The sequence below is a fragment of the Fundulus heteroclitus genome, chromosome 7 (assembly GCF_011125445.2).
Source record: "Fundulus heteroclitus isolate FHET01 chromosome 7, MU-UCD_Fhet_4.1, whole genome shotgun sequence".
Lineage (NCBI taxonomy): Eukaryota > Metazoa > Chordata > Actinopteri > Cyprinodontiformes > Fundulidae > Fundulus > Fundulus heteroclitus.
In genome coordinates, this window is record NC_046367.1 from 12,376,871 (window position 1) to 12,502,314 (window position 125,444).

Genomic DNA, 125,444 nt, shown 5'->3' on the forward strand with positions numbered 1-125,444 from the left:
AATTATCTTGTGTGGAAGTATATGCACCATGGCTAATGCAAATGGTGTTTTATCAAGGTTTTAATTTCTCCTATTTTTTATTGCAATTGCAAAACATTAATATTGAGTTATTTTGGAAATGAAGAGAAATGAACTGACAAACACTGTAGAATATCACTGTTCATTCCCAGGTGTGGGCACCTGTGCTTAGGGCCCCAAAATGGCTAGCACCGCCCCTGATCTTACCTTTAATCTAAAAATATGTCACAGGCGTTTGTGCAGCATCAGGTTCCTGTTGGATGCACTAATGCCAGCTTGGTGAGTCTGACTTGCGGTTTCTTGTGTGAAGGACCGTCCAGATTGCTCCTGTTATCATTCAACACTACTCCAGTTCTGGTCTTTAATCCTTTTGGAGCCAGGTCAACATCACAGCTGTGATCCTTTTCCTCTACTTTTCCTCTCTCATTCGAAACACTTAACATCCACTATGGCAAGAGTTGTGCGACGATACAATGGGTTTCTTTTGAATATATATTTTTTTTAGTCAACATAGACTACAAGCTGTAAACTGTTGAGAGGTTGCGACATGGCAGGAGGTACACACTGTAGGGGAAAACCGGAAAATGTTCCGGTACACGCAGCATGCTGCAATGAAAGTCCCAGAATGCTGAGGGGCAAAAATTTAAAGTACTGGTACTGCGTACTGTTGCGTACCGGCCCACTTAAAGCACTGCTTTCGCGTGCATGTTTTTTTTCTTTTTTTCTTCTGATATCATTACAAGTTTCTACATTATTTTTCTCTTCACTACATATGATGATTTAAATATCTGATACATACAGGAATCGATTGCAGGATGCCACAATCTGCAATCAGCTTTGTGACGTATTTGGAGCAAACTAGACTGAATGAGTAAAGGTTCAACATGATTGGCTATTCTGGTTGTGATTAAGTCCCACTGCTCCTTCTGCCTGGTCTGAGTCAAACTTTAAAAAGTCAGATCTCAGGGCAGGTTTATTTCACGAAAACAGGTGGTGGGCACGTGGTCCTCAGATGAGAAGGCCTCCAATGTTCACATTCCTTTTTATGACTACATCTCTGTCATCAAAGGCCCTTTCATAAATATGTTACAGAAAAAAAAAAAAATCCGGATAGGAACGAAGCCAAAGAAGGGACTCGTATCAAATGTCGACGCTTTTTGAATTTTGGAAAGTAAATGCTGTCAAAGGGAATAAAGCAGTATGCTCCATCTAGATAAAACTGGACAGAAGTGAAAAGACGATTGAATAACAAGGAATATACCAGGATGAGACTGGAAACTGAGAAATTGATAAGCAATGAGAGATAGTACAGGACGGGGAACAAATACCATATTTACTCTTTCTAACGAGGAGAAAGAGGATGGTGGTCTCAAAGGGGACATGGAGTAGAATAGCAGGAAAAGTTAAGGACCACACAAAACCGGTGCTCAGCTCAAGCTTGCTTGGAGTCTCGGGGGAATCTTAAGCCGTACAGTGAGGTAACACAAACCATCTGCAGGGAGACCGAGCTGCAGGAGAGGCCCTCCGTGTTCTTTTAAAGTCTTTATAAAACAGGTTTGATGGCCCAATGTCTCTCCGCTGCTATTTGGCTGTTACACGTACACACCAAACCTTTAAATATATTCGGGTCATTATAAAGCAGCCAAAAAATATTTCCAGCTCTTCATGGTCACAATTTGACACTTTAAAGAACGAGGCCTTACAATGTTGAGTTTCTGGAACACGGCTGTCTGGATAGTTTGTAACATGGTTCGATCACTGAGAGGATATTTTGGCAAAAACAAAAAAAGTCCATATCCTTGCAGGATGTTGGGGGTGGGGGGCGTTGCTTGTTCCTGTCTTTACTGGTCAATAGGTGAGTTCTTCTGGACAGGTCACCAGTTTATTACACAGAAACACACAGGGCCAACAACGATTCATACACACACACTCTCTTCCTGAAGCTTGTTACATACTCCATGAGAACCTAGAGGTTTTTTTTCCTCATAGTCAGAGTGGGATGAACACAAAAAAAACGTTTTGGCTCAGTCTATACATAGTGCACATGACGCTCAGCTGCAGAAGTCCGGCCCACGTCACGTCAGACCTGGCATGGGGGCCACAGAGAGCAAGAAGAACAAGAAGAACTGAAAGTTAAGCAGCATACACACAAAAGCACACGTTGTGCTCTGCCGCTGTTTCTAAAGACTCCAATCACCAGGAAACGTGCGGTGCTACGAGGGCCAGACTGCCCTGCTTGGATAATTTATAGAGAAAACGCCGCAAGTGAGCGAAATTGGCGTGTTCAACTGCTTAAACTACCAGAGCTGAACTGCGGGACTGCATGACCTCAGTTCCACAGATGTGTGAGACATTTCCGCTTCCCCAACCCAAACACGTCCATCTAAATCCTGTCCAATCGCAGTACAGCAGTCGGACACCCCATGAGAAAAAAGTTCTGCCCCCCGACGTAGAGTCGAGAAACGGTAGGGAGACCCCCCAAGACAGGGCTGAGAGAACAAAATGACGTCATTCGCTGCCGGAGTGAGAGCAAATGTTTCGATTTTCGTGGAGTATGTAGCGGCCTGAAGGGCCGGTCAAAGAGAGCAGTTGACCTGACATGCATGTTTGGAGAGTTTTCTGATTCAGTTTCTGACCCACATGCAGAGAGAACTCAGAGACAGGACTTGGTTTCAGTGGTTTTATTGTAACAGAAGCAGGTGGGTTTGGTGGGTTGCTCGGCTTTCTAAGAAAAGAAGGGACGGTGGCTAGGGATGGAGTAAGACTGGTGGAACAGTGTTTGGAAATATTCTGTGTGTTGTTGAGCCAGCTTACTGTTTTGAAGGTTGCTCTGAGGGAAAAAGGTTTAGTCCAGCTTGGAGATGAGGTTCTGGCCATGATCCAGAGAGTGAGGGTTCCAGGAAGTGCAGGAGGTCAGTTAAAGAGGGGCTGGCTGAGGGCTTTAGATGGATGTGGATTACAACCTAGGAAACAAGATGCAAGTTCCCAGGTAGCCTGTGGAATGATGAGAGATGGGCTGAAAAGTGTATTGGACCAATAGCAATTGGGAAGGTCAACCACTTGAGGATCCTGGTTGGGTAAGTCATTTCCTAGGTTAATCTGTAGGATGGAAAGGGAAAAAAAACATGAATGTCCAAGAAGAAAGGAGTTTTCCAGAAAACCCTGGGAAGGCTCTATTGTTGGCTGGACTTGCTAACTAGTAGTGGCTGACCACCAGGCACCGAATGGCCGTAAAAGAGATCCTTGAGTATTCTGAAGCAGATGAAATGATGCCTGTGCAAATGCTCAACTATCTGGGTCATCGCAACAGCAAATAGGCTTAAATCGGAGGTAACCGGACTTTCGTTCAGTTTTTTAAATAAACTTTTCAACACCTTTTCAGGAACGTTTTCTGAACAAAAGTCCGGCTGCCTCCAATTTAAGCCTGTTTGCTGTCAAATGAAATGATGGGGGAGGGGGATTTTCAATTTGTCAACTAAATGGAAGCTATTTTGAGTTGATGAGAAATTGAGAGCCATGTGGAAGAAAACCTGCTAGTGGCTGCAATTCATGAGATTGCAAGGTTTAATTTTCAAAGATTTTAGCCTTTAAATATATAAGGCTGGTAACGTCCCACTCCTAAAGACTTCTTTTGCAACTTTGATAGCAGCAAAAGGGGGTTCTACAAAGTGCTGGTTTAGTGGGGCTGAATATGAATGCCCAGCACACTTTTAAGAATTTTATTTCTTACAACTTTTTAAAAGCAAGTATAATTTTCTGTTGTGTTTGTCTATAACATGTAATCCAAATAAAATTCATAATGTGAAAAAAATCAAAGGATCTGTCCACCTTTCCATGACAGTCAAATTTTTTTTTTTTACTTTTTAACCTGTGTTTGAGCGTGAAAATGTCCTCGGTTTTCACTTAAAGACGCAAATTAAAGAAACACACAGTAATGATCACTTGACTCTGGTACCCCTCATTTAAATATTCCTCCCCACCACTGGAAGGCAAATTCAATATGCTGTAAGAGGATATTCTTGGAAAAAAAGACATATATTGAATATGTGCATACCTAGCGTAATAAAAGGTTGTTAAAATGTTGCATTAGATGTAACTAATCAGTCAGGCTTTCATAGCATTAATGTAGACTTCTCAGTTATAAATGTGTTTTACCGGGACAGGGGATTGACAGAGGTAATGTTAAACTGTAAGATAGTCTGTTATCTTCCTGAAATCCAGCAAATTAATCATAATTCAATTAGACCACACACTCTCAGCACTAACAGACACACATTTTCTGCGCCTGTTGACATGATACATATCCAACTCATGTCAGTAGATGTGCAATACTGACCTCATGCTAGTTTGGCAGTTTTTGCATTACTTTTCCCTGCACACAGCCCTCAATTAGTTAATTTACTCCTCTTTTCTCGCTATTTCACATTTTGTCAGTAGTCCACCTTAGTGACTCTTTTAGAACAACAATGAATAAAAACACGGGACTGGATAAGATCCAAGCAGTTTAGCACCTTAACGCCTTTGGGAACGATAAATGTCAGCAGGATATTTATAGCCCCGTACAAGGAGAATGTCAACTATCCCTTTCTGTGCACACGCATGCATCTGTTATCGGCATCAGAGCAAAAACTGTTTTTCTTGTGTCAAGGTAAGGATTATGAGAAGTGAAAATATAGTAAAAATAAAACGGGTAGGGTCAGCTCCAATCTGTGCTACTCTACTCTGTTACCTTGAACATTAAAGCCTGAGGTAATCCAAAACTACATACCTAAATCACACCTTCATATCTGCTCAGAGTTCAAGCTTCACTGCGATTTTTAACTTCATTACACCAAGTAAGATTTGTCTGGATGGTGAACTTCAGCTTCATGTAGCAAGTAGTATTAGCTGCAATGAAACACTGAGTTTGAGCTAGTATCTGAATTACTCATCATTTTATGACCTTTTATCAAACAGTAAAAAAACTGTGTGTGTTTTTTTTTAAGTATTATTGTTTGTGCCAGCTGTTATTTTGAGTGGGCACTATTCCATTTATTAGTTTAGCAACTTTTTAATTTGTCTGCAGAAGGTTTATGTGTGTAAATTACACTACTGTGGTGTTAAACTGTCATGAGCCAGACTGCGGACCCAAACAATGACACACAAATGGGGGTTTTGAAAGGTTTATTATAACAAGAGAACCTGTGGGAGCCAGGAAACTGGAGCTTCATTAAAGGAGAGGACAGGCTCGTGGGTGCAAAAGTGTCAAAAAAATAAAGAAAGAGTCGAATGAAAAGCCACTAGCCGTTTTAGGAACCGAACCCATGATCTGATCCTGTTGAGTTCCTCGATCCTCCAGAGAAACCATTCAGAACCATCAGTGATGGGAACGAACAAACAGGAGCTTGAGGGTTAATCCAGAATCGAAGCAATAGGCAAGTGTCAAGTGAGGTAGAGGTCAGCAAACAAATCAAGATGATAGGCAAGGCTCGGAGGACAAGAACAAGGTTGTAATCCAGAAAACAGCAGCTCAGTAAGGCAAGTCAAGTTTATTTATTTATTTAAACTAGATGGGATTTATAAAGTTGATAGGATTTATAAACTTGATGGGACCAGAGCTCTTGGTCCCATCATGACAGGGTCATTCCACAACAGTTCTTTTTTCATTTCTTTTTTTTGTTATTATTTCCATGGATTCCAACTTGGGACATAGAAGTGAATTTTACTACCATAATCTATAACCCTGAAAACCCTTCAAACGTAGAATTTGAAACAACGATGGTAATAATAATCTGAACTGTTGGGTTTATGTCATGAATACAACCTGTTTGCTTTCTGCCTTCTGCCACGCCCACCTGCTCCGCTCTAATCAGCCTCAGCACCGTGTTCTGCGCTAGCTAAACGCCCTCCTGTCAACGGATCTCCACCAGATCATCAAAAGCTCCTGAAAGTTGATGTCCAGCATTCTTTCCACGTTCTTGCATGATCTTCGCATCACAACCTTGATTCTGTTTCCCTACCTCGCCTTGCCCTTTTCTGGTTTCTACTGGTCTTGCATCAGCACTTTGAATCAGCTCGTTACTAAAAAGTGCCATTAAAGGCAGAACAAAATAGCTGAGATGTGCTCATGTCTGTGTATCAATTAAAAGGTGGGCAGCAGCATTTTGAACATGCTGAAAACATGCAAGAGATGCTTGACTTACAGTTTAGTCCAAAAATATTCACAATCCTGGCAGACTCATGTTTAAAGTAATCCATTGTTTCTGATTGGAAGTATTATTGAATTTCGGAATGGAGTTAAAAGTGAGGGTGATGGCAAGGAGTCCTTTCAAGCTAAACGACTTGGAGTCATCAAAATACCTAGGGGACAAAATTTAAAAGCTGCTCCGCTTTATAAGAAGGGACTGTTTGAATTATTTGATTGATTATTGAAAAATATATCAATAATTTTCAACAGTCCAATTTTTCTGAAACCCAAACAAATGCTACATGTTTATCTATGCTCTTCAAAAGCTGTTTGCATGTGTGCTTATCTGTATATGTTGCTTAGATAACTTTCTTTGACAAAAAAATGATACTGCTTTTGTATGTTTTTTAATACATTTTGAGAGCTGCCCTTTTCCTTTCCTTTCAGAAACAAACTTCTTGCTTGTTCTTGGTGGCTGTATAACTGTATCTAGCAAGATTAGATATATACAGAGGGTATGAGTGATGAAGTCAACAGAGATTAGTGTTTGAAACCTTGCACAATGAACATCTGCAGTGCGAGAGCTTACAGTAACGGCTGTCATTCCATACTGTGACTAAACAAAGGGGGGGGAAAAAAAAAATCTACTGACAATATGTTTCGTCACAGACAAATGTGCAAATCAATTTTACAGTTACACATTGAGATCATGTGCCGTTTTGTCGCAGGAACACGCACTTGTGTTTCGGGCCCACACTGGCACATGTCTTTGGGTACGGGCTTCAAAAAGTGAACAAGTATGCGTTTCTGCAGATATAAATCATTTCAGCACAGCTGCGGTCGGCTGCTCTATCTGTCCTCAGATAAGTCTTCTCAAATCTCTGTCCAGCCACCATGTGGCCTCGCAGCCTTCGCGGGGCCGCCTCCTCCCAAATCGCTCAGGCCTCGGGGTGTCTGTGTGACGGCATGTGTTCGCCCTTGTGTTTAAGAGAATGTGCTTTCCGCAAGAAGCTTCGCAGCAAATGTTGATTTAGGAGAATGTGTTAGTGTGAGTAAGTGTGTGATTACGAGTTTAACTAGTAGCTTCTAATCCTTGATAGAACCATTTGTTCTAGCTCTCTTGGCATGGCAGCTAATCGTTACGTTGCTCTGTTTGCTTAAGCATTTATATCGGATTTTTGATCCCGATCAACTGTTTATCTACTGAAACTTAATATAGCTTAATGCTTTTTGACCCCTGAGAGCTGAAGACGCTGATAATAAAGTTCGGAGCAGGATTTCTAAGCCGTCCAAAAGCTCAAAAGCCAACGTTTTATCAAATCACAGAGTTTGTGTCTAAACCATTTAGTTCAAAAATGTTTATTGAAAGTGACAATCAAAACATGGGATCAGAATGTCAAGTTGAAGAAAGACTGAAACTAAAATCTTAAAAAAAAAAAATGTTGAGAGAAATTGGGAGTGCAGCAAGACCTCAAAGGCAGATGGAGTTTCCATTCAGGCTTCTGTGGATGGAGCCGTCACATTTCATTCATCAACGGTCCTGGATTTTCTCAGCAGCCACGCACAGACACGCACGCAGACGCAAACAGAACGTTTTGAAACGCATGCATGCAGACGCAGCTCACAATGATCACGGAAAAAGAGGTTAAATGCAGCACGGTTTAGGCAGTAATAAGAGGAATGATGATCTGTTTAGGACTGTCAACAGTTGCGCTATGGTGAGAAGGGGTTGGGCTTACCAAAGTTATCCCATCAAGACTGGACTGTCCATCACAGTGCAATTTGTCTTCCCACAGATTGGACTGTTAAATTTAAAGAGGCCTACGCCAACCACTGATTGGGATGGATCATGTTGTATGAAGGGAGAAGTCATCCTTCAGTTTCTTAAAGATGACAGCGGTCCATTTTTTTACCTCCCTGAAAAGGCCTGGGAATTACACAAATATCCATTTTAGATGGCTAAACTCTATTTCTATTTGTCTTTAGAAGTTAAATGGTGGGTAAAAGGGAAAAAAAGAGAGAATAATTATATGGAATCCCTCCAAATCACAAAACATCAAGAAAACAAGATATATTTAAAACAATCAGATGAGGCACAAGAAAAAAAATAATTATCTCATCTAAACAAGAAACGTTGTTATAGAGGCATGAACAATCAATGGGCTGGTGACCGAAATCAGAAAGAAAATCAGCTTGGATCAGCTTTTACATATGACTGGCCTGTTGGAAAACAAAACGATGTTTTGATTAATTGAATTGAGGGAAAAAGTCTTAAAATGATGTGTGTTCAGTAATGGTGAGGCGTTTTAACATTGCAGGAAACGCAAGAGCTGTAAAACGCCATCTCATTGGAAACCATATTTGTGTGTGATATTCATTAAAGAGGACATATCCTGCTTCCCGGTTCTTGCTTTTCACGTTTAAATCATTGAGTTGTCGTCTATATAATGTGGAACTGCAATTCCTCATAAATTTTTCTGAGGTGGGTCTGAGAGCAACTCGTTTTGGAGCGATCTCTTTAAATCTGAAGGAGACACTTCTCACCCCACCCTCCTCCTGGCTGCATTCCACACCACCCTGTTTGGCCATTTTTGTTGTATGCCTGGGGACGGTGTAATGAACAACCAAATATTTTTGACTTATCCACTTGTAGCTTTAGCATCCATCGGCTTTGACTACAAAATAAATAAAAGAGAAGTAAAAATGGCGGATTGGCGACACTGGTAGGCTGGATGTCCATGACCTTGTTTAGCTGCTTCGTAGCAAGTACTGTAACATAATTGTTCAAAAAACTTAATAGAGAGTAGAGAAAACCGAACTGCTTAAAAAAATATGACCTAAATAGAATATAAAGGTGTTTACGCAGCTCCTAGACAGACCACATTCAAACGTTCTGCACTCCTAGAGACTCAAAGTTCACAACAATATGTAGTGAAGGACTAAAAAAGGGGATTTTGATCAAAAGGGCTCTACCTACGTATATATGTCTATAATGGTGCAAAAAGAGTTAAAGTAACTCCAACCCTGTAGACCAGGTTGGTCTTCAACCACGCCGATCTGTCACTTTGCTGCAGGCCATTGCAGGATGGTCTACTGGTTCCTACTGTAGCTGCGTCAGTTGTCGCCATCTTGCTTTCTGATGGTTCCACTGTACTTCCAACAGATGCCGCAACAATGTCTATGTCTGCTGATCGCGGCCACTGTACAAATCTTTTCAGGCTCAAAAGGGACTAAGTAAACACTATTAGAGAAAACACTTGGCATATTGTCTCATTGGAAGATGAAGATATATTTTTTGCGTTTTCTTTTTATGGTGAAAATACATGAAAGACGGGGGAAAAATGCGACTTGACCGTTCAGACTGCAGACGCTTTGAAAATTACCTGATACATATCCGAATTAGTACCACATATGGAAGTGGCACAGATTGGATTTTTTTGGAACGAAGAGATCGGAATTGTACCGTTCACACTGCCATGAAAAAGACAGATGTGGGTTTCGTATGGGCAAAAAGATCAAATTTGGGTCGCATTTCCCTGCAGTGGGAACGTAGTCCATTACACATGAATGAAACTGTTTGAAGAACAAGAAAACCCAAAGAAAATATCTGACAGGAAAACCCCTAGACAAACAATGAACACTGGAATAAACTGGGAAGTTAAAGAATAACTTTAAAACTCCAAGCAACTAATGAGCACAGGAAGGTGAACAAACAAAGGCAAGAACACAAAAAAAAAAAAACATCATGGCATTAAGCAACTTGAAACAATGTATGATTTGCACTACATATATAAACTAAATTGACATTTCATTGATCTCTGGAACTTCTGGAAACAAAATGTGCTGATGCTTTTTTCTTGTCTCGGCTAAAAATATTTCATTTTTACATCGTTTTTGATGTCTAGCTTAGATTCAACTGCATTATGTTATGCATTACGAAGCTAAATAAGTAACACGCCACTGTGGAACTCTGGCAAAAACATGTCGAGTAAGAAAACAAGATTCAGCCGTTTGGTGCACAACACACATGCGCACGCACACACACACACACACACACACACACACACACACACACACACACGCACACATACAGAGGCTGAATAACACACAGCAAGCTGACATATGCTTATAGTTGGGGCAATCAGGGTGAGTGTTAGCGGTTTTTGGATGAAGGCCTTCTTTTGCACGCACAATATAGCCCAGTGAGGAGACACCGGCCATTAGGCTCCCAGCAGTGTACTCCCAAATAAGCTAGGGAAACCTCAGCGCTTCCATACAGTGCACAGAGACACTTTGAGCGTTCCAACTTGTATCTACTTACACACATCCAGGAATGCATGTGGGCAAACACACAAGAAGAAACAGAACATTGCATTATTCATGTAGAATTCGCCAAAGCAAAAAGTGAAAACATGCAAGCGGCTGGGAAACATTAATTCCCACCATCTTCCCTTAGGTAAAATATTTTTATGTAGGTCTGTGAAACCCAACAATCAGCCACAGGTCTGGTATATCCATGCTCAAATAATACCAAAAAAAAAGAGAAGAAAACTCAAATATTAATAAAGGGGACATTGTTCAACAACAGGTGATACCAATATGCCACTGCTAAACAAGCAGATTAAATTAAAAACTTGTATTGCTTTGATGTTCTCCTCTCACTTCTAACCTCGTTAAACAAAAGCAGTCCCTGCTTGGACTTCAGGTAGACACAGCTGTGTCAAACATTTGCAGTCTTTCCACAAAACTAAAAACACTACGGTCTTTCTAAAACATAAAAGATACTCAAGCAAGTACATTAGCTTTTAGGTTCCAAGCGTTGTTGGCAGGCTGTGAGTTTTTACATCTCCTGGCTAACTAATTAGCTTTTATTAGAACACTAAGTGCCATGCAAATGTATGTTTAGCTTAATAACAATGTATATGTATGTGATTTATTGTGAGACTCCAGCACAAGGTGGAAAATCATGGGCCAGTGGATATATTGTTTTACATTTTTTATAACAAATAGAAATGATAGAAGTGTTGTGTGCACATGTATTCATTCTTCCTGAATCAATGCTGAGTAAAACTGCCATTTTCTGCACTTAGTCTTTTGGGCTCTATGAGCTTTACACACCTACAGACTCAAAATTTAGCAGATTTTCTGTTCAAAATATGGCTAGAGCACCGTCTTCCACATGTTTATTGTGTCTCATACTGTACATGGCTATTGGTAAACTGCAAATGGGGCTTTCTTTAACACTGGCTTTTGTCTTACCTCTTCTCCATAAAGGAAAGATTTATGGATAGATTCTCCCACCTGAGCTGTCAAACTCAGCAGCTCTTCCAAAGTTGCATCTGACTGCTTCGCTAATTGATGCTCTCCCGGGGCAAAGGAAGCCCAAAATAAAACATCAACTTGAGGAAGTCAACTAAACAATAACAACACTACTGCAGCCAAGGACCGATGGACAAATAGGAGACAGCAAAGGAACCACTGGCATGATGTAGAGGAAAGCCTGTGATCCTTGGAGATTAAATTTAACGCTTGCTGCCTTCTGAGCACTCTTCATGCACATCTCGGCGTGGCTCGACAGGAGGTTCTGTGATTCCTGGAGATGACGTAAACATAACGCAGATTTCCCAGCATTGCAAACGCATGTGTGGACGGTTATTAAGCTGTAGGTGACCTGTTGGCTCTGCAACACTATTGTAACATTTTAGAGCAAACAATCTTGAAAAATAATCTTGCCAAATTGGACATAAATCCAATTTGGCCTTTCCATTATGTTTCAATATAAGAAAATGTAAAATGTACTTTTTTTGAAACACAAAGACCTTTAGAGCAACAACCACTGAAAACAGGAATGCATCATATGTGTATGGATCATATATGGATGAATCACTTCTTACAAAGTGGATGAGCTTTGTGAAAATGATCAGGAGAGGAACCCTTAGCCTAACATTTGAACAATTTTTTTTACAAATAAGAAACATATTTGACCTTGGTATTTAAAGCAAGCAAAAACCCTCATCTGAAGACTAAACAGCCAGCCCACCAAGGTGACCATGTGAGCATAATGCTTGTCAGGTGAAAAGAGACAAACATTTTACAGCAAACAACACGCCTGCTTTTTTTAGCAATGATAACTAACCTTAACTAGGGTAGTTTTTTACTGTGTCTGAGACAAGTGGATGAGAATGTTTGATCACATTTTAAAGTCAACCTGGTCTTGCAACAGAGCACCTTTTAACCCTCCGTAGTGTGCCGATATCTTGGCTCTCCAACCTACTGCTCTCAGACAACAGTTCTCCTGACAGCTACCTTCTCACTGGATACATTAATGAATAAATCTTCACTTTCTTCAGATTTTAGCTGGAGACTTTAGTGTCACAGTTCTTTTCTTGGATATTACATTGTACACGGTTACCTGCATTCTGTGTTTTAAATGTTACATGCGATTTCAGCTATGCAAATGATTGTAATTAACGTGGACAAGCCTAAACCTAAATGAAGAGTGACAGCTGTTGTGAAAAGCTGTTAGGTATGTGTGCTTATCTGCATATTTTTTGCTTAGGTAACTTTATTCAATATAAATTCTGTAACAAAAGTTAAAGGAACTATAAGTAAGGTATTTACTGTAAAACCAACCTAAATCATTTTCATTTCTCACCTGGGATGGATGTAATATTCCCTATAAACAATCGGTCCTCTCCATCAACAATGTCTTAGTCAGGTTTTTCTCCTTTCAAACCTAGAGGTATGGTCCGGAACGAGTTCGGCTCAGTGTGTAGTCTGTGTTTACTTCCTGGTTCCCGAGCCAATCATGTTAGGGTTTCCAGGGTTCCCAAACCAGAGCGCAGCATTTAGTATTTTATTTTGCCAAAAGAGCAGCGGCCTGCAAACATGGAAACCAGTAAGAGCAGTAGAACAGAAATAGAACAGAATACAACATCATATACGTTTCCTATGGAGGTAAAAATCCAGGGCAAACTACATTCTGAATTATTTTCTGACCCAATAAACTTGTATAACAGAATAAACACTAGTATTTTTGTATGAAGGCTTATTAGGTTAAAGAAATAGAAATGTTGAGTACACTTGAAGCTGGGAAGGTTCTCTCTGCTAGTGTTACTTCCAAGAGTCATTCAAGCAATAAAGCCTCCTTGTAACAGAGACAGAAAACTGGAATATGGTTGGAAGGATAGAAATAAGAACCCGTGATCACCACCCTATCATGTGATTAATGTTGAAATAAAAAATAAAAGCGACGTTAGAAGTAGATGAAAGAGACCAGAGATGAGACGAGATTTATGACAGGAGTCTAACGAACGGGTTAATAAGCAGATCCTAAACTTCCCTCTGCTCTTCTGATGCCAGAGAGACGATGGATTTTAGATTAAATGAATAGGAGGCTTCTCTGAGGCTTAACTCTAGCCTATAAACAACAACTAAGGCCACGGAGGATCCGTAGACCGTGGCCTGGATCTTTTGCTCTGAAATGCGCACACGCAGAGAAGGAGAAGACATCTGGAAACAGGCACAATCCACAGTAGAGATCATTAGACTTTCAAATCCTGATCCACCGATTCTTCCAAAGCAGTGGTTCCCAAACAGTTTGTTCCCCCTAAGAAGCTGGAAAAATCTAAACCCCGAAAAAGATTGTACATAAAGAACAGAAGACAACATAAGACGTTGGTTAATTTTAACTCTATTCACACACATTAGCACTAGAATAGTGAAGGGATATAAGAAATAAGGAAATAAGAACTATCTAAGTATCAATTGTGTGTGGTGTATCTGAACAAACATGACCTGCAGTTCTAACCATGGCAACTGCTCTTATTCTCTATAGAAAAACAAAGCAATTGCTTTAAGATGTGTATTTACTCAGGCGGCCACCAGGGGGGAGATGTGAGTCTTTTTTTTCAAATGTATGCATCCAGCAGGAGCGGCTGATGCTTTGGAGGGAAAGTAAGAGAGTGTATTAAAAAGTACACTCTGCTACAGGTTTTGGACTCCTATAAGAGACTAAATGGGCTGTCTTGTTTTAAGCCAGAAGGTCACACTGCACCCAGTGTTTTCTATGATTTGAATGGTGTCCACCTGCTTCCCGTAAGACCTACGTGAGTTAATTAGCCACAGGCATTTTATTTCAGAAGGTTAAATATTCCTGGAGGAAATGGGGAGGAGAGGAGAAGAGGGGTCTAATAAAACGAGTAGGATTTAGGCTCAGGAGAGCGGTGCAAGGGTTTGGCCTTGAGCACCTGTCGCACAAAGCCTTGGAGCTGTAAATGCCATTGATGAAGTGGACAAGGTCAGATCCAGCCACACCAGCGCCTCTGTATAGGCCTCTTTGGATCTCCGGCGCAAAGCCAGGAGGATTGTTGGACACCTGTCAATCAGGCTGGGGAGGGAAACAATCTGGACCCAGCTACTACGCCTCAGCTGTATGACAGTTAAGCCGCTCCAAGACAAGCTCAGGACATTCCCACGGAAAGGCATGTAACAAAATAATAATCTTAATAATATTAGAACAACACAAAGGAATGTCTTGAGCACTGGCAGCGCACGCAGGGTGAGATTAGAAACCTGCTCCAGCTGAAAACTGTGGGACTGACAGAAGTGAGATTGTTATAGCAGTACAGCTTCTAATAATGGATAAAAACAACCTTTAAATTATTATTATTTTTTTTTTTCCTTTTGAACCCTCAAAACATGTAAATTATGGCAGGGTTTCCATCACAATATCTTCTTCAGATTCTCTAGCTTCCTCCCACAGTCCCAAAACATGCATGTCAGGTTATTTAGCCACCCTACGGTAAATAACCCTTAGGACTGAGTGTGCGTGTGTTCTTGTTTGTCCTGAGCACCCCCCGAGTAACCTGAGACTTACCTGTTTGTATTTAATAGTCAGCAGATGGTTTGACTGGTTGAGGGTTCAGATATATCCTCTATGAAACCTTATTTGTTCTTGTTCATTGAAACATTTTTTTTGCAGTAATCATCCCCTATGTGCGCGTTTTGGATACCACGATTCAGTTTAATTCAATTCCAAAATGCTTTACTATCCCCAAAGGGAAATTAAAAGATGACATGTTCCGAAAAGACTTCCACTATTAATAGCTCATCTGCTAAAAAAGGAATGTAGATGGAATCTGGGTGATGGCAGGGTTTGCTGCAGTTCTTCAACAGTGTAGCAAGTGTTTGAATTATTGCTCTAATTGTAGATCACGGTAAGATTAGCCAAGGAGCCATTGTCTAGGCAAGCCAAGGCAAGGCAAGTTTGTTTGTATAGCACATTTCAGTACAAAGACAATGCAAAGTGCTTTACATAGTTAAAACATAAGAAAATAAAACAGAATAAAAGCAAGTTGGAATAAAATGTAGAAACAAGATAAAACATGGGAAAATAGAAACTAAAACTACTGAACTAATGATGTTAAAGTCATGTCATGTTTTTCATCATGAAATCAAACTTTCCACCCTGGGGTAAAGATAGGCCCTGGAAACTTTGCCATTGACCCATTATACAGACTTCTCTGCTTCCAGATCCTCTTTTTTTAATTTTTATTATTTGTTAAAGGTCCTCTGTGAGGTCAACCAACCAAATCAAAGGTTTCACACTTATTGGCCGTTGTGGTATAATGAGAGAGTATTCTCCTTTTCAAATCTACCTACGTCTAGATAGAAGTCAGATGCTTTAAGTACACCTGCAGCTTTCACTCAACAAGAGGTCTTCTGTTTCCAGGTGAAAATCATCAGCCCCCTCCTCCCAGCAGGAGGGCTTCGTATTTCAGATGAAAAAATTAAATTTAATTTAATTTAATTTAATCTGCATGTTTAATCCAATCAGTGGGCATATGTCAACTCTCTGTATCCCACTCATAAAGAGCAACACTCATCTGTCTACAAGAACATTATGTTCTTCATTATGTTTTTCCTGTTCTGCAGAGTACTTAAAAGAACTGTGTTGCGTTTCCCACTGTGATTCCACCCCAGAGAAATGGTGGTGTTATGGATCAATCAGTGAGAGAATCAGGAACGAGCATCTTTGCAATGCATCTAAGTCTGGAAAGGTTCAAGTAAATTCTTTCAGATCTATTATATAATTTTTACATCATAGAACTCACTGATTTTTATTTACCTTTTAATATATATATTTTTTAGAATTGTTCTATTACAAAAGAACAAGCTATTCTTCACTTTTAGTGTGCACATATACGCTTTGGTATGTGAGGTAAGATTGTACTTGCTTCACCCCGGGGAGGTCTCCACGTCCTGCCCTGGCTGCTGGCTAAGCTCCCCTTAGGAAATGGCATTACATCAGGCAGAAGATGGAACGTCCCGTGAAACCCGCGGTGATCCCATCTGGGACTAACCTCTGACCTCTTGTCCCAGAGGATGAGTGAGGCGGTGGGGTTGTGATGAAAGGGGATAAGAGAGCGAGAAGGACACCAAGATGATTGAATTTAGTTTTTTTGGTTCAAGGAGGGGGTTTGAGGATTTACCAAGAAATCGAACCCCCTCCTCTCCCTTCTCTTCTTCCTTTGGTATCTACAGCACCTTGCAGCTGTCCCTTTTCCCTCTAATTTTTCTCTGTCAGATTTCAGCCTATAATTAGCAGAAAGACCTCAGTGACTCTCCACACACATGGACATGGGTGTCTGGGTTACCCAGAACTAATAGTCTAAATCCACCACCGTACACACTCTCACCCTCCCCACCAAGACCCTAGATTGAAAGAGTGACAGGTTCACATGTAGAGACTTCAAGCCTAACTTCGCTCTGACTGACCATGCAGCCTTAAAGGGCAACCCCGCAGAGGTCTCCTCCACAACGGCTAGGGGCATCTTTAAACCCCCATAGAGTCCTTCCCCCTGCTCGACATTCCTGTCGTGGCATTAAGTCCCCACCTGCTGCCCGCATCGCATTTAAAGAGGAGTTTTATAGGACCGGCTGGGATTCAGGGTCTGGGAAGTGCCAAAGAAAAAGCAGCGGCCACCGGGTGGGTGCGCTCTGCCTATGGCTTCACTGGAAACAGAGTACCAGCACACTCTGAGAACCTTTCCATTAAAACCCATCCACCCCCACTGATGTGAAGCTGTGGTTGATAATCAAAATAAAAAGGTCATTCTGTAGGTAACGAGAGTCTATTCTTTGGGATTGGGTAGTGATGAGGCATGCTTGGGCCTTCCTTGAAATCAAATTCAGCATCTGGAATGTTTTTTGTATTGTCCTCCTACAGCTTCAATCAGTCGATCACTGCGTTAACTTGCTTGTGTTCACAAGTTCAGCAAAACATTCTCCCGCTTGCTCCTGAAATATGTAGATATAGCTGGTGAGGCGATGGTGTTTCAACACAGCAAGAAGGTCCCTTGTTGACATCCCAGCTTTCAGTTTTTCTGTGTGATTTTTGGATATCCTCTTTGTGGATGTATTTTTTTTTTTTACTGTATTCAGGTTTCCTTACAAAGTCCAAAAGTGTGTGTTAATTTGTTTCTCCAAGGCAACCTTAGGCTTGTGTGTCAAGATGATTGTCTGTTTTGTGTGAAGGAAAGCCTGCCTTCACGCCTCTATGACTTAGACAAGCCCCAGCAGCAGGGACAGGGTAAGAGTTGGGGTACACCACTACAAACACTCCCCAATCCCCACAGACATGTCGGCACGTCGCAAGTCACCGGCCAACACAGAGTCAAACAGGACAACCATGCAGAGGTTAACCACATCTAAGGGCAATTGAGAGACCCCATTAGACCCCCCAGCAGGGGTGGAGAGGAACTAGTTACATTTACTCGCGTCACTGTAATTAAGCACAATTTGTGTGTATTTTGTACTTTTTAAAAATAGTTTACAAAAGCTGAACTTTTACATTTTACTAACTTTTACTAAGTTTTTAACTCTGTTACATTTGAAATCACATCAGTTACTGAGTAAAAAAAAGAAAGAAGCAAAAAAAGACACTGGACGCAACAGCGGTGATCCCTCTGCTCGGTTTGAGGTCAGCGTTATAAGATCCAAACATGGAGGCACATCAATTGGACGTTAGCAAAAACACATCAACTACAGCTGAAGTTGACCACCAAGAAAGAGAATAAACCCTGTGGCCATACATAAGGGATTCAATCAATTCAGTTCAAAAATACCTTATTAACCCAGAGGGAACTTAAATGCTGGTGTAACTCAGATCATGCAGGTTTGTATCTATCACATATAACGGTTTGATGTAAAGATGATGTAAAAGCCGCCGAGAAGTTGTACAAATTTAGCTCTGCACGCACCTGTACGTTATGGGCCTGCACGGAGTGAACTACACCTGAGTATGTGGGGAGCTTTTACATGAATGCACTTCTAGTTTAGACATTACAGTCAGGCAGTCTTGTAGACAGCTCAGGGGTCCGATCAGGTAGTGACACACTGTACCGTAATGCTCCAAATAGCCATTGAGTGGAAAAAGTTTATTGCTTACCAAAGGCGTACTTACACATTTTATCCGATTTTTTAATGCATTGTACTACATACAATCGGCCACTAAGCACAACGGTAACCATTTATAAGGCGCACTGGATTATAAGGCTCACCGTCAATTTTTGAGAAAATTTAAGGATTTTAAATGCGCCTTATAGTTTAAAAAAAATACAGTATTTCGTAATGTACTTGGGGTCTCCAGGAGCTGCGTAGACATCTTTATATTCTGTATTGATAATATTTTATGAGCTGTTCAGTTTTTTCTCTTTTACGTTATGATTTTTGAATTCAGTTCAATTCAGTTTTATTTATATACCGCCAATTCATGACACATGTCATCTCATGAAAGTTTACAAAGTCAAATTCAATCAAATCACACAGATTGGTCAAAAAGTTTAATATCTAAGGAAACCCAGCAAATGGCATCAAGTCTTGACAAGCAACATTCACTCCTCCTGAAAGAGTGTAGAGCCACAGGGACAGTCGCCTCCATTGTCGATGGCTTTGCAGCAATCACTCAGACTGAGCAAGCATGAAGCGACAGTGGAGAGGAAAACTCCCCTTTAACAGGGAGGAAAACCTCCTGCAGAACCAGAACCAGGCTCAGTGTGAACGCTCATCTGCCTTGACCAACTGAGCAGAGACACAAAGGCACAGAAGCACACGTTGATCCAGGAATCCTTTCTATATTTTTTGATAATAGCGGATGATCTGTCTCCCCTGGATGATGTCACAGTTAACAGAACACCAGACCAGGTGTACCTACTATGAAGATAAAAAGGAAAGAGAACAAAAAGGTAAAAGTTGAAATAATAACAAACGCTGCAAACTGGAGAACAGTAGAAATCAGTAGAGTGAGAAAAATAGACCCTGATGTCCTCCAGTAGCCTAAGCCTGTAGCAGCATAACTATAGAGGTAGCTCAGGGTAACATGAGCCACTCTAACTATAAGCTTTGTCAAAAAGGAAAGTTTTAAGATTAGTCTTAAAAGTAGACAGGGTGTCTGCCTCACGGACCAAAACTGGGAGTTGGTTCCACAGGAGAGGAGCCTGATAGCTAAACAATTATGACACTGAATTTGAAGCAGAACTGCGAAACAATGTCATGGACTTCTGGCTAAACAATTTAGCAAATCTACCATTTTTATTTTTTTCGCTCCAATTTTATAGTCCAGTTCCAAGGATGCCGAAGCTACAAGTGAATAAGTGAATATGTTTGATTACTAGGTGTATTAATCCACACAATTCATTACGCAGTCCCCTACTGTACAACAAAAATGGCAGAACAAGGTGAAGTGGAGCACTCTGGAGGGGCCTGGGTGTGAAGTGCATTCTTTACATTTAAAGAGACAGCACCAAATGGAGTGACTCTGAAAAAGGGGGCTGTGGATCAACAAAAACAAGGAATTGGGACCAAAGCAGTGCAGTTACACTTTGTTTAGATCACAACTGAATAACTTAAATGTGAAAAGGAATGCATTTAAAGAGTTTCAGAACAATATCTCCACCTTTCCTTTGTGAAATGCAAAAAAGGGACTTTGTTCTGCTCATACAACTGTAGCTAAGTAACTTTTACTTAACGTAAAATTTTAATGAGGTACTTTTTACTTTTACTTGAGTAATATCTTAAACTGGTAACTTTATTTGGATTTAAGTAAAGTTTTATCAACATAACTATATATGAGTACATTAATGTTGCTACTCTTTCCACCTCTGAGACCCATTTAGCATGGTTATTCTGACTGCTGTTATTTCCTACCATGTTCAGAACTAAAGAAGGCTTTTGGATGAGAGGTGAAACATCTTCAAGAAACAAGAAAAGAAGTACAATTTCCTTCTACTTATTTGCTTAGAACTGAGAAAAACTGGAGCTGGCCTAAGGCAGAATGTCAAGGCCCCCCACAAAAATGCTTGAGTTCATAGTTCAAACATTTTTCTGTTTGCTTATTTGGTCTACAGTCTTCCTACTTCCTTCTATACCTCTTAACAAACCATTTTATAACATTTAGCATTAGCTTATTTTTCCTTCTCTAAGCATTAGACAAATTGCTCAAATCTCACATTAAATTAGAGTTAACTGCATACTATTAATGTTATTTTTTGTCCCGCCTTATATGCATTGATTGTGATTCTGATTCCTGTTTGGGCCAGATGACTTTAACAAGATTATAAAAGATTATGATCCCTGATCAAACCAAATTCTCGAGAGACTTCCTAATTTTTGATATTTAGTAGTCACATAATTTCTTTACGGAGGACTGGGAAGATTGTAGAAAATCCCTTTAACGGTATAGCTCAGACTTTATGAAGGCAGGTTCTAAGACGGTCAATACAAAAAAGTGATAGTAATTCCCCGTTCTCTGTGTTTTAGAATGACATCCTAGCACAGTCAGCTTATTGAAAAGTCAGCAAGTCTGTAGCATAGTTGGCACTCACCATCTTGTCAGATTGAGCTACCCGATCGTCTGATTATTCCCTTTTTTGATGATCAAGTATCGATAATTAAAAAAGTTGGATATGAAATGGCGAAACTTCAGGAGCATCAAGTATGATAGATGAAATAATAAATCATCAATTTAATGTAAACATCTAATCTAATGATCTGATTATCTCTAACAATGTTGCCGAGTGGCAAAAATCTATAAAGATCCTTCATGAGACTTGTTTAAGGCAGAAAATAGGATTGGTTTTGTTTTCATACCATTAAGATGAGAGCTTTAAGCCCAAAATATATTTTAATGTCGATGGAGAGGGAAACTCCATAGCTGGGCACTTTGCATTCTCTCAGCCCCATCTGCTCTTTTTTATACTCTTGGAAACGTGGCTGAGTTGTCACCACATCTATAACGCGAGGCCTTTAAATTTCCCTTTATATGTCGAGCATCCATGTGAACCGCATGTGTACTTAGGGTTCACAGCTCAGACAAAATTCAATCTATTCACAGACATTTATTCAACTGGCCTGCCAAAGTCCCACCATTGTGATTTATTTCTTGGACTCAAAAGGGAAAATATTTTTCTTATTACCAGTCAAGACTTTCGCATATAGGATATATGTTCTGCACAATGCATCAAATCTGACGCCTCATCCTACACTGGATTTCATTGCACCACGGAGACTAAATATTAAATTAATAAATGAGTCCTATCATTAGTACCACCTTTAGCGTGGTAAAATTGATCAATACTGTCACTACAACAAGCCCAAGGGTTGCCTGCTCCGTGAAATGTCACAGATAAATTTAGCAGCTACTCCCCAGAACTCTTCCTTCGCCAATAACCACAAACTCTCATAGCGGCGTCTACTTTTAATGGAAGCGAAAGAAGGTCAGTGTAAAAAAAAAAAAAAAAAAAAAAAATCTTAACAGGCTGAAATCCAAGCATAACTATTTCCAGCGTAATACCAACATATAAGTCAGCGTGCAAAATGAGACAAATGCCGACCCCACATTTCAGACGCCATAATATTTCCGAGGAAACTCGACACTCATCCTAGTGTAAACCGTGTCGTTAAAGGTATTACAAAGTCATTCTTTTCCTCCTTTTTCTCACACTTCGTTTGGGCATTACTTTGGTTTACGGAGGCTTTCTGTGGTTATGGTGGATTTGCGTGGTTTATCAACTTTTGACCGGCTTTTCTCTGTTAAACCCTGCAACACCGAATCGCACGTTTGTCTGAACAGATGTAAGCTATACACACCACGGTGGAGGCATTTTATGAAGCACCTTTTTCATTTTTTTTATAAATTTTGTTTGGTTCGCTGCAGTCTGACCTTAAATTCTTGACTGAGATATTGCGAGGCTTGGCTTTGGGTCTCGAGATCATAAAAGTTCTTCCCTGCAGTTTGGATTTCCTGAGCTCTGTCTCTGAGTCCCACTTCAATGATCGCGGGAGGCATCTAAAGTCAGCCGAAGAACGCTGTAAGCAGGAACTAAGCTGTCCCCATGAGCGGGTAAATATATAATAATGGCAAAGAGCAAACATTTAAGCGTGGCTTGTGAAAGAAGCAGAGACGTAAAAACAAAATGATAAAAAGACGGAGCTGCCGCTGCTTGATTGACACGTTCATGTGGGGAGATCTTTACCATAGCAACATAACTCTGGTTGCTAGGAATAACACAAGCAGATGGATGGGTCGTCTGATTTTCCGCAGTGACCAACAGTAAGACACAGCATCTGCTGGTGTGTTTATTTGTGTGCGTCAGCATGTGTGCGCCTACATCTGAGTGCCTGTACAGCCCTGGGAGTGTGTCTGTGTGTGTGTGTGTGTGTGTGTGTGTGTGTGTGTGTGTGTGTGTGTGTGTGTGTGTGTGTCTGTTGGCGGGACCATGCCTGGCACGGTGAAAAAGTATTAGATTCAGGAGGACAAATAATTAAGTGACATCAGCTTTTGGGGGGTTTGGCATAAGGTTGCCGCCGCAAATATAGACACTTTTTCTCCCAGTAAATCGTTGCCGGTGCGAAGCAGAGACCTTTGGGTTGACAGAAAACACTGTGCGGTATTCTCTTCATCCCTGATTAATGTGACAGAGAGGTCTTTCAAGTGGGCCCGGAAATAGAACAGACGCTTTGGACAACAGCAAAACAACGTAGTCTCGACCAGCCTGCCCGTCTGACATAACCAGAGAATTCACATGGTGTGCTGGAAGTCTGAAGGACACGTAAACTCCCTGCTGTAGCAACTGCGTTCGGTCCAATGCTTGTGATTTATTTTGATATCGTATAAAAAAGAGAACGAAAAAAAGCAGAGTTGCATTTGACGTTTTTTGAGAATGTCAGTTCACCTTCTTCGACAATCTCACTGTAATCAGAATAATTGTCACTTGGTGGTCACAACTTGCCAGCTGCTCTTCCATTTAGCAGGGAAAATTACAAGGAACCTGTGGCATCTTTTGCCCCCATTTACTGTCTAAGTTTGTTATTAAAAAAACAGTTGGCTTCAGAGATTGAAGTAAGCACACACACACACATATATATATATATATATATATATATATATATATATATATATATATATATATATATATATATATATATATATAATTATATATATATATATATATATATATATATATATATATATATATATATATATATATATAAATATCAATAATCCTGATGTAGTGACTTCTGCTGCTATCACCACCTGAACACATGTCAGTACACATGTATGTATGTATGTACAAATGTATATACACGAATGTATATGCACATATATTCGTGTAGGTACGTATGTATGTAGGCGTATAGGTATATATATATATATATATATATATATATATGTGTATATAAGTATGTATATATGTTTATATACATATAGATCATGTAAATACATATATACATACATATATATGTATGTAAATACATATATACACACATGTATATATATATATATATATACACACATGTATATATATATATATATATATATATATATATATATATATATATATATATATATATACCTCAAAGGCCTCATGCAACTGAGGCCTTTGAGGTAATAATCTACTCTTATTTCAGATTGTTGTATTAGTTCTGTCACTTCTTCTTCGACAACTTTACTAACTGTGATTTAAAATCAGTAAATATGTTGTTCTTAGTGTGTACAGCCCAACTTTAAATTTAGCTTTTTTCATATTATTAAATCTTGTGAGTAAGTCTGGTGTCTCCTGTCTACTGTTTTTGACACGTTCACACCCAAATTTCCCCATTGTAAGATAATAAGAGTTTGTCTAATCTATTCAACTTATTTTCATCTACCAGAATAATGACAAGTGCTCTGACTTATTATGTGCTCACTGTTCACCAATGCCAGGATAAACAGTAATAATGTACTAAGCCTAATTTAACAATTACTTCCCATATTATTACTAACCTTGGGATACGGTAATTATTATCACAATTAAAAAGGAAAACAGTACACCTACAGAACCTTTCCTTTAAAATAATAAATGTGGCAGATGCATTAAAATTCAGATTTTGTAACACTTTTTACAGCACGATTCATGAAAAGCATCTTAAAAGAACATCTTTAAATCACGTTAAACCACTAACGTCCTCCTTTTATTTTGTTGAGTTGATTTACCCTTGAGTGGATGTTCTTACAAGTGAAGTTAAAGATTATCAGCAGCGAGGCTGTTTGACCCACTGTAATACACGTGTGAAGACTGTCAGTAAACACCTTATTGTATGAGGGTGTTGAGCCACTGCGCCGGACGGGTCTGGGTGTGAGTCAGCAGCGGCATGAAATGTTGCTCGGGGCCTCACAGCATCACTGGGAGCAGCATCATCAATGACAGGTCACCCAGTTTTCCAAAGTTGTATACTAGCACGGTGGCCTAGAGTGATTCGGTGTCATAAAATTATCACCTTTCTTTAAAAAAATAAAAATAAAAATTGGATTGGAGGTGCGTGGCGTGATCTGCGAATATGTTTGCCTGGCGTCTGTGCAGTGGTGAGCACACAAAGCTGATGATTTATGATCGACGTGTCAGTTCTTATCAAAGTGTTTCTCTGTAAAGTGCCGTGGAAGGGTGAGATGTCCTTTATCCCTGGAAAGATGAGCAGCAGTGCAGTGGTGAAAGCATCTCACTATTAGGAGAAGGTGAGCTGCAGAACCTGTGAAATGGAAAACTCAAACCTTTCTAAATGAGGCCTGGTAGCGAATGTGTTCACACCCTTGACTATTTTCAAGTCTTGCCCCATTCCAACTGCAACGCCAACATGTTTTATTGGGACGGTCTGAGACAGACAACGTAGCTGCAAAAGCAGTGTTGTATAGTAACAAAGTAAAAATACTTCACTACTGTACTTAAGTATATTTTGGAGTACTTTATACTTTCCTCGAGTATATATATTTTTTTATAACTTTCACTTTTACTTCACTACATTATGGAACTTAATTGCATACTGTTACTCCAATACATTTTCAATGCTTGGTTTAGTTACGAGAGAAAGAAGAAGCTGGTTCAGTAGTAAAGCAGGTTAAATTAACCTTGTGTTATAGGTAAAGCATCTAATAGCAGAGCCAGGAGTCCTAATTTTCTTAACTAAATGATGCCTGCAGGTGCATCTATTAGCAGGTTTACCACTTCCTGTAGGTTAACTAAGCCTGGTTTATCACTTAACCATGCTCTTAGCATACACCCCCTTCGCCAGCACTTGGTCGTGTATAATTTTAAAGTGTATAGCAATGAGCTTACTTGAAGAAGGAAAACTGAAAGCTTACAAAAAGGTTGTATTTTCTGTGTAAACTTGGTCTAAATTTCTCATGCACTCTCTTGTTAATATTATTTTAAGTAAATTTGACCTTCAAAGTTTAACAAATATATAAAAACTGTTATTCAAACTGCCTTTTCCTTCTCTTACTTTTTACTTATAATTTTCATTACATTACTTGAGTACATCTATTTTTACGGTAATTTTCATACTTAAGTACAAGACATTTCAGATGCTTTAAGACTAACATTTCAGTCAGTGACTTGGACTTTTACCAAAGTCATATTTTGGAGACGTACCTATACTTTTACTTGACTCTGAGATTTCAGTACTTTATACAACACTGTGCAAAAGTAGAGTGGCAGAAGATTCACCTACATCAAAAACATCCAGAACCACCAAGTGCCTTCAAGGCAAGGCAAGGCAAGGCAAGGCAAGGCAAGGCAAGGCAAGGCAAGGCAAGGCAAGGCAGATTTATTTGTATAGCACGTTTCAGCAAAGTGCATTGTCCTTGTATTATGTGTCAGAGGTCAAATAATTAATGAATCCAGCCGTGTGTAATTCAATCTCATTATACAGCCAGCTGCTGGTTTGTTGGAAAACATTAGAGAACAAGCAGCATCAGGAAGACTGAGGAACGCAGCAGACAGGACAGGGAGAAGTGTGGAGAAGTCTAGCGCTGCATTAGGTTATAGAACATATATCTCAAGCTCTGACATCTCTCAGAGCACTATTCAATCCATCATCCAACAGCAGAAATGCTACGGCCCAACTGCACACCTGCTAAATTCAGGTAGGGTCGGAGTTGGGCCCCCTTAAACTGATCAGTCAGTCAAGCAGAGCAATAGCCAGACAACCAGCCAAGAGGACCATGGTAACTGAGGTGAGAGAATCTGTTGACAGTCTTACACTCCATAAATGATCCCTATCATGGAAGACTTGGCATGAAGAAAGCAACTATTGACAGAAAACCAAGAGAAATCCTGTTTGCAGTTTGCCACTAGCCATGTTGGATACACCACTAGCATGTGAAAGAAGGTTGCTCTAGTCAGGTTAGAAAAGATGGGGGCTTCTTATCATCTTAAACGACTACAACACAACCCTGACACACAAATATCCCCACATTTCAACATGGTGGTGGCAGCATCATGCTTTGGGGGGGGGGGGGGGGGGGCTGCTTCTGATCCAGGAAGAAAACCAGGAGGAGGAGTCTTAAGAGTATAGGTTTGGGTGGTGAGCAACTCTTAAAATACAGCCAGAGCTAAAAAAAAAGGGATGGTTAAGGTCAAAGACTGTTCACGTGTCAGAATGTGCCAGTCAAGTTGACCGTCTGGATTTAAAAATGGAAATTCACCGCCGCTCTCCGTCCAGTCTGACTGAGCCTGAGGAAAACTGCAAAGAAACATTGGAAAAGACTCCAGTGTCTAGATGTGCAGCTGAAGAGCAGACCATGCAACTTGTAGCTTGGATAACAGTGCATAGTGGTTCTGCGTGGTGTTTACTGGGGTTTACTCAGATGGCCTGAATAAAAATGGAGTTCATACTCTGTGCATTTGAAATTGTAAGAAGTGTGAAAAACCAATGTGTCTTTTTCCTTCCACTTCATGATAATGGACTTCTTTGTGTTGGTCCATTCTATAAAATCCCTATAAAATGTGGAAAGGTTCAAGGGGGTATGAACACTTTTGCATGGTGCCACTAAGTAGATTTTGATTGCATTTTATTGCTAGATTGAATCAGATTTTGTCACTGGAATCATTTCTCCATCAGTCCCGGCTCTCTTTGCTCTTCAGGAAATATGTCAGATATCCCGGTCCTGTCAAAGTCGGCCTTTTACTCTTTTAAGAGGACAAATTTATTCTCACTCTTGCATTTCGTACAGCACATCGATATTTACAGATCTGAATATTGAAGCAAACCCACCAGCTACAGAATACACACACACACACACACACACAGACACACACCGTCTCTCACAAGATAGGTCATAAACAGGTTATGCTCTGTAAACAAGATACAAATCCTGACAACTTTGCACACAAAGTGGAGTTCAGTTTGAGCCTCCAAAGTAAACTATCATTCCCGGTTCAGCGCGACGCGGCCTTCACAAAGGCCCACTGTAGTTATCACCTTAAGTGTGAACGGACCTCTCTCCCTGCCTTTTCATAAACAATGTGGACGGCCAAGCAAAACATCATAATTCCATTTATTTACTTTGAAAGAGATGTAATCTCAGGCGCTGGGTATATCTCTGAGTGTATCTCAGGCCAAAAACAGGCTGTACATTGGTGCTGCGCGCCCGTTTACACGCCTCCCCCCACAGGCCGGTTCCCTGAATCCTTTAGCACACTTATTTGATTTGTGCATTCCTGCGCCGTGGCTTAACGAGGCCCGGGGCAGCGGCGGTAGCCTAAGGGCTAGAGAAGCACTGTTGTGACCGGAGCGTCGGAGGATAACAGCAGGAAGGACCGGATGAATGACTGCAGTAGGCCGGGGTCTAACAGAGGAACACTGTGACTTGAACGGCGTGGATACTGGGTGTGAATGTGTTTAACTGTGTAAAGCATGTTTTAAAGACCAACAGATGCAAATTTTACAGGCTTGCAGTCTAAAATTAGATCATTTTGCTTTAGATAACTCTACTCTGATGTAGTTGGTGCACAGGCGATTTAAAAATTTGCTGATTTAAACATCTCACTTCATATATTAGGTAAATTAAAGTGCGCGCTGGGTGATAGTTTTCCGCATTTGATTCACAGGCAAGAAGCTTCATTTTGCTCCCAGCTGATGAGAGCATCTTCTTGCACACGCTTACTGTGTCCCCTACACGGTTTGTCACCAACTGCAAACATAACTTTCTTTTAACAACAGCTTTCTTCATGCCACCCCGGAAGTTCAGGTCCTCCCCCCCTGAGCTGTGGTCCTCTGCAGCTCCTCCCGAGTTAAAATGGGCCCATCGACTGTTTCTCTGACTGATGCTCCGCTTGCCCGGCCTTTGACTGCATTAGCATGGCCATGTCTTGGTGGGTTTACGGTTGTTCTCTTCTTTTCATTTTCAGATGATGGACGGAACGGAGCCGTGTGTGATGCTCAAAGTTTGTTGTATTATACACTGCAAAAACGGTTCTAAAAATAAGTAAATTGTTCTTAAAGTTAATGTATTTATCCTTGATTTGAGCAGGTAAATAAGATTATCTGCCAATGGAATGAGTATTTTTACCCCTAAAATAAGATAACTAGACATCCTGCACTTGAAATAAGATGATGGTGATGAATTGTTCCTATTTTAAGTGCAAAAATCTTATCCTATTGGCAAATCATCTTATTTACCTGCTCAAATCAAGGACATATACACTCATTTTAAGAACATTTAACTTATTTTTAGTTCCGTTTTTGCAGTGTAACCTAACCCTACTTTTAACTTCTCCACAATTGCCTCCTTAAACCTGTCTGCTGTGTTCCTTGGTCTCCTTGATGCTGTTTGTTCACTAACGTTCTCTCAAAAAAACCTCTCATGCCTTTGCGGAACAGTTGGATTTATGCTGAGATTAAATTACACACATGGGGTTATAATGATGACTTCTGAAGGCAATCGACTGTACTGAATTCTGTTTATAGGCGCAAGATTAAAGGAGCTGAATACAAAAGCGCAGCTCACTTTTCAGACTTTTATTTGTTAAAACTTTTGCACACATTATGTCCCTTTTCTTTCCACTTCAGAGTTATGTACTTTTTTTTGCATCAATCTATCAGATTAGATCACAATGAAAAGCTTTGAAGTTTGAGGCCGTAACATAAGAGAAGCAACCGAAGCATTTACAGAAAGCAACGAGGAACAAGGAAACCAAGACCGTACGAGAGCGGCGACCCACCCACCGTAACCGAGGCAGCAGATAGATGCCATTCAAGCAGAGCGTATTGTCACCACCTGGTAATATATGCTGCAGCACATACTGACAATCAAAGCGAGCCATCGTGGTGAGAGACGAATGTGTTCAGCGAGGAATTTCCGTGTGATGCGATGATATCTGCTACATGCGATGGCTGCCCGCCAGAGGGCTGGCGTTTTTCCTTCACGATCGTGCCCTCGGATTTCCACTGGCCTTTAATGTGAAAAGCCCACCCTGATGCAATTTGCACTCTCCCGAAGCCCGGGAGTGACTCAATGACGGTAAAGGTTGCGCTGACCCCCTGAACGGCCTCTAAAGCAGCGTATTAAAATGCAACTGACCAGGCCGGCGGTAATATAAACTTTATTGCAACCGCAAGTGATGCCATTCAGGAATTTGCCAAGTCTGGATAGTTAATCTTTCAACAGCCGAAATATAATACACTAATACAAATAGAACAGATTTATTGTTTTTTATTAACATTACAAGAAGCAACTCGGAGCTTAAAATACTAAACATGAACAAACTGCCTGCTTAAAAAAGCAAAAACATGAGTAGAAAATTAATAAATGTCACCATTGTGAAATAGTAGGTTAGTATTTGCACCCCCGGCCCTCAATGTTTGTTATTTTAAAAAAATCGACTTTAAACAGCAAGCTCTATTACTATGTAAGTTTTCTATTTCTATGCTCCCTGTATTGTACACATGTGCTGTACCTTGTGGTCTATCTTTATCTCCATCTCGCTGAACAGGTGTAACCTAACACGCAGCCAAAGCCTTCTGGAAATGCATCCACATAAATCAATTTAGATATAATTACAGACAAAGCTATTCATCCGTCAGCAAAGGCTCATATCATGTCTTTTGAAATGATTATCGTAGCGAGCTATTTTTTGCTGATGTAGCTCATGGGTGATCAAATTGAGAGTGGGTCTCATTGCAGCTTCCAGTGTAAAAAAAGTCCTGCTTTGTCATAATGAACCCAGGTTTTATATAGATTGTGTTATTTAGCAGGGATGTTTATTGGTCAATAGGTGAAACACGTGGCATGTGCTGAGCCACATGGAGTGTTGTAAGACTTTATAATAAGCACTATTACTACTGAAGCAATCCGTTATGCTCTCCTTGGTTACCCATAGAGACGGACAAGTGCTGTGAATGAACGCCCCTCAAAGATTTATTCTGCTTCTTTGTTACTCTTATTTGTTTTGTTTCATCAAAAACTAATAAAGCATAAATCAATCGAGGATAACCTGAGGAAATACAAATGCAGATCTAAGAAGATGATTTATGTAGTTAAGGATGAAAGCTATCCAACCCAACCTGACCCTAGATTAAATAGATATTGTCACCAAAGCCTAAAACGTACTTTTGCCACCATTAGCGGCAACAATTGCCATCGGCCGCTTGTGATAAATTGCAATAAATCTTGGCCCACTCTTCTTCGCAGATTTTTTTTTAATTCAGCCACCCTGAAGGGGTTTTGGAGCATTAATGGCCTGTTTAAGGTTACACTACATAATCTCATTTAGACTTAAGCCCAGACTTTGAATTTGCCACTCCTGAACTTACCTTTCGTTTAGTTTATTTTTCAGCGTTCAGACTGGACTGTCATATTCTGGGTTTTGTTTTGTTTTTTAATCAGTTAGGCCTCTCTCCTGCCTCAGTTTTTGGTTTCTGTCTTGTTTGGATTCTTTTATTGCTTGTGTACGGTTGTAGTTTTCCTGCTATGAGTTTTAGTCTTAGTGGTTTATATTCTGTACTTTGCCTTGGTTCTTATCCTAGTATTAGTTCTAGTTTGCATTATATGCTTGTGTTCTGTTCAGTCCTTCTTAGCTTCACTTCCCTTCCTTTGATTAGTTCCACCTGTTTTCTCTAATTGGTTTCTACTCTGTTCACCTGCTCAGTCCCCTATTTATCCCTGCTTCACTCCTTTGTTCAGGGCCAGGATGTCTTGTTGAGTATGGGTGAGTCTCCTCCTGCAAAGTTTCTGTTTTTTGGTTTGCTTTTGGATTTTTGACCCCTTGTCTCCAGAGATCTGAGCCATCCTGTTTTTGTCTGTTCCTGCCCAACTGGACTGTTTGTTTCTCGGCCGTTTTCGTTGAAACAGGCTTTTTGGGTTTTGTCTCCGTTTTTGATTTCTGTTATTAAAGATCCTTCTTTTTAAAGAAACCTCTGCTGGTCTGGCTGAATTCTGGGTCCGCTTCCTCTGATCATTACATGGACTGGATGGTGTGCATCTTGTCCAGATGTATAGCCTAAGAGTGCTTGAGTTTAAGATAAAAAAAAATAAAGACAATTTAATTTAGCCGTTTCTGGCATATGTATACATTTATTCACGTTTTTCTGGGAAAGTTGTTGCAGTTGTGGAGTAAGTTTGGAAAGGTTCACCTCTGTTTCGTTGATTTTGTTCTTTAAATGGCGGTTCTACATGTTCTACCTACTGTTGGTTTGCTTTCTTTGAGGTAACTAAAACAATCTTATTGAGGCGGATTCTTTTTGAGTCATCACCTTGAATCTTCTTGTTAAGAATGCCTCCTAGATGTTTTAAACCGAGATTTATCTCAATGCTGTCTATTGAAGGTATTATACTAACTACTCTTAATAGTGTCTTCACAGACACCCTGTTGGAGAAAAACACTGTATTTATTTAATGAGTTGAGCAGTTCTTTGGCAAGAAACTTGTGAAACTATCCGTAAAAACGTGTTCTCTGATGTCAAAAAACAAAAACAAAGACGCTGTCCAAATAAACTAAGTTGAATTATACAGTTATTAAACTATCATCATAAAACTATTGCAGCAGCTTCACGGTGCTGATGGGATGAACCTGTGTGACACACGGAATCTGGCAAAGTGCTGATTAATTAGAAGGCAGCTAATTGGTAGTTGTCTAGAATAAATGTAACGACCTGCTGACACACAGTATGAGCAGTGTAAGCGATCAGGCCGGTGGCAGTGTGACAGACGGGGGAAGGAGGGGAGGCACAAGGGAGACGAGAATAATGTATGATGTTACATTTTATGCACACACGACGAGTTAAACAGGAAAAACATGCACGCAACCTACTGGGGATGAGTGAGACATTTCCCTAGATCCGAGACGGCCTGGTGTTTGGTTTTAGAGTTAAGTTGATGACAGAACTTTGACCCAGTCACCTTGTGCAATATTCATGTCACAGAGCTTCAGGAAACACCAGCAACACTAAGCTCTGACCTCAGCCACCCTTTAGTCATTTATGAAAGGAGAAATCTGTTTAAGTAAAAACACACTTCTTCTCCGTGTACCCAGAATACTTTTTTTTGTTTGTTTGTTAGTTTAACTTTCTTTTTTAGTTTTTCTTTTCTAAACTCTAACGTAATAAAAAGATTCAAATAATGGCTACTGACTAAAAAAAAAACTGTGGAGTTCAGGAGAAAAAGGTAACCGCTTTTGAGATGCTCTACGAAACATCTTAGTTCTTTTTTTGTCACTTTGGTTGCTGGCACCTTTTTTGTTCTAACTATTTCCCTCTTATTGAACAAGTACTGAAAAACAAGTAAATAAAATTTAACTTTTTATCAAATTAACGTTTGACATTTAATCAACGTGTTGCCTAAATGTGCAAAGAAAACTGCCTATTTATAGAAAAAATTACATTAACTGTACAGAGTAAACATACATTAGAGGTTGGAATTAATACAACTTAAATTCATGGTGTGCAATTATGTCACCAAGAGCTACTATACCATTTTGACGTCTAACTTAAGATCCAATTCCTTTTTCCCTAGAGTAAAGATATGATTCAGTCAAAGATATCCTTTATTTTGTATGCAATGAGCAATATACGATCTTCACACCACTAAAACTACTATGCCATGGTCAGGCGTCTTACACTTACAAATTGGTATGTGCTGGGCGTCCTGTGAAAGAGGCCTCCTAGTTAGATAATAGTGCTCTCACTTCAAAGTAGCACATAAGCTTATGGAGGCATGGAAATAGATTTAATTTTTCAAATGCACCTTGAAACACTCCCTATTTGCCACGCTGCCAAAAAGAAGCTCTGGCATCGTATTTGGCATTGAAATATTGATAATACTGATTGCAGTTCCTCTTCCACACCCAAGGCAGAAACTGATAGAGTAAGTGCAGAAAATATATGTAGAGTAATTCTACAGAATATTGAAAACCAACCTGGTCCGGATGTGATGGCAGTAGCATTGCTGTTGGAAGCCCCCGAAAGCAGCATGGAACATCCTATTTTACAAACGCGTAGACTGTCACCATTGCCTTCACAATAAATTTAGATTTCCCACATTGGCCACAATCCAGCCCCTTCAAACAGCTATGGCGGTCAGTGGTGCTACTGTGGTCCAAGCAGAATGTGAAATAGGCCTTAAGATGAGAAAATAATCACGCAAATCACAACAGTCGTTGCTGAGGCCAGATGTCCAATTGTTTGATGCTGTAAATGCGTACACATTACACATTGGCACAATGGCATACATGACATTTTACACTGCCGTGCAGAGTTGTGCTGCCAAACCTCATCAACACTGATGATGGTTCAACGTGAGACAGGCACTCCGGGATCACTGCATTCGGACTGCTTTGAAGAGGGTAGCAGCCAGATTTAAATCAGTTATGGTTTTGCTTTTTATAGATGCTGACTTTTAACTGTTTGAAGGCACCATCCTCTTCAGTGCACCCTTACAAGTACACAAAAAGCATTGTTTGAGGTGGTTTCCATTGAAGAATTGTAAATGAAGGAATGCAAATCATTTCATTATTGCCATTAGGGCCATGCCAGGGGGTCATTTTGCAAAACAAAATCAGTCAGTTTTGTTGTATATATTCATTATTTTATTGGGTCACTTTAAAACGAGATCTAAATTTACCTAATGTGCAAAATAAAAAAAAAATAAAAAAAATGATCCTCCTAAAAAATGAACTGGTGCCAACTGCTCCTACCCTGTAAAACCTTCCTTGGCCAATTGGTAAAGTAATGCAGGGGATCCACTCTCTCTCTCATCATCTTTCCCTGGTACTGAAACCTTACCCCTGCAGCTCTGCCATGAGGTGTTTAAAGCAGATCTGGGCCAACCGAGTGAAATGCTGCCTGCAGGAATGTTCCACTTGACCATCCAGAGCATACCAAGTGAGAACGAGAGGTGGCGTTTGGGACAAGGTTTGAATTTCACCAGACCGTCTAATGTCGTAGCAGTCAACAAAACATTTAAGCTAATAAAATATTAGATGGGTGGCAAGGTCAGCCAAAATAGCTGTTGTGAGAACTGCTGTAGTAATATAAATGGAACCCCACTGGGCTATATTTATATTTATCCATACATTACTGTTGATTTCGCATTATCTGGGTTTCATTATGGAGAAAACCAAGTGTGTTCCAATGAATTATTGTCAGTAGGATGGATTGATGTCCATCAGGGCTTAAGTTTTACAATAAGAGCTCAAACTTTTTATAAAAGGTTTGAAAATTGAAACTAGTTAATAATTGGCACATAAGACTGCCGCAAGATAAAACAATATAAAAACTAAAACTAAACACAATGAAGAAGGAAGAAATTCAGTTGGGTGCTAGTAAAAATGTAAACAACTCTCAAAGGCACCTGTCAGGTTTTGGGGTGTGAGCCCGAAATTAACCAACACAGTACGTTTAAAAAGGTTTATTGAAACGGTGAATAATGACAGACCAGGAGTTCCGGGCAGAACCAGAGAAAGGTAGAACCAGACTTGACCAGATGAAGGCTGAGTACACAAGCACTGAGAGCGTCAAGGCAGCAGAGCTCTGAGGTGAGGTGATGAGTGGATGCTTGAGGCAGGTATATGAAGGCTGGGGAACAGGTGAGCAGAGTAGGAAGTGATTAGTGGCAGCAGGTGGAACTGGTCTGGGCTCATGACTGAGGAGTGGACTGAGCTAATAGTTCTGAGAGTCAAGAACTATGACAGCAACATAAAGTCTGAAAGAGTAAAAAAAAATCTAAATTACTAACACCTTCCAAATTTAAATGAAAAAAAATTACATAAACAAAGGGTGGCAATTAACCAATGGGATACAGAGAAGGAGAAATCAAAACAAAGAGAGCAAAACGTACCCCTTTCAGACCATTGTTCTAACCTAAACAAAAGTCAACGTTTCTTTGTGACACGCTTGTTGTTCACGTCACAAAACTTGTCCCAGAGGGATACCACATGCAGCCAGGAGTAGAGAATCATCTGTCTGTGGTACTTAGCTCTGCACCATAGGATCACACTTAAAATTTGTGTCAACCATCTTCCCTATACCCAATAGAACCTGCCTGAGCTATTTCATTGGTGGGTCTGAAAGACTACAAGCATAGATGCTGACACCCTCAACAGGTTTTCTGTATCAGATTCAACTAAACAAAATGTACAGTGCTGTGTAAAAGTATACATATTTTGAAATAAATTCTTGCATAAACTCTTCTTACAACTAAAGCGTCAATATATTCTGTTGAGATTCTATGAGAGACCAACACAAAGTAGTGCATATGTTTCTGTTTAGAAATACAAAATCTGAACGTGTCATGTGCATTTGTATTCGCCCACTTTTACACTTATCCCCTTAGATTAAATCCACAACAACAAATTGCCCTCAGAGTTCAACTAATTAGTATAAAACAAGCCTCCAGTCTATCACGTATGTGCTGTGTAAGTCTGTTAAAGTACAGTTCAAGATTCAAACATGGATAATGGCACAACTCCAAACCTATCACGATATGTCCATTCACCTAAACTGACAGCAAGATAAATAAGAGAAGAAGCAAGGAAGACCATGGTAACACTGGAGGAGCTGCAGAGATTCACAGCTCAGAAGTGGTAATCTGTCCACAACATAATTATTACTCTTGCATTCCACAAATCTGGCCCACAGAGGAATGACAAGAAAACACAATTTTTGAAAGAAATCCATAGGAAGTCTAGTTTGCAGTTTGAGAAGTCATATAGGAGACACGAGGAACAGGAAACAAGATTAAACCAAACATTTAACTGTTTGCCCTACATGCAAGTTGCTCTTTGAACCAAATAAATACATAAATAAAAATTAAATAAATAAAGTTGATAGGAAGATGGGTGGAGCTAAATGACCTGTTAAAGGCTGCCAAAGACTTAAGACTGGGGTAAAGGTTTACCTTCCAGCACAACCACAGCACTAAACATATCGTCACAAATTATTCTATTCACCAAAATGTATTCATGCGTTAATATAACTTAAAGTCAAAACCTAAATTCAACTGATAACCTCTGTCAAGACTTGACAATTCATGTGAACATTGCCAAAAACAACTATTTTTTGTGGGTGGGGAAAAAAAAGTTCCTTTAAACTAGCTTTCGACCCCAGCAGTAACCCGCTGAGCCAGCACTAACTTCTAAAGAACTCCTAATATGAGTTAAACAAAATAGGAAAAGAAATATAAGTTTTTTGTATGATTTTACAATGTGGATACATTTATGGGTACTGCATTAAATGTAGCAAATACAAAAATATAACAAAAGGAAATAATGTATACAAAACAAGAGGAGCGGCTGTCATTACTGTGAACAAATATGAGCACCTGCTCCTGCACACTGTAAGAACTGGCACACAGTCACCTTCATCTGGGGGGGGGTCACTGTCACATTCTTCAGACAAAGACAGATTGCCTTTTGCACAGGTGTTCTTCCCACTCACCCCCTCCTGCATTCACTCACTCACACTTGTGCTGAAACATACACACACACACACACACACACACACACACACACACACACACACACACACACACACACACACACACACACACACACACACACACACACACATGCCATTACGTATACAAGTGTTCTTTTGCCCTCCTGTCTGGGCATTAATCATTGCAGTCAAAGGGAAACATGGAGGTGGGACTGATACAATGTTCCTAAATTGTGACTGTAGGACTTTTCCAGTTTGTTTTATCACAGAGTACCCTATGACGCTTATCATGAACCTTAATGAGGGCCATTAATGCTCACTTTGCACATGTAAATATGTGTACCTGATGTTAAGTGTTATGGCCATATTTGAATACATTTATTGAGATGGCATGACTGTTAGGCAAATTATCCATTAAAGGGGACATGTCATACTTTTAAATTCACAATTTTCACATTTAAAGCATTCAAACTTTGATCTGAATTCCTTGTTATTGTAGCCCTCTTCCCTGTTCTGAGGTGCACATGAGAGCACCTCGTTTGGTGCTGTCTCCTTACTGTAACTCACCCCGATGCAAAAGCATAACCCCACCCCAGACAAATTAATAAATTGGTTAATAGACACAACAACCAAGCATTTTCGTTTATCCACTTGTAACGTTCGCATCATTGAACTTGGACTACAAAGTCGTGGCAAAAATATCAGAGGAAGATTAGAACAAAAACACGGTTCGGGCCAATCACGTTGCAGTATTGTGGTTTAAGGCGGGACATAACGGTGTGATAAAAGAGCAGACGAGCCCACAGCCAAACCAACATAAACATAGTAGCGCACAAGGACGGACGTGTAGCAGCTCCTATCACATCTGTTTAGTCAGAATCCACAATTTCACCGAAGCTAACCGCTAAGCTAACTGCTAAGCTAGCAGGGTACATAAACACAAGAAGTATGCATGCAGAGCCAGCTAGTGGAAACTCATAGACATCATATACGTAGATGCCGTGTTGGGCGGGTTCTGCCTATGCTGCGATGCGTCAGAGCGTCCGCCATCTTGAATGTGGCAAATCTACAGTTAGTCTGAGTCACTTAATCAGTATCAGAGGGACTTTAATTTTAGAACATACTTTATATTTGTAATATTTTTATTTTTGTAATATTACAAGTTTACTTTCGTATCCCTTTGGCTTCATTTTCCTGACTTTATTCCCGTAAAGAATACAAATAATTTAAATAATTTAACCTGGCCCTATTACTCCAGGACTGAAATAGTTCTGAAAACTGTGACTATTCTGGAAATGTCCCCCTTAATTCTCATATGACGTTTTACTCATAATACCACTTTTGTCTATTTTTTATATATATATATATATATATATATATATATATATATATATATATATATATATATATATATATATATATATATATATATATATATATATATATAAAAACGGTTGGTACATTTCCATGCAGCACAGGAATGGGGCATCTTCTACAACTGAACTTAACTTCTTTCTGACACATGCAATATGGTGGTAACGTTGACGTACGAACCAGCGCCCAACGAGGCATCTAAGTATATGATGTCTATGGTGGAAACTAACAAGGAACGCATGCTAGTGTTACGTAAACGTGTCAGAATGATTGGCATGTGGGACAACCAATAGAAAAGGTGCTATCCCCGGAACTTGAGGGACAAAGGGGGGCAAGAGCAGGAACAGAACTCTGACCAATCCCTGCTCTTCGGTGCGAAGAGCAGGGATTGGTCAGAGTTTTTACAGGCCTGCAGCTCCCATAGAGATAAAAAATTTTAACCTAATTTTTCTGAATACATAATGTATTTACTACTGTCAGGATAGAAAGACCATTTCACCCATTATACCAAAAAGCGTTTCTGAACAGGATTGTAAAATTATAGCTTTAAGTGTTATAAGAATAAATGCATATCACTGGCACGGAGAAGGAAACTGCTTTACCAGTTCATCGACCTATAAGCTTCCACTCAGCGAAGACCTGCTGTGCTCTCTCTACACCTGCCTGAACAGCTAATTAGTAAAGACAACATCCCAAACCAAGATATCATACCCTGTAGGCACCCCTCTGTGAGGAGAATCAAGGTGTTAAAATGGGGCACTGATTTATTAAGCGGTAATTGTTGGTGTGGATGTCTCTCCATCAGACAGGGGCTGGGATTACTGACCCACTCTGCTGAGTGTGAACTTTTGTCAGCTGGCAGATTCACTGCGGACATTTGGGAAACCTCTTGCCGAAGATTTTTAAAAGTTGCAAAGTTGTTGCCACCGCTTCATTATTGCCCTGTGTGTCCTGGATGGGGAGCTATTTGTTTCTTTTCACTTCCCTTTGGGCAGATGATTATTGGCAAGAGGGAAGGGAGGGATGTATAGCATGAGAGAAACAGGAGAAAGAGAACAGGAGAGATAGTGGAAGAGAAGGGGGTCGGGGGCCTAAAATATCCTGGAGCGGGGGTGGCCTGGCTCTTCTGTGGACAGAATCTGTTCACAGACCTGAGAACACAGCACAGGGCATAAACTTGGGATAGCTGCACATCGCAAAGGCTCCAGAAAGGGAACATTGTCCAGCTGGGATATTTGTAGAGATGATATTTACTTTATTGACTCTGACGATCATAAAGGGGAAAATCTGAACCTTTTCAACACTTGCCCACTCAAGAACTACTTTATTTTATGGTTCAAAACAAGAGTTTGATATAGAGATACAACAGGGAGTATAGCTTAAAGCACTCAGGGTATATGGTAACAGCTTAGACTGACTTATCCATACAAAGTCACCCTCTGACAGCAATTAAGTGATGCAGGCTAACTCTTATTTCAGTGTGGATTTTACTTCATAATGTTGTTGATCTTGTAATGCTGTAGAATTCCACAGCGTGATTTTAGAAACAGAAAGGACAAGACAGGAAAATGGCAGAAAACACACCTTCATAACAGAACCTCTATCGGCATCAGAAAACAGTATATTAAAAAAAAAAGTATACTGTATCCAGTTTGGTGAACCTGTTTCCTTTGTCTTCCCCCTCCTTTCCTCCATACCATCTGTGGTGGAACAGCTCGACTGGGTTTGGAATAGCATCACTGACCCCAAGGCCAAATATCTACAGACCACGTCGTGGCCCTTCTGGGCCCACTGTGCCCTGTGTGATTTATATATCTGCCCTGAATTTACAGCTTGTGAATTGCTCTCCGTTAACAGCAGGACAAGAGAGAATGGCTGGTGGGAACTGAGCCAGTAGCCTGTGCAACCGGTAAATAACTTGATGCACTAGTGCTTGTAATCATCACTTTTTTTATTTGAACTGAAATAGATATTTATTTCAGTTCATATTTCACTTTTAATATGAATCTATAGAACAATGTCCAGTACCTTGTCTATGTATCTACTGTTTATTAAAGAGGGTGTGATAGGGAGAATGGTGGCCTGGTGGTTAGAGCAGAATGGTTGCATGCTGAAAAGGCTGCAAGTACGCAGTTTAAAACCCTCAGACTGCCACTATGCGTCCTTGAGCAAGAGCCTTAACCCAGATTGCTCCCCGGGTAATGTAAAAGGAAGCCCACTGTTCCCTAAGAGATGGGTTAAAATGCAGATGTGGGTAGAGTAGCCACAAATTGTAATCAAGTAAGAGTAGCACTACTTTTACATTTTTACCCAAGTAAAAGTCAAAAGTAGTCAGCGAAGAAATTACTTAAGAGTAAAAAAGTATTCAGTAAGAAGGCTACTCGAGTACTGAGTAACTAATTATAACAGCTGATGATTTAATATTTAAATAAAAATGTAACCGGACAGACAAGAATTTGAGGTTATGTGCAAGTTGTGGTATTTTAAAGATACAAATGAAAAAAATATACAAACAATTTTTTAACATTAAACTTAAAACCAATATTTACAGCAGTTAATGTATATATATAGTATGTTAGAATAGTGCAAAGTCCTTCCAATGACAATATCTACTGTTTACTGTACGCATGGCCTCCAAGTGGCTCAGTGAGCTCAGCAAATAGAAAATAACATAAAAATAATAAAGCTTGTGTACAAATAAAAAGTCTCACTTTAACATAAACTCTAGGTTTTTATCTCTGGCGCATTTTAGGTTAAAACAAGTATGTTCTTGTCATTCATGATGTTACTCGCAGTAGGTAGAGTAGCCAGATATTTTACTCAAGTTAGAGTAACTATACTTGAGTATTAATATGACTCAAGTAAGAGTAAAAATGTACAGTGCAAAAAAACTACTCCTAAAGGTAAATTTTGGCCAAAATATTAGTCAAGTAAATGTAACTGAGTAAATGTAACTAGTTACTATCCACCTGTGGATTGTACAATTACAATGACAAAGGTTTCTTCCTTTCTTGTGCATTTTTGCATTTGATGTAGATAGTATTATTCTGAGGCTGTATGTGTGTTTTTGTTTGAGCATTCCTACAACAGACATATATCTCTACTGTAACAGTGTGTGTGTGTGTGTGTGTGTGTGTGTGTGTGTGTGTGTGTGTGTGTGTGTGTGTGTGTGTGTGTGTGTGTGTGTGTGTGTGTGTGTGCGCGCCTGTTCGAACATTCCCCAGCCATGGCACCTGGTGCGAAGAAGAGCTTATAAATTCTCGCGATAAGGAGAGGGGATGTGTCACATAGCTGGGTGTCATTTTTTTAAGATGTGAGAAAATGCCGCCCTGCTTGGTTTCCTCCTGAAGTACAGTGAGAATGAAAACAGCGATAACTTTCCCAGACTGTAAAACAACTTATCGGTACAGCTGAAAAGTTACAAATGGGACAGGAATAAGATGACTAACAGACGACGGTATCTGTACAGATTCAGATCTTTTTACTGTCTTTGTTTTTCTGATGCTAACAACTGAACGTCTGTCAAAAAGGCTTGTGATAAAGTCCTTCATCAACTTTACTGAGTTACAGGCCCTGCGTTAACTAATATAAAGCACCATCTGCACTTCTTTAGAATTGTGTCAATGTTTTTGGTAATTGGTGCTTCTTTTGTTTGACTTAAATATGGTTTGTTGGAGTTGTTAACATAGAAGACACCGTTACGACAACAATTAAACCATAGATGCATACAAAGGAGAGATGGTGAGCTGTTAAGCAATTATCTGTTTTCCCTGCCCAGATTGTTTACTGTCAAATTACAAACACTCTCATTACAAAATTACAAAAAAAGATATATATTTCTATCAATCAGCAAATCCACCGCACCTAAGCAGTACTAGATCATGCAAATTCCAACCCTCTTGAGTTTGAGCTCTATTACGGAGTGGAGAAGACTCAAAGTTAGAAATGTTCAGTAACATGATTGAACATCCAATCCAACTTTATTTATAAAGCACTTTGAATACACATAGACCAAAGTGCAATACAAAAAAAAATAATAAAAATAAAATAAACGGCATTAAATTCAGTAAAATTGATTAAAACAATCAATCAAAATCAACAAACACTAACATCTTTTTGATGTGTGAAGTCAGGGAAAGTGCAAAAGCTTTAAGAAACTAAAATGATCTGTATTTTTTACGGAAACAACAGCTCTTTATATAGGCTTTTGCTACGGAGAGACTTCAACAGATCCTTATCATTTTATTTCTATATAATTTCTTCCTGTTGTAGTTTTTGTCCTCTTCTGCCCAACTTTGTTTTTTGTAATAGTTCTTAAAAATGATGGTAGGTATATATCGAAAGATAAAAGGAATTTAAGAATAATGCATAATAAAAATATAGTGTTTACAGGTAACATGGGATTACAATGAGTTTGACATTGTGGCTTTTCAATATGGTCTGAACTAAAGGAATGAGCACTCTCAAGGTGAGTTTTGCCAGGGATAATTGGAAAACATGTGGTCATGGAACCAATCAGGATGGAGCAATTGTGGAAAAAGCAATGACAAAGAACTAATACTCGGACAGCATAATCTATAAAAACAATAGTTTGTCATGAGCATGCAGCCTAGTTCCTCATGGAAGCTAATAATCTTGTTAGATGTACGTCTGCAGTTTAAAACAACTCAAATTACAAATGTTCATGTTGGTGAGGTACAACATTTTATTACCTGTTATTAACAGTTTCCCAACACTGTTTTTAACGTTCGGTGCTGTTTTAAATCACCGGCACATCTCTGTCTCAATGCATAGTTATGCGGTTTGAGGCTGCCCCGACTGGATCAATCGTCAACATGAACGACTTTTTCACAGCACTGCACACCTGGTTGAGTCAGGTCACTTCTGAGAATTTTGACTTAATTCATAAGAGCAGACTGGCTATAAAATACCTGTTAAAAAGATCCAATAACACAGTTGGGTGAAACTGGGGCAACAGCTACACGCTCATTGGGTGAGTAATCAATAGAGAGAGAAAAAGTTAGAGTTTAACAACTATTTTGTATTACAGCAGTGCATAATATCTTAATATGATGTGACATGGCATGTGTTGATGTGAGAATCTGATCCTTTGTAGTGAAAGTAAGAAGTAAACAAACAGTTTTGCTGAATGTCATCGTTTCCCCGCTGGGTATTTGTCGGCGGGGGTCAAAGGGGTAGAGGGGAAAACAGGAGTGGAAATGTCATAAATCAGAAGGATTTTAGAATCTGATGACAAACCTAATTCCTGTCTGAAAAGAGCCGGGCTGTACCCCCCTTACTGTCATCGAAGCTGGCCTATAAACATCGCAGCTGTCACCCAAGCTCGAACGGACCGCGAAGGACATGCCATCGCTCCTCTCACATGCTCTTTCTCTGGTCCATTTCTGGATTGGAGGGGCTGGCAAATTCCAAATTGCATTTTGTCACATTCGGACGCAGTGGGGGTTGGACTGGGACCCTGTCGGTATCTCCCCAGAACCCCCAACCCTCAGCCCTCTTAGCCCCAATCCTCCTGTCCTGCTCGACCATCTGCTCAAAGTATTCGCTCCTGCAAAATTACTTCAGCCTTCAACTCTGATGAAAACTGTTAGCAAAATCCTGAAAGGAAAGCGTTGGTAGGGGATATGATGTGAGGAGGGGAGAGGAGTTGGGGGGGGGGGGGTTACAACATACTGTGCTAAATGTTGTCACTGCGAAAGGTGAGTAGAGGAGCTTTAGGGGCAATTTTCCACTCAACAAATGCTGTGACTGCCACTCTGCACACTGCTTCCTCCCCTCCATCCACACAAACACCCACAAAGTGCGGTAACAAGATAGCTCCCATGGAGCCTGCTCTGTAACCTATACAACTAAAGCTGGTAACTCACTCATTAGAATTAAAAAAAGAGAGAAATATAAAATTACACTTGGACATCCAGGCATCTGAGCAGCTTGTCTCACCGTTCCAAAACTGTTGCTTCAACTTTAACCTAGAGCAAGATGAGATGCCGCATGTTGTGTAGCACACACATGTTCCGAATAGCCGCTGGTTCTTGAGTCCAGCTGATCCACTTCCAAAAAAACATTTAAACTTGTGATCTTTCTTTCATTGAACTGTGTCATAAATCATCTATGTATGTCAGAGTCCTATAAAATACTTAATGAATTCTGTATGTAACTATTCAAGAATGTAGAGTTAGTGATTTCAGCACAGCTAAATGGGGATACAGCAAGTTTCATTAAGAAACGTTTCAGAATGTTTTTTTTAACATCACTATTCAAAATCAAGATTTACATGAGTTATGAAAATCAAAAGAAGTTCACTAAATAAGTAAGAGTGTATTTATATCAAGTATTATATAAATGTTATAGGCTGGATGCTATCTCCAGCAGTCTTTGGGCAAGAGGAAGGTACATCCTGGAAAGATTCCCTGTTCAAAATGGGCTGCGCAGAAATACAGTATACAGGACAAAACAATCCACACACGCTCACTCCTGTTCAGACAAAGCAACAATGTAGCAAGCATGTGTGTGGACTGTGGAAGGGAATCAGAGACTTTGGAGAGAACCCATACATGGATGGGGAAAGCATGCAAAGTCCAGGAAGATGAAATGAAACCCAGGACCTTTCTGCTGCAAGGATTCATTGCTAGCCACAGCACCACTGAAAGGCCCTCCTACAGCAAGATGTTAAAAATCTAGGTGTATTTAAAGGGTAATTCACCTCGAATTCATCTTTTTTTTTTTTTTTTTTTGCAAATAAACTGTTAATGAGGTTGTCTTATAGTGCTGTCTACATATCCTGGTCATTATTTTTGACAAATATGCATATGTGTATTAACCTGACTCTCGCCAGATGGATGTAGTCCCGCAGAGCTCCACATGTCTCCACACATCCATCTGGACTCGCTGCCATAGGGAGGGATTTTAACACCCCATAAAATCAACGAGCCAATCAGGATCTTGGGCGGGACCTTCGTAGATGTGATGTATTAGAGAAGCGACTGTTTGGATTCAGACAACAATGGCGGCTGGCAGCAAGGAAGCAAGAGGCAACAATAGCCCTTTTTCCATTGCCGCTCAAAAGCCTGGGGCTTTGCAAATCACAGGTAGCGTTTCCACACACATTTACCCAACTAATTTCATGTACCCGCTTAACTTTCCCAGGGCTTTTAAATAATAAATCTGCATATTCATCTGGAGGATGGTCTACTCACAATAATTGTTTTCAAAAATCTGGCTGTTACTCACTGGGATAGCCTGGAATATATAGAGCTCCTACCAGGTGCAGCAACTCCAAGTAATTGGAGCCCAGACCTAGATTGCCGGTGCAGCACAGGGAGCAGGGAGTGACGTCATGGGACTGCACACAGCACCTTTTCAGACAGGAATTATTACACAAAACTAAAGCATTACAGGAAGTCAACCTGCCGCTGTCATACATTCGAGCCCTCAAGTTAGGTAATGATGGTCTATACATCATCTGACTTGTATAAGGGTTAGCCAGCTTTATAGCTCAAGGCTAGGATGGAGTGATGAAAGATGGTCTGCATTACCAGTTCACATGTGGATTCAAAGCAAAACCATAGTGCACTGCCTCGCCTACACTGGACTTCAGCACAGTGGGATTCCCTCTGTAGTGTTAAAACTGAAAAAAAACAGACCTTACAATGCATCATATGGATTTGTTATGATGTTCAATCCTCTAGAATTGCAGATTTCCATTACAAATGATGGGCCTCTTTTTCTTATCACTCCCCTTCTATCTTCTTGTGACCTGATCATCTTAACCATCCTGGGCCTAACCAGCCTTTAGGCCTATCCTTGGGCTGGTGCCAAGGAACAGGGGTGCCCACACTGGCTGGCTTTTTCATATCTGTCTTCAGCAACAATAAACGTCCACAGACTCCATTCAGGGGGTAGTAAAGAAGGCCATAGAGGTCTTTCAGTTTTAATCACATACCGATCATCACATCATACTGCACTCTTACACTACACACGCTAGGCTGCAGTGGACTGCGGTGCTGTGCAGTAGCTGGTGAGCATTGCCTGTGTTGGGAGGGTAACTCCATGGGCTGTGCTACTGGTTTTGCGTGGTTCACTGTGCCATGCACTGCTCTTCCAAAGCTCAGCTAAGATAGGAGAGTTTTTTGTATAAGCCGGTTGTAGGGTGTTGTCATTTGCATCTATATGTTTTCTCTGTGTGTCTCTCTCGTTTCTCTTACTCTATCCTTGTTGTCCCTCTTCTCCTCTCGTGTATGGTGTCAGTTTGTACACGTTGGTAATGGAACAGACAGGACCCAAAATTTCAGCCAAACACAGTGTGCATTTAAAAAGGTCTATTGCAGTCCCACCTCAGGGAAACAGGAAACTGCCAGAATCCAGGTGGGGGTAATGGTTCTTCTGATCAGCAGTTCTTTGGGCTCCAAATGGATCTAAAAAAACAACAGCTGAGGCAGTGATGATATCACAGCAGGCTGACAGATGGACTCATTTAGAGAATTGTCACTCAGAGGAGGATCCGTGGGACATGCATGGGTCATACACAGCAAGGCAGATACAGAAGGACAAATCCGTGGGTTAGGCAAGTAAGTCATGAGGCAGAAACTTGATTGAGATCCAGAAATCAGAAGCCAATGAGATATCCAACGAGGACAAGGCAAGACAAGGGAATCCAGGAACCATTGGTTTTGATCAGGGAATCAGACAAGGCAAGGAAGGAATTTTGTTCTACTAACACAGGGGTTTCAATATCTGGTGCCAGTTGTATGTGGAGACCTAGTATTTAAATGCAGGAAAGTAGGTGAAGGGAATAGACCTGATGGTGCTGCCATGGAAGGGCAGCACCATCAGGTGCACAGGTGCATCAGATGATCTTGATTGGCAAGTTGGAGGAGGAAAGTGAGAAAGCATTGACCACAATCATGACAATGATACCCTAACAGTAATAAATCAAATTATCATGGGTTGGGTGTCAATGGAGGATTTATATGTCCTCCCTTGGTGAACCAAATATGTTTAGCATAGCTACACAAGCCCATTCTGCTTGTCATGAAGCTGAACATAATAAGGGGGGAAAAGAGACAAAAAGGAAAGCGCTAACAGGCAGTTTCCAAAGCGCCGGGCAGTCTAAAACAGTAAATGGCACCAGATACAGAAGACTACTTTCAGGTGTATTATATCGCACAATTGCCCAACATGTGGGGCGTGCAAAGAGGGCTGGTTCACACGGCAGGATAATTAGCCTGATTTTTGTCCCGATATTTCCCCTTCCGACAGGATGACTCTTAAGATAATCTTAGGAGATATTCCTGCCGTATGTGGTGTGTTGAGAGGGATCAGGTCAGTAGAACGTCGGGACCGCTCCGACCTCAAACCGGGGATATTCAGCGTGTTGGATTGTCTTGCCCTAAAGTCCTACTGTGTGAGGTGACCCTGAAGCCTGTGGAATGTGACGTGTAATAATGAGAAAGTGAGGTAAAGAAAACTCTGAGAGAAAAAAAACAGCTCATCTCCATATCATTGTGCAGCAAACATAGAGACCCCCCAATTCATGCTTTAACCAACGGCGCTTCTTTTTGTAATTTTTTTTCTCTGTTACAAATTAGTCCGCCATTATTCTTCCTCATCGTCCATGTTTATTTACACAAGTTTGAAAACTGGCTGACTATTTTAAAATCTTGCCGTGTGAACCGGCCTAAAGCTAATGCCAAGGAGAGTACAGTTTTTTCCAGGATTGAAAAGGAACATACTGATGCCAGTCATGATATCAGGCTATGAGGAGCAAAAGGGTAATGGTTTCAGGTGCTCTGTAGACTTTGATGGCACGGTAAAATGATTCTGCATCTCTTTCTTCTCCCGAGACAGTACTTCAGCTAAGATATTGAGCGGGATTAGGCATGTCCACACTTTGTATTTATGTATTGCTTGTGTAATGATATAGTGTTGCTGTGACCCAGCCAGGTCCACTGATCTTTTCCCAAAGGAACATATGTGGGATCAGCTCGGAAGTCCTCTCCAACGCAGTTCTGCCGATCGGCCGGTTACAGCAGCTGTCAGCCAACTTACCACAGCAGAGGAAACAACGGCTGTATGACTGTGACAATGAATCAGCACTTGTGCCCCGTCCTGGGGGGGATGGCACGCCCTGGTATGGGTGTAAATGCCAGGGTGTGCCATGGGCTCATCACTGTACAGATACTGCCAACTCCTTTATCCTTTTAATTTGAGACTGTTACCATTGCATGACAGTAACAAGTTTTGAATAACACAGGTTTTTTTTCTCCAGTGAGAGCAAGTGCATTTATATTGAATCTTTAAAAAAATGGATGGTGAAAAGTGCCAATGCTTTTTGAAATTAAGTAATTTTTGTATTAGTTAAAACGAAAGATACAAAATAAAAGTAAGAACAATATTGTCACACTGTTCAGGGTTCCTAAACATTATTCATTTATAAAATATAGACTTTACAGACTTAACTGTACAGAGTGTTCATTCTTTCAAGTTAAGTCTAAAATAAAATGCAACGGTTATCTATTCAGTGGGTAGGCCTTAACTGAGGAACTTACAGGGAGAGAAACGAGGAGGGAATGATGGAAAGAGGGACAAAAATCAGTATAGAAAGGAAGAACATAAAAAAGAAACACGTAGACATAGGCAAAAGAGATCGAGAGAAGGAAGGTAGCTGAGAGACAAAAAAGGTCTAAAGGACAGAAAGAAGAAAGTACAAAAGGAAGGGAGAAAGGAGGGTAAATGGGACACCAAAAAGGAATGACACAAGGAAATAATCAAAGGGAGGAAGGAAGGGCAGTGAATACAAGAGTCAAAATGAGCAAAAACACAATTAATGAGCAAGAGATAGGAAAGAAGGAAGGAAGAACACAATGAAGGAATGAAGAGAGAACGCAGAGGAGACAGGAAGGACAGAAACAACATAGGTAGGAAACAAGGATGGAATGATGGAAGGAAGGAATGGCATGAGAAGGGAATAAAGCAAAGCCAGAATGAAGAAATGGAGAACACGAGGAAATAAATGAAGATGGGAGGGAAGAAGGAAGTACACAAAGAAGCAAGCATATTTATATACTTATATTTATTTGTTTAAGAAGGAAGGAAGGAAGGAAGGAAGGAAGGAAGGAAGGAAGGAAGGAAGGAAGGAAGGAAGGAAGGAAGGAAGGAAGGAAGGAAGGAAGGACTCAGGAAAGAAAGGAATGACAAAAAGATGGCTGGAAGGAAGGAAGGAAGGACATGTGAAAGAATGGAAGGATACAAAGAAGACAGAATGGAAGGAAGGACCCAACATTTAAAACACGAGATTGGTAATAAGGTCTGAAAACAACAATGTGTTTTCCATTTGCTATTTCCTTTTACCAAATCCAATCCAATCCAAACTTATTCAGTTTGGATTGGATTTATTAGAATAAAATTCCACATTTTCTCTGCTCTTACATGAGACTCTACTTCCAAAAACTGTGAAAAACAACAGCCTTAAAAATTAGGTAGATTATAAAGCAGTTGGAATAAAAAGCAAATGAACTAAATAAATGCAGTTCAAGTCAATAAAGAAAATTCCCATGACTTGTAGATACATTTATCTTCATTGTCACTGAGCTGTTGTTCAATCAAACGTGTTACTCTGTAACAACATCTTAACACAAAACCCGACAGTTCTGATGAGTTTTAAATTACCTCAACTGTCAAAGTGTGCGGGGGGAACTTGTTTTGTCCCTTTGACCTCAAAGCAGCAACACGAAACACATTGCAAAAGTCATTTTGCTAAAGTAGGAACTCATCTTTCAACACCTTTTGCCTCTCTGTAGCCATAACAGAGATTATATCAGTCCGAGCTGCTGCCATTAATGGAGATAACAGCCATGTGGGAATGAATTAAGTCTGGGACTGTCAGAGGCAGGCAGGGAGAGAGCCAGAGCTGACGGCTTGTCCTCCTCTGTGGCTCGCTCCGCCACAGGCCGCATTGTCATTTTCAGGAAGGCGATCACGCCTAATAGTCTTGTAATTGCTTTAAGCGGATTAAGAGCCAGTGAAGGCAAAGGCGCGCGGCCCAGAAACGCATAGTTCAAACACAACCTGTTGTCCAGGCTGCGGCTGAGCATGAGGTCTCAATCTGGACAATGGGCATGGCTGCTTGTCTGATTGGGCCAAACGCTGTTCACTCTGAAACATAGAGCACATGCTTTGAGAGGGGATAAGAGGAATAAAGTTTTAATGTGTTCTAAGCAGTGCTGAGGTATCACACAGTGTAAGAACCTCTCTGATTATAAACCCAACACATACAAAATAATGAGTTTGACTTAAGGGTAGGTGAGGAGTAACAGTGCTTTTATGTTTACAGTTAATTAGACTTCTGAATGTCATTCAAGGATGCCTAACTTGGCCTTAAATAAAACAGTAATAATATTAATCTATGGAAATCTATGGAAATCCATCTGTATCTTTATTTATTTTACTGTTTTACATTGCCTTACTGATTACATTCACAGGGGCATCAACTGTCAAAATTGTAAGTCACGGGGGAATTTTGTCACTCACTGATTGATTCAAGCTGTGATCTCAAACAAATGTCTGAAGATGCTGGATCACATAACAAACTGTTCAAGAGCCAAAGTATAATATTCTCCTCGAGAAGACTACAGTACTTAGACAGTGAATAGTCATAGAATGATCAATCCTGAAAAGGTGAGGGTTGGTTTCTCTCAGAAATTGTGAACTCCCTTTCAAGGAAGCCAAACTAATGAAGACCATCTGCTTATTGGAACCTTCAGTTTCCTTTCAAAAGTTTTTTGACCATCGAAGAATGCTGCAGCGTATACCTTACTCACTTTCTGACAGCTGTGATGTGAGCCATGTGTCTCCAAAAATTCAAACTTTCAGGAAAGAAGGTACATAAAGGTGCATAGCCACGTTATTTGACTTTTATTTTTTTTAACTTATTTATACGTCAGTAGCTCACTCTGGTTGCATACAAAGTTTTTATGAAAGATTATCATGTCCTGCTGGTGTATTAGTTATTATTTTGGCATTTTACGCTTTGTTTTTGCTATATTTGTTGGTAAATAAAGCTTTTTGTGTTTATTTTTAATAACAGAGGGAGTACAACATTGCGCATGCACAGCAGGGAATAAAACAAGGCAACAGCTAATGGGTATTATCATCTCCCAGCAAAACAATGAAGAAATGTCCAAGATCCAGTTGAAAAAAAAACAAAACAAAAAAACATAAGCAAATATATGATTCCAAGAGGGAAAAGACTGGAACGTCGCTGGGAATACAGTATGAACGTTGATGTTCATTGGAGCGGACGATAAACCTGCTGATTGCTCAGATAACGGTTGGTATTCAATCATGCTGAGCTGCCGCTCTACTGCGACTGTTTGCAGAGTCAAGCTCGGTTTGGCATTATTTACAAGTGATTTAATATTTAAACAAACCGCCGTTATGATAGTTCTGAGATAATGCTGGTAGTTGGTGCTACATCTGTTTATATCTGTTCATCACACCCAGCGCTGGATTTTATCTAGCCTCAAAAAGGACCACAGGAAGGAAGATGGAGGCTTGGTGTATATAGTTTTATTTTATCATGATCAAACGCTTTTTGGTCTTTTTATAAGCATATAATGTGGCTATATGCCTTTAAAACTGGGTAAGTACAACTTTTTATAAACAAAACAAGGAAACTCGTTTCACAGTATGGAGAGAAGACACTAACCCCATCACTCCAGGCTGGGATTTTAACCCAGGACCTTCTTGCTGTTTGGTAACAGGGTGTAGCCACCAATATTTCCCATTTATAGAGATCCTTTTGGGATTATTAAAGTATTTGTGATTCTGATTTATTGTTGCAATAATTACATTTTTCATGTTTAACACTTCTGGAAGTCATATAGCAAAGCAATGTTTTGTTTTTGAGTGTTGTCTTCTCCACTCTTTGTGCCCTTTATATCCCCTTAGGGATGAATAAAGGGATTTGAGAGATCTGACATTACCGCACAGAGATAAACTCTACTTAAACATAATTATGTCCTCTGTCATTTGCCTGTCGCTGGGCTTCTAAGTCTCAATCCCTTTTTTCCTCTAGTAAAAGCCTCATGAAATCATTATTTTGTAATCTTCTGCCATTACCCTCTAGCATAAAAAGATTCCAGGATCAATGTGTGCTTCTGTGCTTTTTGTGTCTCTGCTCTGTCTTCTCTAAGCCCCAGGCAGTCATGATGGCAGGTGACCGTTCACACTGTGACTGGTTCTGGTTCTGGTTCTGCTGGAGGCGCTATATAAATAAAACTGAATCGAATGTAAGGGCCTGCTGTGTTCTTATCGCCGTAGCAAGCCAATTGAATCAGGGCTTTGAACCGGTTCAAGGAACGAAAACGAAAACCGGGAACTTTTTGTATTTTACAGGGAACAGAAACGAAACCGGAAACGTTATTATTTTTTATGTTCTGGAACTGGAACACTTATTTAAAAATTATGGTAACCGGTTAATACCGGTTTTATTTCGTTCCTCAAAGTTTTCGTTGCTTAATTAACTAAAAAAAAAAGTTATTATTTTCCTGCGCACGTTACCATGACGGCTGAGGTTCACTTCCTGTGTGTCACATCACACATTCGCTGACTGAATGGAGAGAGAGCGGTGTCTCCACTAGAGCTCCACATCTTAAATAAGAGGTAAATTACGATCCATCGTTAAGTAAAACGCTCATTCCAAACACAATATCAATAGCTATATTTGTCAAACAAAAGGAACGAAATTAACCGTTCCGGGAACAGTATTTTTTTTGTTCTAACCGGTTCGGGAACGTCAATTTGTTGGTGGAACTCATAACCGAAAACGTTATCATTTTGTTTCTGTTCGGAACGAACCGATTGGGGAAAAAAATCGGTTCAAAGCCCTGAATAGAATATAGCAACTACCTTCTAAAATCCTTCTTGCTAAACAACAGATAAAATGGGTGAGCGCTGAATGTTCAAATTAAAACCTGAAGCACTGATGTAAATAATGAAGACTACAATCAAGTACACAAATAAAATAACTGCTTACCATGAAGACTGAGCAGGGGCTGGTGGACATACATAACATACATTATTTCTGATCAAGGAATTCCACAAGGTAAATTGTTTTATATTACAATTTGAAGGAATTCCCATTCTCCTTCAACAAAAATATCAAAAGACTTTTAACTAGGGTGTTGTGGTGGTGCATTGGTAATGTGCACAGGGTTTGCCTACCGACCCGTGGACCTCTGCTGCACATCTCTCTCTCCCCCCCCCCCAACAACTTTATCTCCTGTCTGTCCGCATTGACATAAAGGCCACCACTGCCACAAAAAAGACGTTTGCCAATGTAAAGATTATAGGTGAAGAAACTAGTTGATCAAATTAAATTATGTAACAAATATTATTGACTCCAAGACCCATTTTTGACAAAGCATTCCTGATAAAAAAAAAGACAAGCAAACTGCTGGTAATTTTCCCTGTGATCCAAGCCAGCAGCACCTGTACACTTTCACTCATGCGGTTTTTTTTTTCCGCCGTTTTTTTCGCTGTTTAAATACTGTAACTAAATGTTCAAGCCATTCACACAGCACACACACAGCCCCACGCCAGCTTTTTGTCTTCCAGCTGCGCATTTCTGGGACTTTACAAAGAGGCTTTGGCAGAGTTCAAGCAGTTGTTCACTGTATGTTTTTTGACAAAGGTTTCGGGAGCTCTGTGAACATGTGCGGCCCGTCCAGATTCCGCCGGAGGAAAGAAAGAGGAGCCGCCTTCCTGTTTTCCTCTCCGAGCGCACGTCGTAATGTGACCTTAGTCAAGCTGCCGGGGCAGGACAACGAGCGCGGGTGTGATTCAGCTTTCAACAGGCCTGTTACCAGGGATTATCCGAGCGTTGTTTAATAGCGTGAGCCGGACCACAATACAGTGTTGTTTCATCAGAGTAATAAGTCGGACACTTTGCTCCCTGACGGCTTTGGAAATGTCACCGTGAAATTTCTGCGAATCTGTCCCTGGCCTCTGCCCAGCTAGTGCAGGTGAGCTCCGTGACACAGTGCAGCTGCCACTCTCCAACTCGCATTCAGACACGCACCGGCATGTATGGCCCCCATAGATAGATTGATGGCGACGGTGGGGGCGAACCGAGGGGCTTGCATGGCTGTGCTAAAACCAAGACCACTCTGACAAAGCAGACACGCTTTCAGGCCCCCAGACGCAGTAGCATTTTATGTGACAAGCATTATAAAGTTGATTTATAGAAGGCATGTGTGTTTGGTTGAATATCCTCCAGAATATTTAGCCGGGCTCTTAAGTCTGCGCTTACAAATCTTTTTTTTTTTTTGTTGTTCGTAGCATTTCTCCATTTCAACAAACTTCCTGTTGAAGTAAAGAGCGTAGCAAATGGAAGGTTTTCAAAGGTCCAGACCTGGACGTGGGCAGAATGCCGTTTATAACGCACTCATATAAATAGTTGTTTTATTGAAATTGCTCATAATGAACAACATTTAAATACTTGCCTTTCAGATGGGGCTTGTGGCAAGTTGCTCATGGCTTAAGTAGACTTATGGCTTTTGGTCAACAGCAGCTTTCTCCTTGCCACTCATTCATCAAGACCTGATTTATGGACTTTCCTGTCAATAGGTTTTCCCACTTGAGCTGTAGATCTTTTGCAGCTCCTCCATAGCAACTATGTATCCTCCTTCTTCCACTTCTCAATAAGACTTTACTTTGGGTTGTGCCATCACATAAATTCTCCAATAAATCATGTCAGAGTTTGTGGTTGCTCTGTGACAAAATGTTGAAAAACCTCGAGAGGTCATATTTCTGTCAGACACTAATTCAATTTATTGTATGTTATTTTCTGAAAATGTTACATTTGCTCCCGTTTTCATAGTTTGTTGAGAGACATTGCCCCATGCTCAAAACAAAGGTGTGACCGTCTGCTGGCAATATGATCTGCTAGACTCACATGACCGTGTTTTGTTACAGTTAACGTCCCAAAGTGGGTCGCTTTTGAACTTTAAAAAGTCTCTTACAAAACAACCAAAACTGCAAAAGTACAAAGCCGTAAAAGGATTTATTTACATTTTACAGATCCATCGGAAATATTTTGGATTGGTAAAGCATTCGTTCTAAAGATAGATAGATGAAACAGGCAGATTTAAATAGTTTAACTATAATTAGTTAAGCAGTTGAGTATTTGGACCACTGCATCTACTTGACAGCGAGTCAACCCGCTTGTTGTGTGTTTAGTGTTAAGTCTCTCTCAGAGGACTTGACATTGGTATGTCCTCCCAACCAAGACCCCCCCACCCCCCCATTTCCTGCCATGATGAAGACTTGAACTTTGTCTTCATTGTTTTAAAATGATTAAAATTTGTGTTTAACCTTTTTTGTTTTTCCTGTGAATAAGTTGATCTGCTATAAATAAAGTGATTTCAGGTTTTATAACAGTTGCGTTTTGACACAGTTTAACTTGGAGCACTTTTAACACCACACGCCCCTCTCATGCTCCCCACTTAAGTTCTCACACTCAAAAACCGAGCCTCCATGGGGACTTCAGTATCCGGGTCACCTGCCCGGTCAGTCACCCAATCTGCTGGATCTCTGAGGACCTGCTGCACACCGCCGCACTGCACCGGACCTCTCTCATTTAGACCCCGCAGGGGGTCTTTGTACTCAGCAGGCATGGCACCATGGGACAGCCCGGGACGGGTCTGTCTCCATCTGGGCCGGGGGTATTTATCAGAACCACCTGCCAGAAAGGGTAGACCGTATCTCAGACATCTTTTCTTTTTTTCTCCTGAGGAAGAGGAGAAATTACCTTCAGTGTTTTTTTGGTGACCCGCGTGCCATGGCTGAGGGCCGGCTCTGAGAGTGTGAACATGTCTGAATGTTTTTGATTTGTCTCATGGATCGTGCCTGAATGTATATCCATAGACATTCAGATGTTAAGCTCCTCAAACTTCCATTTAAAATGAACATTTACTCTTATGGTTTTATGGGCTTTTAAAAACTAAATATTTGTGTTCCTAAAATGTTTTGAAGGGTAAGTAGATTTATAATGTCTGAAAACCTGCTAACATAAATTTAAATTCCACATATATCTAACATCAGTGCAACTGATCGGTACTACTACCATCGCTTTGTATTGAGCATTGTGTTGTTCTTTCATGTACTATGGTTTCAAAATGTCAGATTTGCATGCAAATGCATATATAGTTATTTCCAAATTACATGACCTTCTTGTTTTGAACTGGAACATTTTGGAAGGTGTGGCTCATTGTACATGGGCCATAGAACTAAGACCCTGCATACATGAGGTTTTCTGATGAAAACGGAAATATTTGGTTGCATTTTTACAGTAAACGTGTTCTTTGACAACGGCACCATTTGAAGACGGGTTTCAGGGTATAATGATCAGAAGACTTCCTGGTCTTGTCACGTAAAGAGGAAGAATTGTTTATTCTCTTGGGAATCCCTGCCTCATGCGCAGTATGACAAAAAATCAGTAGAAATGAATACACACCTGCACAACATAACGGCTGCCTACAATTTTAAAACCTGCCTACAATTTTAAAACCAACAGAAGGTGAAAATATCAACAGTGGTGGACATAGAAGCACTGTCTGTGCTCCTGGTTCCTTTGAAAGGTTTGATCACTCAAATTCACCAGGCTCACTGTACGTCAAGCAGCTCCACCCACCAAAACAAGTCCACTTTGGCAGTTATTTGGAAAAAAAAAAAGCTACAAACAAGTTATTCAAGCTTAAGGTTATACACAATTAGTTTCGTGGAAATGCCTCACTAAATGAAATTCCAGCTATGTCAATATTTGCAGATATGATTTCAGTTCGACCTCATTGTCTGTCCAGAGAAAAATTCTACTCTCTGCCATCTCTGAAGTTTATTAGTTGTGGTGAGTGACTTTTAGGCAGAAATTGTTTGTGATGATGTTGAGTTTTAAAGAGCACAGCACAAACTAGTAGTATGGCGAAGGAATCATGGCATTTTCATGTTTTTGCTGTGGCCATGTAAACTGAGATTGCAATCAGAGCATTGTTGTGTAAATGTGTTAACAGAAAATCCCATTGTCAATGGATTCTTTGCCGTATAAACAGGGCTTAATGTTGACAGTCAAGCACGGTAGTGGCAGTGTGATAGTCTGAGGCTGCTTTGCTGTTTCAGGACCTGGGAGACATTTTGTTATTGATAGAACCATGAATTCTTCTCACTACCAGAAAATCCTAAATGTGAATGTCCAGATGTCAGTTCGTGACCTCAAGTCTTCACGGACGTGAGTAATCTGGTGGGACAGTGATCCAAAGCACACCAGCAAGTGACTCAAAAAGTGAAAAGAAATAATGAAGCAATCAAGGTTTCGAGGGTGCCTACTCTGTGGTGTATTGAAGATCAATTAAACATACTCTTATTTTTTAAATGTTTTTATTTTTTTTATTATTATTTTTTATATAAATAAAAAACATTCTTATTTTAAATGTTTCAAAAGTTTTATTTGCCAACATAATAAATTTAGAGCCATTATTTGTACTTCAAACTCTCTCACTAGTTGGGTTTCAACCTGGCCTTATAACTCATGGTGGCACATTCTTGACTTATCAGTGGAGCTGACCACAATCTGATAGCATCTGTTTATCCACCTGCTTTTTGAAAAATCAGGCAAGTTCTCTATTGGATAAAGAGTTGCAAAGTTAACTCACTACAGGTCCAAATTTTCAAAGATCTTTGGGCCCCTCGCTATCACTCTCTGGCTTCATGTTCCTTTATGTTGGAAAAAAGTCAGTTCACCACCAAACGGAGCCTGTATTTTCAGTCAAAGCTGTTACTGAAAGATGTTTTGATTTTATGCTTTATGTAATGGTGTTCAGGAGCAGAACTGGATACAACCCTATGATTTAGAAGCAACCCCGCACATGGATTTCATTTGGGTGCTTCACTGTTGGGACGGTCAGTGTGGTAACAGCAGAAACTAGCTTTTCTATTCAAAAAAATATATTTTCAAGGAATTCCAATCTACTGGAAGACGTATTTTTCAAATGAATAATAACAATTTGTATAAGATTCTTTCCAACCTTTAACAGCAGTATCCTGCTTACTGCTCTTCTTGTCACAGAGCTATTGATCAGATTGCAGTCATGTCCACCTGTTGCCTACATTAACCAAACTTTCATATTAATCAGGCCGGTAAATAGACTAGAACTGATTTCACGCACTGGCCACTTTATTAGTGGCACCTTTCTCTTATTAACTTGAACTACCTTTTGCCACTGCAGTACTTTCATGAGGCCAGTTCAAATCAGATCATCTCTGGCAGTATTCTGTAGATGGGGGCAGCGGGATCCTGAAGGGATGAACGTAATGAGCAAACGTGCTCAGGATGGCTGTGGTGTTTAAACTTGGTACGCTCGCATCCAGAGTGTGCCAAGGAAAAATACACTATTAAACCAACACTAGCAGCCTAAATCATTGATATAAGGTAGGATGGAGGCATTCTCTTATGCTGACAAGAGTGAAACCCAGAATGGCCTTCTGTTCATATCAGGGGCTGCATTATCCTACGCCCCCTGATATAAACAAAGCATTGTCATCCACACCACTGTCACTCCCTTTGTGCCGTAAGAACTCTTTGATACATACAGAAAGCAAATAAAAACAAAGGATTTCAATGTAAAGACATCAAAGAAACAACGCGACCATACATACATGACGCAACAGAAGTTTGTCACGTGACATCTTTACGGTCAAACGAAGATAACAGTAACACGCATAAATGTACCTCATTGGCCGCTTTCCCTTGAGAGTAAATTAGAAATCTTCTGTCCTTCAATGCACTATGCACTTTATCCAGTCTTCTTTAATTATTATTGCACAGTCTTAGCCAGAGGAATCAACGAGGTGTCTGCCTGCTAGCTTGGTCCAGAACGTTCTTAATGAACAGGTAACAACGCTCAAAAAAGTGAACACCCCGTCAACACGCGGCAGCAAACTTTGGTTCCCCCCTAAATTTAGACATGTCCCCCCATATCAAAACTAACAATATACATCAAATACACGAAATTAAGACTTTAATATTAAACTATTTTTTACCAGAAATGTATGTATTTATGAACTCTATATTTTTAATCTAATATTTATTAAACTGTTATTTATTTATTTATTCTGACTTTGATGGCAGCTACACCCTTGATATGTTATTTCTCCCCCCAACCATTCTCTTTAAATCCCAGATATGGTTGTGCGTGAAACTCCCAGCAGTAGACGCCTATATCCCCAGAGTTTATCATCAGTTGACTGCTTGTGCTAACAAGTAGTCCAACAGGTGTACCTACTAAATTCGTCTTTTTTGGTAAAATGTTCTACATCTCTTCTCTTCTTTTAACCTCTTTTTTTTCTTTGCTTGACATCCGTATCACGACTCTATCCATCTTCAAGATGTTTTTTGAAGGAGGACAGGTGTAAAGAAGGTCTGATTTGGTCCTTTGCGAAAGAAGAAAAAAAAAAGATGATTTAAGGTCTCGACACACATGGTCTCTCAGCACCCCGTAACACCTCAGCAAAGCGTTGATCTGCCTACTGCCGTAATTTACAGAGAACACCGAATCTAAAGCACAAGAGAAGATTAAACACAAGAGGGCAACAGTTTACCAAGAATTTCCTATCAAAGTAGATGATATAAGCTTGAGATCTTTATAAAAAAAACAGACACATGCAGCTCAGAAATTGTTTCAGTACTGGGCCAGAGTTATTTTGTCTCTCTTACACATGGTCTTGGCTCTTCCTGCTCATCCTAGGAGTCCGTACGGTTCACCAGAGGGCCACTTTGGAGTCTTTTAAAATGTGTGGGATGTGTTTAGACGTACAGATCTATGACAAAGACGAGAGGATTAGGGGGATACTTGTATTAAAAGTGCTATTACTCAAACTAGACCCAAACCCTCACATCTGTCTGAGGATCTCGTTACAACACCAAGGCCTGGATCTTCAGTTCTTTTGGTTTTATGGCAGGCCGGCGTCATCGAACATCAATCATTCAAATGCAGTGTTGTCGTTGTTTTGTTTTTAATTGAAAAGGCAACAATAAAAGGCTGAGTGGCTCTTACTCATGCCTGACCATGCTGTTCCAGTTAGGGCCCTGATTGATAGCTATGGTACAAAGACTAGACCTGCTTTGCATTACGTTTCTGATTCCAAAGACCCAGAGGTAAATTTGGGTTAAAGATGTGTGGGAGCACATGGATGACTCCTAATATTGCCGGAGCAAGGCAAAGCAGACAGATATTGCGAATAATTATTGAAAATAATGTCCAGATAGATGGAGCCGGGCCAAATTCTGAAATCATGCACGCCTTCTTTGTTATATCACCCCGCTCATTATTTGAAGTCATGCTTGGAAAACAGGTGTTTCTAATAGTGGGTCGCTGTCTCAATGATCCTGCACCCCTTTCATTTTCTGATGATGGTTCAGATATGATATTTCATGGTTGAAGCCACGCTTATGATTGGAAGTGACTGGAGAGAGCTGTTCAGAAGACATCCGTGTAATAGATGCTGATTGGCTGTGGCTAAAATCATGGGGCTTGTGCCTGTGCAAGAAGAGGAGAACCACGGAGCTGGAGTAGGGCTCATCATAAATGCAGCTTTTCTTCTCTCTTTCTTGGACTTTAAATGATTGCTGGGGGATTGCGCTGTCTTTAAAAACAGGTGCCATATTGATGTGCTTCAAGCAGAACAGCATTGCAGATGATTGCATTCAGTGTGCAGTTTCTTATTCTCTTGATAAACAGAACCATCAGGGTGTGATTTTGTTTCTTGTTTTTTTTGGCAGAGGACACTTTGCTGTCTGAATAAGTCATTTCGTAAGTGGTTTTGTGCAATCAAAAATAATAAAAATCATTAAACATAAATGGCGCGGTCCACATCATTCTCACTGTCAGACTAAACTTATCCTGTTTCGATCAGTTAGGATCGATGCAGACGCCGACGGTGAAGTCAACCTGCTTCTTGCTTCAAAGTATCCATGTATTTTTGGCTGTTTTTTCCCTGCCATTCACTATAGGCACCCGAGAAAGCAACAACAAAAAAACATGCAAGCATATGGAGTTTTTTTTTTTTTTTTTTTTGCAGTTTTGCTTAGCTCTGTTTGCCCAATTTGTGCTGTTCGCATCACTCAAAACGTGTCGTTCACATCTGGGACCATTAATTTTCTCCTGAATGCGCCTTTTACATAAGGATAAGGTGTAAATCACTCGCTACAGACGTCTCATCATCAGTTCCCTGGATGTTCACCTTTGTCAGTGAGCGCATCTCCACCACCAGCTCCTTTCTTTTTCCTGCGTTTAACATGAGGTGGTCCTGTTGGTACCATTATACAAAGCTCTCTATCCGCTGTCTGTGCTGTCTGCGTCGTCCTCATCTGTGAAGAGACCAACTATGTTAGAGTCATCAGAGAACTTCTGAAGGTGGCAACCTGGTGAGCTGACGGAGAAGTCTGCTGTGTGTAATCAAGTATCCACTGGGACAGGTGGTGGTCTATTTGGCACATTCCTCCTAACGCAACTCCAGTAACTGTGTCAAGTTTAAACGCTGCCTCACACACACGCACGCACACACACACACACGTACGCACACATTTTCAGCTCTGCACAAAAATGTTCTATGGGTAGTATTCTCTGTTCTAGGATCAGGGCATTGTGATGTAACCTGACCCTAGCCAGATGTATTTCACTCCGCCTAGCTCCACTCACATCCATCTGGGACCTCTCCATAGGAATTGCCTTTTTTGAAGGCTGGGCTTTATCAAAACTCCTTGCATATGATTGGATAAGCCACTTGTCTGTCATCTTTATCGACGTTCTATTTCAACCACTCACACCAAAGCTAATCCGTGACGCTGATGAGAGCGACGCAGGAAAAAACAAACCTTTTTTTTTTTTTAAATGTGTTTGCGGCTCTAGTGGCACGCGTTTTATTGACAGTGAGCTGACAGGAAGAGAGGGAAAGACAGGCGGCAAAGCGCCGCGGGTCGGAGTCGATCCCGGGCCGACCGCGTTGAGGACTAATAGGCCTCCTAACATGGTTCGCGCTAACCGCTAACCGCTCCACCATGGACGCGCCCCGGAAAACAAAACTTGCCAAATCGGGTCGGGAGAAGGGCGAAAACATGGTTTCCACCAACAAGAGCCTTCAGAGCCGTTCTCTGATGTTCTTTTAATGAAACAATATTAGATAGATTGGACAACACGGAAGAAATAGCAGCATCAATGTTAACGCTTGGTTCCTCGATGAGTGCCTCCATTGTCTGAATGAAAACAGTCTCACAGTCGCTTCTCCACTACGTCACATCTATGAAACTCCAGCCCTGCGTCCTGATTGGCTGGACAATAAAATTGGTTGGAGAAATCACTCTCTATGGGAGAGGTCCCAGATGGATGTGAGTGAAGCTAGGCGGAGCAAAATCCATATGGCTATAGTCAGGTTAATTGTGATGGCCAACCCTGGAAAGAAAAATAGTCTTTCTTGTCCTTAAAATACTTTGTAACTAATTTGTGATTAGGGTCATTGTCCATTTGGAAGATTTGTGTCCAAACTTTAACTTTCTGGCTGATTGCTTTAGATTTTTGCTTTAATGTTTCCACACAACTGTCTTTTCTCATGATCCACTCTACTTTGTGAATTGCATCAGTCCATCCTGCATCTAAACACTTACACACCATGATGCTACCACCCCCGCACTTCAGAGTTGGAAAGATGTTCTCAGGCTTGCAAACTATGAAAAATAATGTGACTTATTGTCCGAAAAACACAGTACATCAATTAAGTTGGCTTAATTTTTATGTCACAATGGATTCATTTGACAACTTATAAATTAAGTAAAACAAATAGGATAAAATGAATTCAATTTCTTGTTACCAGGTGAATCAATTAACTTAGGTTCTCTCTTTTCAGAGTGTACACATTGTGTAAAATGTGACTTGTTACACAATGTCATGGCTTCTTCTTATTATGACAAATTCACTCATAAACTGCAGTCTGAAACATTGTAAACTCTAGGTTTCTGCAACAGGCCTATTTGGGCAATTAGGAGGGGTGTAGGCATTTTTCTGCAGCTAGGAGCTCGTTTAAGGCAACGTGATTTAGACTGTCCATGCTAATAAATAATAATAAAGCTGTTTTGAGCATGCTCGTAACATCTGAGGAACTGTTCTGGTCGTGTATAATTGGATTGCAGAGTAGCGAGAGAGAGAGAGAGAGAGAGGGAGAAAGAGAGAGAGAGAGAGAGAGAGAGAGAGAATGATTTTAAATAATAAACAGAAACCAAATCTTTGTACATGAAATAAACGTTTATTTGAGTTTTTCACGTGCTTGGCACTTGTATTTACAGCTAATCCAAAATGCCTCAAAAAAGATTACCTTTGCTAATTCCCGTTTGCACACATTTTAATAACAGATAGGTGAAATTGCTATACTGGTCAATTCTTAAATACACATCTTAGTACACACACCACAACATACTTTACTCTCTTATAGTATTGCTTATTCAACATTTCACACAACAACTTTTGAAGCTTATAATATTGATTGCATTCGCCATCTCCTCTTTTATATATAATACCATGAAGAAGTGTTTGCCTGCTGACAGATTTTTTTCTGTTTTTGCTTTTTTCCTTACAGTTAAATTAGTCTAATTTCAATTCAGCCCAGTATAACTTGAGTAAAGGCAAAACACAACTTTTAAATGATACTTTTATTTAAATGACAAAGAAAAAAATCTGAAAAAATCCAAACTATTGTGAGCCTACATGAAAAAATAATTTCCCCCCTAAACCTAATAACTGGTTGTGCCACCCTGCTGGCAACAACTGCCCTCCAGCATCAGACAACTGGCAACAAGTCTTTTAGATTGCTGTGGAGGTGCATTGGCCCTGTCGTCTTCACAGAATTGTTTTTTTCAGCCATATTGAAGAGTTTTTCTACATGAACAATCCGTTTAAGATTGTGCCATGGCATCTTATTGGATTTAAGTCCAGGCTTTGACCACTTATATACCTTTGTAACCCAATTAATTTAATGTTTTTTTTTTTTTATTAATTGCTTATTTTTGTCATTCACATGTGAACTGAGCTTTGGGATATTGTCTTGCTAAATATTTCAACTGCCTTTGAGCTAAAACTCATCAACTAATCTCTAGATATCGTTTTTGTCCAGATTCATGAAAACGGACATTAGCTGAAGCAAGTGAGGGTTTTAGTGCTTTAGATGAATCTCTGAGGGTTTTTTATTTCTTGTTTTTTTTACCTCCTTTTTTTTTTACATTTAACAAGTTTCCATGTTTTCTCCATTTTTGGATGGTGACTGTTATTATCTGCAACCCAATCTTAGATAAACTGAGATGGATGGATGGATGGATGGATGGATGGATGGATGGATGGATGGATGGATGGATGGATGGATGGATGGATGGATGGATGGATGGATGGATGGATGGATGGGTGGAATCTCACTCAGGTTTGTTGGAGTCCTAGGGCTTTGTAACCTTTTCCAGATGATTCTGTTTCTAATCTATTCTGAAATATCCATTTTCTTTTAGTCAGTAACAATTAATTCATGATTTTCACACAGAGCTAGGCTTGTCTGGATGTATTTTTCCCCTAATAAATGAAATTGTAACTTGACAACACATTTTGCTTTTACTTAGGCTATCTTTTTCTGATAGGATCTGAAACATTTAGGTGTAATAAAACAGCAAAAGCAGTAAAAAAATAGCAAGAAGGCAAACACCTTTTCACTTTATGCATATATATCACATACATCCTGCAAACGTTGTGAAAAATTCCAGTTTGTAAGGGAAAACAGCCGGATGAAGTTGCATTGTGGAGTCCTTATCTCACATTTACTATACAGGGAAAAGAGCTGGCTCTGTTTTCCTCCAATAAGCAGCCTCCACTGCATCCAGGTTCTTTACCCTCTACACAGACGTGGATATTGTCCAGTTGTCCCTTTCATTCTGTCCAGAACCTCGGACAATGACAGAGTGCCACTGACCCTTTCGACATTCCTCAACCAAAAATGGCACAAGTGCTGGTTGAAGAGAAAAAACTCTGGATGACACTAGGGATTCTTTGGTTGCAGGATGGCAGCACGGACTGATGGCCTTGGATTTCCTAAAAACCAACGATGAGCCAGTCGAAGGAGCTGTTTCTATTATTGCACCACAACATATAAACTTCTCTTTTGGACCAGAGCACCTGGAGTCCCTTTTCTCCTCCGTACACTAATCCAAATTTGCCTTCTAACAGTAAAAACACTGAGCTGCTGTCATAATGTTTTACTTTATCATTATAAAAAGACTTAAATAGATTGTATTGCTTTTTGAGTGGTAGGGGGTTTCTGAAAGGTTAACTCTGGCAATGTAAAAAAAAATAAAAACGTTAAACCGCAGCATCAACACTCACAGACCGCAGCTTTTCTTTTCACCTGAAATCATTTCAGCAACATGAGGAAGGTTAAAGGTGCATCTCAGTTTTTTTACACCATGTGCATGGACATCTGAGAAGAAGAGCCATACTGACGTCCGTCGCAGGAGCTGCCGCCCTGCTGGCCGCTCGCGGAGTTGCCGATCATGTGCATAGTGTCCATGCTTCCGTTGGGCAGGTACTGGCGCTCGGCGAAGGCGCCGGCAGGAGCGGAGGAGCAGAGCAGCCCTCCCTGGGGCTTCTCCGGGCTGGCAGCCAGGCGGGGAGAGGTGGGGAAGTTGTATCCGTATAGGTTGTAGGGATTGTGGAGGGAGAAAGCGTTGTAGGATCCCTGCTGCACGTGGTGGTGGCTGCCGCTGAACATGTGAGCAGAGGAAGGAGAGGACCCCGATGAAGAGGATGAGGCAGAACCGGAGCCTCCGCCGGCCTGCATCACATACTGGAGCTGAGAGGCCGGGAAGGAGCCCAGCTGACCGCCGTAGGCGTCCATCTTGCCTCCGGTGCCGCTGCCGCCTCCGCCGCCAGTCAAGGAGCCGTGAGCGCTCCCCTGCATGCCTGCAGCAATCAGGGAGGAAGTCCTCTGTGGCAAGAAGGATTCAGATGGTTGGGCCGAAGCCACAGCTCCCCCCGCAGCCTGGAGACGGCCGTAAGAACTGTCGGCCAGGCCGCTGTATCCTTGCAGAGCCGCCATGTTGCTGCGAGCACAGGCCGGGTACTCCGATAAGCCCAAGTTGCAAAGCTGACTTTCTCTGCAGCCGACGTTGAAGGTATTCGGGGCCAGGTGGAAGGCTGGCGGGGAGCAGGAGGGGGACAGGAGGTGTGCTGCGCTGGACGGAGAAGGTGTTCCCGTGCTGGAGGTGGTGGGGGACGTCCCTGTGCTGCCACCTGCAAAACAAAACAAAAAACAACATGTAAATGGAGAGGTTGGAATTCAGATTCATGTGACACATGCTTTTATCTTAGTTAGTACTCAACTAGGATCTGTGTATTGGTTTGCATACACACATCTAGGTCTAGTTAGATGAACACCTGGATGAAATGTTTACAGATGGCAACAAATAAAGGAGAAAAACGAACCGAAATCTTAAAAATGATGTATTTTCCATTTTGAAATCTAAAGATAATGAGAGTGATTAATTGGAAATTAATTCATTCTATGTGAAAATTTAACATTACAGTTCTTGAAGAATGAATGGCTTTAAGCTGGTACTGTATATCCAGCTTTGAAACTTCCCTCCAGGCCACATGAAGGACGAATACAAAGATGAACAAAGCAGCGGTGTAGGATTTAAGTATCATGTTCCTTTACTGTATTTGAGTTAGAAAAGAAATAAAAATGTTCAATGCATTTTACAGTAATTCACTCGCACTTTGCTCTAATCAAAAAATGGCATGGATTTGCCCACCGAAACACAATCGTTTTACTCAACTATCCCAGTGGGAACAATTTCTTAACTGCATTTTCTCACCAAGACTCCTCTAAATGAAAAAAAAACAACATTAAATCTTTAAACAACCAATGGTCACTAACATAATTAAGTACACTGGCTTCCTTTTTTTTGTCCAAGTTGTCTTTGTCTACCACTATCAACTTCTATCTTTGTAGTTGTGGTTCTCTTCTAAAGCGTGTATTTAGGCAACTTGGCCCAATCAAGACGTTATTAAATAATCGGCATCGGAGTAGGTCCTACCTGATTAAATTCAGCTTCCTATCTTAGTTGTTGGTCATTCTGTGATCATTTTTTTATCAATGCCACCCAACCAGTCATGTGGCTGCATTTTTTTGCACTCAATGTCTTTTTAAACCATTGACTCTATTTGTGTGCAAACGCTTGACAGTCTGTATCTGACACATCTGGCCTTTACCCAGCTCTACAATTACGTTCACAGTGATTGGCTGCTGCAGCTTCATTTCTGTCCGTACTGAGTGACCTCATCTATGCGGCGCGCTGAAATATCCCAAACTGTTGCTAAGAGCTGAGCAGAGAGCGTCTGAAACACTAGTGGTTAAACAAGATGATGTTCAAAGCAAAGCGATAACAAAGTGTTATCCTCACAGGACTGAACACACTAAAAATCTGCTATGAGTCGAAATATATCAACAAGCCATATTAAAACAGTGGGTAAACATGCAACATTAGCCTAGCACTCCGCAAAGACATGTGGATAAAGACATCATCAGCAGGAGCAGGACAGGAGTGAGTCGGGTTTCTATTTAGAAACCAATGACTAAGTTATGCATATTTCAGATGATGCTATTTTACAACGCAGAATAACTGTGGCTGTCAGGAAAAGCAGAAAGGATGCTGGTGAGAGATTAAAGTCACAGCTCTAACGTGTGCCATGTAATACCGGGGAAACATAGCCTCTAATTTCACCGCACTTAAAACTCTGCAGTTTTGAAGCTTCAGTTTATGAACTTTCTTGTTAGATGGGATTGGGATTATGCAGCAGCAAATTCCTCATCTTTAACGGCACCGATCAGAATCGGACAAAGATAAAATCCTGTTTACGGCCTGCCTAGCTAAAAATAATGGCCAGTGTGGGAGTGTATCCAGCTTCTGCACTGAATCAAATGTAAGCTGAGCAAACACTGGATCCACCTGCTGCCAGTTACATAAACACGTCGCTCTCCGAAACTCTTCCTCTCAGCAAGGTTTCACTCTCTCAAACTGTCCTTGAGACAGGATCGTGTTCCAGCGCTGTAATATATTTTGGCTGGTCAACAGAGCGGCTCCATACGTATGTGTAGGATATACATACAGCATAAGGTTGTTGGAACAGATGATAAGCCTTTCAGAGTGAAACAATAGCTGCGGGATATCAATCACATACTTTTCTATTAATGAGCCTCTGGCAAGAGCTCCTGCTGCTGTCGGAGAAATTCAGTTTGAAACTGGGATGAGGAGGAGGCATAACTAAATGATCCAGGACTTGCTTGGCCGGGATTCATGATTTTGCAGCATATGCCTTCGATGATATGACTATCGCTCTAAGCCAATAGAGCACGATAGCGTGGTGATGTCATGTTTTTCCTCCGGTGAGTGGGATCGAAGGTGCTTCAGCGCAGGAGGGAGCGCCGTTGACCGCTTGAAGGGAAAAGGGCGACGTCTGTCGCTAAAAGGGCTGAAAGCTGCACGTGTCCGCGCAGTTATTTCCCCTAATACCACAAAAAAAACTTGGTTCTTACAGGGTGACAAAGAGTTCACCGGCGGTGTAATAAGTTTAATTAAATCCTAATTACCACAGAGGATGACAAACACATGTTAGCCCGCTCAAAGATGTGAAGCATCACGTCATCCTGAGCTCCAGTGGTAATTTACAAAAGGTCAGCGGAGGAAAAATAAGTTATTTCACAGCGGCAAGGTCTTTGAAATGAGTCACTGTTAGGCGTCCGCTGGCGACGCCGGAGGGGGGGGGGAACATTAGGCGGCGCAGCTGACGATGACGCTGAGCTGTCCAAAACCAGCAGCGTAATGGTTTCCTATCGGAGGCCTACGCGTGAAGTGAAAAGTTCAGCAGACGCAGGCAGACCTGCCAAAGAAGCAGCGTATGGTCAAGCTCAAGCGAAGGGCGTGCACATCTGATGCGGTGTGTGGTGATATATGGGGGGAGTAAAGAAAAAATGCAGAGAAAGTTCATGTTAGGATAGTTCCTGATAGCTGGGTAACTCTATGAGTTACGGAATAAGATAGTTGTGCAGAAATATGTGGACAGAGCATTTTTAAGCATTGATAATATGGTACAACAACAGGTGGTAGTGGCAAAATGATTTATACCAGCGGAAGTTTGTGGCTGTAATATAAAAATGTGGGAAAGATCCGCATTTTTTCACTTTACAACCACAAACTTTAAAGTATTGTGTTGGGAAATGACGGGACTGACCGACACAAAGTGGTGCACGATTAGGAAATGGAAGACAAATAACACACGTTTTGCAGAATTTTTTCAAAAATAAAAACCTGAAAATATGATTTCAGTCAAATCTCCACCTCAAACAAGAGAGAAAAACATCAAATAATAATATCAATGAGTATTAGTCTGTGCAACCACTTTTGAGGCAGAGAAAGAGTGTGTGGAGCAGCAGCGCATTGAAGGCCTCGGGGGATTACTAGAGGACCCTCCTGAATCGCATCACACAGCGGAAATCAGAGATAAAGTTGCACAGAACTTCAAACCAGGGTTAGCTTGTAAAACAGTATCCCACATATTAAACAAGACATCTTTAACGGAGACGGGGAACGTAATCAGAGTGGAGAAGATGGATGGAGGTCAATAAAAGGCACCCCTGTAACAAAACCTGGAATAGTTCTGTTCAAAGAATTTTCATGTGCCGGCGTGGCCCATTCAAAGCCCAGACTTAAATCCACTTTCAAATCTGTCTCAAGGTGTGACAATGAAGCTAACCGAAGCTATTCAGACTGATCCTGAGCTATTTTACAAAGAAGAGTGGACCAACACTTCTTGTGTTTACGTGAGCAAAGGAGGTTCTACTAAATATTGAGTCAAGAAAGGCTGAGTCCAAGGGCTGACCACACTTTTTCATATTTTTAGTTGATAGGAATGTTGAAAAACATGTAAAACTTTCAATCAACTTACCAATCATGCTCTACTCTTTGTGTTGATCCATCATGAAAAATAAAACCCATTGAAGTTCGTGGTTGAAATGTGACAAAATATGAAAAAGTTTGCAAAGCCCAGCACATAAATCCCAGAACAACAAGCTACCAGAGACTGACACATCCGCAGGCTTTGGATCATGGCAGGTGCAAATTTTTCTTCTACAGCTCATTCGGTCTTGCACCAAATATTATATGCGTTGACCTGCTTTCAGAGAAGAGAAAATATAATGGCTGGTGGTAAACTGACTCATCTGATGGATTTCCAACCTTCTCAATAAATCAAACATAGTCTTCCTGTTGGAGCTGCCAGCGCTCTCTCATCTGTTTTTGCCATCTGGGTATGGGATCAGATGAAATTCCACCAAAGGTTCGCCATTAAATTAAAATCTGACTGATTTATCTGACAAATTATTTTCAAGAACATGTTCTCAGACGGGTATTAGGCATCGGTATACCTTGCTGTTTCTGCATATTGGTGAAGTCTTCAAATGTGAGGGTCCTCACAGGAGGTCTCCAGAAAGCGTACGTCTCCATGATCGCTTCCAGGCCAGTTCTGAAAGAGAGATGTGAAGGGAACGGCGTTTTAGGTCATATGTGTATAACTGCAAAAGGGATGAAAAAACCCTCTTTGGATAAATGTGATGACCAATGACATGAAAGGAGAATAGTTTTATATTTCCATTACACTGTGCCTTCTTTTTACACCTGGTGATCAGGTGCGCCTTTATTTTTTCTACATTTATAATGACCCTCCTACATTCCAGGTGAAGTCTCCCTTCCTTTGTGTGTTCTTTCAAAATAAAAGGCCTAGGATGTACCTGACCACTTTGTTAGCTCTTGTAAGAATTTATATGATTTATTATATTTATATTATTTATAAATATTTTACACTTTCACCAAAGTTCAACAGGCTTTTTAGTTACCAGACAGATGTCTTAAAGGAATAGTGTGAAAATTTGGAAGTAGGGTTCTGTGATAAGGTGTTGCTGTTGAAAACTCCTTTATCATATGTAGCTTGAATCAAAAAAAGAAGTTTAGACCGTTCCGGTGAGTAAATTATTGAAATAGCAGCAGTGTAAAATGGTTCATATAAACTCTTTTTTCTTTCGGCTGATCCCTTGCTCAGGGGGGCCGCCGCAGCAAATCAGTTCAACTTGCACCCAGATTTGGGAAAGTTTGAGCGCCGGGGGCTCTTCCTGACACAACCGGGATTCAAACCCGGGTTCCCCACATCAAAGGCGTTACACCACAAAGGGACAAAATAGTTCACAAGAATAATGTTTAATAAGTCTTTAAAGCGCTGTCATCAAGTTTGCATTACACTGCTGTTTACTGAAATGTGTATAGTAATGTTACAGAAACGTCTGAAACAACGATGCTCCTGTTAAACACACATTTTTACATTGCATCCAGGGGTTCTTGTCATTATACCCCTTTATTTCATACCTGACTTTTTTTTTAATTAATTAAGGTGATTTTCTAAAATGTACTTACTATGTATTATATGTAAATTAATGTCTACCAGTACAAGGTTAGTTATACTTGTCCTGGTTGATCAGCGGTCATATTCTCTCCTGTTTTTTTGAGAGTCAACGGTCCAAACAGGGTTTATGACCTTTTTATTAGAATAAATCAGAAGTTGTAACAAAGAGAAACAGCCTCCTCTCACCCATATTCTGTCTACAGATATCGACACAGCTACATTCAGGTCAAAGGACGGATGGCAGACCAAAGTCTCATGTCATGCTCAGAAAATGTTGTACGATAAAGAAGGGTAGAATATTAAACAAACTAGAGTTTCCAGTATTTCTAAATTAGTAGTTCAGATTGTTGGAATTGGGATCTGTGGCTATACTTGTAGAGAATTTAGTTTCATTTTCAGATGAAAGTAAATTCTGAATTACATTTAGAAATCACCCTGCGATAGACGGGCGATTTGTACAGGGTGTACCCCGCCTCTCGCCCATTGACACCTGGAGATAGGCACCAGCACCCCCCGCACAGTCAGTGATGGTTTGAGGAGCCATGTCATCTGCTGGTCTACTGTGTTTTCTGAAGTCCACAGTCATTGCAGCCATCTACCAGGAAATTCTAGAGTATTTCGTGCTTCACTCTGCAGACAAGCTGTAAGGAGATGCAGAATTTATTTTCCAGCAGGACTTAATACCTGCCCACACTGTCCAAGGTACCAAAAGCTGGTTCAACCATGATGTTCCGCTCTTGATTGGTCAGTAAACTCCTCTAACCTGAACCCCATAGAAAATCTATGGACTGTTGTCAAGATGAAGATGAGAGACATCAAAACAATCTAGGCGTCCACAGTGCCACAGGCTCATTGTCTTTATGCCACGCAAGAATTCATGCAAGAGGAGGACCGACCAAGTATTGAGGGCATAGAAATTGACAAATACTTTTCAGAGGTTTGACATTTCTGTGTAAAACCTCCTTTTTTGGTTGATCTAATGTGATATTCTAATTTTCTAAGACACTCAATTTTGGGTTTTCTTTAACTGTTAGCCATAATTATTGAAAGTACAAGAAATAAAAGCTTGAAATGTTTTAGTCTATGTGACTCTCTACAAAGTGACCATTTCACTTTCTGAAAGTGAAATGGTCACTTTTTGCACTTTTACGCAAATTTCTAATTTTTTTATGTCCCTGTTGGTGTGAATCTACAGGGTTGAGAGTCTCAGAGCGAGACTTTACCAGCTAGAAGCAGTAGTCTTGATGCAGTTTTATTATTTATTTATTTTGGTCTTTTTAAAGTTTTGACTTTATTATGTCTTTCTACAACACACGTTTATTGTTCAAATATTTCTTTATATGCTTTCATATTATCTCCAAACCGAACATAACTGTTCTGGGACAAAGATTTACAGCTTAATTAGTTTTGTGATTGATTTCAACTTCAGGTAAAAGAAAAAGGAAAAAAAAAAACAATACATATTAAAGTGAGTCTGAAATGCTTTTACTGTTAATCAAAGCAGCAAGTAACTCATTTAATGTTGTGGGCTTGCAGAAGAGAGGGTGATTGATACGGTGTGAGTATGTGACAGGGAGACGAAAAAGTTAGCAGCAGCTGTCTGAGCCCGAAACTCAGACGAAGTGCGACAGAGAGGCGGGGAACTGAAGTCTGGTTGGAGGAAACTAGGGCCATTAAAAAGGAGGAAGTTTTTTTACTGTGGACATAAATCTGAGGTGACATTTCGACTTGAATCTGCACATGTTTCTCTCTCCCGCTTGATTTACCTCCCTGCGCAGCGCTCGGCCTCTTCCCGGCGAAACTAGTGCCCGTCTGTGTTATTTTAGGCCCGCTAACTCCCAGAGCGTGGCGGCTCGTTAGTGCGCCTTGCTAATCTGCCCGGCCCTCGCCTTCACTGCGATCATTCAGGCACCCCTAACTGTGGCGGGACCAAAACACAATAAATGAGCTGTGTCCTCCTGGCAGGCCATAAAGCCCTCTCACCAGGGCACAACCGAGGACACCTCCAGGAGTGGGACTGTGGAGCCTTGCCTGGATCTATATTGGGATGTAATAAGAAATTCACAATAATAAAAAAGTTGGTTTTTAATGTGATAATTGGCTGTGGAGGTTTGCCCTTTACATTAATATGGAATTTCCACCGGGGGCTGGAAAAGTTGGTTATGTCCTCGGCAAAGTAGCTACACTGTTACTTTGCTGCCACAATGTAAATATTGGTACAATAATTTGTGACTGTTTATTTGATTCATATCCGATTCTAATACGAAGTCGTTAAAGTTTAAAATGAACTGCAATTGTAACGTTTCTGGCACTGGAGCTGCTGATTGCAATCAGCACACCTGTGTCTGTCTCCGCCCTGGCTGCTTATAAGCTCTGCTCCTTGCAGCCTCCAGTGCCAGAACGTCTTGAGCCACACGGTGAGCGCTTCCAGCCTTCTTTTTGAATTCCTGTTTGCCTGTCAGTTTCTCGACCTGTTTTGCCTCTGTTTTTGAAAACCTGTCTGCCCCTTTTGGATTTGTCTGCCTGCCTGGGTCCTGCCTGTCAGCCTCAGAGAACTGGACTGCCTCACCGTGTTTCTGACCCCAGTCTGTCCGTGAGTAAAACTAGTTCGCCTGCCCCCTGTTCTGTCTGTGCTTTCTGGATTGACCTGGACCTGGACCTGGACGCTCTATTGGATTTCCCCTTGGAGACCGCTGCCTGAACTAAACGGATTTCCCCCTGACAAAGACCTGGACCGAACCTGGACAAAGAAGCCCTGGATAACCCCCCTCTCGGACGCCTTCGTAACAAGGAGTCAGAGTTCTGCCCTCAGCACGTCCAGGTTAGTGACCAAACTTCTCTCTAACAAGCCTGTTAATATCTGCTGGTCACTAACCTGAGACTCTGCCTTCAGGAGCGGCCAGTCGCAGAGTGCGAGCCGAACCAGGGACCGAGCCGCAGCGTCAGAAATAAAGACTGATATTATTTTTGTACTCACTTGTTTTCGGGTATTTCTTGGGTCCTCCTAAATTCATCACAGTACGTTCTGGCCAAACATGGACCCTGTACCCGAAACCCAGTGGCGCGCGGGGTAGAGAAATCCATTTCTGAATTAGAAGCCGGCGTCTCGGAGATTTTAGGCCATCTTCGTACTCAGGGAAGCACGCTGCCTTCACTTCCGCGAGCCGCTTCCTCTGGCCCTCCGTCACTTCCGGTGACGTCGTCCTCGTCAGAGCCCCGACTCTCCCCGCCGGCAATGTTTTCTGGTGATCCAGAACATTGCAGGGCTTTTCTCACACAGTGCGAGACACATTTCGAATTGCAACCTTCCTCATTCTTTTCAGACCGGTCCAATATGGCATATGTGAGGTCCTGCTTTGCCTCCACTTACTCCGTCAGTGGTCCGGACGTCTTCCTGGAGGTCGACCCGGAGGTGATCCGGGAGCTCCGTCCGGACCTATTTCTGGAATCGGTCCCGTCTCCTCAAGAGAAATCGGCATCCCCGCTGGGTCCGCCGTCCCGTCGCCGGAGGAGGAGACGGCGGCTTATTGACCAGGCCTCCAGCTGTTCTGAGGAGCGGTCAGCCGGGCCAGTTCAGCCCCAGCCTCTGCCGACCGTCCCTCTGGCTTCTTCAGCCGCTTCCTGTCCAGCGGACCGGAGTCCTCTACTTCCCAATCCTGATCTGCCCACAGCTCCCTCTAGTGACGCTGTAGAAGCCGACCATAAAGCCCTGGAGAATAAAATAAGGACGTTTGCCCCCATTATTAAACGCCTCAGAGAGGCTCTCCTCTGTCAATATTCAAAGGGACTGGAGGAGAAATTAAGAGAGGTAGAGGGACATTATAGGTCAGCCCTCCAGGCTTTCTACAGCCGACCTAAACCAGTCCCAGAGGGTCCGGCCGATGCCTTGGCTCCTGAGTCTGTCCCTGAGGATCCGGCCGACGCCTCGGCTCCCGTGAAGCCCAACGAGGGGGTCCAGGAGGACCTGCCTCTTCTGACGTGCGACGTAGGAATCCAGAGGGGTCCGTCACTGACGTGCGACGTGGGAACCCAGAGGGGACCGTCACAGATGTGTGATGTGGCAACACAGTGGGAACCGTCGCTGAACCGTGATGCGGGGTCTCAGGTGGATTCTTCATTCTTCGGACACCCCAGGCCTCCGAAGAGGATGCAACAACTGTGGCCCCCTGGAGACTTTGAGCCTCTCGATGTTGTGTTTAAGCCCAGACCCCTTTTTGCCCTCATGGACAGCCAACTCTGGGAGAGACTGTATTGGATGTCTCTTTCTGAGACCCTCCAGGAGTTGATCCTGAGACTCCTGGTGGCAAAGGGTCTGACTTTGGCTCCTGAAGCCTGTAGCCCAGGGCCTCCTGAAGCCTGTAGCCCGGGGCCTCCTGAAGCCTGTAGCCCGGGGCCTCCTGAAGCCTGTAGCCCGGGGCCTCCTGAAGCCTGTAGCCCTGTGGCCTCTGTAGTCTGTAGCTCTGTAGTCTGTAGCCCTGTGGCCTCTGTAGTCTGTAGCCCTGTGGCCTCTGTAGTCTGTAGCTCTGTAGTCTGTAGCCCTGTGGCGTCTGTAGTCTGTAGCCCTGTGGCCTCTGTAGTCTGTAGCCCTGTGGCCTCTGTAGTCTGTAGTCCTGTGGCCTCTGTAGTCTGTAGTCCTGTGGCCTCTGTAGCCTGTAGTCCTGTGGCCTCTGTAGCCTGTAGTCCTGTGGCCTTTGTAGCCTGTAGTCCTGTGGCCTCTGTAGCCTGTAATCCTGTGGCCTCAGCAGCCTGTAGCCAGGCTCCCACCTTAGTAGCCTGTAGCCAGGCTCCCACCTTAGTAGCCTGTTGCCAGGCTCCCACCTTAGCAGCCTGTAACCCGGCTCCCACCTTAGCTGCCAGCAGCCAGGCTCCCCCTTCAGTTGTCTGTAGCCAGGCTTCCCCTTCAGTCGCCTGTAGTCAGGCTTCCCCTTCAGTCGCCTGTAGTAAGGCTCCCTTGTCAGTCGCCTGTAGCCGGGCTCCCCCTTCAGTCGCCTGTAGCCAGGCTCCCTTGTCAGTCGCCTGTAGCCAGGCTCCCTTGTCAGTCGCCTGTAGCCAGGCTCCTTCTTTTGTCGCCTGTAGCCAGGCTCCTTCTTTAGTCGCCTGTAGCCAGGCTCCTTCTTCTGTCACCTGTACCCAGGTTCCTTCGTTGGTTGCCTGTAACCAGGCCCTTTCCTCCGTCGCCTGTAGTCAGGCTCCTTCGTTAGTCGCCTGTAGCCAGGCTCCTTCGTCGGTCACCTGTAACCAGGCTCTTTCCTCCGTCGCCTGTAGTCAGGCTCCTTCGTTAGTCGCCTGTAACCCGGCTCCTTTTTCAGTCGCCTATAGCCAGGCGTCCCCTTCTGTCGCCTGTAGCCAGGCTTCCCCTTCGGTCGCCTGTAGTGAGGCTCCCTCGTTAGTCGCCTGTAGTGAGGCTCCCTTGTTAGTCGCCTGTAGTCAGGCTCCTTCGTTAGTTGCCTGTAACCAGGCTCCTTCGTCAGTCGCCTGTAGCCAGGCTCCTTCGTCCGTCGCCTGTAGCCAGGCTCCTTTTTCAGTCGCCTGTAGCCAGGCTCCTTTTTCGGTCGCCTGTAGCCAGGCTCCTTTTTCAGTCGCCTGTAGCCAGGCTCCCTTTTCAGTCGCCTGTAGCCAGGCTCCTTTTTCGGTCGCCTGTAGCCAGGCTCCTTCTTCGGTCACCTGTAGCCAGGCTCCCGCACCGGGAACCAGTGACCAGGCACCGCCGCCTGTAGCCGTTAACCAGGCACCGCCGCCTGTAGCCGTTAACCAGGCGTCGCCGCCTGTAGCCACTAACCAGGCGCCGCCGCCTGAAGCCACTAACCAGGCGCCGCCGCCTGTAGCCGTTAACCAGGCGACGCCGCCTGTAGCCGTTAACCAGGCATCGCCGCCTGTGGCCGTTAACCAGGCGACGCCGCTTGTGGCCACTAACCAGGCGCCGCCGCCTGTAGCCACTAACCAGTCGCCCTCCGTACCCTGTAGTCTGGCGCCTTCCGTACCCTGTAGTCTGGCGCCTTCCATACCCTGTAGTCTGGCGCCTTCTGTATCCCGTAGTCTGGCGCCTTCTGTACCCTGTAGTCTGGCGCCTTCCGTACCCTGTAGTCCGGCGCCGGGTTCAGTTTTTCCTCTCTCCAGACCTCGCCGCCGGCCTCCTAGATTCCTGCTCCGCCGCCGGCCTCCGAGGTTCCTGCTCCGTAGACGGCCTCCTGGACGCCCGCCGGAGAGCCTGTCACGCCGGGGCCGTCCGCCGGAGAATCTGTCACGCCGGGGGCGTCCGCCGGAGAGCCAGTCACGCCGGGGGCGTCCGCCGGAGAACCTGTCACGCCGGGGACGTCCGCCGGAGAGCCTGTCACGCCGGGGCCGTCCACCGGAGAGCCTGTCACGCCGGGGCCGTCCGCCGGAGAGCCTGTCACGCCAGGGCCGTCCGCCGGAGAGCCTGTCACGCCGGGGCCGTCCGCCGGAGAGCCTGTCACGCCGGGGCCGTCCGCCGGAGAGCCTGTCACGCCGGGACGGTCTGCCGGGACGACCTCCGGAGACCGTTTCTCGAGTGGGCCGTCTTCCAGGATGCCCACCTGACTCTCTGTTCTAGAGATTGGTTTAAAAGCTTTTTAGTTAGTTGGTTTTTGCCCTTCCGAGGGTTGTTTTCTGTTATGGACTCTGGTTTTCCTTTTTTTTTTTTTCCTGACCCTCCTGCCTGTAGCCCCCTCCACCCGCCCGGTCAGACTTTTATTTAGTTTTCTTTTGTACTCTTAGAGACGTTTAAGGGCGTCTGGAATCCGCCCTTGAGGGGGGGGCTCTGTAACGTTTCTGGCACTGGAGCTGCTGATTGCAATCAGCACACCTGTGTCTGTCTCCGCCCTGGCTGCTTATAAGCTCTGCTCCTTGCAGCCTCCAGTGCCAGAACGTCTTGAGCCACACGGTGAGCGCTTCCAGCCTTCTTTTTGAATTCCTGTTTGCCTGTCAGTTTCTCGACCTGTTTTGCCTCTGTTTTTGAAAACCTGTCTGCCCCTTTTGGATTTGTCTGCCTGCCTGGGTCCTGCCTGTCAGCCTCAGAGAACTGGACTGCCTCACCGTGTTTCTGACCCCAGTCTGTCCGTGAGTAAAACTAGTTCGCCTGCCCCCTGTTCTGTCTGTGCTTTCTGGATTGACCTGGACCTGGACCTGGACGCTCTATTGGATTTCCCCTTGGAGACCGCTGCCTGAACTAAACGGATTTCCCCCTGACAAAGACCTGGACCGAACCTGGACAAAGAAGCCCTGGATAACCCCCCTCTCGGACGCCTTCGTAACAAGGAGTCAGAGTTCTGCCCTCAGCACGTCCAGGTTAGTGACCAAACTTCTCTCTAACAAGCCTGTTAATATCTGCTGGTCACTAACCTGAGACTCTGCCTTCAGGAGCGGCCAGTCGCAGAGTGCGAGCCGAACCAGGGACCGAGCCGCAGCGTCAGAAATAAAGACTGATATTATTTTTGTACTCACTTGTTTTCGGGTATTTCTTGGGTCCTCCTAAATTCATCACAGCAATAGCAAAATACGTCACAGTTCCTTTATGTTCAACTTTTTCCCAATATTTACAGCTGTTGCCTTCTGCTCTGATATTTCCTTCTGAATTAATTGCAGAGACGTCAATGTCAGCAGTTCATGGGGTTTAATGAGAGAATATATATAACGTTCTAAAAAAACAACAACATCTTGCTTGAAAGGAACAATGCAAGATATTTCAAGTGTAGGCTGCTATCCATATGTGAACATCATAGGGAATGGAGGAGATTTAGATTTAATTAAAAAAAGTTATAAACAAAAAACTGAAGATGCGAAAGCTGTGTTCTACTGACTTTTATAATCATTCATATGTTTTTGCAGCTGCACAATACTTTAGAAGATGCAAAGAATGTGTGAATGTGTGGTTTTTGAATGTGTTCAAGACTGAGTATATATATAAAAATGTTTAAAAACCAATACAAATATTTGAGAAAAAAAATAAAAGTTGGGTCTGCTGCCATGGACTCAATTTTAAAGGCACTGTCTACAAATTTTCAAAAGAGGTCTGGGCTTTAGAAGGGCCATCTAATTGCTTCCAGCTTCATCCACTCTCTTCGGTGTGGAATGCTGAGAGAAGACGCCTTAAATTGAGTTATTTCTAGTGTTAGAAGTCAGAGGACAAAAACTGATGTAAAAAGCTGTTTAAAACAAAACTGTTTCCTACGACATGTCGAGGCATGCCTGCTCTTCAGTCAGGCTGTTAGAGAGCAAGACTTACAGTGCATAACAGGAAGGCTGCTCTGGAGAATCCTGGACACGGAAACGTTGGCAGGCTTTTAGTAATCGCAATATTAAGCTAAGGATCTACATTCTCTAGAGACAATTCTAGCTGTGCTAACTGCGCTGATTGTTAAAACAAAATGCAAATGATAGATAAATATATTTATATAAACAAAATTATTTTGTCTTTGTTTCAAAGTAGTAAAATCCGGTTTTAGAGCAACTACTCTCTCCCACATCTCTCCTTGTAGTTCTTAGAGTTCAACTGGAAACGGCTACAATCGGTAACTGCAGATCAGCGTTTTATGAAAAATAACAGTTGCAAAATCTGATTAGTGCAGCTCTTCAGAGGAAGGAACCAAAGTAGTTCTGTGTTAGGCTAGAGGTCACTAGCTGAACTTCCTAAATGGATACTAAACAAATTTGCAACATGGAAATAAATAAATTCACATAATTCAGTCAAAACAGAAGCAGTAAAATAAACCGTTAGAGCCATATATTATTTGTTATTTTCAATAATCAAAGTTGGGGGAAAAAAAGAATGAGGCACTGAACTGAGTATGACTTTGAGGGTTTTTAAGGGTAGCCCTTCGATCAGAAGCAAAGCCCAGAAGGGCTGCAGAGATGAGGATAAATTCATTTTTCCTTTGCTTCTCTCTGCGGACAAATATCTCACTTTCTGTTATCTTTTCATCTGTTGCTTTCCTGCAATAAAAACTACAATGCCAGTTCATAAATCAAACAGTCTATTGTTTGAAAAATGAAAAAAGATGTCTCAAATATCTGTGCGCTTAATAATGCAGACCAGATGAAGCAGACCGCTTTCATGTGAGGAGGGTCTGCTGCTTTAACATCCCTCTCATCCCCTTCCTCCTCCATCACGACGATATTTATCGGTGTTCAAAGTCTGACGGAAAACATGGCAAATCAAAAGAAAAGAGACCGAAAGGAAGGAGGGAAGGTTTTCTGTTTACCGCACCGTAAATATCTTCAGTAGTATAATTTATTCTCCTCTCTGCTTTGTGACAACACACAGTGACTAAAGCACTGATCATTTGGGCTGTGATGTCGGTGGATGAGGACATCCTACACAACATCTAGAGTTTCACAACAATGCACGGCTGGCCATGTTCGCTGTGTCGTATCCTGTCTGAAAAGTCCAGGAAATGGTAATAATCCTGCTGAAGTGGTAGTTTAAGGTCAAAAAAATGGTCTAGACGCCGTAGTCAGAGAGGGGGGGTTTGCATTTTCTTACACAACGCCATTGTTCCAAAAGCATTTTGTAACCGCATTTTAGTATGAAACCGTTTTTTATGGTTTCTATGAATAAAGGTTTCATAACTGGGCAGGAATTTACGGTTAAACTACAAAGTAGGCAGAATAACAGACGCAGGTGGTCATAAGGCACGGAAACGGTGCGCGATGGGCCAGTGCCGAACCAGAACACATAACATCACCTCAGTGAAAACAGGCTAGAGGGGTAGAAAAATGCAGATATTTCCTGGGAGATGTCATAATCACATCATAACGATGCTACAGCCCGCTCTATTTCCTGACGTGCCTTCCCTTTATAAACCTGTTCACTTTTTTTTTGTCAAATACAGACCAAAAAGGGTCTGTACCGAGTTTCTGTTGTGTAAATTATGATACAAAAATCTACAAAATAGACAAAAAAAATATTGCTGCATATAAAATGATCTTACAGAAGAAGAAGAGAGGGAAGCAACATAAGCCCGAACCCAATCTAAAACATCCACATCAGAAAGCCTTGTAGCAAGAAAAAGAAAGCTGAGACTATTAGAAAAGTAAAGCAGGCTTTCAATCACTAAAGTATAGCTTATTTAAATCCTGTAACAATTTTGCTTTTCACACAGTTTTACTTTCAGATCCGGCACCCATTCTGAGTGGAAACCTGACATGTTCTGCTGTTAGTTCATGTTTCCCCCAGGAAGATCGTTCCTGGTACCCTGCCTCCATTTCCTGTGTAAAAAACAGTCACTTGTAAAAAGGTGTAAAAGGTCCCCAACGCAAATTCAAAAATTATTTAAAGGCTCATAAAATATAATTCATGTGTTTTTGAGATTGGAGTAGTTAAGACATGTGGTTCACTAACACTAAATGAGATGGCAAGGCAGCGAATGCCATGATTTGGGCCTTTAAACAGAACCTCATCCTGAACTCTTCCATTAGGACATGAAAGTAGACCAATGTAATGAAAAGGTAAATTAAATGATCTTATAAGTGCCCTGCTGTGATTTAAACAGTAATTCTAATTGAAGTCAGAATATCAATAAAACATTTGGGGATTTTCATTCTGTTGTGAAGCTTTCTGCTTCCCAAAGCAAGAAATCTGGAGAAAATCTATTTTCCAACTAGCAGGGCTACATGTGTTGCTGACAAAATGAAGGTGAAAGATTTGGTCGATGTCGCGCAAAGTTCGGTTGAGAAGGACCGTCATTCTTTTGTTCCCACTTTTGCTTCAGTCGTTAATGGATCAAGGCTATTCGGAGTTTCGCGCAAGATGCGGTTTGGGCTCAAGCTGCAGAACCTCACGGATCGAAGTGAGAAAACATTTTTGGGGGATAAAAGGGAGGATTTCCTAACTGAACACATTCCTCATAAGAGCACTTTTCTGGCTGATAATGCAAGATTTTACATATTTTTTCAGAACATAGTGTTAAACCTTGGGAATAATGAATAGGTTAAGTTGGTGGATGGAAACAGATGCAAGGAGGTAAGAAAAAGCGCTCTAGCAGGATTTTTCTGTACCTGTTTCGGCCTGAGTCCCGGAATCCTTTGGCAAAGGGGTTGCGATCAATCTTTAGTCTGGTGATCTGCAGAAATGGCAGCAATGTTTTGTGAAATTGATGAAGCCTAACATTCATTTGCAAACATGTTCTTTTTTAAGCATACTGTATTAGATGTTTGGGGAAGGTCTTGTAAGACTAAAGAGTTTTTCTCAAAAAACTAAGTTATTTGCACCTTTTTTAACAGATCTTTTTTTTTTTCACATATCCTTGGATGTGCAAAGGAAAAAAAAAAAAAACGTCCTGAAACGTTCCAGAAAGAATAAAAAAAGAGCGCCGTTTACCTGCTGGTTCTGGTAGGCGGTGACGGTTGTAAAGACGGTCTCAGAGAAGCTGAAGGTTTTAACTCCCTCGCCGCTCGGCACCGGCTTGTTGGCAGACAGCTCGCTGCTGAAGTCCTTCCTGATGATGTGAACACGAGGCTGATACTTGTGCATGGAGTGGAGGATGATCTGTACGAGTAAAGAAACAAGGGATTTAAAAGCAATGAGGGCTTTTCATGTCAGTAGGGATGACGTAACGCAGCAAAGGAAATGTTTCAGTAACGGTTAAAATACGGTGTATCTCACAGGTAAAGGAAAGCAGTGCTAAGAAAAAGGAAGTGCTCTGGTAAAAGTTGTAGATCCTCAAAGAAATTTAAAAGTTCTCTTCCCTTGTTAAATAACAAATAAGTTGAGATATACTACTATTTTTTTGGATAACTGAGTACAATTACAGTAGCCTGATTACTACCAGACCTGTTCAATCAAGAAATAACTCACACAGAACCCGTCCAACAACATGAAGTAGACTCTAAATCTCAGAGGAGAAAAACAAACGTGCCCTGATCTAAAGAAAGGTAACAACAGAGCAGAAGCAGTCATTGATATCCGGCAGTCTTGAGGGTTGCAAAGCCACTTGTAAGGGATCGGGGCTCCAGTGAACCACAGTAAAAGCCAACTCAAGGCAAACTGGTTTGATTTTATCATTTGTTTAAAGATCTGAAAGCTGTAAGTGTGACAATCAAACAAGTAGTCTCTAATAGGGCAAAAACAATTGAATTTGCAATAATACACTGCAAAAATTTAACGAAAAATACGTAACATTTTCTTAAAATGTGTGTCTTTTTTCTTGATTTGAGCACGCAAATAAGATGATCTGCCAATAGAATAAGATTTTTGCACTTAAAATAGGAACAATTTATCTCTATCGTCTTATTTCAAGTGCAGTATATCTAATTACCTCTTTTTAGGGGTCAGAATACTCATTCCACTGGCAGATAATCTTATTTACCGGCTCAAATCTAGGACAAAAAAACTAATTTTAAGAATTTTTTACTTATTTTTTTTGCAGTGTATTTGTCTCAATTTTACATGAAGTCCTGCAGCTTTTCTCCCTCGTTCCTCGGAAAGTCAACTCGTCGTACGTGACTAAACTTCACGCTGTCGTGAAGCTCGCTCGAGGATTATTTCACAGCCGAGCGGAGGCGTCAGGCGATGCTGGCCCCAGCCTCGCCCCGGGGCCTCGGTCTGCTCTTGATTAATCTGAGGGTGAGAAAACCTCCCCAGAGCCAAACTCCCCCAGTTCGTCCCTCATCCTGCTACAGCAGCGGGGGTCATTTCAAAGCAAGGCCGCAGGGGGGGAGGAAACACCTCTGAATTTCAAAAAACACTACACCTCCAGACCTCCAATCACACGAGCAGTCCAAAGCTGAAATTAAGACTGGCCAGCTGCACGGAGGCAGACTGATGCACGCTTTAATCTGCAATCCTCATTTTTGAAAGCTCGTCCCCCCCTCCGGGCTGCTCAGCACTGATTTTGCGGGGGGTTTTTTTTTGCCATGCTCTGCTCCTAGATCACCTGTCAATCAAAACTGTGTGGGAGGAGCTGCGGTGTCTTTTTACCCAGCACAGTAGACTTCGCACAAATTGCTTCCCCGAGAAAGAAATGTCTCCTGACTCCATGCCTCGACTTTGGTTTCACACCACAGAAGACATACTTTCACCCTTTGCGGGCTCCCTTGTGTTTGACTTAACGAAACCGCCTTTTGAAAACGGGACTCAGGATTTAATCAGTCCTTCCTTCAGGAGAAGAAAAAAAAAAACGGACATGAAAAGAGCTGAGATCCGGATTGGTTCACTTTTTTTCTGCCAGTTTTTGAACTGTTCTAATTTTTTTTACATTTTGTTTATCCATCGTTACCGTAACAGCTACTGGAAAACAGGCAGCGGGGACTTAAAATTGCTTCCATGCCTCTTGACTTTTACATTTTGATACTCACACACTTTAATGTATTTCATTGGGATTTTACATGATGGATCAACAAAGTGTAATCATTGTGTGGTTTTTACATGTGTATGCGCAAAAAAAACCAAAAAAAAAACGTTCACTGCAGTCACAGCTGCAGTTCTACCTGTTTTGCACATCTAGTGACTGAAATTTTCCAATTCGAAATTGGATTTAAGTTTTGATTTCAAATGAACAATTCTAACACACCAACCTGCCATGATCCAAATCCATGCTTTGGCTGTAATTTTAGGAATTTTGTCCTGATGCATGTTGAAATTCTGCACCAGTCTGTTGTCTTTTGCAGCTTCTAACAGCTTTTCTTCCAATATTGTCATGTGTTTAGCTCCCGTCCATCTGTCCATCAACTCTGACCAGCTTTCCTGTAACTACCGAGGAAGAGCATCCCCAGAGCACGATGCTGCCACCACCATGTTTGACTGAGAGGAAGGCGTGTTCAGGGTGATGTGCAGTGTTCTGTGTGTAGGCCAAACCAGTTATTACTTATTATCAGACCAGAGCACCTTCTGCCACATCCTTGCTCTGTCCCCTACATGGCTTTAGACAAACTGCAATCATGTATTGGCATTGTATTCCTCCAACAACGGCTTTCTTCTTGTCATTTTCTTACAGAGAGTACATTTCTAAATTACGTGATTGATTGGTTGTTCTGTCAATAGATTATCCCACCCGAGCTGCTCCTCCAGAGTCACCATTTGAGATATTCAAAGCTTGGGATATTGTTTTATAACCTAACACTCCATTAAACTTCTCCACCAAGTCCTCTCTGACCTGTCTGCTGTGTTCTTTGGTCTTCGTGATGTTTTTTTTTTTTTCACTAATGTTCTCTAACAAACCTCTGAGGCCTTCGTAGAACAGCTGGATTTATACTAATATTAAATTACTCACACGTGGACTTTATTTTGTAGCTAGGTGAAATCTGAAAACTGATTGCGCAGAACCTGACTGCCGATAGACAGATTTCTGTTAGTAGAAAATACTAAATACACTTTTCACATAAAAGCCTGACAAAATACATAAAAGTTTGTGGCTGTGACGTTGCAGAATGTGACAGGAAAATGTTTTTCGCAAAACCCTATTTACGTTTTTATCCATCTACGACATCCAGCTCAAAGGAAACAAGGAGAAAAAAAGCCAATAATGAAAATCTAAACTAGAAAGCAGTTTAATAAAGGAGGTGACACGAAGTAAAAGCAGATGCTACAGTCGCTGAACTCTAAACAAATGACTCAGGGTGCAGCCAGGGGACGAAAGGCTGACAGTTGTTCAAATTCAATTAAACTGAGAAGAGATGTTGTCATTTTCAGTGGAGATAATCGCGTCCCTTCAGTCCCCTTTCAAAGGCATTGGGGAATTGGGATCACGCATGTTCATATAACAGGTTATATTTAAAAGTAGCTTAATGACCGTAATTAAACAGATAAATTACAGACTGTAGATGAACTGACTTAACTTCAGCAGAGACGAGCAAAAACTTTGACCGTTGCTCACGACAATGAAGGCTAGTGGCAAGTCAAAGAGCGGAACGCGCCTCACACATACTGCTGAAAAACAGAGAAAAATATGCATTTCTCACAGGCCAATTACAGGATTTTAAGGGGCCATGAGCAGATGTTCAAAGCAGACTTTGTAGAAATATTTACTGGGCAGCTTTAATCGGCCTCACACAACAGCGCAGATATGCTAAAATTCAACGCATCATTAACTGTAAAGAACAAAAGAACGCGACAAAAGAAAAAAAAATGTCTTGGTTATAGTCCGGCCTGCTCCAGAGTTTTATTAGATTTTCCCATACAGCAGAGAGGCAGGAATTATGTGACAGAAGAAGGTGACAGCCATGAGGGTGAGCGGTGCAGTACTTTTTTAAATAAATAAAGAAAACATCATTTAAACTCTTCTGTCTATTTAGGCCATTTTTATCTTGTGAACTACAGTCACTATAAATCCACTGAACTAATGCTTTAGTTCCAGGTAAACCTTTATAATATTCTAATTCTGGGTTATTTACACACACATACTTCATACACTTTGGCAATACACAGAATTCTTTTTACAGTTTATTTTATGGCTAAATTGTAACAAGATGTTTTGTTCCAAAAATGTGGAATGAATGCTTAATTTCTGGTTCCCCACTAAACTTTTATCACCATACAGTCAGAATCTCTCCCAGTGTAAGCCCCACTGCCAAGCAGATGTTTGAACAAACGGAATAAACAACAGCTTTATGTCTCTCTGAATTCCTAGCAATCATATTGGATCATATGCCCTGTACCAGGTTTTGATGACAGTATCACAAGGAATGACTCCTCTTCTCCGAGTTTCTCAAGATTTCTGCAAAACCTTTGGTGTCTGCCACATTTCGGGGACCTTAGTAAAATGGTTGCTATCTTCCAGGAAATATGCAAAACCGGCTCAAGAAGGATTTATATTAACAAATTAAGGTTTAATTAATTGTAAAGTTATTTTTTCTAACCTCATAAATCCCGCTTTAAACAAGGCCTCCCTCATTACTTGAAGCCACTCTAACTAAATAATATAAAAAAAAAAAATTCCAAATAAATAAATACATTTTTGATAATATTTCAAACTAAACTAACTCTGACAAGATGAGCAAATTAGCCAATTGGCTAACATCAGTAGCTTAATAAAAAAATGTAGTAATCAAATGATGACATTCAAGCTTAAATGAAGATTTATTCAAGATTAAATGAATCAGTAACCTGTTGAATTTACTGACATAAATGTATTACTGTGTATTAATATTAATATTAAAAGCTGTACATGTATCGTATGATTGAATTTAAAGTGTATAAATATTCAATTTCACTTGTATTATTCTTAGATCAAAATGTGTTAAAGATTCATTTTGTGAGTAGTTTGTGGACCTTTGTAAATAAATCAAGATTGTCTTTAAATTGCTATGACTGACTGGAAAACTGTCCATTTAGTATTGAGCTGCTTTCCTATCTTGCCACTTATGCAAGTGTGCTAAAAAACAAGTATTACGTGTATCTAAACCGGAGGAAATGGGGACAGGGGATTCTTTTAAAGTATCTGCATTGCAATACTGCTTGTTTGGGGATCCAGAGTTTAGAATTCACAGTCTGAGGCGTGTGATTGTGTACATTACTTTTGCTATGTGTGTTCATTTCAACAACCATCCAAAAAATGTAATTTCCGTGCCCTAATTGTGCCCACAAGTGGTCAAATAGTTTTTAACCAAATTAACCAAAAAAATCTGTCACACTTTCAGTTTCAAGCATAGAGCAATTCGAGGTGAGTGAAGCAACTGCTTTGCATAGTGTGAGACTAAGTAATGTTATTATTGGGTCACTGCTGTGATATTTGAGTTGTAATTGTGTTGATTCTGTAGTGTCGCACATATGTGCTATATACTGTAGCTCATGTGAAAAGTAATGACAATGCTGAAATAATATTAATCTGATATGTAGATATGTCCATACAGTTCTGTTCTTTTTGCATAATTCAAATACAGTAAGAAATACAGTCTTTAAAATACAATTGCAACTATTCTATGCTGCACTTGAAATCACAAATCAATTCATTATCATCATCGTGTCATAGTATATAAACTAATTATTTTAGGCATATTAATCTGCCAGAGAAAAAATGCTATATCAGATGAAAACATGTAGTTCAATTTTTCTGCATTTAAAATAAATGCACTTTTCAGAGTATTTTGTATTTTTGGCATTGTTTTGGAGTTAGAAAAGTAAGTTGAGCCAATTTCCTTAAACCTTCAAGCCTTATTAAAAAATCCTAAACTACAGGAGACACTGATTGGCAATTTGTCAGCCAGGTCATCATCAGTCATTGCCCCCCCCCCCCCCCCCACCCCACCCCCCACAGACTCTGCTTCTGTTGCAATGTCTGATGATTCACGACATTTACTGTTCGTTGTCTGTTTCTTATGATGCAGAAATCTTATGGAAGCGTAATTCACAAAGACACATTAAACAAGAGGTTGTGGGACTTCCCGCACAGGGAGCTTCCTAATTCATTTCCTTTGGCCCCTAAGCCTCCACCGGGAAAGCAGAGAGTTTAAACGGAACAGCGGGAGACGAAATGACACACTTCCCACTAGCGACCATATGTTATTACACATGTCACTGCTGAGCTGATGTGATCATCTGCAGAGCCCTGACAGAGCCGCGACCTTCCGGGAACACATGAAGCTGAGGGCTGCCATTTTGTCGCTGCGCTGGAAGTGTCTCCCTCGTGGCGCCAGCAGAGCAGTGTGTTTACCATCGCTGCAGTTCCCACTGAATCATTTTCCGAGACGAAAGCTGCATAGCACAGTTTACACATTTACAGCCTCTTTTACAGAAGGTTATTGGTAGAATCCTAATTTAAGAAAAACTTCTTTTTATTTGGCTTCAGTCAAAAAAAAAACTTATTCTTTCTGACATGTTACCACAGATTTTATTAACAATTATTTTATTTTATCAACAATTGTCAAGTATATTTTGGGATTCCAGTCATAACTGCTGTATTATCTATGCCACACTAGCAGGTGGCGTGAACGTTGACACTGACATCATCAGCAAACAGATCCTGAGCATGGGTAAAGCTTTGCTGGGCTAAAGATTCTCCCCAGAAAATAGTCACTTAACTTATATCTGACACTGTTTACAATAATAATAATTCAACCTTAGCCCTAATGAAAAGAGCTCTATTATGATTGCTGTGGCTTCGAGCACGGAAAGCTGATGATCTCTACACGTACACAACACAAAGAGTTTTTAATAATCTCCAGCGTCAAAATCCTCTTTGTCACCAAAACCTCTGAATGCAGCAGGAAATCTATCTTACAAAATATCTAGAAGTGTGTACAGGGGATTAATGCAGTTAATGTAAGTGAATGATGATTGGTAACAAAGGTAACAGTATTTTTTTCCAAAAAAAAGGCACCAGCGTAAAAAGTTAAAAAAAACCTCTCATTTTCATGTCGTCAACCAGCATACTCATTTTTGCAAAAGGTAACGTTGTATTACCCCCTATGGAAACTTCATGCGTAAACTGCATTCCTTCTTTGTTTTGTTCAGCCTACAGCACCACCTAAAGACCTGGCATACTTACTACATGTCTGTGTGTCATCTCAAAATTAAAACATTTTCATAAAAAACAGACATTTACTAACAATATTTATGAAGCATCAGGGACCTCGAAAGACAAACAGTTCCAGGTCATAATTAAAGTAGATCCTCTAAATTTAAATTCAAATCAATGCAATTAATTCCATTACAGTCCAGTCATATATAAAAGGGAGCAGGCTAGGGTTTAATTTGCAGTGTAGTTTGCGACTGAGATCTGCAAGCATGTTGGGAGACATGGCATCCTTGCTATGAACACACCTACTTTGCACCGTACACTTGTGATACAACCACTTAACATGCATGATAATACCAAGCGAGGAAACTTTTGCAGAGACCAAAACATTACATAGTACTAAATGTTTTTAATTACTGAAAATCAAACAGCCAAAATGTATGAAGAGTGCTCTTTCTGTGTTTTAGGAGAAGGGGCAACCCTCTTGTTTGTAACTCCACAGCTTGAGTGCAGTCATGTCAGGTCAGTATGTGGTCCTTTAATGTGGCCCAGGACTCATCTGCAGTCTGACTGCCACAGCGTAACGTGGACACCAGTGTGGCAGACCACCGCTAATGTGGTCGGATATGCCTGCTCCTGCCAGCCTCTCACAGCTGCGTCTAGAACCTTTCACCTCAGATCACAGAGGATGCTGGTTGATACGAAATGTGAACAGGGCCCTAATGAATCCTGCCTGATTAGACATATGAAGCAGTAAATCAAAGAGATGAGGATTTTACTCGGAGCATTACAGATTAATATTTGCACCTATGAAACCCACATTAGCCATTTAGAGTAGGCAAGAACCACTAAGAAACGTACTACAGATGACTGGCTTTGTTACTGACTCACTGCAAGCGAGGCCGTAAATCAGGCATTTTGCGGTCAGACTTCAAGTTTTAGCTGTGGTACTGCATGAGCGAAATACAAATCAACTTCAGTCATTAAGTGCTCTTACCCAAACCATTTTATAACAAAATCCGTGTGCTATGAGAGGAAATAAATATTATGTAGTAAATTCAGCACACTGGTTCAAATTCCAGACTTCTAATAAGCTTCCCGTATAATGCATAGACTTCAAAAAGACGGAGTGTGGGAGGGCAATATGTGGTACAGAAGAGAGAAAATCGATTTTGAACGAGACTCATGGCTGTGTGAGTCACGAAAGCATCAAGTTCACGACGATCCCTTTCAACTTTCCTCTCATGCAAATGCATCAAAAAACATTTCCATCCAAGAAAGGCTACACAGCTCCAGAAGAATTTCATTGCTCCAGCAACATGAAGGGATGTGAAGTTTAAACGGCGACAATGAAAATCACAGCTTGAACATTTAAGCGCAAAGTATCTTGGGTAAAATTGGACTCTGTGATTGACTGAGTAAAATTCAGCATTCAGCGTATTATTGCGCCGAATATGTGACATTTTCCCAGCATTAACCAGAATCGATTTAAGCTTGACCTGTCTGTCAAAAAGTCAAAAATCCTATATTGTTACACTCACTGAGCACATAAGATCTAGCTCAGCATATGTTTTCTTTGTGAGAGAAGAAGATTCAAAGTTAGTTGTTTCCAGTATGACTTGGAAGCACCGGGATGTAAAAAGGTATTTCAAAGGAAACATTATTTTCTATTAGACGTTGAGACTGTGTGCAATTAATTTAGGTTATGAGAGAGAGGGAGAACAAGACTTTGAGCAGATAATAGGAAGGCTGAACAGAGTGCTACAATGAAGGGGGGTAGGGATTTCCAGTTTTTGATGAAGACCAGGACACCTTTCCATCAGAGGTCTCCAAACTCGCTGAAATTATAGAGTTGAAAGTAGAGGTGGGCCAAAAAAATTATTTTTTTTTTTATTTATTTAAAATTCAAAAGAAACATTTTTGTCCATTTTTCATTTTTTACCTGCTAGTCCATAGACTAAATGGCCAATATCGTATCTAAACTGGTAAAACATTCAGATTTCTCTAGAAAAGGGATCTGTAAATCCTTGCAGATTTTTCTTCAAAAACTCGAGCTTTGTTTGGCCAAGCCAGCTATTGGCTAAAAGTGAATTGAGGTTTGTGTTCTATTTTTACATTCAATTGTAACCTGAAAACAAAAATTAGGCTTGGTAAAATATTAATATTAATGTATTCATTTGTGCTTTTTTATTTAAGATAGATTTCAACTTGTCTGCATCTTTTATTGATGGGCCTGGTCTCAGTAAGAATTTCACCACAATGTTTTTGTTAAGAGTATCTGCATCAATCAAGCGTTGGACATCGCTGCTTTTGATGATGTAGTATAGACAATATTATCTTCCTTGTTATAGAGCAGAAACTGCTGTCTGGCTGACTGAGTGAGGGAGGATAGGATGCGGCTTGCTTGGAGATGGAAGCTGGTCAGCAGGAGTGTTAGCAGGACATATGCTAGAGCTGGCCTACAACAAATACACCACTGCATTCTCCTTAATTCTTGTACCTTAGTATACAGAATCAGAATCATCTTTATTTGCTAGGTATGGGTACACATACAAGGAATTTGACTGTGGATTGTACAGTGCTAGCTTATACAATAATACGACAACACAATAATGCAGTAATAAAATCATACAGTCCAGTATAGAAATATATGAACACACTTTAAACAGCTGCACAAATTGAGACAATAATGCAGTGGCGCAATGAGGAGTAAATCTTATTTGCATTCTTATTGTTTTGTACATGGAAGTGATGTACAGGTGCACATACACATACAAACATATATGTCCACAGTGTGATTAGTGCAGAGAACGGGAATGCTGGAATAAACAAGTATTATATAGTGGGTTATGTACGTGGTAGGTGGATTAGGTGGATCTGTAACCTGCTAAACCATGAGAAAAATCCCTAAGAGAACTACTTTACTTAACCTTGTTTTGCTAACTTCTCACTGACTGGCTTTCATAATATATATATTTTTAATCTAGATTAAATGACAATACCTTACTTCTTACTTGTCATATCTGTGTATAATAAAAACTTTCTCTAAGACTTTATTTACTGCTTGAACCCTCTTCTTTCGGCATTTCCCTTTCAGGGGTCGCCACAGCAAACAGGGGGGTCATTTTCTCTGGCGTAAGAACACCTCAGGTGAGAACACCTCAACCAGTGTGCACACAAAATCTTGTCTTTCAAGCAAAAGCATTTCAGACAGATAGTAGATAAGTTGCCTTCAGTAATTTGAATCAGGTTAACAAGATGACCGTTATCATGAATAGAAGTAAAGAGATGTTTTTCACTCTCTTGATATTGTATGTGGTGGTGAAATGGAAATAACTTTTGCAAAACAGGCCAGATATTAAACCGAGGCACAACATTAAACTAACGTCGCTGACCAGTGTTTTCCTCCCTTTAAAAAAAAATACTTTTTTATATTTAAAATTGTTGGTCATTGTTTTCATCTTGAGGTCTGTTTGGAATTGAGAACTCAACTCTTTAGACGGAATCAAACAAACTTATTTTTTTCATTGCATTAGTAGTGAATAGAAGCCTAACTTATGATAAAATTAATTTAGGAATATATATAAATATTAAAAATACCTTGTTGACAGAATTTCAATCAAAAATAAGTCTGATACAAAATGAATATCTATCTATCTATCTATCTATCTATCTATTTATCTGTTTTATCTTTCTATCTATCAACTATTTTAAGCTGATAAACTATTGTTTCGACTGTAGACAATGGCAGGTTTAGGTCGGTTGCTAATTTCTTTAAACCCTTTTATAACTTATTAAGATTAACACACATACGCCTTATAAAAGAAAAAAGGATAAAAGAAACGGGAAGTCATAGATTACTAACTGAAATTATTAGACATTTTGGATTAAATTGAAGAAGCAATTTAAGAATTAAAAACTGTTTCAATAACATTACAGTTATCAGTTGTCTTGCTTTACTTTTGTTTTAAACACCATAGAATTTTCTATATCCTTATTTCTCAGTATTTAATAGAAAAATTTGTCTCTACATAACACCAATCAAACACTTCTTATAACTGCTGACCGACATTTTGGTCAAAAAATAAGGATTAAAAAAAGAAAATCAAAAGAATATTTATTTTTAACAGGATTTCTTTTCTTGACTAAATATATTCAAATTAATGATTGATCAGTTTCCAAAATGTTTCACTTTGAGGTTATGCTGCTGCAGTAAAAGACTAATTTATCTTGAACATTTTTTACACATCTTTACAAGGGCTGCCAATAAATGTGAAGGCAGCCATTCCAGAGGGATAATTACTCAAATGATATGAGGTTAGGAGGTCACACTGAGCAGCAGATGACAGAAAGAAGGCAGTTTTCTTACGTGTCCCTGGTCGTCCAGCTCGTTGTTGGTGAGTTTCAGCTTGTCAAAGCTGACCACCTGCCTCATCCAGGTGTCTCCGGAAGCCAGGGAGTCTGGATGGATGTAAACCCGTGGAGGCACCGGGGAGTCAGCGTTTCCTGCTACCATCCACTTGGAGCTGTGATAAACGTACCTGCATGAAAAACAGGAGAACCCCACTGTGAACACCTGCATACGTCCCTGAGAAGAGCTACATCTCAATGCTTTTATGTAAGTTATAATTTCTACATTAAAGAACAATCAATACAGATGATGGAGAATTATTATTATTATTATTATTATTATTATTATTATTATTATTATTATTATTATTATTATTATTGTGATTTTTAAAATGCCGTACTGTAACTCTTTGTATCTCGCTTTCACTCTCGTTTTTTTTTTATCCTTTCGGAGTATTCTGCTAACGACGTCAAATGATGCGCAGAAAGTTGATGGAGGGCGAATGTTCCCTCATCGCCTCCCTATTTCCTGGGCTCATTTGAGGTCACTTCAAGGTTGAGCTGGTCCTTATGACTGAGACCTCGTTTGGTTGAGAAGGGCTGAAAGGCCTCAGCATTTTTCTCCTCTCTGCTAAGAAACAAACTCCAAACACTGAGCCGTGTTGCCACAATACCGACTGCAAAAACCGATGTGCTGTTTCTTCATTCCACTTAAAGTTTCCAACAAGGCTGAGATAAAAAAAAAAAAAAAATCCCATATGCAGTCACACGCTCGGCTGCATAGTTTAAATTAAGCATAGCCATAATATTTGATGATGTTGTGCACAGGTTTTGGTACAATGGGGAGTTCCACCCATTAAACAGCAGGGAGAGGGGAGAAGAAAGCAGAGAGAAATGAAAAAAAAAAAACGTTTTGTTAGCAATAGTTTCGCAAAAACAAAGGATTAAGGCTTTAGTTAATTCCTTCAAGCAGAGAAAAACAACAAAAGAAAGAAGACGGGAAAAAGGAGCGACTGAAAGGAAAAAGAAATGAATGGTAAGAGAAAGTGCCGCAAAGCAAGCAAAAAAAGGCCAGCGGCTTCTCGAGGGAGAAACTCAGAGAGATAAATACAGCGGGCAGAGAGGTAGAAGAAATAAAAGGGGAGAAAATAAGTAGAGAAATGGCAGAATATGGCTGGAACTAAGTGTGTGGAGAGAGAGAGAGAGAGAGAGAGAGAGAGAGAGAGAGAGAGAGAGAGAGAGTGAGAGGAGCACAGCTGTTTGCTTTTAGTTCTGGCCCTGTGCTCAGTTGAAAGTGTTTTATCTGCAGCGTCTCTGCCAAAGTCATCACTCACTCCTGAAACATGGACAAGACTCTCATTTGGTCCTTTTGTTAAAGCCTTCGAAGGGCTGCACCACCCTTTTTAACACACACACACACACACACACGAGAAAGGAAAAATATACACTCTACCACAAAAGAAAATCTCCTATGAACATATGAAGACAACAAAAGTCACACACAGAAGATATTTCTGGTCCTGATGGTCACACTCCCCTAGACTGGCATATCGGAGCAGGAGTCCGCTTCAGGTAAAAACGGTCTCCCAAAACTATTCGTGAACTCTAAACCTTTTCACTTTATGTCTCTCTGCCACCATAAATTTCAATGTATTTCATTGGAACTTCCTGTGATAGACCGACAGAAAGTATTACACAGTTGAAAGGAAAACGACAAGTACATTTCTTTAACAATAAATTTAAAAAAAAAAATGGAACATGTGGCTAAGGACCAAGGAACGTACCAGACAGACAAGGAACAAAGTTGTGGAAACAGTTATAAAACACAGTTAGATGATCAATCAATATCCCGATATATTACAGAGCACTGTTCAATCCATCATCTGAACATACCTAAACATCAAGCATCCCCCTAAGCTGACAGGCCAAGCAAGGAGAGTATTAATCAGAGGAGCAATCAAGAGCCCCATGGTACCTCTGGAGGAGCTGCACATATCCGCAGCTCAGTTAGGAGACAGGACAACTATTAACTGTTCACTTTACAAATGTAGCCCTATTAGGGGAATGGGATGAAGAAGGCTGTTGTTGAAAGACAGTCACAAGGATATAGAATACGTATGCAGTTGTCCATGAGTCCTGTAGGGGACACAGCAAGCGTGTAGCACAAAGTGCTCTGCTCAGATGAGACCAAAACTGAACTTCTGAAAATAAACCCACATGTGATGCATGGTAGGATGAATGGAGCCAAACAGAGGATAATCTTGCAAGGAAACCGGTCAGAGGCTGTGTTATTTACGCAGTAGTGCAGAGTGGACTCTAATTTGACCATGCAGGCAGTCTAATTTGACCATGTGGCAGCACATGCCTGGGATTGGCTGTAAGGACACTGGACCCGCCTCCACCATACTGAGCTCCTGTGTGGACCATTTCCAGAAGCCACGGCCCAATCCAGAACTTCCTCGACCCTTTCAAAGACTCCCTGAAAGCCACATTCAGGGTAGCTGCATCCGAACAGTCAACACTGTTTGCACCCATGTGCTATTAGGGTTAGGGTTTTATTTCATTCCTTTTTGTTTGCATTCATCTGGTTTAACAACGTGTTGGACGTTGTCTCTTTTGTTAAAAAAAAAACTTATAAATAAACCTTTAATCAACTTTACCAATTAGACTCCTTAATTTTATGTTACCCCATTCTTCCAGCCAACTGTGGGCGTAACAGGCTGCAAAGACTTTAAACTGGGGCAAAAGTCCACTTTCCACCGGGGAAAAGACCATAAACATACATTCAGAGCTGAGATGGAATAGATTAAGTTGAAGCTTATTTTGAGAGCTAGAAGGACCCAGTTAAAATCTGGATATAAATCCAGTTGAGAATCAGCAACAAGCATTCTGCATCCAGCCTTACAGAACTTGAGCTGTTTTTGTAAAGAAGAAGAAGTTCAGTCTCTAAATGTGCAAAGTTGTTGGAGCCACGCTTAAAAAAATCTCGATCTGTGATTGCAGTGGGCAGAGTTTTATAGAGGGTACTGACTAAGGGGGTAAACAATCTACTACAACAAAATATTTAGTTGTAGTAGATTTTGAGAATATTGTATCATTTTCCTTTCACGTCACATTCACGCGCTACTTTGTGATAATCTGTCCTATAAAGTGCCGGTAAAATGGGCTAATTTATGTGTTTGTAAAATAACATAATGTGGGGGAAAAAATCAAGAGGTACGGATACTTTTGCTCAGCACTCTATCAAGAAAATCAGTTTGGTGGTACAAAGAAATACAAACCGGACATTTTTCGAATCCACAAGCACGTTCAGTCCTACTATAAACTAAAAACATGTCTTGGCAGCAGAAAAAAGCTAAACTGGTCAATATTTTTGCGATGTGCAAATTTTCCACAGGTCTCAGCATGTTTCTCCATCAGCATGTTCCGATGTGTGCTTTAAACCACACAAACATAAACGGACATAAACATGAGGTACATACAAAACATGCCTTATCTGCAACCCGGAGGGGCTCGGTCAGGACTGACCTCTGAGAGAGAGGTTCTGTCACAGCAGAGGCATTTTCTCTGGGCTTCTTCTTGGAGAAGGAGTTTTTGTTTTTTAGTTTAATCATTTTAATTTGTTGTGCTGTTCAGTCAGGGCTTAGAAGCAAGAGCTAAATGGATAAAAGCAGGCAATAAATCACTCAATAAATACAGCTAGCTACTGTACATTGTAAAGAAATGTTGAAGTTGTCTGCTTAACAAAGCATTTTAAGAGTTTGCATCTTTCTTTTAACATTACAGCCCATGTTAATACATGTCTGCATGAAAAAAAAAAAATACTCTGTTTTATAAACATTTAATTTCAATGGCAAACTAATTATTCAGTTTTTCACTCTGTGATAATGGCCCATGTATATCTATTTGTACGAGTGGTCCCATGTCGAAAATTATATTGCAAAATGACCACATTAATGCATAAACAGGATGTAGGAAGCAACTATCAAAAGTCCAAAGAGAAATGATAAGTCAGTTGCGCTAGGGTACGCATGAGAAGACTAATCATATTCATGATATATTGCAAGCGCATGTTTAAAAAGCAAAGGACGGGCTTTGCGGGATGTTGAAATAACTTTACCAGACTTCTCCATTCTGCAGAAAATGGCAGTATAACTAATAACTCCCAGGAGTTTTTATTAGCTGCATCATTGACTGCTGAATTACAAGTGATTACATTTATTTCACCTAACACGGCTACCTCGTGCTTAAGGATGTGCCACACAATTCCCATGAGCAATTCCCTGTTGAAGCAATGGCTCATGGGAGTTTTAAGGGAAAAGCATATTGAGTTAATAGATGGAGCGGCATGGTGAAGTCTATTGAGACCAGAACAGATTCCAGCTGTGGTTAGCTTCAATACTACAGAACAAGTTCAGAAAGCATCACTAGATGATGGCCAGACGTCACTGGTTTGAGTCAATAGGAACAGTAAGGCCCTATTACGCTGTTTTTTTTTCTTCCTTTTTTTGTTCTTCTCCAACGCAACCAGTGGGCACTGCACTTTGAAGTCCTACTGTTCTAACTTCCTGCTACACCTAGCTGTGCTGCATTGCTAGTTCATATTTAAACAAGCAACAAGGGAAGATTTCATTTCAGCTTTATCTTTATTTCTGTCCTTATCTATAACTGGTACAGATATCAGTTTTATTAGCATCTGCACTAGAAGAGATATGTTTTCCTTTGCTGCTGCTGGTGGTGTAGAGTTCCTCTTGAATTACGAGGCAGGAGACCTAACCTGCCATTGATGGCTCAAAAGCAATTACCTTTTTGATAAAATATGTGACTTTTTTGTATAAAGTTGTTAGGTGAAAACTATGTGAAAAAGCTTCTTAAAATGACCCGCAGAGCTTAGAATAGCCACAGATGTGTGTTAATAACAAAGCTATAGTGGTAAGATGATCACAACTAGTGACCAACTTACAATTTTGAATCAAGTTTGTGCTTTCCATAACTTAGACAACTTTATTGTCATTTTGTATGTACAGAGTGCATACAGAACGTAATTTCGTTGCGTACAGCTTACGACAGTGTAATGGGACTGCAGGTGGAATAAGGCAACATTTCACACACAAAGCATGAATATTGATTTACAGAATGTGCAAAAAAAAGTAATTGTACTTAAATTGTGTGAAGTAAAATAGGCAAAGCAGATATTTATCCAAAATAAACAATTTCTGCTTACTCGCTTATCTATACAATAAGGATTTATCCATCCCTGTCGTGTTTTCACTGTAATGCCACACTCCTCTTTATGACTTTTGACCTGAACACCCTCGCACAGATGCACGGACCTCAACAAAGGGTGCCAGGCGTTTCTGTGATTTCCTGTTTGGAGAGCTGTTTAGGGTTACGCTTGGCGTAGCAGGGAAAGTGTTAAGGAACGAGGAAACTCTAGCCCCAAACAGGACTGGAAATCTGATTAGTCCGCTCGCTTTCATCTTTTATAAATCGACCATCTGGCATCGGCACGATCAATAAAGATTGGACTTTATGTGACACTCTTACTGGACAGATGGGGATGAGAGAGAAGGGGGCGGGGGTGCTTTACGACTTCTCAGGCAACACCAAACCATACAGCTGACAAAACTAAACTGAAATGCATGCTCAGATTCTCTCCGTATTAAATTACCACACATACATACAAACACACACACACACACACACACATTATTGTTTAAGATACAAAGGGAGGACCGTGCCTAGACTTCCATTCAGTTTCAATCCTTTCTAACTTAAACCTAGTTGACACCTCACTTTACTGGTAAAGTGAACAAAAAAGAACAAGAACACACACATAAACACACATATGAAACTGAGAAAAGTATTAGGTAAAAGCATGCGTTTGTAACACAGTTGATGTGGCATACACCCTGGGCCAAGATCAGCCTGTACATTGACTTACTATACTGATAGAAGGTAGTTAGAGCATTCTGGGATGAATGTTTAGCTCAAGCTAAAAAAAAAAAGGCCAAAAAACCTTTGTGAGACCACATGTGTCTCCTCATATTTTTATACCAACGAAGACCAATCATGCCCAACACATGACTAATATGAGAATGATGCTTAAATCAGTCTTTCAGTTTGCCCTTTAGATTAGGTCAGGTGTCTCTATAATAATGATTTTGTAAATGAATGATCTCTTTGATTGAACGGCTTGTTGTTGGTTAAAATGTGCCAGCAGTACACATGTAATCTGACAAAAAATATTCAGAAAGGAGACATTCCCACAAATTGGATAGAGGGTTAGGTTAAAATCTATCTTTTGCTCAAAATTCTAATGGTATGAAAATTCTGATAAACTTAGACAAAGGTTTATTCTCGGGGGTAAAAATGAAATAGTGGCAATTTTGTTGAAGTACAGTGCATTACAAAAGTATTCACCACCACCGCCACCCATTGGCTTTTTGCTGACTTTTTTACATTCCAACCTGTAATTAAAAGTATTTTTAATCTTATTTTATTATGATGGATCTGCACAAAGCAGTCTGAGTTTGTAAAGTGAAATAAGAAATTGTCATGTGCATACATATCCAAAAGTTCTGGAGCAACCAGTTACCTTTAAAAGTCCCATAATTAGTAAAATGTAAAGTGTCACATGATCAGTCAGTATAAACAGATCTTTTCTGAAAGGTTCCTGAAGCTGCAGCCCCACTAAGCAAGAGGCATCACACCATGAAGACCACAGAGCTCTCCAAACAAGTCAGGGACAAAGTTACTGATGAGCACAAGTCAGGGTGGGGTTCTATAAAAACATCCAAATCTTTGACGTTCCCCCGGAGCGCCATCAGATCCATCATCATCAAATGGAAAGCACATGGTACCACAACAAACCTGCTGAAGCTCCCAGACCGAGCAAGGAGGGGATTAATCAGAGAGGCAGCACAGAGACCAAAGGTAACCATGAAGGAGCTGCAGAGCTCCCAACGGAGACCGGAGGATCTCTCCATAGAATTACAGAGCAGAGCTTTATGGAGGAGTGGCCAGAAAAAAAAGCCATGACTGAGTGTTAAAAAGAAGAAGACACGTTCTAAGTTTGCCAAAAGTCATGTGGGCAACTCCCCAAACGTACGGAGGAAGGCGCCCTGGTCGGATGAGACTAAAACTGAACCTTTCGACCACCATGGAAATTGCTATGTCTGGCTCAAACCAAACACATCCCATCACCCACGAGAACAGCATCCCCACAGTCAAAACATGGTGGTTATGCACACTGATGCTGTCAGTTGTTTAGTTCACTTTGCTGTTTGCCTCATAATAAAAAAGGTTGTGAGTCAACGAGACATGAAAAATGCCCTTTATATAGGCAGGTATTATCAAGTGTTGAAATATAATCATTATGAATTTTGACATCAAATAATTCCAATGAAGTTCTTCTGCATAGACAATAGCTGCAGCATACGCATTGCATGAGCGGTACCGTGACGCACTCCTAAAGCGAGGCGGGCAGCCCATGCAGAGTGGGCCGGTCCCAATAAAGCCCATATTTCCAGACGACAAACTCCCAAAGACTATGAGACACACCAGAGCCCAGCTCAGTTTGCAAAGCCCTGTGGTAAATTCCTCAGCCAGGAAGAAAATCCTATTTAATTTTACAAGACCTTTCTGGCCTCTAAAAATCCTCCATGATGTCTTGGTTTGCTGGTGGGAGAACTAGGGAGAGGCGACGGAGCCTGAACGCTCTGGTGGAAACGTTGTGTTTTTAAACAATGGTGTGAGGCTGCAGAAAGGTCATATCAAATTATCCGCCTGATGACTGGTTGAAATAAATCTGCTCGGCAGCCGGGGGGGATCTTTGTCACACGTCGCCTTTAAATAAACTTTACTCTCGCCCAGCAACACGTGAAAAAACAAACCTGTTTCAGTCCCATCACTAAAGTTCCAGATTAAATACGCAGCTGCAAAGAGAGGCGGTGCAACCTTTAAATGCGCTGCTGGCACACTTTTTCTTCCCCAAGACACCTTTTCTAGGTAATTCTGACCAAATTATCGGTTTGTCATTTCCATCATTCTTTGCATCTAAACCTTTTGTCGTTTGTCTGCACTTTATACTGTAATTTACAAGCTGTATGCAACGAAATTTTGTTCTGTATGCCCTCTGTACATACAAAATTACAAATAAAGTTGTCTAAGTCTAAGTGATGTCTCAAACATTAGCTTCAGCTTTAAAAACCATTTGTAATTACCTGAGTTTTTCATCACTGCTAACATTCCCAAGAAAGCGTGGGAATGTTAGCAGTGATGCACCAGTCAACGGGCCTGAGAGCCGAATCGGCTAATTTTGCTGTGGTCGATGACTGGTGGGTCAAATAATGAAAACGTGGATTTTTTTTGTTCCAATTCACAAAATACATACCAACAAAATGTAACAGCCTGTTGTTTCTGATGAAAATCAGACAATGTTTAGATACAACTGCTTTGTTGCATGTACTGAAAAAGCCTTTAATTCGTTCAGTTTCTTTTGGATTCTCCTAATTTTTCCTTTCTAGAAAAGAAAAACCTAAAATCGGTCAGATTCTGAATGGGTATCGGTCAGGAAAAGCCTGATCAGTGCATCTCCACTTTTGACCTTTATGCTTTACTAAGAGAAACAGAATAGCTCAAACTAGAACCTCATAAGTAAGATGCAGGTTTAGGTAAATGCAGGTTTAGGCGTTAAGATTCGGCTCTAATCTATTTCCTATTTAAGCTATAGAGGACACACCCTTTGAGAGCCGTTACTCTGTCAGCTTCAAAATCTAAATGTGTAAAACTTCTAGTCCTGCTTGAAAACTTCCCCTAACAGTGTTATCAGTACTATTGATATGGAACAGACGAAATAATCCCTGAACCTTTGCCCAGAGTTACATTATCCTTGTCAGGCGTTTCCATGTTTAGCGGTCCCTGCATGCCAGGCATGTTAGTATTTATAGTTCTGTTTGAGTTGTAGGAGCTGATGCTTTAGCGCAGTGACTGACTTGAAGACGGTGTGAGTTCTAACATGTGGACCCGGCTCTCCTCGCCCAGGGCCCGACTTCTTTTTGCTTTTCTGGTATTTTGTTTGGGTTACCACACAACATTCCTTCACATTGACATAGCTGACTTTACTGACCAAATGCACCCCGTCGTTGAATGAATTTTGCATACATTTAATATTGTTGAACTATTTTCATGTATTTTAATGATTTTTTTTCTTTTTACAAAATAGAGACGTATTTAAAATGTTGCACCTAATGTCATCAAAATTTAGAAACAGCATTTTCCACTATGCCCCCACATTTACAGCTGCCATGTGACGAGATCTTTGGAATATTAAAAAATTTCATAATTATTATTGAATAATTATTGAACTTTATTGATCTCACAATGGAGAAATTCACTTCTGCATCTTAACCCATTCCCTTGTTGAGCAGTGGGCTGCCACTGTGCGGCGCCTGGGGAGCAATTGGGGGTTAAGGGTCTTGCTCAGGGACCCAGAGTGGCAGCTTGTGGGAGTTGAACTCAGAACCTCTGGGGCCGAAGCTCTGTGCTCTAACCATTAGGCCACCACTCCCCCAATTTAACTTTAACTTCCCTAAAAGCTGGATTTTCTAGGTGTTATGCCACTGCTATAAAACATTAATATATATATTTTTTTTTATTACTCTTTACAATAAATGTGAGGGCTGCTGTAAACATTAATTCTCTCGCTGTAAAGTCTTTTTGCAAAAAGCCTTTGACAGCAATATAAACAGACGGTCTGTCCTCATCTGCAGGTGAGCTTCTCACATTTTTCTCAGCATCTTCATCTTATCTTTGATCGATAAGTGCTGCCTTACCACTGCAACAGCAACAGCCTTCCATTTTCCTTCTCCCGAAAACGCCCACTGCAGACATGCACGTTGAGAGTTATGCTATCTGCAGGCCGCCTCTGGCTCTGCTGCTCTTCTCTGTGGGATGATGAATACATTTCAATCTCCCGTCTCTGGCTCTGACTTCAGGGACTGCGGTGCTGCGAGCCAGGATATCAGTCTTATAGCTTATCCAGAGAGATCCATCACACACGAGCCGTCCTCCAGCACACACACACTGTTTAATCACTTTCACTTCGCTTCACCGACGCGGATGACCAGGGCGAGTTCTTTCTCTTTAGAACAGTAGTAGGGGGGGAAAAAGGCCTGAAATATCTTTGTTTAGTCCAAATAACGTTACGAATAACTGACATGATGAATGGATGAAATGAGACGTGCATAACGAGGGCAGGATGTTTGCGCGTCGACTGATGTTCTGAAAGTCCTCCAGGAAAAAAAGCGGTTGTGGGTCCAGCTCCACCAGCAGCGGGGTGCAGCTCTGGCTGCAGAGACAGGGCTGTGCAAGATGTGCATTTAATAAAAACCCAAGGCTGAACTGACTAAGAGACTGAAGCTGACCTGATTTTCTGCATCTGTAGTTGTGATGTTTTTTTTCTTCTTCTTCTTCTTTTTTTTTTCATTTTGGGTAGAGTTTAACTCTTGTAGCCAAAAAGCATGTGTGACAGCATTAGGACCATCATGGGATTCCACACTGAAGCCCAAAGAAATAAAATCTCCTTCGATGAAACAGTTGTTCGGTTAAGAAACTCTGGGGTAGATTTATGAATTTAAATGTCAAGCATCATAAATAAAGACGATATAATTTAATGGCAGGTTTAGCACCGAGGTGCTGCTGTTTTGGACGACACTCGCAGCTCCTAATATTGTATTTGTGCATGAGGAGGGCACCTGTATCTCTTGTTGTCCACAGGCACGATGTCCATAGCGATGTAATACTGCTGATGGGGGTCCAGGCCAGCAATCTTTACCCTCATGGCCGGAAACATCCTCCTGATGGTGACAAAAAGCAACAAAGAAGTCAGATGTATTGATGCTGACTGGCCTGAAAAAAATTAATCTATAAAATAGTTACTCCATGTGAAATGGTTGCAACAAATACAAAGAAATCTGCTAATTTGAGACATAAAAAAACTCAACTGAGGTTTATAAATTAAATCCAGCTTTAGCAGATACAAAGAGAACTGAGGTCAGAAGAGCCACAGCCAGATCTGTTCTTCCTCACAAGTGTCTATTTCTCTTCCAAACCCCAATAGATTGACAGGTTTACTTTATTTTTTTGCTAAACCAATCTTTGTATTTGTCGGCATTATTTCGAGAAATGTCTTTCTTCATTCATACAAAACAGATTCCAGCTATACTTGTTTTGTAAACCTTTGAGCGATTTGGGCTGCTTCTCTTTAAGAGCAAAAATCAACAACAAAATTAATTTCTTTCTACATCCTGGAGGAATTGAAATTATACTGCTGTAGAAATAAAATTTTAACACTAAAATAAAACTAGCTAATGCGCAGAAACTGTCTAACTGCACCACTGAAGGACAGTGGTATTTATACAGATAAGAGAATTGCACCATATCTTATTCTCAGGATTGATTATAGATTGCAAACTGTTTTTTTTTCTTTTTTGCATACCTTAATTAAGTGATGCATACCATTTCCAAAGATTTTACATTTTTGACAACAGGGTAATTTCAAGATAAATACCAGCTGTGTTGTGCTTAATATCTGAGAAGAAAACTCCATTATTTATTATTATTTTATGTACTTGGGTGTATGTAGGCCTATATATTTATGTTGTGCATTGTTGTAATCTATTTTCAGTAATTATATACATTTCTATAGCAATCGCTTATTAGTAAATGTAATATTTATTATAATAAAGTTAATAATGTGTATGGTATAGGTATATAATATAGATTGGTACAGTATAATGATTGTATGTTGAAATTCATTGTATATTAAAAATGTTTTATTATGTATTATTGCAGTAAATTAGGAACGTGTGACAAGGGGGTAGGAGTAAATAAGTGTATACTTCCTGCTCCTTTTCAAACTGATTTGTGTACATTTATCTCTCTTGTGTTTTTGTGTCTTCCGTCGCTCTTTGTGTGTTAGATTGCTAAATTTTTCATTTAGAGCAGCATTCAATTATCAAAACTGATCAAATTGCCTGCAACTCAGGAGCAGAATCAGCCTTTCTTTGACAGAGAGCAGTCTGTGTTACACAGCTCTGTGGTTTAACAGGATTTCACCAATACTTCAAACAAGAACACAGGAATTACAGAAGTATTATTCAAAATTGCCTTTAGCATCCTCTATCATTCTGTATGATTGGCATGAGCAGCACAGCTGTTGCAGTTAGCCTTTCAACCAGCGCTCCCTGTGTCATTTTCCCACTACAGAAGAAGACTTCTACATTAACTCTCAGCTTTCCAAAACACTGGAAACATTTACTAATCCAGCATGTCCAGTGACAGAGCTGGTCTCTTCAAAACCATAAAGCAAAACAACTTTCATTCAGCTTCCTGTTATCTGCTAAGATCTGAAGACAGCCTGGATGAACCCTCAGCATGCCTGCAGAGAAAAACACGTTGCTTTCTAGAAACTTTGCACTCCTGTGATTCCTCTCACTCCGTTTCCACCACACCACTGATGATGAAAACTGCTCCTTTTGAGTCTTCTTTACTCGGTAACAACTTCCACTGTGAAGAGGTGTTGTCGTTAGTGTGACGTGGCAGAACTTACAGTATGTACTGTGGGTTCACACATCAAAAAAGGATGATTGATGACCAGGGCCATTGGGGTCGGTAAAGGAGTACGTCGGCTGGTTTTAGTTACTGAGCAATTTTTCAGTGTATTTCGGTAATAATCACCCAAAATGTTACAGAAACTACACGCAGCATGTTTGTGGGACTAAAGTAGACTAAAAGCACGGCTGACAGCACTGTGAGGTTATGCTTGGGGTTAACAATTAGGGAGCTGGGTCTGTGAAATCATAATTTTTAAGTAGCCGATTAACTGATTAACAACACCAAAAACACAACAAATAAAAATGCTCAGAGAAAACAGCGCTTGCACTTTTTAGCTAAAGTCCTGCTTTGGATACATGAATCAATAGCGGATTATATGAAATGTTATGATGACAGGTAACAGTTTCACTCCTCCTAGCACTTTTCCTTTGCTAAAAAGTGTTGCACCTCTCCATCAGAATTTTCTCTATTCAACATAGATCTGAACTTATTTTCACAAATCTCATACCTCGCAGTAACTGCTGGGATTATTATTCGGCACAGAATATGAAGCAGCACATGCAGTTTCCTGCATGCTGCATCTATTTATGACAAATTCTTCCAGTTCCACAGGAAAAGTGCAATACCATAATCAATCCATGGGTTAATAAAGGTTTCAAAACTTGGATCTCAAGACAGAAAAAATTAGATATACTTGGAGCACAAAAATAATGGGCCTTCTTCTCAGACTGTAAATGCTGAATGCACACACATGCTGTGGACTCTTTATGATATAAAACATTAAATGGCATACCACTACAAAAAGAAAAATACATTAAAATGGTTAAAAAAATAAAATGTTAATGTTGCCAAAGTGCCGCTGTAAAATCAACAGATACACTAATTATACATCTGTATGGGACCAATACACTGAAAATACAAACACAAACTACCTTATTGGCACATAAAGATGTACCATTGGTGTTTTATTGCCGTAGTATAATTTCACACTGAAAATCTTGGAAAATAGCATTTCTTTACAAAAAAACAAGTTTTCAGCTAAATCTGTTATTGGACCAATTATTGGTACCCCTGCTGTGAATACTTTGTACAACTGGCTTTTAGGACAGCACTTAACGAGCTCATACAACATTTTACACGGTTGGACCATACTGAGAGAGGGACCATTCCTCTCTGCATAATCTCTTTAGATCAGCCTGGATTCCATCTTATGCTCTCTTCTCTTTAACTCAGCCTACGGGTTTCCATAGGATTTAGCTCTGGTTAGTGGCAGCCATAAAAGAAGGTTGATTCAGCGTCTGGTGAAGCATTTTCTCTGTTTTTTGCCCAGACATGTGGAGGAATTTCCCGCTGAAACACCCAATGACGACTCCCTCTTAAGGTTTCTATAGCACACCAGACTTTTATTTCAAATCCACTGCTGTTTTCAAGCAATCCACTTTGTCATGCACATAAACGGCCCCCGCCATCACAGAATCTCCGCCAGTCGAAGAATCGGTTTATCACTTTTTTTTAACCAGGGATGCTAGCAACCAAAAACATTGCAAGCCATGAGAGAACAAAAAGACATGTGCATAAACATTCAATTTAGCATTTAATTAAAGCCTGTCTTCTCCTTTTTAAAGGTTTACATTTATAGGGTACTCATTACATCCTCCGCTGTTTTCTGTTCTCAACGCAGCTTTGGGTCGAATGCAAACAAAGGGATGTTTCAGTACAAGTCTATTTAATTTCCCATGAACTTTATTTCTTTCAATAATCTGGATAATTTCAGGCAATATATTGTATATATACATAACTTGCCACTTGCTTCACATTCAGGATATTGTTAAATATTTGTTTAAATGTAGACATTAGGTGAGATGACCTAACCTTTCTGCAGCTGAGAGAGAAAATATTTGACCAGATCTGTAAATATAAATTCCTTAATCACTGAATGAAAGACTAATCCTATCTGCACACCTTGCGGTGCCTTTTGAGCTCTGCAAAGCTTGATTGAGTCACTATGGCAATTGTGTGTGTAAAAATCAAAACTAATGTTAAGCCCTTTGCGTGAAGAGCTGGTTATTAACTCTGCAAGATATGACGCAAAATCACTTTTGTGATCACCAAGCAACGCCTTTTTGTGGTGCCGTCAATTTCATTCATTGTTGGCTCATGGGTTAACGGTAAAAGCAGTTTCAAAATGTATAAAAAGAAAACACTCGAAAAGGAAGCTCAGCAGCTGGGGACTCTGAACTGGAGCAGGACCCCCAAAACCCTGCTAGGGCCTCATATATCCTCAGTGTGCCTCTGATTTTAACTTAGAAAAAAAAATATATATAAATTAATGTTTGAGTGAGGATCAAATTAATATTGTGGCTTGAATACTTTGTGCTGCTTGAAAATGTTAGTGATTAAAGGTCATGGACATGCTCCTCCACTAAAAGGGAAACCTTTCTATAGAGGACAACAGTCTCTGTCCTTGAAGGAAAAGTCTTAACTCTGTATTTGCGCTAGAAATGCTGCGTTTTTTTCCCCTTTTCATTTAAAGCTCATAAAACGGGGCCCCCATAACCTGGAAAGGCCCCCCTCCCACCCCCCTTCTTTGCCTCCCCTTGGTCCGGGATTTATGGACTTATTATGAGCAGGCCGTGAAATACGCGCGGCGACGTTCGTGTCCGCCTCGTTCACTCTGCTTCAGCGCAAACTGATTGCTGCGCTATTTATGAGCTGATTACCAATTTAATCCTAATTTATACCAGCAGCCGAGGGCAGTTTGTACACTAGAAGACGAGACGTCGGAGCGTAATTTAACCCTAAAAGGCTGCGGCAGAGAGGAAGGAATGGCTCTAGTTTGGTTCGAAGAAAAAAAAAAAAACAAAAACAAAAAAAAAACAAAAAAAACAAAAAAACGCCACATAACTTTTGGGATATGCATGAAAAAGGGACCGATTTAAAGTTAAAATTTCCCTGTGATATTAGAAAGTGAGACCTAATGATACAGCGAGGTGTGTTTGCACGGCGGCCTTAAATATATAAATGATAATGTTGTAAAACCTTTAATCCTTTTGCAGGTAGCAAGCGTGAAAAAAGAAAAGGCTTTTTAAATGAATAATGACTAGGTATAAAATAATAAACTATCAACAAATGGTCTAAATGTTTTTCTTATTAGCAACAAAAATAATCTTAAACCCGGATCTACAGCATAATTAAATAAAATTTAATTTGGCTAATATTTTATTATTAATATTACTTTTTTGACAGTAAAACCGAAAAACATTTTGTCGTCTGTTTATGCCAACGTTTTTTTTATTTTATTTTTTTTTTTATCAAAACCTTGCCACCAGATGCACGCAAACTGTAGGATCATATGACAAAGAAACGTCAGAAGTGAACAGAGCAGTGCGCTTGCGGAGAAGAGGAAATGCTGGTGCAAAGGCGCAGCGCTCCGGACACGAGGAGTGGAACGCGCTGCGGGAAAGGTCTTTCCTCCAGGGCGCGCGGGTCAACTCTGGTTCTTGTTCGGGCTTTTGGGGCCGTGCGCGGAGAACGAGAACCCCCCACAGGTTGTAACCGAGGGATTAATGAAAAACCGCCCGTTCTGCGCCCCGACATTAACCTGCAGCGCGCATGAAGGCCTGAACGGAGCCGAACAGAGTGGAGCGAGCGTCACATTAACACCAAAGAGCAGACAGTGCATCCAGCTTATATATATATATATATATATATATATATATATATATATATATATATATATATATATATATATATATATATATATATATATATATATATATATATATATATGTCGAAAAAAAACGACAAAAGAAATAAAATAATAATAACAAAACGAAGCCAAAAACATAAGTAAATAAATACAACACAACCACCCACACTCGCAGAGGTAGCAAATAAAGCACACATTTTAAACAGAAAGTTTATGACTAAATATTCCAACCTAAGGTAAACTATATTAGTTATATTTGTATCCAACGATAGATTTTGACAGTATTTTAAGAATGCCAATAATTCCTTTTTTAGTAAAAGCTTTAGAACTCACCACCTCTCTTTTAAAGCATCATTCATCGGTGCAATTCTCTCCACATTTTTACTATAATTTGTGTTTTTTACCTCAGTCTAACGTGGTCGCAAGTACAATATAATACTAAAAATGTTATTCTTTGTCTCTGTGATTTCAAACAGCAAAAAAGGGGGTTTCTAACATCAACAGCAAAACACTAAATCTGTGAGATATGGTAGCTACCCAAAATAAGTGAAATTATCTTTCCAAGCAGCAAGATGATGTCACTTCAGTAGAATTATTGATTTAAGATAATATTGTCAATTGGAACACTTACAATAAAAATAACTCTTAAATAAAAACAAATTCTCCAACACTGCTAAAAAAACATTTCTAGCTTGATGAGAACAAAATAATTTGCAGTGCACAAACAGGAAGGTTTCATACATTCCTAATTGTTTTACAAATATTTTTTTGTCTAAGGTGAAATTATCCAGCTTTGGTCTGAATATTCTGAATTGTTTAAATGCAGGCCCAGTTCTTCTTTAAAACACTAAAATAGGCCTTTGATTCTGTGCTGTGAATCGGAGACAAACCTCAGCGTTATCAATCAGTGCACATCCATATCTTGTTTTATTACAGGATTAGAATATATATATATATATATATATATATATATATATATATATATATATATATATATATATATATATATATATATATATATATATATATATATATATATATATATATATATATATATCGTTTTGTTCTAACTAAAATCTGTAAATCAAAAAATACAAACTTTTTTGCATTTTCTCTGTATCTCAAATAATCAATGTCCATATCACAAATCCTGCCATACACTCAACCTTTTTGTTTACTTTACGTTGTAAAAGTTAGTCCTGAGAGATGACTGGTAAGAAATGTTTTATACAATTCAGAACATTACACATAACAGTAAATGATGCTTGTGTATTGTTTTAAACCCCTAACAGCGCCCCTGGCTGTGCCACATTGAGCATCCTGATTTAGTGCCTACCTGCCAGCCTTGGTGATGATCATCTCTGTGCCGATGTCGTGGAAGCGCTTCCAGAGGTCCGCGCACTGCAGCTCCACCTGGATCTCCTCCATGGACGCAGAGGGAGAGGCGTCGCAGGTGCCCGGGGCCAGGTCGGCAGGTGAGCCGAAGGAGCACGACGTCCTCTCGGCCAGACCCTCTCCATCCGAACCGGGACTCGCCTCTGAGTCTGAAAGGGAAAATCGTGGAAAAACGATGAGGAAGGCGGCTCTGGAGCAGGGGAATTAAAAGGTTGTGCAGAGGAAACTTGGCACATGTGAGCGTGTGCTGCAGTTTTCTTCCTCTGAATGAGTCCTCATCACCTGCCCCTCTGAATTGGAGTCTGAAGCAAAATAGATGCAACATAAACGTTCTGCGAAGCCATGAAGAAAACGGATGTGCTTTTATTTTGGCCACACAATGAACTATTCCTGGGAAAAACTCTGGAATAGTTAACTTTCTGTAAAGCAATGAATGACTGAGGAGTTTAATACACTGATTACTTAAAAAATATCAAAGGGCTAAACCAGATAAAACATAATTTTGGAGAGATAGAGCCAGACCCACAGGAATAATTTTAGCACACCACAATTATCATTTACACTGTAAAAATAGTTTTTGGAAAAAAACTGTACATTTGTCAAGAACACTAATTATTCAGAGTGTTTTGCAATAATCGTAAAATTTAAATAAGCTTGCCTGCCTTTTTCTAATAAGACTTGCTTTAAAAATTTGACCGAAAATGTTGGTTTCTATTTATTATGGAGAACAATCCAAACTATGTTCTGATATTATTGACATTGTTAGTCATCGTGACTCTACTGCCACAGTGAACCCAGTGGATGTGTCAGAAGGAATCTTCTGCATCTGTCAAGCTTCTTTGTGCACCCTAATGGTTGCACATCATAACTGAATCCTTCATATATGTATGTATATATATATATATATATATATATATATATATATATATATATATATATATATATATATATATATATATATATATATATATATATATATATATATATAATTTATTTTTTTCTTTCTTCTGCATTAAGAATTATATTTAATCATATAATGGCCAGTGGCAGTGAACCGAGCACACAACCTTGAGGAGACCCAGTACTGAATTATGATTCAGTTATATTTTACAGAGACTGGATCAATCTCCTCTTATCTCTCAGCAAGGACTTGATATGACGGTTGTCCCCAGAAATCCACACATTTGTTTTAAAAAAAGTTAAATAACTTGGGCAAAGATTAAAGATTAGACATTGGTAGATTTCTCCTTATTGGCAAACACAATATTAGATTTCCCAAAATGCTCCCACTACAGATGGAATGCAGCTTTTCATGCAAAAAACTGCTCTTTTGAATGAATTTCATTTAGCAACACTCACGGGTGATTTTATTTAAATTTTAAAAAATCTCTCGCGGCCGAATCCCAAAAAGCATCATGATTTTTCCAGCTGGTACAGAAAAGCTTTCCATGCGCCTAACATCCTCGCTTCGCCGCCACATGCTTCATCTCATTTCACTTTTTCTGAGAAATCTTCTGTGAACGGCCTCGCTCGTACCCAGCGCCACCCAGAAAAAAAAAAACGAAGAGAAACCTAATAATGTATTATTTATTGCTGGTCCCGACACACGGAGGTTGCCTTGGCAGGCTGAGGTAGGGGGCATACAAATACAGTTATGCAAATGCGGGAGCTGCCGAGAGACTGGACAGCGTCCCGGGTCGAAACCGCCGCAATGCAGCCAAGCTCTCGCTGGAAAGGAGAGAAGGAAGGAAGGGAGGGAGGAGAAGAAGATGATGAGGGAGAGAAAGACAAGGAGGCGAGGAGTGGTGAGGGGTGTAATGAGCCCGGAGAGACATGGGGGAGTCTTTCCATCATCTTCCTATAAGCTCCTTCCAGTGTCCCTGCAGCCAGGGAGGACTGTCACACATGATTAGTGTCCTCTTCTCTCTTTTGACTGTTCACACTCCGGCAGATAGACACTCAGCAGCCCCCCCCCTCACACTTTGTAAACACATTCTGCTTGGGTAAAAGAGCAGCAAGGCTCTCATTCCTTAAAGTCAAGTGTGTACTGCCGGGATGAGCTCATTAGAATCTGTTACTCAAATAAATGGTCGCGTTATATTTACGTGTGAGTTAAACATCTTATTGGTTCTTGCATCATTTTTGTCGCCATATACTGACACTGAAACTATTGCAATTCTACAAAATGATGTTTGCTACAGCTTGACAGCATCTACGGTTACGTTTCACTTATAAAAATCCTCATTAAAAGGCCTCAGAATATATCACAGCTCTCACACCCTGTGCTGTGCTGTCCGTTTAAAAGTTACGATAATAGTCCTGAGGAGGTTAGGACTCTTAGTTGATTAGTTTGGGTTCAACGGAGGTATGGGGACTCGTGAATGAATATCTACAGTGAGAGACAGGACATATTTGGCTCTGAAAATGGATTCCATCGATTAAATCCTCAAGGAAAAGTATTTCACGTGCCACATGCCTCAGAAACTAACATTTGCTGCTTCGGCTGAGACGCCGGGCCATAAATTAATTAAACACAGTAAGATATTTGACCATTTTGGCTTCAAAACTACATTTTATCGGTCAAATCTTCAGAAAAAAAAAACGATATTAAACACATGAGACTAAAAAGAATAATTACACTGTAAAAAAAATGTTTGTTGCTGTGACTGCAAAATGACTGCATTTACAGCAGTTCTGTCACTGCAAAGCATATACACGATGTAAAGTGTATTAACTGTTTATAGCATAGAGCTGCAGGTTTCCAATGCATTCTGGGAAATTTAGAACTGAACTGTGAGATGGATGGATGACTGTTTTAGCTGCTCCGCACTACCTTACTGAACAGCAGTTTTACTTTACAGCTGAAATACCAGAGCTAATGGATAATTGGTGCCAGTGAGTTACAGCCACTTCAACAATAAACAACAGACGGTTAAGTTTGGGTTCCTATTTGATCTGCATGCACCTCCTTTATTTTCTAATTTTCTATTCAGTGGGATATTACAAAATGTTTGGCTTGAAAAAACGGTTTTGACGCTTGCAGAACATGCAGCCCTGTATCAAGTTCAACTATGGCTAAAAGAAAGGTGCTCAGGGGACTCAGCAGCACTGCAGGTAGTCAAAGAAGAGGGAGTAACTGAAGGGATTAGGCAGGAATGGCTCAGAGAGGCAGAGGAGAAAGAGGAGCAGGTAGAGAGGGAGCCTGACGGCAGTCCGGCCGCCCTGTCATCAGGCTGGAGGACCTGTCCTCACACACTCAGCAGACACACACACACACACACACACACACACACACACACACTTACAAAAACGCTCACGACACACGGATGAAAACCAAACACCAGCTCAGCAGAGAGACAAGCACGGCTGCAGATGCATCTGTTTCACAAAGCTCCACAGGTTGAGAATCTGATCTGAAGTCAGTCAGCTCGTTTTCACTCCACTATCACTCAGCGTCCTGTTCTAGGTTCAGCTTTCATTTCGCTCGCTGAAAAGATGTTTATTAATGAGGGGCAATTTGCCTGTGGCTCAGCACTTTCAGTAGCTGTACTTCATTTATTTCTGTCACGCACACACACACACACACACACACACACACACACAACACAGCGGGTGTGTAGCTCTGATTGGCCCATGCCTGGCCTCCTTTAAAATCAGACAAACATAGCTGACCACTGATGGGCCTGGATTTAACCAGCTTGTTGCTGCACATCATTCTGTCCTCTGTCTTCACGTTTGGACACATTCATATCAGCTAGAGAGGCGACTAAACACAGGACAACCGTGGACATATTTATATGCCTGTTGAAAATGTGCACTCCATTTATCTTGTCCAAAATTAACCTTCACACAGATATTGAATATCTGGCTCGCTTAGCCACTTTCATCGAACCCAACAACTTTTCAGACACATGCGGACGTCAACAGACGTCTTTTTGTGGATGTCTTTCCAACCCTCACTCTTCAACCAAAATGAAGAAAGGCAACTTTATGCATTCCATGCACAGGAAAATTTAGTTAGACACTTCCTAGTGGGCATTTATTCATTGAAACAACAATGAAGGTAAATTATCCATAGATATTCAGGCTTAACTGTGTTATATTTGGTCTCAAAGTGAAAGACCTGTAAAAATCTAAATTAATTTAGCTGACACTGACAAAGACGGAAAAAAGAGATAAAACATGCTGGAATTAAACTTGTGACCTTTCGATTATTACGGAGCCCAGGGAGCAACACATATGCACACATATCTGAACATTTCCATGTAAAACTATATAGTATAACATAATATATGATACAAAATATGTGCATATGCAAATATGTTGTTGCATTTTTATTCTCTAACAGAATACAGATTTTTTTTCACACGGTAATCACAACTAAACACGGAATGAAATCACTTCATTAATTTAGTGAACTCAGTGTTTGTGTTTCAGTTTATGCTTTTTGACGTTTCTGTATAATTTAAAAACGTAAGAGTTTTTAATTGATGTTATACCATGAATATGTAAACTTATCGAGATAAAGGGGCCTGGTCTATCTATGGTCTGAACACAGATAAATGGATAGTTTAAATCTGGCCTAAATGCATAGACCAAACATTGCTTCACTCTGAAAGTGGCCTACACAGGGAGCCTTAGGGCTGTTGCTCTGTGGGAAACACCACCAACTGATTTTTGTCAAACACTCAATTTCCCTTGCTTACATCTGCTGTCGGATTAAATATAGAATTTATATGTATTCATTTTATCTCCTTATTTAAAAATGTGTTAGCTGTGAACATGTAATCTCTTTTTGTGATGCCACTGACCCTCACGCGTAAATAATATTTCATTACCCGAAGCGGGGCTCAAATCTAAATTTGCCTAAATTAGAACACAATCACTTTCCACTGATTTTAAAGATCCGGGTAAAATTAGTTTGGATGTTAAACAAAAGGCTCCTATCTTGAGCTTGGGTAGTCAAACGTTTACATTCAAACATTTTGCTGAAGGCAGAATGAACATTAGGGGCATGAAAGATTAACAGATCAGCTGTTATTGATGGATAATAAAGCTGTCCGCTACTAAATGTTGTAAGTGCCGAAGTGTGTGTGTGTGTGTGTGTGTGTGTGTGTGTGTGTGTGTGTGTGTGTGTGTGTGTGTGTGTGTGTGTGTGTGTGTGTGTGTGTGTGTGTGTGTGTGTGTGTGTGTGTGTGTGTGTGTTGTGTTTAAGAATTGTTTCCGTGCGTAAAAGCTGACCCTCTCCTCTAAGAAGCGGAGTATACGCAGCTCCACTTGTTAATTGCCGCTATAACGGATCCATATTAGAGCTGTGTGGAAGTAGGAACATTGTGAGGTCTCACAAAACAAGCCTTTTCTGCGCTTACAGGCCTGTATATAACTCCTCCGGTCAGCCTGTAAAAGCTGCTGCAGACTCTCCTGCTCTCTGTCTCTGGGGCTAATAAACGTGTTATACGACCGGCCGGCTTTCAGCCTATAAGCCTGCTTCAGTTGAGTAAAAAAAAAATCTAATCACTCCGCTAAGGATTCCTCTAAACCACATAATGTGACCACAGAGACGCGCTGCTCTCGGCCACCGCTGCCTGATGCTCCACGGTGGAGGCGGAGGGTACTAGATCCAGAGCAGGAACATGCCATGCAGGAACCCGCCGGCTAATGAGATGGACGGTGAGGGATAGAGAGAAGCGCGCTTCTCCTTCAAGCAGGCCTAACAAAACTGGAATGACCCCGAGTCTTAAAAAAAAAAAGCTTTAAGTTAAAAGTTGTTCCTATTCCATCTTTGCCCTTTTCGAGCGCGCAAAAAGCGACTGGTTCTAATTAGCGCTCCCTCGTTTAACCACAGCGCAGACAGCTCTTTACTTCAACAACAACAACAAGCTTCCTGTGAGACTTCAGGGGACAAAACTCTATTCTTCGGGCTGTTTGCGAAGCCCCGTTTTTTTTTTTTTTTTGTTTTTTTTCGGAGCGAAGAGGGGCGCTGCGTAAAGCCGCTGCGCTCTGGAGGTCAGACTGCAACGCTGCGGGCTCTGTGTGAGGAGCTCCGCCTGCCTGCCTCCATATTCCCACACAAATCGGAGCTGGGTGAGATGGATGAGATGGAACATGATGCAATCAACATAACCGAACGAAAAACACGTCTGTTTATCTAAACCAGATCCTACAGGTTTTAACGTCCAAACGGATAACAAATAGTCTAACCTTGCATACATAAAGGTTCGCGGTGTGAAGGCCAACTCGTGCACCACCTAAGCCTTTCAGTCATGAGGACACACTACCTCAACGCAACGCAAAATGTTCAGGCTGAAAATCTCCAGAGGCCAGACACTGAAGCTGTTATTCGGCGCGCTGCGCTCCGGGCGCTCACAAAGCAGCTTAGCAGCAGGAGTATTTCACAACAAGGCAAATGAAGTCACGCAGCTATTTGTAATATTAGTTGTGGCAAAGTTCCGGGGTGAAAATATCTGGAAAATGGATTAAATGCGCAGGTGAGGTGAGAGTTAAAAAAAAAGGGTCTTAGATATGAAACCGTTTACACGGTTACAGAAATAGAATAATAATAATAAACAAAAAATAGTTTGTTTTTGGGTAGCTTTTTGTTAATGCAGTTGAGTAGGAATTACGTAAATTTAACAGCTTGGAGAGGCTTAAATGAACAAGTCAAACGCAAACTTATTTTATTTGCTTACTCAGCACAAAAGTTGTTAAATTCTGACTTATTACTACGGTCGTTTTGGCTCATCTGGTTTGTTATCACTTAAAAAAAGATAAAAAAAAACAATCTGTGATTAATGTATACATTTATACTAAAATGATAACTCAATAACATTCAGATGCGTATAAACCTTTTCCCTGACAACCAAAATGCGTCGTTCACTCAGACCGCACTCCGTCCTCTTAAAAGAGATCTTAGTAAACTTTAACCAAATCAGAATATTATTGGACTGAATACATCTGTGTACTCGACTAAAAATTTAAATGGTTTTAATTTTGGCATTAATTACAGTAAAAAAAAAAATCCGGTGCGTGTACACTGGAGTTGCTGCAAAAAATAATACATACATTTTATAATAAATAAATAGATACGTCATCACAATCACGGTTCAATGCATCGTTTTAGGATGTTTCTCAAATAAACTGGGATCTCCGCCATTTGTTCTTTAATTTTGTTAAAGTTTAAGTTAAAACTGTTGAGATATATATTTATTTTTTAAATGATCTTAGAAGAATTTATCTGTTTGTATTTTATTGCAGTCCACCTTGATTCTGGCACTGTAATTTCATGCTTACACTTTGCCCTTAGGCGCCCTCATCGCGCTTCAAGCGGCCTTTTGCTTGACTTGTTCTGAATATCTTGCGCAGGACCAAAGAATTGTTTTACGCACCTCTCTTCTTGTTAGTCAACATTTTAATATATGAAGCCTGCTCCAAATAAATAGTAAAACGCAATAGATGACGTTACTTATTTGCGAGTCTTGCAGCTTCGTGCAGACTGTCTCTGGTCTAATTTAGCTGAAGTTAGAAAACACACCGTTTGATGCGATTTTACGCATCAGAGTATTCTGACACATCTGTTGCCGTGTGCGCTGTCGTGTGTCCGGTGTCACACGTGTTTTAAAAGTAGAAAACAACTCGTTTAATTAAAATAAGCCTATTCTAGGTCATAGTTCTGTTTGTTAGTTTAGACCAGGTCCTTTTTTTATATATAAACTACGACAGTGTTCTCTCTTGCGTTGTGTTGAAACGCAGCTGCAGAGCGGATTCATTTCTGAGGCTTAGACTTTGGCGCTTATGCGCTCCGTGTCGGGCTGACTCCATAAACGTGGAGCCATGTTTTCACTCCAGACTCGCGTTGCAGCTACAGAGATCTAACAGAGCTTTAGACGTATACGTGCATTTATATGTGTGTGCGCACTGACCCGGGTCCATATCCAGACAGTGCGCCGGATCCTCTCCGTCCGTGGCGAGGCTCTCCATGGACAACTCCAGCTCCTTCTCCTCCCAGCCCCGGAGCTTCCTCTTCTTGTTGGAGCCGATCAGGGCTTCCACGGAAAAAGCGTGGGCTCTAGAGCTCAGAGCTGCGGCCGATCGCCTCCTCTCACTCATTTCTCTCAAATCCACCCGAAGTTGGAGAGGAGGAGGAGAACGCAGCAAAACACAGCAAAAAACCGCACTCCGTCCGTCCAAAGCAGCGAAGCAAAACAATGACAAGAAGAAGAAGAAGGGGAGGAAAAACTGCACACGTCAGTGTTTACAGCAGGGCGCAAACTCACCAAGTGTCCAAAGTAATCCCAGTAAACTGTGACTAGAAACGAAGAGTGGAGCTTTTGAAGGCGGACGGTGCCATCGTGGCTGCGCATGGATTGATAGGTTGGATGCGGTCAGCCGCTTTGCGCACCCCTCTCTCTGTCCTATTTCTCTTTGTGTTCCCTCTAACTTCTCTCTGATTGATACTCACTTCTGGGGGATTTTTTTTTCCAGGCGCAGGAGGGGCGGTCTCCCTACTCTCTGTCAAAAACCGTCATCCAATGAGGAGCTAGAACAGACAACTACACGGAGTGTTCTGTCTAATGGCAGCACAGTGGAGACGTGTGTTCTGGTAAAGACTGGAGATAGTTTAACTGACTCGGCAATCAAACTAACGCACAGGATCTTGTGGAGAACAGGGAAAATAAAGTTATTTCTATAATAACGTCACCCAAAAATAAAATATTTTCTTTGCTCATTATTTCTAACTTCCCCAGCATGAGTGCTTTCTATAAAAGATCGCCCAGCATCTCATCTGTATCAAGGTTGATGATTTTCAGCTCAGGCCTTAGTATTCTCCTTTCCGCTGTTGTGCGTCTGAGCCGCTCACGGTGCTGCGCCGAATTTTATTACCACCAAACACGGAAAGGATCATCTCAGGACTCAGGAGCAAACGCAGATATTTTGCAGATATTTTCCCCAGAATGAATTTCAACGCACAGGCAGATCGGGTAAAGGAAAATAACCTTCACGAGATGATCGCAATTGCGTTTGTGATTTGGATCCTGTACTTTGGATGGTTTAAGAAAAACTTCTGCCAACATTCTTCGAAATGTGTTTATTAGCATTCAATCAATTTCATTAGGCCATCTGTTGATTTTTGGCCCAATAACTGAATTAAAAACTGGATTGGCGGATCAAAACGCGCCGCCAGTGTGGCGCTACACCCCTTTTTTAATTATTCGGGTCTCTCATTTCACCACAAGAATACAATAACATACAGTAAAATAAAAGCGACCTGATATATATATATATATATATATATATATATATATATATATATATATATATATATATATATATATATATATATATTTGTTTTTATTTTTCTATTTTAGAATTTTATTTTAGAATTTCAGAATCATATACCTAAGGGTGTGGGGCGAATAAAACAATTCTTCGGTTTTCTGTAGAGATTTTTCTTTATGTATAATATCCGTTGTGACTTTGCAAGACTTGCAGGTTTGACATTAGCCGGGGCTGCTTACAAGGACACATCCACACCAGCCACAATACATTTTTTTTTTCTCCTTGATTGCTCCGTCTGATGTAGGGCGGTGGAAGTATCAGTTCCGGGGATCACTGATATTTAAGTGGTACATGCTGTGAAGCACACAAAAAAAAAAAAAAAGGCATACGTGTGATGTGATAATAATAATAATAATAATAATAATAATAATAATAATAATAATAATAATAATAATAATAATAATAATAATAATAATAAATAACAACAACAATATATTATGCAAAACCGTCTGAAAGTTTTGAGATGGACACGACAGGGGATTGGCTGATCATTTAACCCCTTTTTAAGACAGACAGATAGATAGATAGATAGATAGATAGATAGATAGATAGATAGATAGATAGATAGATAGATAGATAGATAGATAGATAGATAGATAGATAGATAGATAGATAGATAGATAGATAGATAGATAGATAGATAGATAGATAGATAGTTTATTTTCTTCTAAATGATCTCTGACTTCTCTTAGGTTTGGTTTTTGGTTTTTTGTTTTTTGTTGGGGGGTGGGGTTCAAACGCTCTTTTCCAATCCTCCCTCTTCTAAATGTTGCGTGTTTTCGCGCAGGCCTGTATGTGACTGCGCCACTGATTGATTTCGTGCAACAAACCGTAAACTGTTTATTTAATTTACAGGGAAGCGCTTGACCCAGTGAGACGGATGGAGTGTGCAGCCAGACTAGCAGCACTCGGGTTATTTCGGCTCGTTTCGCTTGAGGCCACAGTCAGGGCCAAATGCACCGTGGAGGCAGCAGATACCCCTCACTCTATTCTACTTTCATTTATTTTTATCTCAGGGTAGAAATTCACATGCATTAAAATGCATTCAACCATCTATATACACGAAACTGTTTATTTATAACTCTATTTCAAGTCCATGTGAATATTCTAAATAAAATCAAATAGATCTGATGATGAGATGAAGGGAAATCTCCGCAAAATTGTGCGCAATTAAAATTTACAAAGAGAGGTGCAGGATTCATTAGTCATCCGAAATGAATCGTGTATTAAACGAGAACCATTTTAATAATACTGGATTATTTTATGATTTTTCAAAGCTGTTCGGCGGTAAATAATACTGGAGTAAAGTAGTTTTATCATAGCCTAGTTCGTGCGCCCTTTTTCTCCCCACCTGAGGTAGAGGAACGGTTTATTCGCTCTAATCCGCGTTAGATAAGATTTAAACCGGCAACAGCTGCATTAAATATAACGTATAGGGGGGCCACTAGAGTCATGTCACCGGGCCAAACCAGACGTATCAAATTTCCCGATCAAATTTGGAGCAAACATCCAACACATGACGTGAAAGATGCGCCCTCCTTCGTTAAATTACCTGATACGGTGAGTTATTTTTGACTCTGCTCTTATACGGGCCTCTGAAACGTTTTAAAAAAACAATCCAGTAATAACAAAACAGTAAAAATAATAATATAATCAAAAAATCTATATAAAAATCTTGAAACTTCCAATGTCAGATAACTGTAAAAAGATAAACAACAGAACAGCGCTTATGAGCTAAAACTGCTAAACTGCAGAATGTTGCAATAAATAATATATTTTTAAAAATGTAACCTTCCCCTTCACATTTTTGTTTTCATTTCCTTCCTCCAAGGGCGCAGACGTCCATGTTATAGTTACATGTTTTACTGTGAAGGTTTTCTTTTTTCCTTTGGCTGCTTCCCTCCTTCTGTTCAGTCTTTACGCACCAACCCCATGCCGTGTGCCGGTGAGCAGAAAGGTGCAGGGTAATAGAAAAAAGCCTGAGTCTAAAATTAAAAGTCAGACCTGCCTGAGGCCTGAAATGATCGTAAGGTATCTCCCACCTTCAATATTTTCCCCAAAAAAATATCTGCGCAAGTTCCTGTGAAAGGAGGTTGCTTTATGAAGACGATAATATGTTTATAAATGCCTTCAGTTTAATTTTAAGGGACATTCAGCTCCAGATATGAGATGGTTTCCCAAAAGGTTGCAGAATAATTCAATTGAAGCGTGTGATTTAGAGGCTAAACTCAGAAATAAATAAGGTTCAAAAACAAATCACAAGGTAGGTTAAATTTCGATGCGCAGACGGGTTTTTATGCGACGCAATGATGATACAGTCCGGACAAAAAAAAAAAAAAAAAAAAAAAAAAAAAAAAAAAAAAAAAAAAAAAGGACATGAATTGGAGTTGGAACTTTAATTACATTGAGATCTTTTTCCCCCAGCATGAGTTTAGGCAACGTGTTACCGAAATCAAAACCGAAGACCGCACTGGCATCCTGAATGACCTCACTTTTGGCGCATTGCGTGACGGCGCAATGCCTTTTGACGCGATCACAAGGGATCATTTTTCAAGCAACTTTTATTACGAGTCTTTTAAAGGTTTCAACTGTGTGCGTAAAACGGTTCAATTAGTGCGCCTCCTTCAGCCTTAAACAAACACACATACACCGTCACAATGCAGCTGTGCAAACTACTGAGCTCTTCATCCGGAACATCTGCCCCCCCCCCCCCCCCCCCCCCCCCCCCCCCCCCCCCCCCCCCCCAATGTTCTGAATCTATTCAATCAGATGTGGATGCAAATATGTAATTTCCACCTAAGGAAAGGTCCTGTCTTTTCGCAAAAAGTGGAAGGGGAAGAAAAAAGCGCGGTTGAGCTCATGACCATGTTTGAGCAGAGAGTGCAGAGATTTTGGGACCTCATAGATGCGCCTATTCAAGAAGAAAGCGCAGCAGCAGACGGAGGATGGACCCTGGACGGGGAAATGAAGGGATGATGGATGTATTGAGGAACCGGGGGGCGTGGAACCTAAATACATCTGCGACGGAATGGAAAAATGACGGAAGGACCGGGAGTTTAAACAGAGAAGAGAAATGAAAAGGCAGGACTGGAACTACAAAGTGAAAAATAATAAGAAAAACAACAAGAGGAGGCAGTGAAGAACAGAAAAATAAAGCTATTTGTCATCGAATATTTCTTTTGTCTCACAGGATGTTCGCTGACCATTAGAGCGCTTCA

The 125,444-nt window shown here is 40.7% G+C and overlaps 1 protein-coding gene across 2 annotated transcripts; it reads right to left on the reverse strand.

Moving 5' to 3' along the window:
• Positions 1–65,575: 65,575 nt before the first annotated feature.
• Positions 65,576–121,342, reverse strand: tbx15 (T-box transcription factor 15). Of its 2 annotated transcripts, none has more exons than XM_021307317.2 (8): positions 121,164–121,342; positions 112,832–113,039; positions 105,926–106,027; positions 95,188–95,359; positions 83,747–83,914; positions 83,425–83,489; positions 71,384–71,481; positions 65,576–67,191 (listed from the first exon to the last, which is right to left on the reverse strand). In XM_021307317.2, exons 2-8 carry the CDS (start codon positions 112,921–112,923, stop codon positions 66,359–66,361), a joined length of 1,530 nt encoding a protein of 509 aa, XP_021162992.2. In that variant the 5' UTR covers positions 112,924–113,039; positions 121,164–121,342; the 3' UTR covers positions 65,576–66,358. The 2 variants fall into 2 exon arrangements, with proteins under 2 accessions (XP_021162992.2, XP_012735506.2); XM_012880052.3 differs by having other exon boundaries at positions 120,810–121,257.
• Between the last annotated feature and the right edge of the window lie 4,102 nt (positions 121,343–125,444).

What these genes read in the sequence shown, in the direction of transcription:
- tbx15 (XM_012880052.3), bottom strand. Translation starts at nt 120,996, where the DNA reads ATGAGTGAGAGGAGGCGATCGGCCGCAGCTCTGAGCTCTAGAGCCCAC. An exon ending in AGCTGGACGACCAGGGACAC is followed by an intron (nt 83,915 to 95,187) that starts GTAAGAAAACTG and finishes TTACTCGTACAG; the next exon opens with ATCATCCTCCACTCCATGCA. An exon ending in CGGGACTCAGGCCGAAACAG is followed by an intron (nt 71,482 to 83,424) that starts GTACAGAAAAAT and finishes TCTCTCTTTCAG; the next exon opens with AACTGGCCTGGAAGCGATCA.